General features: G+C 41.0%; 5 protein-coding genes across 20 annotated transcripts; 3 read left to right on the top strand and 2 right to left on the bottom strand.

Annotated features, from left to right (window-relative positions):
- The first annotated feature begins 24,846 nt into the window (after positions 1–24,846).
- Positions 24,847–52,208, top strand: tarbp2 (TAR (HIV) RNA binding protein 2). Of its 6 annotated transcripts, XM_010905841.4 has the most exons (8): positions 24,847–25,077; positions 30,920–30,993; positions 35,878–36,121; positions 47,485–47,560; positions 47,757–47,874; positions 48,143–48,270; positions 48,476–48,668; positions 50,291–52,208. In XM_010905841.4, exons 1-8 carry the CDS (start codon positions 25,025–25,027, stop codon positions 50,446–50,448), a joined length of 1,044 nt encoding a protein of 347 aa, XP_010904143.1. In that variant the 5' UTR covers positions 24,847–25,024; the 3' UTR covers positions 50,449–52,208. The 6 variants fall into 6 exon arrangements, with proteins under 6 accessions (XP_010904143.1, XP_019900684.1, XP_019900686.1 ...); XM_010905842.3 differs by lacking the exon at positions 24,847–25,077 and having other exon boundaries at positions 30,966–31,048; XM_020045126.2 differs by lacking the exons at positions 24,847–25,077; positions 30,920–30,993 and adding an exon at positions 39,494–39,554 and having other exon boundaries at positions 36,043–36,121.
- Positions 52,143–73,309, bottom strand: tespa1 (thymocyte expressed, positive selection associated 1). 7 transcript variants are annotated; one of them, XM_010905835.4, is made up of 12 exons: positions 73,137–73,309; positions 69,122–69,360; positions 68,796–68,838; positions 67,593–67,636; positions 67,409–67,462; positions 65,791–65,827; positions 65,585–65,635; positions 65,268–65,363; positions 63,822–64,030; positions 61,756–63,044; positions 55,540–55,627; positions 52,143–53,296 (listed from the first exon to the last, which is right to left on the bottom strand). In XM_010905835.4, exons 2-12 carry the CDS (start codon positions 69,342–69,344, stop codon positions 53,199–53,201), a joined length of 2,232 nt encoding a protein of 743 aa, XP_010904137.2. In that variant the 5' UTR covers positions 69,345–69,360; positions 73,137–73,309; the 3' UTR covers positions 52,143–53,198. The 7 variants fall into 7 exon arrangements, with proteins under 7 accessions (XP_010904137.2, XP_010904139.2, XP_019900680.2 ...); XM_010905837.3 differs by having other exon boundaries at positions 73,143–73,309; XM_020045121.2 differs by lacking the exon at positions 73,137–73,309 and adding an exon at positions 71,673–71,816.
- Positions 72,178–90,241, top strand: sp1 (sp1 transcription factor). Of its 3 annotated transcripts, none has more exons than XM_010905840.4 (7): positions 72,178–72,518; positions 72,982–73,064; positions 73,808–74,911; positions 75,144–75,348; positions 82,950–83,091; positions 86,451–86,641; positions 87,113–90,241. In XM_010905840.4, the coding sequence occupies exons 1-7, from the start codon at positions 72,512–72,514 to the stop codon at positions 87,415–87,417; spliced, it is 2,037 nt and encodes a 678-aa protein (XP_010904142.3). In that variant the 5' UTR covers positions 72,178–72,511; the 3' UTR covers positions 87,418–90,241. The 3 variants fall into 3 exon arrangements, with proteins under 3 accessions (XP_010904142.3, XP_010904141.3, XP_019900683.3); XM_010905839.4 differs by having other exon boundaries at positions 73,775–74,911; XM_020045124.3 differs by lacking the exon at positions 72,178–72,518 and adding an exon at positions 72,587–72,787 and having other exon boundaries at positions 73,775–74,911.
- Positions 90,242–90,438: 197 nt separating this feature from the next.
- Positions 90,439–93,995, bottom strand: LOC105031423 (cell division cycle-associated protein 7). 2 transcript variants are annotated; one of them, XM_010905832.4, is made up of 9 exons: positions 93,901–93,995; positions 93,675–93,800; positions 93,086–93,388; positions 92,906–92,998; positions 92,324–92,473; positions 92,004–92,147; positions 91,626–91,775; positions 90,777–90,913; positions 90,439–90,650 (listed from the first exon to the last, which is right to left on the bottom strand). In XM_010905832.4, exons 1-9 carry the CDS (start codon positions 93,907–93,909, stop codon positions 90,617–90,619), a joined length of 1,146 nt encoding a protein of 381 aa, XP_010904134.2. In that variant the 5' UTR covers positions 93,910–93,995; the 3' UTR covers positions 90,439–90,616. The 2 variants fall into 2 exon arrangements, with proteins under 2 accessions (XP_010904134.2, XP_019900668.2); XM_020045109.3 differs by having other exon boundaries at positions 90,781–90,913.
- A 92-nt stretch (positions 93,996–94,087) lies between these two features.
- LOC105031430 (anti-Muellerian hormone type-2 receptor) lies at positions 94,088–142,325 on the top strand. Of its 2 annotated transcripts, none has more exons than XM_020045106.3 (12): positions 94,088–94,163; positions 99,966–100,042; positions 103,167–103,349; positions 103,849–104,013; positions 106,195–106,296; positions 129,569–129,681; positions 133,434–133,655; positions 135,175–135,289; positions 135,387–135,544; positions 137,620–137,776; positions 139,521–139,648; positions 141,189–142,325. In XM_020045106.3, the coding sequence occupies exons 2-12, from the start codon at positions 100,018–100,020 to the stop codon at positions 141,303–141,305; spliced, it is 1,485 nt and encodes a 494-aa protein (XP_019900665.3). In that variant the 5' UTR covers positions 94,088–94,163; positions 99,966–100,017; the 3' UTR covers positions 141,306–142,325. The 2 variants fall into 2 exon arrangements, with proteins under 2 accessions (XP_019900665.3, XP_019900666.2); XM_020045107.3 differs by lacking the exon at positions 94,088–94,163 and adding an exon at positions 100,328–100,381 and having other exon boundaries at positions 100,014–100,042.
- The last annotated feature ends 555 nt before the right edge of the window (positions 142,326–142,880 follow it).

The raw sequence follows: 142,880 nt of genomic DNA, 5'->3' as shown, positions 1-142,880 counted from the left end.
AGAAGAAAACTGCTCAGGGAGGCTTCCAAGAGGAACTGCAACATTAAAGGAACTACAGTAATTTCTGTCAAGAACTGGCTTTGTGTTAAATGTGACAACAATCTCCCATATTATTCATATGAATGGACTATGGGGTAGGGTTACAAGACGGAAGCCTTTTCTTACAAAGAAAAACATCCAAACTCGGCAGAAGTTTGCAAAAACAAACATCAAGTCCCCCAAAAGCATGTGGGAAAATGTGTTATGGTCTGATGTAACCAAGTTTGAATGTTCCAAAAGGTATGTTTGGCACAAAAACAACACTGCACATCACCAAAAGAACACCATACCCACATTGAAGCATGGTGGTGGTAGCATCATGCATTGGGGCAGTTTTTTTCATCTGGAACCGGGGCCTTAGTCAGGGTTGAGGGAACAGTTCCAAATACCAGGCAATTTTGGCACAAAACCTTGAGGTGTCCGTTAAACAGCTGAAGATGAAGTTCACCTTTCAGACAACGACCTTTCAGACAACGACCCAAAGCACACATCCAAATCCACAAAAGCATGGCTTCACCAGAAGAAGATTAACGTTTTGGAATTGCCCAGCCAGAGACCAGACCTGAATCCAATTGAACATCTGTGGGTTGATCTGAAGAGGGCTGTGCACAGGAGATGTCTTCGCAATCTGACAGATTTGGAGCGCTTTTGCAAAGAAGAGTGGTCAAATATTGTCATGTCAAGATGTGCCATGCTAAAAGATTCCTAACCAAACCAAGACTGAGTGCTGTAATAAAATCAAAAAGTGCTTCAATAAAGTATTAGTTTAAGGGTGTTTACACGTATGCAACCAGGTTATTGTAAGGTTGTTATTTTTCATTTTCCCCCCTCGAAGATTTCAGATGGTTTTTCAATTGAATTGTTCACATTTTAGGTCACATTAAAAGTGGAAAAAGTTCTGACATGATTTATCTTTGTCTCATTCTTTTACATCACAAAAATCTGGCATTTTAACAGGGGTGTGTAGACTTTTTATATCCACTGTATATACTACTGTTCAAAAGTTTGGGACACTTCCTTGTTTTACATGACAACATCCATGAAATGAGTTTGAATAGGAAGTATAGCAAAATGAATAGGAAATATAGTCTCTGACAAGGTTAGAAATAATGATTTTTAATTCAAATAATATTTGCTTTCATCAAAGAATCGTCCATTTGCAGCAATTAGTTGTCGATTTGTTGAGGTAATCTGAAGAGATTTCACCCCATGCTTCCTGAAGCGCCTCCCACAAGTTGGATTGGCTTGATGGGCACTTCTTACATACCACAGAGTCAGGCTGCTCCCACAACATCTCAACAGGGTTGAGATCAATCAATCATATTTATTTATAAAGCCCTTTTTACATGAGCAGATGTCACATAGTGGTTTTAAAAAACACCTGGCCTTAAACCCCAAGGAGCAGACAACAGTAGTGTTGAGATCCGATGACTGTGCTGGCCACTCCATTATAGACATAATACCAGCTGACTGCTTCTTCCCTAATTAGTTATTGCGTAGTTTGGACCTATGCTTTGGGTCATTGTCCTGTTGTAGGAGGAAACTGGCGCTGTCCACAGGGTATGGCATGGCATTGTATAATGAAGTCATTGCTTTCCTTCTTCAAGATCCTTTTTACCCTGTACAAATCTTCTAGTTTACCACCACTAAAGTACTCCCAGACCATCACATTGCCTCCACCATGCTTGACAGATGGTGGCAAGTATTCCTCCAGAATCTTTTCATTTGGTCTGCATCTCATTAATGTTCTTCTTAGAACTGAACACCTCAAATTTAGATTTCTCTGTCCATAACACTTTTTACTAATCTTATTCTGTGGGTGTTCTTTTAACCAAATGTAAAATTTTCTTTGTATTGGCCCGTCTAAAGTTTGGCTTTTTCTTTGCAACTCTGCCTAGATGGAAGAGAAGAGTCGCCTCTTATGAAGTTTAGACTGATGTGGGTACTATTTAATGAAGTTGCCATTTGAGGACCTTTTGAAGCATCTGTTTCCCAAACTAGACAATCTAATATATTTGTTCTCTTGCTCAGTTGTGGACCAGAGCCTCCCACTCCTCTTTCTATTATGGTTAGAGCCAGTTTGTGTTGTTCTGTAAAGGGAGTAGTAGATATCATTGTACGAGATCTTCAGTTTCTTGGCAGTTCCTCACATGGAGTAGTCTTCATTTCTCAGAACAAGAATAGACTAATGAGTTTCGGAAGAAATGTCTATGTTTCTGGCCATTTTAAACCTGTAATTGAACCCACAACTGGTGATGCTCCAGATACTCAACTAGTCTTATGAAGGATTGTTTTCTTGCTTCTTTAATCAGCACCATAATTTTCTATTGCTGATCAATTTTATGTTTTTTAATGGACAAAAAACTTGATTTCTTTAGAGAACTGTGACATTTCTAAGTGACCCCAAACTTTTGAACTATAGTGTATATTTATAAAAAAAAATTAAGTGATCACGTTATCATCACAGTATTACACCAAGTCATTTAAACTTCAGGGATATCAATCTGTCCAGTTAGGAAGCATAAGTGATTGTGAATCAATGTCACCTGTTTTGAGTGCAAGTGGAAGTGACAACAGGTGCACTGGAGAGGCAACAACCAGACAACCCCGAAACCCAGCAGCTGGACCGGTATCTGCTCCTTTGTGTGAGGAGGAACAGGAGGAGCACTGCCAGAGCCCTACAAAATTACCTCCAGCGGGCTACTGTTGTGCTAGTTTATGACCAAATTGTCAGAAACAGACTCCATGAAGGTGGCATGAGGGCCCGACATCCTCTAGTGGGACCTATGCTCACAGCCCAGCACCGTGCAGCTCGATTGGCATTCGCCAGAGAACATCAGAATTGGCAGGTCCACCATTGGCGCTCCATTCTCTTCACAGATGAGAGCAGGTTCACACTGAGCATATGTGACAGATGTAAAAGAGTCTGGAGACGCCGTGGTGAACGTTATGCTGCCTGCAACATTTTCCAGCATGACTGGTTTGGAGGTAGGTCAGTGATGGTCTGGGGAGGCATATTCTTGGAGGGTCGCACAGACCTCCACGTGCTAGCCAACGGTACCCAGACTACTGTTAGGTACCAGGATGAAATCCTCAGACCCATTGTCAGACATTACACTGACGCAGTGGACCGTGGGTTCCTACTGGTGCAGGACAATGTCCAGCCTCATGTGGCCAGAGTGTGTAGACAGTTCCTGGATGATGAAGGAATTGATGCCATTGACTGGCCCTCACGTTCCCCAGACCTGAATCCAACTGAGAACCTCTGGGATGTTATGTATCAGTGCATCCGATGCCCCAAGTAGCGCCGAATTCTCTCCAGGAGCTTATTGATGCCCTGATCCAAGTCTGGGAGGAGATCCCCAAGGACACCCTCCGCTGTCTCATCAGGAGCATGCCCAGATGTTATCAGGAGTGCATACAGGCACATGGGGGGCATGCACACTACTGAGTCACATTATGAGTTGCTGTGAAGAGGTTCATGCATGTTGGAACAGCCTGTGATTTCAATTGTTAACTTAGATTTTTGGTGTGAGTTTGTATCCAACCATCAATCGGTTGATGATTTTGGTTTCCATTGACCGTTGTCACAGCATTTTGTTCTCAACGAATTATACTGTAAACAGTATACTGTAAAGATATAGATTTATTTTATATATTTCAAGATGTTTCATTTAAGCGTGCCCTTAATTTTTTTGGAGCAGTGTATATAAATGCATTATAGTTCTAGGAAAAATATTTGTGTGAATGGGAATGGCACAAATTTAATCTTGATTCACAAACAAACTTAAAATAATGTCTGTCTCTGTGTTCGTCAGTCTGTCCCGCCCGTCTGTCTATTTGTTCTCCTTACTGCACTAAATGCCTTTAACTGTGTTCTTGGTCGGTCAGATTGGCTCCCGAGTTCCATTATGGCTTTGGAAACAGCAGCCAGCTAGACTGGGGGAAATGGAATGGGAGTCCATGGAAGATCTCTCTCTTTCTCTCTCTGGGTAATGCATTTCCCTTAACACCCCCCCACCCCGCAATCTGAAACCCTCCGAAAATTAACAACGTTAATAATACTGCTATGGATGGGGGAAATTGAAATGATTAGATGTGTTTTACTTGCTTGGTGATGGAAATGTGGTGGTAGGGAATCAGGGTCAGGGACAGACTGAGATTTTGCCTCTAAGGCAGGCTGCATGACTGTGTTATATTTCCACTATGTGTGGTCAACTAATCAGGCATGTCAATGGAAAATGAGAGGGCAAGAGAGAAAAAGCAAGAAATGGGTGAGGAAGGGAGAGCGGTATACACAGAGAGCAAAAAACTTGAAGATAGCGGCAGGTATCACTAAAACATTAATTACTGTCTGATAAAAACCAGACAATTCTCAGGAAATGGAAAACAAATGACCATATTTTCCCATTAGCTAGCATAGGATGTAGAAACTTCAGAAGCTGCTTCATTTCAAAACGCATTCCCGTGGTCCAAGAGTCATGAATTGTTCTGAGTACAGCAGAGATTTTTTTTTCAAAGAGTTACATTGAGTTACATGACAATAGGCAACTTTTTTATATCATTTTTTTCCTTAAGCCACACTGACACCCTGATCAGAGTTGTAGCTATACAATTTCACTTATACCCTAAATTGATTAGGCTACTGCCTCCAATTAAATGCTGAGTGTATCTATTTAATCTACAGCAGGTTGACAGCAGTGTTTAGCTTTAATGTAATATATAGTATTTGAATTGCCACTTTGCTTGTTAGTTATTGGCAATACAATCCAGAAACTGCCATGCTGGTTATGACCAGTCAACACCATTAACAGAAATCCTGTGTGATCATTTCTTTCCAATTGAAAAGTGTGTGTTGAATGCTGGTTGTTTGCTCCGCCCAAGCTAAATTAGCATATTCTGCTTATAGTTTAAGAACTAACAATATGTTACTCTTCACACAAGCGTAGTTCATAAGCATGATGCAAGTGGACACCAATGTAGTGTAGTCTAGGCCTACAGCAGGCTATTATAACTATAACATGCAGACATACATTTTACAAACACTGAAATACTTCAATACATCAACTTTAAACAGAGCCCACTGCCTCCTTCGTTCTGTATACAAGTTAAAGGGTAGTCTGTAATCTGTCTGTCTGTGTCTGGGTTATGCGACATAGTCAGAAAGGCGGCAGCCCCAAGGTCCATACTCTGTAAAGCTGGAGGGCAACCAAAAGATCCCCAAATCCTGTTTCAGTCGTAACAACGATCTAACAACGTGTGCCTGTACTGTAATTACACTGTGACTGCCTATGTAACTGCCATGTCGAGTTTTAGGAACATTTTAATTTAACAGTGCAAATACATGTTTTACGTCTCTGCTGCGAGCATCGATTTGAGCTTTCGGCCATTGAGGAAGCACTTCCCTTGAAATCAACAAAAAGCACTTTTCTGTCCACCTTTTGTCTTGTTCATTGCTTGTGGATTAGCCTGGGGGTCCCACAGAGGGTATTGCAAATGGCCAGCACCATTTGGGTTTGGGGGGTTAGCTCTTGAAAATGGTTGCTTTGCTTCATCATGCTCTATCAACCCTCTGTGGCAGTTTAGGCGCCTGCAAGCTCAATTGAGGTAGAAGGCCAGAGAGTACCATCCTTCTGGCACATAAGGATTCTGGTCCCGACTTCCTAGTTGCTGGCGATGAAGCAGGACGTCAGTTGTCAACTCGATATCATGAAATTGGGGCACAAAAAGTGTAATAATTGCTGACATACACCTTGTTTTATATTTCAGTAATATAAATGGGGGCATTTCTTGCTTTATTGACAGACGGGAGAAAGTTTTGAATGATGGACCCTACAGTGGACCTTGAGAGCATGTTTAAACAAGTTAAAATAATGTGCTTTTGGTTGGTTTCTGGTGCAACATGTAGTAAATAATGTAGTAACATGTAATAAAGCTGTTGACAAAACACCAATCAGAATCAAACCTTGGCAATTCTTGAGTTTGGACAGCATCATCCGCAACATGGGCAGTGCAGCAGCACTACTTCATGTGAAAGGAAATGTTCCTGTGGTGACTAATGACTGATGGCAGTGCCTAACGGCTGTTGTGTAGTTTGCCATTTGTGTGCAAGCGCCTTTTAGTGAGACGTTATCAAACCCTGATGAAACACCTCATAGTAATCTCTAGAGACACCACCAACATGGAGAAAAAGGGGAAATATATGTGCAAAAAAGGGTACACCACAATTAAAAGAAACCCATGAGTCTGGGTGGTGGTGGTGTGTGTGTTTGTGTGCCATTGTGCTCAGTCTTTCATGTGATGTTTGTCATTATCACTTTAATCCTTTGGGACAATTAGCTACCACTTGATCTTTCATGTTGGCTTTTTTTATTGGAGTCTTCATAAGACTGTGAGGAGCCCTGGGGCTGGTGGGTCTGGGGGCAGCCCAGGCGACCCCCACCTTTCCCCTGCAGGATGGAAAGGGTTAGCGCCACGTGCTGGGTGCCCCCAGACCCACAGCTGCTGAGGTTTGGCTTTGGAGCTCATAACCCCCTAACTGGAGGGCTGCCAAACGGGAGGGAAGGTTTGAGACTAAATTGGGGTTTTCTTTTTTTGGTTATTTTATTTGGTATTGGTCAGAGATCTTACTTCATACAACCTGATCTGTTCCATGTGTGACATCAGGCAGCTTCTTTAAATGGTTAGTTCTTTTTATGGAAATAACTTTGCTGTACAGTGAGGCCCAAATATATTGACAATCTTGATACAGATGAACAACAAAATGACAGTAAATAAAATAAATACTGAGCGATACATTTCATGCTCTGATTAATGGGAAAATCACTATTTACATTAACAAGTAAAGAAATATGTCTCCCTCTAACCACCCACAACAAGGGTGGGTATGGTGTTGACAAAGGGATGCGTATACAGAAAATAACCTCATACCTACAGTACATTATTGTAGTGGATCTTTGAAGTTATAAGCCTCCTTTGTGTTGTTTACATCAATGGCATCAAGAACTTTATCAAGCTCCAGGACATTTCTGCCAAAAAACCTGGTTGCCTAGATAGATCTTCTAGTAAAACAATAACCACATTTAAACTTTAAATGAATGCCTGAACTTAATAAACAAAAATCAACTATCATCCAAAAACTTTGGATACTGATGGGAATTATTTTTTTGATAGGAAATACAAACCACTGTCTTTTATATACTGCTGTTGGTTGGGATTCCTTGTTTTCCAAAAGGGCAAGACACTTTTTATTGTTTGTTCATAAAGCTGTCCTACAGAAACTTCCAAATTATCTTACCTCCAAAATTGAATTAAAAACAGCACTTATCAAACACGATTGCAGGATTGGACACAATCATATCTAAGATAGGTACAATATCATTTACCTTCTGTGCCCCTCAAACTTGGAATAATCTTCAGGATGATCTTAGGTTGAAGAACACTGTGTCCATAGCACTTTTTAAAGTGTCTGACTGAACATTTTACAGTCAATTGTACTTATATCATTTTTAAATATTGTCTCATTCATGTTTTTATTGTTTCATGTTGTAATACAGGTCTGCAATGTAAATGAGACCTTGGTCTCAGCTAGTTTTCCTTATGTAAATAAAATAAATAAAAATAAATCCTTTTGCAACGGGTGTTTTTGTGTTTACATTTTACTCTGCTGATGAGGGTCTTAAATATCTACAAAGAGAGAAAGACAAGTAAAATCTAACATTTTGCAGGTCCCCAAAAGGAAAAATAAAATGTTTGGTTGAGGCATTTAGGGTAAAATGTAGAAACTGAGTAAGGGTTAGAATTTGGGGTAGTATTTATGTTTAGGGGCAATCAGAAATCTGATTTTATATTGGACTCAATGTTTGCGTTCCTAAGAGGAAAGCAATTCCTAAAATGTGTGTGTGATGCAAAACTCTTTCAATTCTGATTAACTGTCCTGTGTGAGATGGAAATCTATCACATTTTACTGTTGCTACAACCTATGAAAACTCCGGAGCATGAAATTGCCCTGAATGGGAGAGTTAGGGTTTTAAATGGTCCAATACAATATACGGATTCCTCTAATGTTGCTAAACTTCCAGTGCCAGACACATCTACCGTGACTTGAGTATTATTCAATTCAATACGTAACATGTTTTTTTTCTCGTCATGTCAAACGCTTGATAAATTATATAAGATCAGTGCCATTCTTCAATTGTCACGTGAGTCTGGCTGAACTAAAATGTTGATAAAAGACAACTCTCAAGCTCCAGTGTGATACATAACTCTCTTTTCATAACTAAAGTCATTTCTGCAAATCCTTTGGTCTCTGCCTCACAGGGTGAAGTATCCATGTTTGCAGATTTTCTCCTCTGAAACAGAGGATCCTTCAAAGCTTTTCTGATCTGATGTTGGGTCTATAACGATGTGGTTTGGGATGGGGACTGTATTGTGTATTTATAGGAGACATATTGCTTCAGCAAGAGGGATAATATCTTTAGGCATGTCAGGAGTATGATGTTAATCTCTAGTTTCTCGCAGAGTGAACAACAGTATCAGATGCATTTTATTGACCGAGAGGATCCATGACTCGTTTTTGGTCCATTGAGGTAGATTGATGTGTCCCCACTTCCTATAGATATTGATCAGAAGAGAGAAAAACACAGTCTTTACAGAGCTTTCAAAGATACAAAACTTAAAAGTGGTTAACTTATCAGGATTATAGAACAGTAAGAATCTATGAAACAAAGGAGAAAAGGAAAGGAGAGCATGGATGGAGGAGAAAAATTGAAACAAATCTAAGCAAATGTGCTAAATCATTGTACAAAATAGCTCCACTCTAAAACTGTATATTTTTTTAAGTCAAAATTCTATTAATCATTCAGTTGAAAACCCTAGTGAGACACAAAGTAAAGAAAAAGAGAGAAGGAACAGGACTCAAAAATAGAAAAACATTATACGTAGGTAAAATAAGCATGTCCTACCTAAAGAGAACTTTATTACTTAAACCCCTAAAACAAAACAAAAAGGCCAAGCCGCACCATATGTGTGGAAGCAAAGGAAGCTAAGGTTTTCTCTCCTTTAGACCACCCAGCGTCTTTCTATTCACCCACACCCTTCAACTGCCCTGCTGGAAAATAAAGTATGAGTTAGAGTAAAAAGTTAAACAAAAAATCTCTCACTCCCAAAATCATAAAAACATGAATGGAATAGTATCTTTTCTTTTTTTTGGTGGGGGGGGGGGTTACTAAAACTTATCAAACTCCACCTCTAAAGTAGACAAACTCCAATTACATGGATGTGTGGGGTCCTTATGAATGGCTTGTAAATAACACACAGGGAAATATAACAAAATAATATGGAGATGCTGAAACAATGAGGAAATATGTTTTCTTTCAACCTATAAAGGAACCCAAATAGAGAAATTCTCCCAAAGCAATGCTGTGCTAGGACTCTGCCTGCTACTCTTGTGAAAATAAAGAAGAAAAACCTTCCTTCCCCCATTTGCCCAAACCTAAAGCCACAGCATGTGGTCTCTCTAAAAATGGCCGTCGTCGGTTCTTCTCGGGAAGGAGAGCCCAGAACGGCCCTCCACCGTAATGAGTCTGTGGGTGTGGCCCCTTGTAGATGGCTTTTGAGGGGGCCCCTCCCGGCCGGCCGCACCCCTTGCCAGCGCCCAAGGGCTCCAGGCTGCCTGACCAAAGACACCACGAGACTAGGCGATGCGGCCCACGCTAGAGCAACCCTGTCCTGTCCTGTCCTGCCTTAGCTGGAGGAACTGGGGCTCCTGCCCTCTACTGAAACTATGAGGTATGACTCAGTCACTGGTGATAACAATACAAGTTGTAACTAGAAAATCTCTGATGAGACTTTGCAGATCATTTAATAACTAACGTCCTATCTTAGATCAAAGCAAAAGCATCTTAGTGCTTAAGACAAGGCAAGCAGTAACCATGTTGAATAACATGATAACGTTCTAATCAAAATTCTAAGCTAAAATTTGCCCCCTCAAGATGATTAGAACCTAAAATTGAACAATTTTGTAACATATATCATCTTTATGAAATTGACAACAGTGCATTATGGGTAAAGAATAATATATATATATATATATATATATATATATATATATATATATGAAAATCATAATGTACACTACCAGTCAAAAGTTTTAGAACACTTTAATCCACTAATTTTTTCTAATTTTTCTTTACATTTAAGCAGTTCTAGTACAGTGAATTAGCTGAAATGATACAAAGGTAAGCAGTAACTGCCAGAGGTTAAAATAATGTACATTTCAGAGTTCATTTTTCAAGGAAGTAATGGGTTAACATTACTTACAATGAAAGTAAATGAAATTACAATGAAAGTAAATTAAGAATAGAAAGTTGAATTCCTACAGGTGTCCCAAATTTAGTTGATGACAAAAAAAACTCTGTTCTTATGAAAGCAGTGTTGGAACACATTGTGTAACTATACACTCTTAAGCATTATTTGGACAGTATTCTACTTGCAGGGTGTAATATATTTAAATCATAATGGTTAGAAAAGGGCAATTAACAAAGAAACACAGACAGACCATTACAACTCTTAAAAGTGTAAGTCGTTCCTTTAGAAAAATTGCAAAGAAAGCCAATGTGTCACTGAGTACAGATTCCTACACCATCAAAAGGCAATTGGAACTGGAGGAAACTTTGACAGGAAGAGGTCTGGCAGACCCAAAGCCACAACAGAATCAAAAGACAAGTTTCTGAGAGTCAACAGCTTGCGTGATAGACAGCTCACAGGAAAACAGCTTCAAGCACATCTTAACACTAGTTGAAGTAAGCCAGTCTCAGTTTCAGATGTGAAGGGAAGACTGCAGGTTTGACAGGCCAAGTGGCAGTGAGAAAGCCATTACTTGAATGGCAAAATAAGAAAAAGAGTTTCACCTGGGCCATGAAGCACTACTGAAGACAGGAAGACGGTCTTATGTTAAATCTTCGGTTGATCATGCAGGGATTTTGTACACCGTAGAGTAGGCAGAAGGATGCTTCCTCATTGTAGGACACCAACTGTCAAACATGTCACAGGAAGCATGATGGTCAGGACAGAGTGTGTGGCACCCTGAACCAAAATGGCTACCACAGCATTTTGCAGCGCCATCCAATACGCTCTGCTCTGCGTGTATTTGGTCAGGGTTACATAATTTTATTAAAAACTGGAAAAATGGAGGCGCTCTAAAATTTTTGACCAGAAGTGTATGTTTTCAAAAACTTTAAAAAAGCTATTTATGGATTTGCAGGTAATCTTGGACTACAACTAGGTTTCTACGTTTGACCACACTGCGTTTTTCCCTTGATACCCAACCTTTAAAATCATGCCATCCCATTTCATTGGGAAAAGGGCTAATGTCCATTGATAAAGGCAAATACACCACCTTTTTATCTGCACCTTTGTCAGTTTGTCAACTTTTTTTCTTGTGGGTTTTTCATAGCTTTATTTTGTGTAAATTAAAATCGTTAAGCCAAAGCCACTTCTTTGACTGGACTGTGGTTTGGGAATGTTGTTCTTAGTACTGAGGAATTTCTTACTCAAATTGACCCATTCAACTTATTACGTTATTCTAGCTAACTGCTCTTTATCCAGTTTATAACTACTGCCTTACGAGGAGTGACTCTAATGCCTATCGAGTGTTTAGGCCAGGGGGAGTGATTGAGTGATGCAACCAGTGATGACCTGGTTTTAATTAATGGAGGGGCTCCTCTTTCTATCCTCTCATTTTCCACTCCTGTCTCTCCTCACCTCCTCCCCCTTGCTCTACTCTCGGTATAGGTTTTGTTCAATTGCTTCTCTCCTTTGCTTTTAAACAGATCTGCCTGTTTGTGGAAGTGTGGCTGGCGGTCGACTCCTCAGCTGGCAAGGCAGCGGCTTTTAATTGCACTTTGTTGTGGCGGGTTGGGGGGACAGAAGGGCCTGTGGTTGGGCTGCTGCACAATGACTCTCTGCACTGCCAGCACACGAACACACACACACACACACACACACACACGAAGCACGCATGTGCAAGGCACACTGACACACACATGCAGGCACACTAAAGTAGGCCTATATGCTATGACAGAAGTGCATTTATCAATATTCCGTATTGAATCTCCATCCAGAACAGCTGAATGGTGTTATCAAGGAGAATTAGAGGAGAACAACAAGTAGCTGGTGTTGTGTATCCCTACTGTTCTGCAACACTGGAAGCGTATAATTATCGCATTTACAAGGAAGAGCTGCTGAATGATAGGTTGGAAGCCTGAGAAAGCATGGGTCTCTGTTTTCCTGTCCGCCTTTCTGCTCCACCCAGCCAGTCCTCGTGTGTGTGTTTATGTTCTTTTCATTCAGTTATTGATAAGATAAACTGTGTGTGTTTTGTTCAGTTGCCTCTCTTTGACTCATGATCTTTTTTGATGGATGAAAGAGCCCAACAGTAGTTATCTAGATAATGCTGAATGGAAACTGGGATATGAAACAGATTATGCAATTTTGAGAGATTTCAATTTAGAAAATAAGCTTACGTTCATAAAGAGCAAGTTAATATTTCATTTATTTATTTACAATATATTTGCTTTGAATATAATTAGAAAATGCATGAATGAAAAACAAACTGTATTATAATCAATACATTTACGTTCTAAAACTCACCCCCTCGCCCCCTCTCACCTCTTGTGGCTCCGCCCCTAAAGGAGCCCTCTGCAGATCATTTCTTTGTTTTGTTTATTTTCTCGCCAGCATTGCACGTGTGTTTATCCAGAGTGATTCTTTTTCTACTCCTCCATCATAGTGGCATTTGTGCAGTCTGTGGTCAGTTTGTGTTTTTTGTGTGCAATTTACTCCTACATGCGGAGACTGATGTGCGGTTCTCTTCAGCCCCCTTCTCTCAAAAAAAAAAAAAAAAAAAAACGGATTCATTTTTCCATTGACTTGCAGTAAAGTGTTCTCTCTGGTTCTACCGCTCACCACAGCATCAGCAATGACGAGTGACTCATCACTACACACATATACAACAACGCACAAACAAACATATTCTTCAGAGAGATGCACATGGCAACACAGTGCACATCACTGTTGTATGTTACATATATCTACATAAGAAAACATAAATGCACTGTCATTATTTTGGGAAACTAAATGGAAACTGGCCCCAAATAAGGAAACCAATAAAGAAGCCTCAAAGCTTCTCTACGATGTCTGCCAAGATGCACAAGGGATTCAGTTGAGAGTGTAAGTAGGAATACATCCATTCATCGAGGCTTCAAGTTGCCATCCAGATTAAATCTCAAGTTTACAGATGCTGTATCTTTATTTGATCATCCTGTTGAATCTGGAATTGTTTTTACATAGCGGTAAAGGCAAACTTTAAGGCAAAGTTTTTAACTTGATTTGCCTTAAATAAATATGTATCAACTCCAACAAAAATTACAATCCACATCATAATTTACAATTTCTGTTGCTGTAGAATTTTTAATTGAAGTAAACTGGCTCAAACTGAGATAGAAAATCCCTATGCTGTATGGTCCTTTTTTATGAAAGCTTTCATGTTGTTTTTCCTCTTTAGGAAGAATTTGATTATTGATTTCCTTGGTATGAATATGTTATAATGTGAGTCAAGTTTAGATCATAAAGATGCAATAAAATATGTGACTGTCTTTTCACTCTTATGGCTGAAAATAACACATGGTTCAAAAATATTCTAGAGGAGATGAAATGCTGTCCTTACATTTGAGCGGGAGAACACGGAAATGTTGAGATTTTGTTTAATGTGTACTAATTATGCCCTTAACAAAAGAAGAAATCAATTACTTCCTGCAGAATGCTAACTTTAAATAAGGTGGGGGGTGGGGGGGTGGGGGGGTGGGGGGGGGCTCGTGACACCCCAGCCGCCCAATATTGTAATGGGGTAATGATATTGAGTTGCTGTCTTCTTGCCAAGGTGTGTGTGTGTGTGTGTGTGTGTGTGTTTGTGTGTTTGTGAGCTCTTCAGGAGAACCACTAATGGGTGCCACATTCACCCAGCACCGTGACGCCATGCCACACGCCTGTCAAACAATCACACACGCACACACTCAATTTTGTTACTATATGTACATTCTCACATGAAAACATATGCACATCACACACGCACACAACCTCACACACACACATGAAAACATATGCACATCACACACGCACACACCCTCACACACACACATGAAAACATATGCACAGTCACACATGCACACACCCTCACACATACATGAATACCCCTTCAGCCTTATTTGGACTCAAAATATCAGGTATTAATACCTCTGTTAACAGCTTTGAACAGTACTGTATTGACATCATACATTTAGTTTCATTGTGACTCTTCTGACTCTATGGCTGCCATTTATTTCCTATATATTGTCTGGCTTTCTCTCCACATGTCCCCCCTTTATCCATTCTTTCCCCCACCACTTCACTCCTCTCCCCCATTCCTACCCTCTGTGCTCGACTTCTCATCTATCTCCCTCCCTCTCTTTCTTTCTCTCTCTCTCTCTTTCTTTCTCTCTCTGTCTTTCCCTGTCTTTCTCTCAGTTAGCTTCATGTGGGACTGATTGAGGATTCAGCCCTCATCAAAGGCAGCGTGTGGTTGAATGTGAGCAAGCCACTGGGACTCCAATCTCGCCCTAGTTAATGAGCCCCCACCCCACTCCAACCCAATCCCCCTACCCCCTCCAAACTCCCCCTTAACAACCACTCCGGCATCACTCCAGCACGCTCGCACAATACGGCTAGCCCTGTTCTCCTCCGACATGTTCTCTCTCGCCTCCTCCTTCCCCCTCAGTCCCTCCACAGGATCTGTTCCAAACCCAGCCTGGCGTCTGTCTCTCTGTGTCGGACCCCCTCTTCCGACCACCGCCATCACCACACTGATCGTGCACTCCATCACTTTGCAACACACACAGTGTAACACACACACTCTTGCAAACATGCACACCCAAGTACAGTCAGAAAGTGGTGCACACACACACTAAATGCATGTATACTGTACCAATTATACATGGATTCATACACCAGTGAATGCAGCTACACACAGAAATATAGACAATGAAATGTCCCCTGTCTTTCATAGTAACTGTTTATATATGAAACTTTGACCAGGCATTATTGTCATTTTATGTTTTCTGCAATAGTGATGTGGTGAGTATTTGCTTGGAGTTATGCTTGGAGTAGTTTAGGGAGAGTGTTGGGTCATAAGAAAAGAAAAAATTAAATGACACAATGGCATAGAGCAAGCTCTTATTTAAAGGAGTTCCTTCTCTCGTTCCTGACTTTGTATTTACGCTCAGCACTGCTAGCTGAATCCGGAAGAATTCAGTGATCTTAACCTAACTCACCCTTGAAAACAGGATGTCCCTCACTGCAAAGATACTTTTGCCCAAAGTAACCAAAGTTTCAGCAGCAGACCTTCAGTCACTGTCTTGTCTGGATGTGTAGGAGTGGCCAGACAGAGGTGGAGGGGCCAGGGCAGAGCAGACAGCGCTCAGGCCCATCCATATGTTTCCAATTCCCCCCAGCCATCCCCTCCTCTCCGCTCGCCTCCACCAATCTGTCTGTGGTGTTCTCCGTCTAAGCTGTGCTTGGCTGTGGTGACCCCCCTCAACCCTCCATGCCTGGGGACCATTCTAGCTCAGACCTATTACTCCAACCGAGACCACTGCTGATGACATCCATTCATCCATTCATCCCCCACTGTAGGGAATGATACGCAGGGTCATGCCAGACACCATACCCCATCCTCTGAACATTTATAATGACACCAAACAATGCTACAACCCAATTCATAATACAACAACTGTGTAATGCAATACTTTAGGCCCATGCACGGTTTTCTAGCCGCACACAAAGAATTAGGTATTTGTGTTTTTTTTATATGAGAGGATTCACCATGTTTTGGATTGTGTCAAAATGTTATTTATAACAAGAAAGAGAGAACAGAAATAATTTATTTAATTACAGTCACCACCAAAATGATTGGCATGGAATTTGCCAAATGGCATTGGCTCTTGGATATGGTCAGATGCTTGCTCTCAGAGGCTTGCATCCAGTGGGTGTATGGGGCCTTAACTAAGCATCATGGTTTAGTTAGGATCTTTGTCTGAAAGGCATCCAGGGCTGAAACTTGGCAGTGACTGGATTTTCCGGCAGTCTTGTTCTCTGAGAAATTGTTTTATTTTTAAATAATATAATAATATTTTCATGTGGCATTGATGTATTTAATATATTATAGTTCAGAGTAAATGTATCCAGTTGTTCCGTTATCATTTTCTAAAACCACAAACATTTCAGTTACATACAAGTAAGTTAAAGATTCTGAAAGAATATAGATGACAAAACTGTGTCTTCAGTTTTCATTTATGACTTTCACAGGCTATGAAATAGGTAGTGGAGATGGTGGTTGACTTCAGACAAGCCCCCCCCACCTCACACTGACTGCTCAGCTATCAGCTCAACCAAATCATCTCCACACAATCTCTTGAGGGAGGAAAACATCAAAGTAATCACCAAGGATCCACACCAACAAATAAATAACCTATGAAAGGTTAAAAACATCTCCCAGTCTATCCTTACCCGGGTCTACACATCAATCATAGAGTCCATTCTCACCTCCCCCATTACCTGAACAGCTTATTTTCATGTGCCATGCCATTCAGTAACCATCTATCTGCCCCAAAACTATGTTAGCCACATCAAGACACTGCCTGTTAACTGTGATTTAAATAACTGCACTTTGCTACGAATCTCCCACTTCATCGAGAGAGAGAGTTATACAGTGGCTTTTAAAAGTATCCAGACCACTGACCAACTCTCTCATACTACTCCATTACAATTGCTACATTGACATTTTTTTATTTTTGAATTTATTTTATTTTCAAACACTGATATTCAAACTCAATTATATTACAGTGACATTGGATTTGTGTTTTGTGAAAATATTTTGTTGTGTAAGCAACCCCACATATTAATATTTGTTTATAGAAGTATTTTGCCGTAGGTATGTGTTTCAGCTATGCACACAGTACCACAGTGATTCCTCTTCACAGATTTGCTCCAGGTTGTTTTAGGTTGTTGTTGGACAACCCTTGTGGACGACACAAATAGTGTCACAGATTCTTAATGGATTGAGATCAGGACTTTGACTGGGCAGCTGTAGGACATTTACCCTTTTGTTCTTGAGCTTCGCCAATGTGTTTGGAATGATTTTGCTGCTGAAAGGTGTTTCCCACCAAGATTCAGTTTTCTTAAAAGACTAAAGTGGGATCTCTTGCAATGTTTACCTATGTCTTGCTCCATTCTTCCTTCAATTATACAACAATGCCCAGTCCCTGGTGATGAGAAGCATGCCCATAGCATGATGCTGGTACAACCATACTTCAATGTAACAATGGTGTGTCTTGGGGTATTGGCAGTGTTAGGTTTCCTTCATTTCATTTGACTACAAAACCTTCCTGCATCACAGCTGGGCCATTCTTATGCTTTCTGAAAATCTTCTGATGCACTTTTAAATAACCACTACTTTCTTGCCACCTGCCATACAGGCAAGATGGTAAAGCTCTTGATATGGTTGGCCGGTGCACTAAAACGCCACTCCCAGCTGCTGAACTCTTTAGCTTCTTTCAAAGTAAAGTAATCATTTTTGTGATCTCAGAGCGTCTACAGGACAGGGGTTTTAGCCACTGCCTCCAGTGCCCATATATTGCTGCTCCATGGGTTTTAATCCAGCCCACTGCTCTGTCAGGAAAAACCTTCTCCTCAGTCTATCCCTGCTGTGAATAAAGCAAATTATTCTGGAATAAAAATGTGTTTATTATTCATGGGTTGCACCTGCACATGTTTGGGTTATTTTTAACATTCTACAGTAAAAAAGTAAAAAAATATATACTATATTTTTAAATATGGTGCATATAATTGAGTTAAAAAAACTGCCCAAATGGCTCTGATCAAAAGTTTACATTTCCTGGAATGTTTGATCTTGTTACAGACACAGAAGGTGACACACACACAGGTGAAAAGGGCAATTAGGTTATTTTCCACACCTGTGGCTTTTTACATTGCAATTAGTGTCTGTATATAAATAGTAAATGGGTTTGTTAGCTCTCACATGGATGCACTGAGCAGGCTAGATACTGAGCCATGGGGAGCAGAAAAGAACTGTCAAAAGAGCTGCATAACAAGGTAATGGAAATTCATAAAGATGTAAGAGGATATAAAAAGCCTTGCAAATGCCAGTCAGTACTGTTCAATCACTTAGATTTTAGGTTTAGTGCAATTTATTCCCTTAAAAATACAGTTGTGCTCAACAGTTTGCATACCCTTGGAGAATTGGTAATATACACTCACCTAAAGGATTATTAGGAACACCATACTAATACTGTGTTTGACCCCCTTTCGCCTTCAGAACTGCCTTAATTCTACGTGGCATTGATTCAACAAGGTGCTGAAAGCATTCTTTAGAAATGTTGGCCCATATTGATAGGATAGCATCTTGCAGTTGATGGAGATTTGTGGGATGCACATCCCATTCCATTCCACCACATCCCAAAGATGCTCTATTGGGTTGAGATCTGGTGACTGTGGGGGCCATTTCAGTACAGTGAACTCATTGTCATGTTCAATAAACCAATTTGAAATGATTCAAGCTTTGTGACATGGTGCATTATCCTTCTGGAAGTAGCCATCAGAGGTTGGGTACATGGTGGTCATAAAGGGATGGACATGGTCAGAAACATTGCTCAGGTAGGCCGTGGCATTTAAACGATGCCCAATTGGCACTAAGGTGCCTAAAGTGTGCCAAGAAAACATCCCCCACACCATTACACCACCACCAGCAGCCTGCACAGTGGTAACAAGGCATGATGGATCCATGTTCTCATTCTGTTTACGCCAAATTCTGACTCTACCATCTGAATGTCTCAACAGAAATCGAGACTCATCAGACCAGGCAACATTCTTCCAGTCTTCAACTGTCCAATTTTGGTGAGCTCATGCAAACTTTTTCCTATTTGTAGTGGAGATGGGTGGGGTCTTCTGCTGTTGTAGCCCATCCGCCTCAAGGTTTGCGTGTTGTGGCTTCACAAATGCTTTGCTGCATACCTCGGTTGTAACAAGTGGTTATTTCAGTCAAAGTTGCTCTTCTATCAGCTTGAATCAGTCGGCCCATTCTCCTCTGACCTCTAGCATCAACAAGGCATTTTCGCCCACAGGACTGCCACACACTGGATGTTTTTCCCTTTTCACACCATTCTTTGTAAACCCAAGAAATGGTTGTGCGTGAAAATCCCAGTAACTGAGCAGATTGTGAAATACTCAGACCGGCCCGTCTGGCACCAACAACCATGCCACGCTCAAAATTGCTTAAATCACCTTTCCCATTCTGACATTCAGTTTGGAGTTCAGGAGATTGTCTTGACCAGGACCACACCCCTAAATGCATTGAAGCAACTGCCATGTGATTGGTTCATTAGATAATTGCATTAATGAGAAATTGAACAGGTGTTCCTAATAATCCTTTAGGTGAGTGTATGTACCTTTTGTAAAGAGAACATGAGTGAGCAGGCAAAACAAATTTTTCTTTTCACACATTCAACTGTAGGTTATTACAGAATTGCACAATCATAAAACAAAACCTGGCAGAAAACTGACCCCTGTTCAAAAGTCTGCATACCCTTAGTTCTTAATACTGTGTATTGACAACTTTAGCATCAATCACAGCATGCTTTTTGTAATAGTTGTCTATGAGGCTTTGAGTTCTTTCCCATTTGTCTTGGCAAAATGCCTTCAGGTCATGCAAAGTCTTTGGTCATCTTGCATGAACCACATGTTTGGGATCTCCCCAGTGTGGCTCGATGATGTTAAGGTCAGGAGACTTTGATGGCCACTCCAGAACCTTCACCTCTTTCTGCTGTAACATGCTGCATTCATCTTGCCATAAATTTTCACAAGATTCCCTGTGCCTTTAGAGCTCACACACTCCCAAAACATCAGTGAGCCACCACCATGTTTCACAGTGGGGATGGTATTCTTATCACTCTAGGCCTTGTTGACCCCTCTCCAAACATAGCACTTATAGTTGTGACCATAAAGCTCTATTTTGGTCTCATCACTCCAAATTACAGTATACCAGAAGCTGTGAGGCGTGTCAAGGTGTTGTCGGGCATATTGTAACCTGGCTTTTTTGTGGCATTGGCACAGTAAAGGCTTCTTTCTGGCAACCCTAACCATACCGCTCATTTCTGTTCAAGTATCATTGTATTGTGCTCCTTGAAACAACCACACAGTCTTTTTCCAGAGCAGCCTGTATTTCTCCTGAGGACATCTGTGGGTTTTGTTTTGTATCCCGAACAATTTTTCTGGCAGTTTTGGCTGAAATCTTTCTTGGTCTACCTGACATTGGCTTGGTATCAAGAGATCCTGAATTTTCCACTTCTTGATAAGTGATTGGACAGTACTGACTGGCATTTGCAAGGCTTTGGATATCTTTTATTTCCTTTTCCATCTTTATATAGTTCTTGTTATGCCGATCTTTTGACAGTTCTTTTCTGCTCCCCATGGGTCAGTATCTAGCCTGCTCAGTGCATCCACATGAGAGCTAACAAACTCACTGACTATTTATACACAGACATTAATTGCAATTTAAAAAGCCACAGGTGTGGGAAATTATCCTTTAAGTGGCATTTTATCCTGTGTGTGTCACCTTGTGTGTCTGTAACAAGGCCAAACATTCAAGGGAATGTAAACTTTTGATCAGGGCCATTTGGGTGATTTCTGTCATCATTATGATTTAAAAGGAGCCAAACAACTATGTGATAATAAATTGCTTCATATGATCACTATCCTTAAATAAAAAATGTTTTGCGTGATCAGTCATATTTCCAGAATAATCTGGATTTTATTAACAGTATAGAAAATAATCCATTTTCTTTTGTCAAGAACAGTATGTTAGAAAGACCTGCTGTGTTAGGTTAGGATTAATTAGAGCGTTACTGGTAAATAAACAAACCATTAGGCGAAAGCTGTCAATTAACTTCAATAGAGAGGCTAAAACAGGGAAGGAAACTGTAATTTGTAGCTCCACCCTCTGTCTTTACAACTCTAGGATTTTATAGGCCAAATATCCCTGGTAGCTAACACCTGCTGAATTGTGATTCTTCCAAATTATCATTCAAAAATGTTACCATATGTATAGCCCTATGGATATACTTCTAAAAAATGTTACATAGTTGCAGTGAACCAAGATCAATGTAATGGCCAAAAACTTTTCTTTCCTTTAGTTTTATGGGTACTTAAAAGCTGCAAAACTTCCAGTGCCATCAGTCTTTTGTCTAGATTTTGAACACTTTAGGCTGTCCACTCAGTTTCTGTTGTACAACCCCATTTCTAAAAAAGCTGGGGCGCTGTGAAAAAAGAAAACAATAACAGAATGCAAAGATGTGGAAATCACTTAAACCCTATATTCAATAGAAAATAGTACTAAGATAACATATCAAATGTTGAAACTGAAAAATTGTTTTGTTCCTTAAAAAATATATGCCCTCTTTGAATTTGATGCCAGCAGCACATTTCAAAAAAGCTGGGACAGGGGCACCAAAAGACTGGAAAGGTTGTGTAATACAAAAAAAAACATGGTAGAACATCTCACAAATAATTGGGTAAATTGGCAATTGGTCAGTAACATGATTGAGTATAAAATGAGCATCCTAGAGGGGATGAGTCTTTCAGAACTAAAGATGGGGAGGGGTTCACCACTCTGTGAAAGACTGCATAGGCAAATAGTGCAACAATTTAAGAATAATGTTTCTCAATGTAAAATTGCAGAGTTTGGGGATCTAATCATCTACAGTATATGGTATTATCAAAAGATTCAGAGAATCCAGAGGAATCTCTGTACACAAGGGACAAGGCTGATAACCAATATTGGATGGCCATGACCTTCGGGGTTCTCAGATGGCACTGCATCAAAAACAGACATGATTAGAAATACTGCTGCCTTCTCTGGGCCTGAGCTCATTTTAGACAGACTTAGGTGAAGTGGTAAATTGTCCTGTAGGCTGACAAATCAAAATGTGAAATACATTTTGGAAATCTTGGAACTACATCCTCTGGGCTAAAGAGGAAAGGGGCCACCTGACTTGTTATCAGCGCAAAAGCCAGCAACCGTGATGGTATGGGGGTGCATTATTGTAGATGGCATGGGTGACTTTCACATCTGTGAAAGCACAATAAATGCTGAACAATGTATATATGTTTTGGTGCAACATACAGTTGGATCTGGAAATTATTGGACACTGACAAATTTAGTTATTTTGTCTCTTTACCAAAATATATTCAAGTTACAGTTAAATAATGAATATGGGCACATTCTGAGAAAAAAAAAACACTAGTGAGCTATGCAACACAAAAAGGCCTGGATGTCCACGGAAGAAAACAGTGGTGGATGATCATAGAATCCTTTCCATGGTAAAGAAAAACCCCTTCACAACATTCAGCCAAGTGAAGAACACTCTCCACGAGGTAGGCATATCATTATCCAAGTCCACAATAAAGAGAAGACTTCACAAGAGCAAATACAGAGGGTTCACCACAAGGTGCAAACCATTCATAAGCCTCAAGAATAGAAAGGCCAGATGAAACTAAGATCAACCTGTACCAGAATGATGGGAAGAAAAAAGTATGGTGAAGGCTTGGAACGGCTCATGATCCGAAGCATACCACATCATCTGTAAAACACGGTAGAGGCAGAGTGATGGCATGGGCATGCATGGCTTCCAATGGTACTGGGTCACTAGTGTTTATTGATGATGTGACAGAAGACAGAAGCAGCCGGATGAATACTAAAGTGTATAGGGATATATTGTCTGCTCAGATTCAGCCAAATTCAGTGAAGTTGATTGGACGGTGCTTCACTTTACAGATGGAAAATGACCCAAAACATACTGTGAAAGCAACCCAGGAGTTTTTTAAGGCAAAGAAGTGGAATATTCTGCAATGACAGAGTCAATTAACTGATCTCAATCCGATCAAGCATGTATTTCACTTGCTGAAGACAACTTAAGGTAGAAAGACCCAGAAACAAACAACAACTGAAGACTGCTGCAATAAAGGCCTGGCAAAGCATCACAAAGGAGGAAACCCAGCGTGTGGTGATGTCCATGCATTCCAGACTTCAAGCAGTCATTGCCTGCAAAGGATTCTCGACAAAGTATTAAAAATGAACATTTTATTCATGATTATTTTACATTGTCCAATTATATTTGAGCACCTGAAATAACGGGGACTGTGTATAAAAATGGTTACAATTCCAAAATGTTTCATATGATATTTTTGTTCAACCCCTTGAATTAAAGCTGAAAGTCTGCACTTCAATTGCATCTCGGATGTTTCATTTAAAATCCATGGTGGTGGTCGAATAGAGCCAAAATTATGGAATTTGTGTTTGTTTCCAAATATACCCGGACCTAACTGTATGCTGCCATCCAGACAATGTATTTTCCAGGGAAGGCCTTGCATATTTGAGCAAGACCATGTCAAACTACATTCTGCATGTATTACAACAGCATGGCTCCGTAGTAAAAGAGTCTGGGTGCTAAACTGGCCTGCCTGCAGTCCAGACCTGTCACCCATTGAAAATATTTGATGCATTATGAAATGAAAAAAACGATAAAGGAGACCCTGAACAGTTGAGCAGCTGACATGATATACCGAACAAGAATAGGAAAACATTTCATTTTCAAAACTACAACAATTGGTCTCCTCAGTTCCCAAATGTTTATGGAGTGTTATTAAAACAAGAGGTGATGCAACACAGTGATAAACATGCCCCAGTCCCAACTTTTTTGAAATGTGTTTCTGGCATCAAATTCAAAATGGGCATATATTTTTCCAAAAATAACAACATGTCTCAGTTTCAACATTTGATATGTTTTCTTTGTACTATTTTCTATTCAATATAGGGATTAAATGATTTGCACATAATTGCATTTGGTTTTTATTTACATTTTATGCAGCGTCCCAACTTTTTGGGAAACAGGGTTGTATTTGAAAGGTAATACTCTTTTTGGATGTTGGGTGCAATATTGGATATTACAGAATATACTAAATATTGAAATTGAATATTTGGGTGCAATCAAAAAAAAATTATCTCAGAAATTGAAAATTGTATTTCAACAAAACAATGTTTCAGGAATGCTACTTTTATCTATTTCTGACAACAAAGACAATTTCATTACTCATGTGAGATGATTGGTGTTTAAATTCTTTCTTGTGATTTTCAGTTAGAACAACTCTATGTTGCTGGCAAGACTCTTGTGGTACACAACAAGGGTGAGCTGTGACACGCTCATCTGGAGTCAATGTAAAGGAAATATTTACAGTTTTCTAGACAGACATTGCTATGTGTGTATTGTGAAATGAAAAGCTGTGTCATATTCTATTCAATTCATATCTATCTGTGCTACATATACATTTTCTCACAGTTGACTCAGTCAGAGGATGTCTTTTAGTTTCAATAAGTATTACTAGCATTCATATAGTGAGATGGGGACTGGTGTAGCGAGTGACAGAGTTGAAAACCAGGAGCCCCTGAGGCCCAGAAGGACTGGGAACTCTGACCTAGTGTTTTTGTTTCTTTTTTTTTAAACAATCTGCTGCCGCCTTGAGGCGAATTCAATGCGAGTAAAATATCCCGCGAAATGGCACGTGTCGTCTTGTTAAACGAGCGAATCTACAGCCTCTAACGGGCCAATGAGAATTCGAGAAGGAAACAGTTCCGGGTGCCCAATGACGACGTCATAATTCACTGAACAAATGCATTTTTGGTGGGACTTGAAGGGTGCGACGTATCTCTTCACATGTCGCTACCACTATCGACTTGGAGAGTATCAGTTAGCTAATGAAATCAAGTGTTAGTAGGGGCGGGATTTGCAATCCGCAACCTTGGCTTTCTCTGGGTCGATAGGGAATGAACAACGAGACAACACCGGGCAGTTGCAAGAAAAACTCTGGGTGTTCCAGGTAAGCATGTTGCGATATGTGTAGCTAGGAAGTTAGCATCAGCACATACCTACCTTATTAGAAAACTAAATAAATAAAATGTCATGTAGTCTAACCAATAAGAGTTTGCTGTGTCATGTTAACTATATAACAATGAACACGCATAAACTACGTTATTATTCATGAAACTAGCCATAAAAAATTGCATTGTAGAATAGTTTGTAGTGTAGGCCAGGGCTGGCCAGACAAGCAAATAAAATCACCACCTATCCAGCAACATTTACAATACAAAATTAGTTACAAAGTAACTATACATAATACCCTAAAAACATTTATCAAAATAAAATTATACGATTATTTTGTATTGGATTTAATTTAATTACCAGCATTTTGTTTATTAAACATGCAACAAATGTTTTTTTTATTTGCTCTGAGTAAGACTTTGATGTTATCTCAGTTATTAACCGAAATCCGAACTTCACTGAGCCAGGTGATATAAACATTTCTGTCGCTCTGTGAGAAGGACAGTTAATCCTTTTTAGTCCCGTTACAGAAGTCGCTCTGGATACGTGTCTGCTAAATTACCAAACAACTCCTTAAGACTGTGTGGTTGTTACATTTTAACAGAAATTAAGTCAATCTCTGGTGGTAGTGTGTTAAAACAATGCTATTAAAAATCAAGTAACCAAGCAGCTTGCACTGATGGTCAATACTGAGCCAAATAATTCCAACTGAGTGTGGAATGTATTTATCATAATACACAAAACCTAATAGTCAAACACAGAAATGGTTACAATCGTTTCACATGCATATCTTTTTTCCTATAAGGTATTCTTGAACCACTTCAGATAATGTCTTTGTTTTCATATAACATTGTGAATCTCTTCTGATCAAGGTGAATTGTAAAAAACAATTGTTTCTGAATTAGAAATGCTATTTATTAAGAAAAGAGAAGATACAGTACCATGCAAATCCCACCAAGCTCCTGCAAGTTAACTCTAGCCAACACGACACTGTCAGCTAGCCATTAGCTATCTGCCCCAATATCAAAACATATAGGAGAGGATTTTGATGATGGCTTCTGCTCAGGATTCTCGGATGTAATCTATCATTAACCAACTCTGCAAAAGGTCTAATGACAAAATAGTCTATGCCATTACTACACAATGTTACATTCACAATATTGAAGCTCTAAAAGTCGCAGAACATTAATCTTTGGTTTAGAATGAATTCAAAGTAGAATGATGAACAAATGAACTAACCAACAGAGTGCAACAAACTGCTGCACACATGAAAGACAGCAGCTAACAATGCAATCTGCAAATATTGTAAGTGTATATACAGTACCAGTCAACTCTTTTATTTGAAAGGGTGTGTCCAAACCTTTGACTGGTCCTGAATATGTACCCCCAACAATATCACATTTATGTAAGTATTCAGACCCCTTTATTCAGTCCATTGTTGAGGCACATTTGGGGTGTTTCTCCCATTCTTCGGTGTAGATACTACCAACCTCTGTCAGGCTGGATGGGGAACATCACTGCTCAGCCCTTTTCAGGTGTGTCCATAGATGTTCTAACAGGTTCAAGTCCAGGCTCTGGCTCGGCCAATCAAGGACAATCCCAGAATCCTGAAGCCATTCCTGCATTGTCTTGGCTGTTTACTTAGGGTTGCTGTCCTGTTGAAGGTGAACCTTTGCCTTAGTCTGAGGTCCTGAGTTCCCTGGAGCAGGTTTTCATCGGTCTGTACTTTGCTCTGCTTCATTCCCACAGTCTTGACAAATCTTCCAGTACCTGCCACTGAAAAACGTCCCCCTGCATTATGCTGCCATTACCATGCTTTATTGAAGGGGTGGTATTGGGCTGGTGATGAGTGGTGCCTGGTTTCCTCCAGACTTGACGCTTTGCATTAGAGTTCAATCTTGGTTTTGTCCGACCAAAGTATCTTGTTTCTCATGGTCTGAGAGTCCTTTAGGTGCCCTTTGGCAAACTCCAATGTAGGGCAGCACGATTAATTGAAATCAAAATAAAATTGTGATTTGGACATGTGATTTCTCATCTGCAAAATGGTGCAATTTTGACTTATTTCCTTTTTACACACAATCAAAATTACACTTTACTGGTGTGCCATCCTTGCTAAACTCATATTTGTATTTGTTTACAATTCATTGGGACTTGATTTTAGAATCTGTATTATTACTTAAAAATATTTCTGATTATTTTTAAAAAGGTTGGTGCCTGCGAAGCAATCATGTCAGTCAAAACATACTTTTGGTCTGTATGTGGACATGCGACCTTCACTCCAGTATGAGCATCCCATTCCAAAACCATGGGCATTAATAAGGAGTTGGCCCCCCCTTTGCAGCTTTTACAACGGTCACTCTTCTGGGAAGGTTTTCCACAAGATTCTGGAGTGTCTCTGTGGGAATTTGTGCCCAATCAGCCAAAAGAGGATTTGTGAGGTCAGACACTGATGTTGGACGAGAAGGCCTGGCCTGCAATCGCTATTCCAATTCTTCCCAAAGGTGTTCAATGGGTTTGAGGTCAGGGTTCTGAAGCCCACTCAAGTCCCTTTACACCAACCTCATCAAACCTTGTCTTTATAGACCTCACAAAGGGCCTTTCCCCAACTGTCTAAACCTTCTTTGTATCCTGAAGCATCAAGATGACCCTTAACTGAAATGAAGGGGCCTAGCCTAAACCCTGAAACACAGCCCCAGACCATTATCCCTCCTCCATCAAACCTTTCAGTAGGCACTATCCATTCCAGTAGGTAGTTTTCTCCTGGCATCTGCCACACCCAGATTTGTCCATCAGACTGCCAGATAGTGAAGAGTGATTCATCACTCCAGATAATGTTTTCTCTGCTCTAGAGTCCCGTGGCGGCTTGCTTTACTCCGCTCCAGCTAATGCTTGTCATTGCACATTTTGATGTGAGGCTTACGTATCAATCAAATTTCAATCACATTTATTTATAAAGCCCTTTTTACAACAGCAGTTGTCACAAAGTGCTTTTACAGAAACACCCGGCCTTAAACCCCAAGGAGCAAACAACGTACAGCTGCTCGGCCATGAAACCCATTTTGTGAAGCTCCTGACACACAGTTCCTGTGTTGATGTTGCTTCCAGAGGCAGTTTGGAATTCTGTGAGTGATGCAACAGATGGTAAGCCATTTTTACACGCTTCAGCACTCTGCAGCCCTTCTCTGTGAGTTTGCTTGGTCTACCACTTCGTGGCTGGGCTATTGTTGCTCCTAGATGCTTCCAATTCACAATTATATCACTTACATTTTACTGTGGCAGATCTAACAGGGCAGAAATGTCACAACCTGACATTTGGCAAAGGTGGCATCCTATGACGGTGCCTTGTTTAAAGTCACTGAGCTCTTCAGTATGACTCATTGTACTGCCGATGTTTGTCTTTGACGTTTACCGTACATATGTCCTGTGGCTGTAAGTCTCGAATCGATCAATCAAAATATACAATACATTGTTATGACCACATGTCGCAATCGTCCAAATTTATTAACAATGAATTAAGCTGACAACTGAATTAAATACATTTTTGAGGAATTCTCTTCAATAAAGAAAAATGTATGAAAACATGCGAAGTTAGGCTTGGCAAAAAACCTGTAGAGTACACTATGTATTATGTATTGTATATTTTAACACTATGTTCTTATTGATTTTAATTTGTTAATAAGAAAAATCCTTGGATTCTTTTGTAATTTTATATTGTTAATTTATCCAGAAAGAGGACTATTTTTAGCTTTGAGTTGGTTGTTCACTAAGTCAAACTTGAATTGTAGAATTGTTTATCTTTGTTTAGCATATTGCAGTCAAATTGCGATGTCTAGAAACATTTTCAGCCCTAATCCAATGGGATTTTGTACTTTGAGTGGTTTCCGAATGGTCTACTCTTCCAAATAGGCCTGATTGGTCGAGTGCTGCAGAGAGAGTTTTTCTTCTGGAAGGTTCTCCCATCTCCACACAGGAACTCTAGAGCTCTGCAGGAGTGACTATCATGTCCTTGGTCACCTCCCTGACCAAAGCCCTTCTCTGCAATTGCTCAGTTTGGGCGAGCAATGAAGTGTGTTGGTGGTTCCAAACCTCTTCCATTTAAGAATGATGTAGGCCACTTTCTGCAGGAATGTTTTGGTACCCTTTGTCAGATTTGTGCAATCCTGTCTCAGAAGGCAATGGCAATACGTTCAACCTCATGGCTTGGTTTTTACAATGATATGCACTGTCAACTAGTGATGGGACGCGCTTAGTCATCGCTTTGCGGCTTGTTTTCGAGATTTCAATTCAGTCTGCAAAAAGCAAAAGGGCTGAGGCATGCATCCGAGCAGCCATACCACCTGATTGATGATGTTTGAAGCTTCATTTGATCACATGCTTTTTCCAAAGCCTTTTGTAAAATGCAGGCTTCTACAGTTGTTCAATGCCTGTGACTTTCAAACACTGACCTCTACTAGTCACCTTATTTAAGAATTTATATAAATTAAATGTCAGCATTTTCATTCCAGGGATGGCCTAGCCGGTAGCATTGCAGACTCATAATTAGTAACAGGTAGTAGTGTGAGATCAAATCCGGATGTAGTTTGGCCACCTTTTCAGGTCAAACAATGCTGTTTATTATTCAAATATTTTGTTTAATTTAGTGTCTTATGACTCTTGCATTTCTAATTAAAAACATTAGAACAGATGCACAGTTTAAAAGCTAGCTGGAAAGGCAAGAAGAATGTGTGTCTACCAACCTTGCATTCTAATTTTCCTTCGCAATGTGCATGCCTAACCATTGCGCCACACAGTTTTATCGGATTTTATGGAAAAAGGCATCTTATAGAAACATTAAACGTGAAATGTATTCCTGACCAGCAGGTGTCCCCACTGTGCAGTGAGTTCAAAAGCCTGGAGAGAATGAAATGCTTTTTATTTTCAAATGGAAACAGGATTCGCATGTGCCTGATTTCGAAAGTCATAGCAAATTATGTGAATACTTTTGTCAATGTGATATTTTTTTGAATACATATGCAAAAATGTCTAAACCTGTTTTTGCTTTGTCATTATATGGTATTGTGTGTAAACTGAAGAAAATTTGATTGAATCGATTTTAGAATACATTTGTAATGTAACAAAATGTGGAAATATGAAAGGTTCTGTTCTTTCTGAATGCACTGGACATAAAGTTGCCCTGCAACTATACTAATGATCTGCTTTCCAGAGGGCAACTGCAAACGGATCAGTCAATATCATTAACATTTTAGTCATTTAGGAGACGCTCTTATCCAGAGCAACTTACAATAAGTGTTTTTGTTAAGGTGTCTTGGAAAAACGTATTTTCGCATTTAACAGAAAGGATGCTGAAACCTCTTAGACATGCCTGTCCTAAATATTACCTACATTGTTGCATAAACTTGAGCAAGTCAAGTTTCCAATCATGTTTGTCAGAGATTATTGGTACGTTCACAGACAAATCATGTTAAAACAGCTGGGATACACTGAATTGCCTGTGTGCAAACCCGTTAACAGTCCTCTTTCCATCCAAAGTTATTTTGATGAAAATTGATATATTCCATTATGTGATCAATGTAATTTCCTAGTTTTAGCTGATGGGTGAGTTTCCCTGCTAGTCTTGACAATACGCTCTTGTCTCTGGTGAGGTGGGCAGTGGGGGAGCGGGTCATCTGGGCAGACAACTTACCTAGTTGCTCTGAAACTCCCCCTTTCTGTCCGTTGGTTGAGCATGCACTGCTGCCTGTCAATCATGTTGTAGTTCCTCAGAGAAACAAGATGTTGGCAATGTAAAAAGTGAAATGAGAAACATAATGTGTTCTCTCTCCCTCCAATGTCATCCTCAGTATTGAGCAAATGCTGGCTGTGAACCCCGGCAAGACGCCCATCAGTCTGCTGCAGGAGTATGGAACGCGGATAGGTAAGGCAGAGATGGTCTAGCCTAGGAATGCTTCCTCTACTGTCTCAGAGTCTGGGTAAGGTTTCATTCTGTTCTGGCTTCGCTAAATGTAACTATTCAGAATGGGCTGGTTTAAAACATTCAAACTGTTTATTAGAATGCAGGGGCTGTGATTTCTGATTTCTCTGGAACCGGAACAGGCCATGGCTAAATATACAGAGATTTCTGTGAATGTACGGACTTTTGTTTTTACCTACCTGTTTAGCTTGTTCACTCAGGTCACTGGTGAAGCCTACAATCGTTGCACACAATTGTTCAAACTTGCCATGATGTTGTAAGCTATTAAAATAAGCACAATTTCATGTGCTGTTTTCAGCTGTGGAGCAGTCTACAAATGCAGTATTGACATGATTGTGCAAACATTACGTTTTAGCAAAAAACAAGCGCACCAGACAGGCTGTTTTGTGATTTCCATGTTTTTCTAAGCTGCAGAGTTACATCATAGAACTACTCTAGCCTTGATTCATTTGTTTGTTGAATAATCTGGTCCAGATTCCCGGGCCGGTTGGTAGGCCTAGCTTGGCCAAAATCTCTATATGCATAGCCATGGCCTTATTGGAATTAAACATACTATACATGGAAGTTTTGCATTGCTATTTAAGAAAATGGACCTTTCTGATGTGCAGTAATAGTGGAATGAGCATGCTTCTTGTTACTTACAGGGATATTTTGTTTTTAGAATGTTTGGCAAACCAAATTTTCCACTTTCCAGTTTTGGTGAAACTTTCCTTTCTAGGAATTATTTGTCTGTCTTGTTGTGTTCACAAGACATTTACTGCAGTTTTCGGACACGTCCTAAAACATGTTCTAAATCGTTTCCAATTAAATTATAAAGATTAGAATATTTTTTTGTAGGGGGTTCTTTTTTCCCCCTGCATCAACATCACTAGTTGTGCATCTCTAGAGACAGACTGGCTACTCTACCCATAAGATGTTGCCAGAGCTCCGCTCCGTGATGAAACCTAGTAGGCATGTCATCTCATGCTTGTCTACATCGGCTGTGTCGCTACACCTGTCGTGTAGAGATGGAACGTGGCGACAGCACATTTAGCCTTGACGGCCATGATCTGTGGAATGCTGGATGTGTGCTGGCCATGATCTGTGGAATGCTGGATGTGTGCTGGCCATGATCTGTGGAATGCTGGATGTGTGCTGGCCATGATCTGTGGAATGCTGGATGTGTGCTGGCCATGATCTGTGGAATGCTGGATGTGTGCTGGCCATGATCTGTGGAATGCTGGATGTGTGCTGGCCATGATCTGTGGAATGCTGGATGTGTGCTGGCCATGATCTGTGGAATGCTGGATGTGTGCTGGCCATGATCTGTGGAATGCTGGATGTGTGCTGGCCATGATCTGTGGAATGCTGGATGTGTGCTGGGGCGAGACGTGCCGTACACAGGTGTAGAAACGCGTGCTGAGATGAGGGTACCGCAGGAACTGAACACCGTTTGAGTGATACACATTTATGACGGTAGTAGAGTTGTTGCATTGAAAGGCCTTCATAGACCTTGAAGACAGGAGATGGTTGGGTAGTTAATTGGGTCATTTTGATGCATTTTTTGAGTGGTTATTTAGGACTAAAAATTATCCTAAAATAAAATTAAAATGTGTCCAATATATAATTATTTTAAAAAGTACTTGAACATCTCCATTTAAATGTGAAATATGTATTTCATACTGCATTCAATATTTTTCCCATTGTGTCCAGTAGAGGGCAACATTATTTACAGCATTTATTAGACAAGTTATATTTAGGCCTTCATGCTTAAAATATAACTTATGCATACTGTGGTTCTATTGGCAATGGACTTTTTAAACACTGTATGTATTTGTATATTGAGTGCTGATGTAGTAACCGTACTAATGAGCAGTTGCAGCCGATCCCCTGTGTTTTTCAGTTACTTCTCTCTCTCAAAATCTCTGGGCTTCAGGCCTGGAACTGCATATCACAAGCTTGCCTATGGGGGCGGTGTGCGCACCAGTGATGTACTAGGGATTTTATTGTATGACTTTTACAGAACAATTTTAATGGTTTACCTTTGGGTTTTTAAATGAATGAGCTGGTCTCTGTATTCATGAAAGTAGCTCTAAGCTCTCCTATATCAGGTATAGTCTGGCTGCTGCAGTTAAGCAAGAAATATACTCACTGTGTAGAAAAAGGAAAAACTGGACAAGATAAACAGTACATATGCATGAAAAAAGCAGCAGCATCACATTACAGTGCAAAGCAATATTCTTATAACTTGGAAAAATATACTTGTTACAGGAATGGAAGAAAGCATGGCTGTGTGTCTACATGCTTTGGGAATACGTTTTTGCAATCTAAGCTGACTTAGCAAAATTGATAACCAGTTAACATGGCATACAGCTAAACAGGGAAGGAACATTGTTGAAAGAAATCAAGAGATCAAGTTCAGCTTTTGAGCTGGCAGTTACGGGACAAGAAACCAAAGAATTGGAGAACTAGGATTGTTTTGTGAAATTGGACTTTGGGTTTTGGACAGTAGAATGAACAAAAACCACAAAGTGCAAGCTGAACTGTTTTCTCTCCATAATGCTAGGTAATAGGTAATGCAATTGATAATTTTTCGGGTTTTGAGAAATTCTGATGTTGCCTCCCTTAGTTGTACTGCAGTTGTAATGCAAGAACTGTATCTCCCATGTTTCTCGTTTCACCACATTGGAAGTGGAAGTAGTTTATCTATGCCATGCCTGTTAACCATGTCTGGGGCATGCCATCCTTGTGCTGGTGGCGTGCTGTCTGGGGCATGCCATCCTTGTGCTGGTGGCGTGCTGTCTGGGGCATGCCATCACTGTGCTGGTGGCGTGCTGTCTGGGGCATGCCATCACTGTGCTGGTGGCGTGCTGTCTGGGGCATGCCATCACTGTGCTGGTGGCGTGCTGTCTGGGGCATGCCATCACTGTGCTGGTGGCGTGCTGTCTGGGGCATGCCATCACTGTGCTGGTGGCGTGCTGTCTGGGGCATGCCATCTCTGCACGCCAGACCATTTATGCATTCTGGGTGGTCAGATGTGTAATAATAGATAGCTAGACTAACCAGCTGGCTCATGTTTAGCGTTGGCCGTCGGCTGAAACTATAATTAGAAATAGATATCACTTTGTTGTCATTGCTAGCCAATGCTGAGATGACATTCTGGCGGTAGTCAACTAGCAGGGCAACCTTTGTCAACAGTGTTGCACAGTGGATTGTAGATTAGTCTTTTAATTACTTTTCAATGTTTATGGCTATTTCTGGTTTGGCAAAATACCTCTCTCCAAACAAGTATGTGAATCCGATTCCCTAGTTGGCAAGTTATTGCCATAGCGATGGATCGTGTTATGTTTTCTGTCAACCTGCCAAATCATTGTTTTTTTTTTTGTACAGTAAATCTAGTATTATGCAGCGTCAATTGCAATTAATATTCCATTGTTGGAATATTGAACTGGACTGATATTTGCCACTGTCAGTACTATTGAATTTTGTTGTCTGCATGTTAACAGAGCAAAATACAGCCCCGACTGCACAGCCACATTCAGGCACCACTGGTGTTGAATGGTCGCAGATTTCCACATACAGCTCCGGAAACAATTAAGAGACCACTGCGAGGAACAGAAGCGTTCAATTTGCAGTGGACTTTTAATTTCAACCCTATCCTCACTCAAAACCTTCTTTTTCGACTTAAAGTAAAAGGTGCAGTGGTCACTTAATTTTTTCCAGGGCTGTGGTTTCCAAACCGATGTGGCATTATTTTCTTTGACTCCATCCATTGCCCGGAAACCAAATAATTTCTATGTTCCATGTCATCTGAGTGTCGCATGTAGATGACGCTTCATAAGCGCAATAATCTAAAGCACCCGTCAGCTTTTGTTACATGCATTTCATGTCAACTCCCAAAACACTCTGGGCTGATCACAAAACAGGCTCCACGCTCAGCTGAGTTGATGCCAGCAGAAGTAGAATGAATGATGTGGTTCTGGTTGGCTATAAGCCCTACTGGGAATGAGCAGAATAACAAGGTGAGGGGATTTCAGAACCGGTGCACCTAATGTCACGTCACATGTAGGTCCTATGTAGAGCTACTGATATTGTGTTTGAATAGTCATTTTGATGATGTGAATATGTATTTCATAGCTCTAGTGTCCGGCCACTGCAGTGTATGGCAAGTGCACGTGACTGGACAGCCATTGAACCAGGGAACTGTCTGGATGATCAACTCTAACATGCTTAAAGCAAAACTTTCCCTTTAAACTCCAGTGCTGTGATTGGCTGTGATCTTGACCTATTTGTCATTATTATGACTTTGTTGCTTATGTAAAACACCATTGTAGTAATTGCCATTTCCTCAAGCAGTTCACTTAATTTATTAGAAACCATTTCTAAATAGGTTCTGTAATAATTTTACCCTCTAAAGCTTGTGTTAAATGTGCTTTCAGTATTTTTAAAAAGTAGTTGGCCGTGAGACTCCAAAATGTTATGTACCGGATGAGGAGGATTTGTTTTGAATGAGGAATAAAGTTATTATAACTCACCCATCATCCACATGGGAGGAAAATGCCCAGGTTTAGCTCCTTTAATGTGTTATTAAAGATGCATGCTGGTCGCTAATCAAATGTATGATTGTGAATACCTTAGTAGCATGTTAGGATCACACTGCAATACTACATAGGCCCCTTCTATTTGAGTTCAGTCACTTTTTAATCAAACTTTGAACATGCTGCCCATAGTAAAAGTAACTGAAAGTGAGGTGTTGGATCTGAATGACGAAACATTGTCTGATACATTTGCTGAAAGTGAACCCTTTAAAATGGAACACCTCCATACCAACCCTATTGTTCCGTTTAGGTAAGACCCCAGTGTACGACCTGCTCAAGGCTGAGGGCCAGGCGCACCAGCCCAACTTTACTTTCCGCGTGTCCGTGGGAGAGATTAGCTGCACCGGCCAAGGGCCCAGCAAGAAGGCGGCCAAGCACAAGGCAGCGGAGGCTGCCCTGAAGATGCTGAAAGGGGGAATAGGGGGACCAGTGGTGCTAGGTGGAGGTGTGGGAGAAGGGTTTATCGGAGTGGAAGTGCCTGTGGATGGGGAAAGGTGAGTGGTTTGAGAGATTGGTTTATGCAAAACTGAATTCAGTCAAGAGTAGTTGAATGGCTTCTTTAGCATTGAGGGTTATGTAGGGTCTTCTTTTTTGGAAGAAAATTCTGACTAGACAAGTATTCAAATCCCTGACCTATTTTCTCATATTACTAAAATTACTACTGAATTTCATTGAAATTTCTGTCTGTTTGATATTTTAAAATACTGAAAATCATAATCAATTATTGTATAGTGACATTGCTTTCATGTTTAGAAATATTAATAAGAAAAATTTATAAAAAACAAAACATTTTGCTTGTCTAAGTTTTCCACCACTGAGCTGTGGAAGGTCCAAGTTTGGAGTTCTCAGATTTAAGAAATTGCCTTATTGAGAACATCGTTACTTTACTATTGGTCTCCATCTGTGAACCATTAAAGTTGAGGTCACGTTTTCTGCAGGGTGGGAAGAAAGAAGCGGTTATCCAAAAAGTACCATCTGAAGGAATCTGAGTAAAAGGTTTTGTGCTCAGTTCATGATAGAGCATTTAAGCCATCTCTATAGTATGGTGGTGGCATCTTTTTAAAAGGAAAAATGGATGGAACAAAATATTAGTCCAAGAGAACCTGCTTGACAATGGGGTTCTCAATGCAACAGGTTAACTTGCATATGCAACTAAAGTATGTATTCTCTTAAAACTAACACTCTCTTGTAATGATTCTGCTATTTAGTTTCGTAGTTGGAAATCACACAAACTATTAATCCCAGAACACAACATGCATCTCAACGAGATGGTCATAGCCTTTCATAGACAGAGGCTGGGACAACCGTGGTGCCACGTTTTGCTACTGCATTTGATTATGACAGAACGAGTTTATAGTGATTGTTTAGAATGATGAAGAGCAAGACAAGACTTAGATCTAGTGTCAGTATATTGTTGTAGTTTCTCCACCAACAACACGACAAAGCTTCTTCTTGCACAAACATTAGCGTTAACACAAATTCTAATGCTAGCCATTGGCTGTGCAAGTGCCAATGCAGGATTACATACAATTAGAGTGCAGTGTGGGAAAAGCATTTTCATGGTTAGCGTTTCAGGTGAATCCCATCGTATGTTCTGTTAGTGTCTCCAATATAAAGAGCTTTGCCAGGGCCATCATTTAGCACAAGCGCATATGCACAAATTTGTGCATAAACCATGTGTGTGATCCTTTTTACAAGTTGGATTAATCAATATGAACATTTGCCATGAACATTTAGTAGAATTGCGCAAATCTATAAGCATGCATAAGCACAATGTCAGGTTGTGGAATAAGGGAACTGCTGGGACTTCTGAAACAGACTAGTTCATGTGTATTTTTTTTGCCCAGAAAGAAGGGACACATGCTGCTAATGATTTAACATTTTATGTTAATATACATGTTCTATAATCATTTATGTTAAAATATAATGCATAGGTTTGACTGTCAGTAGCTCCCTAATCACATGACCTAGATTCTTCAAATCAGTGGTTGTATTCTTCAGAGGGATGGGCCACACATTGCACAGCCCTTGGTGTTCCCATTTCAGCACCTACATGATTTTATGCAAATATTTGAAACTTTACATTTACAATAGCTTTTTCACCATGTGACCGAGAAACATAATTTCAATGCTAAATTATTTCCTACATAAGGTGGCAGGTTGCACAGTCTTTGGTTTACAATGACCCAGACTCTTCACATGGTAGAGCCACACATTACACCACCTCTGGGTAATTCATAAAGCACTGTCAAAAGGTTATATGAATATTAACACTAGATCTGCCAAATGCCTACTCCAATTGGCTTTTGGGTTTTTAATTCAAATAGAACTGCCATTTTGAAAGCTACATCCACCACCTTCCATGACTTTTCCTAAATAGGCTTCTATTACATTGTTCCATTGTCAGAATTCTAAACTGACAAACAGAAAACTATTAGGAAATATTAAAAAAGAATGTTTACCCTGTTTTCCAACTTAATCCGCCAACAGCCCTGTCACATAACGTTGCTACCCAAATGGTACACAGGTTCTAATCACCCCACACTGAATGCATGACATCAGTGGATGGATGTGCGGTACTCCCAGATCAATGATCAGACCTTGGTTGAATTTGAATGGACTTACAAATGACATGCAAGATTTCCATGATCATTCAACAACTTAATTAGGCTATTACTGAAACATAATACAGACAATATAGGCTACTTATCATGTGACTGTTTTTCAATAGGAGGTTCAGCTTATTGTGTAGGCTAATTCATCAAATGTAAATTGAAAATGTAAGTCTACAAATGTATTATACTAAATAATGATTCACAAAATGAAATACCAAGGATATTGTTTACTTGTCACCAATTACCAATTCGACAAAGGTATCACAAGTTACTGTTTTTATTATAGGATGGAATGAGAAACTAAATTGCACGCATCCTATCGTCTCTCTTTGAATTTTCGCAGCTTATTTTACTGAAGATTAAGATTCTAGAAATGTGTTAAGATACATAATTATTCACAAAACAAAATACCAAAGATGTAATTTTTTTGACAATTCTATATAGTTTGATAATGACCCAGTAGATGAACTGATGCTCTGGCTGGATGGTGATGCTGCAGGAGAATGTCCATGCTAATAGGGAGGATTAGTATGCTAATGACGCCAGACGGTGTTCACCTCTGGCAGATACTGGGGGTCTGAAAGGCCTGGCCGTTCTAGTTTTAAAGTCTTTAATATCGCTGGTCAAGAACATTACAGTCACTTTTTAGCTGTTCACTTCAGCCAAATATGGGGGAGTTACATTTAGGCCTATGAGTGCATAAACCTGACAACAAATACAATGACACCTTTTAAGGTTATGCAGGTGTAAAACCATCCAGGAACCTCGTTTCCCCAGACTGTGAACCCATAGATTCTCAAATCTCAGCCACCGGGGCTCTTGCCACTTACTGCGTTAGACCAAAGAGATACGTCATCAGTTTTAAAGGATGGTGGGGAAAAGGGTGCAATGGCACTTTGGAACTACTGCCTGCAAAGGAAGTGTAGGTGGGATGGACTGACGTGATGATCAGTGTGCTTAGGGACAGAAGCAAATATAAATTCCTATCATGCAACAAGTCCCAAGTTTTGAACGGATGCGTACAGAGCACGTCAAACACAAGGTTCAAGACCAGACGTTCCGCCCAAGCTGTAATGAGCCTGTTGAGAACCGACTAACCATAGGGTGTGAACCAGATGCCTTGTCAATTTCCACATGATACTTCATGACAGTGTAAATAGAAAGGTCAACCAGCAGGTTCAAATCTCTCGGGGTGCTAGACTTGGTGCCTTCTCAGTGCCACTGACCATTTCCCCCTGGTCTCCATTGCAGAGGGCCCAGCACTCTAACTGATGACAGTGGAAGCACCCGGGGGAAGACCCAGAGCAGCCAGGTAGTCCCTTGTTCCCATCTTATTCCTTCGCTTTTTACCGTTACCTTTCCCAATTCCTATGACGGTGACAGAGTCTTTGCCTCCCCAGGACACATGCACTGCTGTTGTTTCTGCGTTGAAGGTCCAGGTGCTCCTGTTGGAGCGGACATGTTTGCGCACCAGTCACTGCATACTTGCCTTTATGTATTTTCATCTGTAGCTCTTGTTCACTTGGAGAGTCTGTCCCTTCTTGTGGCTCCCCACTGGCTCAAGGAGATCCAGGGTTTCTGGAGTGTGTCAGTCTGCTCAATGGACGTCATTGGCATCTGCCTATCCGGCTGAACTGTCATTCCTGAGCCTAAGATCAAATTCTGCACCCAGTGCCCAGAGTGTTGGACTGGCAGCTATGTGGGGTTCCCTTGCTTAAGCAAGGCCCAGGTTCTGGTCCAACTCCCATTTATGGCATCTTCCATTGATGCCTGGCCCCAGTTTGAACTCCCGATGACCAAAATGCACATACTGGTCTCCAACCAGCAGTCATCTGTCTCAGTTGGGGAAGTGTCATTGAAGGGCCTCAGTCCTGCGTGGACGTGTCTCTTGGAAAGAGGCCTCTCCCTGAATGTTGTTGCATACATTTGGTTTGCAGGTGCTCCATCTAGGATGTAACTCTGTCCAGTTGAAATTACATTTTTAAGTCACAAGCTCAAAAAGCTAGTGATATTTTGAAGCATCAAATATTCATAAAAATTGTTAATGTGCTTAATGGGGAAAACCAAAGAGTGTGAAAAGTGTGAGCCTATCATGTCAATCATACTAAGTTAATTTCAGGGCTTTAAGTCATGTTACCAGAGAACTACTGCATATCGAAGTGGTTTTCACATAAGTACTTTTAGAAAAATTTAGAATGATTTCTTTGGGAAGTCAAAGGTTGTGCAACATGCTGGTTTATGTAGGGAATTATCTAGCATTAAAATGATATGTATCAGTCACATGTTGAGAAAGCTGTTGAAAACTTAGTTTTAAATATTTCTATAAAATTGTGTAGGTGCTTAACTTGGAAACCAAAGGGTGTACAGTATGTGTCTCTTCTCTCTGAAGAATACAACATTGATTTGAAGCATCTAGGTCATGTGATCTCGGAGCAATTGAATTTACAAGTGATTCTGTCCATATGTTTATTTTGTTACAATGTTGTTGTGTTTTTGAAAACCAAAGGCTGTGCAACATGCTGCTGTGTAGAGAATCATCTATCCTCAACGTTGTTTCCTGGTCATATGGTGAAAAGTGTATTGTTAATGTAAAGTTTATATAAAATCATGTAGGAGCTTAATGGCAAACCCAAGGGCTGTGCAATGTGTAGTCCTTCCTTCTGAAGAATACTGTTTTGATTTTGTTGGATTTTGGCAATTTTGTGTAGTGGAAAAATGATAGAGAACCCATTTGAGTCAAGGGGGAATTACATGCAGTTTTAATATGCAGCACAGTTGTTCCATTACATCGTCACATAATTTTAACGGTTGCTCCTCGATATGTATTAGATGTGTTTAGTTAGAGCAATGCATTCAATTCTGCCATAGGGACCACGATAATTCACGCCAACCCCCATTCGTGATGAACAGTCACACATTCCTGAGGTTGACAGTGTGTGACTTCCTGAGAATCTAAACACAGATGTACTGTTGTTCCTCAATATATAGACACTTCACTTGTAACAAAACATACATTCATACAGTCATAATACAATCAGACCACTACAATTTCAAGCATCTAGTTCATGAGATCAGACAGCTATTGAAAATCTAATATTTCATTAAAATATTTACAAATGTATAATAACAGAAATTTTAAGCAATCTATAAAGAGCAAATGATTTCCCTTTCTTTCTGAACAGTTAAACGTTGGTTTCAAGTTTGTTGGTGATGTATTCAAATGTTTTTCAGATTTAAAAATGTTGAAGATGCACTTGGCTGATGCTCTCTTGCAACTTGCATTGGATTTGCTTAGAATACCAACAATGTTGACCACAATGTCTCATGCTGTTTTAAAACTCTGTTTGGAATAGGAGAAATGAGACTTGTGCAGTGTTGTACACCTTTCCTCTTTGATAACTAAACTGAGGTCTGTCGTTTGAATCATTTGCAAGCTATTGATCTTTGTTTGTCAAATATCGAATGTCAGGCTAACTTTACCACGTTCTGTTATAATAAGTGGTTTTATATGATGCTAGTGTAATTCATCAAATGACTGCTTTATATGGACTGTCATTACAAATTATCTGCTGTGGTCAAATTACATGAAATATCATAGCCCTTTAAGAAACGCTGCATGAAAGGAGCAATGGAAAAACATTGAAATCTAAATGTATTTTTCACATGTGATTCACACATTCTTGAAAATGAACTTGAACAAAGTGAACTTGAACAAAATGAAGCAATTATTTGAGTGTTCTGCCACAATCCGCTTAACAAATGTGACATGTATCAGACACTGCAGACTACCAGCTACCATCTAATCAGTGCATAATTGAACTGATCAATTCCCTCTCAAAGACCAACACATTTGTATTTTGCTAGAAGTGCAATGAAAGGGCCAGGTTAGCTGTTAAAGAACAATTACACTGACCCAATTACCCTCTCTAGCAACTGGTAGGTCAGGCACATGAACTCAGTTGTGATTCTTGGCCTTACCAATGTTCGTGTATTGGTGAAACTTTTGGTTTAAGCAACATTATGATAAGATTTGGAGGGATTTAGCAACATTTGGAGAGTTATTTTTTTTTTAAGTAACTCATCAAAATATTTACAAACAATGAAAAGATGGATGGATATATGTAATGGATATACACTCACCTAAAGGATTATTAGGAACACCTGTTCAATTTCTCATTAATGCAATTATCTAATGAACCAATCACATGGCAGTTGCTTCAATGCATTTAGGGGTGTGGTCCTGGTCAAGACAATCTCCTGAACTCTAAACTGAATGTCAGAATGGGAAAGAAAGGTGATTTAAGCAATTTTGAGCGTGGCATGATTGTTGGTGCCAGACGGGCCAGTCTGAGTATTTCACAATCTGCTCAGTTACTGGGATTTTCACGCACAACCATTTCTAGGGTTTACAAAGAATGGTGTGAAAAGGGAAAAACATCCAGTATGCGGCAGTCCTGTGGGCGAAAATGCCTTGTTGATGCTAGAGGTCAGAGGAGAATGAGCCGACTGATTCAAGCTGATAGAAGAGCAACTTTGACTGAAATAACCAACCGACTGAAGTTACAACCGAGGTGTGCAGCAAAGCATTTGTGAAGCCGCAGCAAAGCATTTGTGAAGCCACAACACGCACAACCTTGAGGCGGATGGGCTACAACAGCAGAAGACCCCACCGGGTACCACTCATCTCCACTACAAATAGGAAAAAGAGGCTACAATTTGCACGAGCTCACAAAAATTGGACAGTTGAAGACTGGAAGAATGTTGCCTGGTCTGATAAGTCTCGATTTCTGTTGAGACATTCAGATGGTAGAGTCAGAATTTGGCATAAACAGAATGAGAACATGGATTCATCATGCCTTGTTACCACTGTGCAGGCTGGTGGTGGTGGTGTAATGGTGTGGGGGATGTTTTCTTGGCGCACTTTAGGCCCCTTAGAGCCAATTGGGCATCGTTTAAATGCCATGGCCTACCTGAGCATTGTTTCTGACCATGTCCATCCCTTTATGACCACCATGTACCCATCCTCTGATGGCTACTTCCAGCAGGATAATGCACCATGTCACAAAGCTTGAATCATTTCAAATTGGTTTCTTGAACATGACAATGAGTTCACTGTACTGAAATGGCCCCCACAGTCACCAGATCTCAAGCCAATAGAGCATCTTTGGGATGTGGTGGAACGGGAGCTTCGTGCCCTGGATGTGCATCCCACAAATCTCCATCAACTGCAAGATGCTATCCTATCAATATGGGCCAACATTTCTAAAGAATGCTTTCAGCACCTTGTTGAATCAATGCCATGTAGAATTAAGACAGTTCTGAAGGCGAAAGGGGGTCAAACACTATTAGTATGGTGTTCCTAATAATCCTTTAGGTGAGTGTAGATATCTTTATATTAGGAGGACTCTGTGTGTGGGCATTGGTCTTTGATCCTTATCTTCACAGAGGAAGGAGAACAATGGAGAAACATTTCGCCCCAGCTTGTTGCCTGCTGATAGCCAGTTGTTTATGTGTGGCTGTTTATCTTGCTATCGGAATTGGTTTGTCGCTGTGTTTTCTTCATCTCTTGGCTCTCTTAATGTAATCTCGTTCTTTCAAAAAGGTTAGCTGGTTAAGGGTAGCTTTCAGGCTACAATGTATCTGTAAGGCTTGTATCTCCAATGGGACTGCTTAATTATCTGGGTTCTTCATCCCAAATAATAAACAGGACAGTGAATTCAGAAAGTATCCAGACCTCTTCACTTATTCCACATTTTGTTACCTCAAAGCCTTTGATTACATTTTTATTCATGTTTTCTCATCAATTCACATGGAATACTTTTTTTTTAATGTTTACAAATTTATAAACAAATAAAAAAAACTAAAATATCACATTTACATGAGTATTCACATGTATTTTTAAATTCACATCCCTTTTCCATTGACTATTCTTTATATTTCAGGAATATCACACCTGTCTTTATAAGGTCCAACAGTTGACTGTGCATGTCAAAGCATAACCAAGCCATGAGGTTGAGGCACAGATCTGGGGAATGGTACCAAAATGTTTCTGCAGCATCAAAAAAGCCCCTGAAAACACAGTGGTCTCCATCATTCTTAAATGGAAAAAGTTTGGAACCACCAACATTTCTTAGAGCTGGCAGCCCGGCCCAACTAAGTAATCGGGGGAGAAGGACCTTTGTCAGGGAGATGACCCACTTAGAGTTCCTTTTGGCAATCTCCCTGCAGACTTTCATGTGCCTTTTATTAAGGAGTGGCTTCCAACAGGCCACTCTACCATAAAGGCCTGATTTGTGTAGTGTTGCAGAGATGGTTGTTGTCCTGAAAGGCTCTTCCATCTCTACACAATCCTCTTCTCCCCCAGTTGCTCAGTTTATCAACATGAAATGTCATGGATTTTGTGCATTATTCTGAGTTTTAATAGATCTGAATATACAAAGGCACTGACATTGCCATGGTTCTATTATTGTATAGAATCAGCTGATGGTGTTGCCGGCACAACCTGGTTCTATTGGAGGAGCTCGACAAGCTGCCAATCCCACTCTTATTGGTTGACACTAACATTTTACCCCACGTTGGACACTGAATGATGAATGTAGAGGGATTTTTTAATGTCAATGACTGAATGTTTCAGCAATGTTTCATAATCAACAACATGGAAGTAAGATTACAGACTGTTAATTGTGTGTCAGAACGCAGAAAATAACTCTGAAGCGAAATTGCAGCTGATATCTTAATTAGATTATTTTATCTAATCAGAACCTTTAAAAACGGTTGTACATCTACGTGCCAAACTGCAGCCCTGATAACAAGTTGTATTGGTGATGCATTGCAACTCCTGCACGACCAGTGGCTGCGTTACCATTCTATAAACAGCATTAGCCCCGAAATGTAAGTGAATCAAAAATTACTAGATGTAAGTTATTTAGGATAAAGATTTTTATCTACACTATTCAAAAGTATTGCTAGTCTTGTGTTCACATTAGAGGCCCGCATTTTTGCAGATATGACAATTATATTATGACACATTTCTATTGGAGTAGATTCTGAACATTTTAGTCATGACAGTGGGGACTTGGGGTCTAGGATTTATTGTTAGTTAGGTGAACAGAAAAAGAGTAGGAAGCAAAAAGCCATGCACTGCAGGACCAATCAGAAGTTTTTGTGGACTATAGTGGGGAAGTTAATTTGCCAATAAGCAAACGACATAGTTTTATAAAGCAGTGAGTCCATGCTTGTTACCATTCCTTGTTTTTGGGCTCATCTACTGTTGAAAATAGCCGACTACAGACTTGTAGTTTGAATGGGCAGGGATCTGGAAATGCTAAAATATAGAGTATGGTCCCCAGGCTTTTTCACACAGTGCTTACCCACTCAAAGCTGGCCTTAATGGGAGTGACTATATTATTTGTTTCCTTTTGATAACAGCTAATCAAAATACTGATGAACTTGACTTCCAGTGGAGCAGTATTTCTAGTGTTTGATGATGTACTGGACAACAAACACTTGTCCAGTACATCCAGTCTAGCCTAGCCAGCCACTTCATATCACAAAAAGTATGGCAACTAGTAGCACCTGCAATTTCCTAGCTCAATGCTTTAGTAAAATTACAACTGTAACTGCCTTGTTCTGCCAGAGTTGCACTATGGAGACAGTTCAGTTGTTTTGGTACCACAACAACATTAAAATGTAGCAATTTGTGCTTGGGTGTACCAGAGACATTAGTGAAGGTGTTCTGAGAGATGATTGGTTGGTAGACTAGGCAAGGAATAAGGTTAAGAAAATGTCTGGCCAATACTATATTTCCAGTATTATTTCTGGATCGATTAAGCGGAGCCAGCCAAGAAGAGCAACTGTCTCTTACTGAGTGACTGACTGACCCACAACCTTTTATTAAATAGCGTAGTGGTTAGAGACACGAACTGCCTTGCAGCGGACCGGTGTTCGAGCCTTGCCATAATCAAAACAAGTTATGCATCAGGATTTGTTCAGGATAGACAAAAACTTTGCTGGCTACAACCTTCAGTAGTTATGTTATAGTAAGCCTAAAATAATGTTTATATTGCGACTATTTCTGGTGGACTTTCGAAGTATGCATCTGTGCATGATTCTTGGGGTAATATACAGTAGATCACAACCCCTTGCGCAGTAAAAGAGGAGTTTCCACGATTCACTTGATTTTTCACTTGACGAAATTGTCAATTATCACCTATATTTAAAGTTATTGTATCAATGTCATTCATGAATTAAAGAAATTAACATTGTGCCATGAAATTAAATAGCTTTGGCAGTGTAAAGTTTATCTTCAGTCTCGCTAGCAAATTACTATTCTGAGTAGTAAATTAGTAGATACTAGTAAGCCTATTGCTGGTAATAAGCTGTTAAAACGGCCAGTGGCAAAAGCCATCAAGTTCATAGATGCTATTTGTGGTGGAAGTAAACGTAATAAGAAACATTAGTCAATTTAACACAGTGCTAAATGGTGTCTAGCGAAATACTCAAACTTGGCATGATGTGTGACAAAATGATCTAATGTTGAGATGCTATACCGACACTCAGCACACACACAGCTTAGTGGTGTAGTGGTTAAAGACAGCTTGTCACATGGGAGTCCCAGGTTTAAATCCACATTCATCCCTTCTAATTGCGGGCCGGCCAAAATAGGCTTGCCTGGTTCCTTGTTTTAGGACAATCAGCAGATGTCAATACCGATGTTTTGTTATTTTTGTACCTGTGAAGTAAATATGTAGGTTCTGATGATGTTTCTAATTTCAGCAAATAGAATACCTGGAAATACATTTAGTAAATAAAGTAGTAAACTTTATTAAAAAAAAGCTAATTTCAGATAATAAATAATAACAGTAAAACAGAAATAACTCGAGCAAAAAAAAAGTATTCTATTTCAAAGCAATCTGCCAATACCAGATAATACAGTATATATTTTTTGCCTATAATCGACCAATTAGGATTGCTGTCCAATATATCGGTGCATCCCTAGAGGTTATGGAATAAGGAAAGGAGAACTTGGATAAATCCAGTAGTTCATAACAGTGCATTGTCATTGACTGACATTAGAACCAATATTGACCCAGTTCTTTGTAGTTTTCTATTGTCAATGTGTCTATAAGGCAACAGGGCTATCAACGGTTCTGATTCAGGAGCTTTATGTACAGCCATATAGTTTTAATAGCTGTAGTGTCAGTCTTTGGTTTAAATAAGGTATTTGCTGTTTTCATGCTTAGCTCTACGTCAGAGATGAAGACTTCTGGAAGCAGCACGTCTCAACAGTCTGAATGCAACCCTGTGGGAGCTCTGCAGGTAAGATGCATCTTGGGACTTTGTGGCAATAATCATTAGTTGATATGCTGCTCTGTTTACATCTAAATGTACTGCATACGCTGTCAGTCTCTCAACTGTTTCTACCATACTCGCCTGTTTTGATGAGAAGTTAAGGATTCCCTCCACTTTAGTTGAGTAAAGTCAATATTACTTGATTTTTTTCCTCTCCTGAAAGGAGCTGGTGGTTCAGAAAGGCTGGCGTCTCCCGGAGTACACAGTCACCCAGGAGTCAGGCCCCGCACACCGCAAGGAGTTCACCATGACCTGCCGGGTTGAGAGATTTGTCGAAATTGGTAAATTTGACATTGGTTCCCCCCTTTCATTGATTGGTTTTTCCTATTTCAGGATGACTGGTAGACGAGAGAATGTTTAGTGCCTACAGCGAGTTCCAATTATGTGTAGCAACCTGATTAATCCAGTTAACTAATTACTCACCCTTCATTTGCCAGTTTGGACATGCTGCTCCTGGACACCATTTATGGAACAGCTAGGGCTACTTATTTGTCTGATTAAACGGTTTGATGGAATGATTCTCTGTGCATTACGCTCACGTTTCCACAGGCAGCGGAACGTCCAAGAAGCTAGCCAAGCGCAACGCAGCAGCCAAGATGCTGTCCAGGATCCATGACGTTCCCGTGGACCTGAGGAGCAGCCATGAGACAGAAGCAGAGGATGACACCTTCAACATGGTGAGATGTTCATTAGAGTATGAAGTCTATACATACTTTGACCTGTTATGCAGCAAGGTGTTATCGAGATCCTTTTGAATCAAATGGTACTCATTAAAGAATATTGCGGCTGTGCTTGTTTTGTCATACAATAGGTTCTGAATGAGTCTATGTAGGTACTTGTAGAAATCAAGGGAATTGTACCGTTGTGTCCTTTGTCTGGTAGCACATGGGCAGCAGGGCGGAGGCAGGGAAGTGCAAAGGTCTGGGCTGCACTTGGGATTCTCTAAGGAACTCAGCCGGGGAGAAGATTGTGCAGCTGAGGAGCCACCCGTTGGGCATGCCCAGCTCCAACTTCTGCTCACTGCTCCATGACCTCTCAGAAGAGCAGCGTTTTGACGTCAGCTACCTCGACATAGGTAGGTACTGTACCTCTGCTTTACCAAAAATGTTTTTATTCACTGTGAACTGATTAGGAGGGACCAGGCAATGGAGTTATTGATCGTTTTTATTCACTGTGAACTGATTAGGGGGAACCAGGCAATGGAGTTATTGATTGACCACCACTCATTACATCTGCATAATTGGAACAATTAAATTTAGTGTTGCTCCTACATGTCTGACGCACAAACAAGAAGTGCTTGAAGTGCTTAAAGTACTTGAGTTTGGGTCAGTAAGAAATGTCAGTCCTGGGATACATGGAAAATCACCCATTTCTGGACAAAGTCCTTGAAAAGCATTGAAATGAACACATTGCTTACATCAGAGTACAGTTTCGCCCCCTTGTTCTAAATTATTCAATCGCTGGAGATTTTTCAGAGCTGAGTCTGATTATCACATGCAATCTGCTATTCCTCTGAAAGCCGTCACAGATTATAGTGCTGTCCCTCTCTCATTGCTGCAATTTTTCTGTCAAAAAGGAGGGGTAAAGTTAAATGGATCCAGCAAGTTTGAAAATGAATCTTTACAGGTAGTTGCTTTTGATAGATGTGAGTAATATTAATCTTGAGCGAGTTGTGTTTAAGATTTAAATAAGAACATTTGTTTGTTGTGACTGTTCCTTGTTTAGACTGAAGCTAAAGTATCTGATGGCTCGCATTAACTGTGCCTTTATTGATGTGCTTACTGTAAGCCAGTGTCTCCCAACCTTTTTCAGTTACTGTACCCCCAAAATGTTTTTGCACTGCTTTCAATACCCCTGAAATACCCCCTCATGTTAATTTCACTAGTAAGTCTATGGTGTCATGAGTGTTTTCAAGTAACCCCTGTGGAGAGGCCAAGTACACCCAGGGGTCCTAGTACCCCTGGTTGGGAACCACTGCTGTAAGCAATGCACTGTATTGAACTTTTGCGTACTTATTATTGACACTTTTTTTGCCATACTACTCTTTGTACACCATTGAACCTATCAACACGTTTCAGCTTTTTCAACTATTCTGAACTTACAGTTATTGCTATGGCGACCAAAATTACAAAGTCAATGGGGCCACAAGTGTCATCACATGGCTGTGATGACACTTCACACTGCAAAATGATCAATAATTTAAATACATGAGTGAATACATAGGCTGGTTTACTTTCTAGATTCTTAAGTACAAAGATAATAGTTGATAAGTAGTATGGTGTTAATATGCTTTTTAAAGCTAATAAACAATATAGGGTGATATTACTTGGTTTAGGTGAAGTCCTGGAAAAAAGAAAATGGTGCTTAAAAAGTACTTGGAAGTCCTTGGGTTTGATTTTGTCAGGTCCCTTTGAACCAAGGGTTGGGAATTTGTACAGATTTGAACATGATAATACAGTAGAATAACTGATATAGCCGTCTAACTTGCCAAAAAATAGAAAATAACATATCTTGTAGAAATAGGATTTACTAAACGAATAAGCAAGAGACCAATTAAAGAAATGGCCTAAGATCAAAAGTGGTTCCAGGTTCCTTATCAAAGTTAACCGCCTGTTTCCCAGATCCTGCTTTGCAGTACAGCCCTGTTTTTTTTACTGTATTCAACCTAACTTTGGCCTGTGTAACTTTGTGTTCCAGAGGAGCGAAGCCTGAGTGGCCTCTGCCAGTGTCTGGTGGAGTTATCCACTCAACCGGTCACAGTCTGTCACGGCTTCGCCCCAAACCATGATGCCGCTCGTGCCAGTGCAGCCCACAATGCCCTGCAATACCTCAAAATCATGGCCGGGGGGAAGTGACTTTGCCTCCCTGGACCAACACAGGTGTCCATGGCCAACCTCAACTCTGGTCACTGGATGCCTACATTTGAGGGTCCTCTCACTAATGGTGGTCAAGGGGATGTAACTGTTGATTTACCCATGCGACAAGTTTATACAGAATTTTTATGTCGTGAGGGAGTTTAAATGTCTTTGCCAACTTGGCCCCTCACACAACCCCCGGAGCCTTCCTTTGTGTAAGTTACTTTTAATTCCTTAATGCCTCAAAGACATGGAATACCCCTTGTTGAAGCTTGATGAGGGGCTAGAACTCAAAGTTCTTCCGTGCCCCTGAAGATTCCCCATTGATGGTCACGCACTGTTTCGGCAGTTACATGCGTAGAGACAAAGACTGCATGGAAAAAGGCAGAAGATATTTTAAAAGAAAAAACATTTCACCTTTTAGTTATCACACCTAAAACGGTTTTCGTTGATTGATGAAAAGGCATTGTCTGCCTTTTCGTTACTGAAGACTTTGTGTATGACCAAGAACATTTGTCCCTCATTGTCACTTCACTTGGGTCACTGTTCAAGATGATGGTTTTGCCCCAAGTGAAATGTAATTTTGGAAATGTATATTTACTTCTCAGATTCTGAAATTGGAGCCCTATGTCCTTTTAATCAACTGTTTAACAATACTTTTTATTAGGCCTTTAGAAAATGTATCTGTGTAATATAATATTACAATGTTAGAGTAATGTTAAGGTACATGTTTTAAATTGAGTTTACATCTGCAGTACATTAGAGTACTGCAGATGTAAGTACTGATGTAAGTACTCTTTGAGTTTTAGTTATATTTTAATACTTTAGGTACTATACTAATAAATTTGTTAATTTTCAGACCCCACAAAAGTACATTTTATATTGTGTGAATAAATTGCTACTGTATATACAATTAGTAATTTTAGACATCAAATGTTTGAAGGCAACTTTGAGGCAATGTTATCTCATGGTGGCTTTCATTAAACCATATTCAGGGCCTTTCATTTTAGGAATAGAACTATTGTCTTAAATGTATAGTATTCTGTGGTCTTGTTGATTTTATCATGTCTAAAATAGAGCATCTAAATTAAATAAGACTATACTGATACATTTGATTGAATCATCAAGGCTTTTGAAATTTCAAAGGATGCTAGCGTTGGATTCGATAGAACATTTTAATTTGGTATTCTAATTGACTGGAATTAATACCAACCATATTTTATTTTTCTTCCACACCTGTTGACAAACTCTTTCTTCATCTACCTCTGCTGCATGCTAATTGTGTAACTTGAGCTCAGTATTCTCCAATGTTTTTTTCCAAGAGTTCAGATACATCGTTAACCCATCGTGTTTAATGTAGGTAAATGTCAAGTAAAGGATGGTTTTGATAAGCGATTGTATACTAAGCATGCTGGCCATAGAAGGGTACGTTCCTTTCTGGAATAGCTGTTGCATATTACTGCAGGATGTATAGCAATGGAATGAATAGAATAGACAGTCTTTACTTGAATAGAAACTTGTTTTAATCTCTTTCTGTGAATCTTTTCCTATCTTATAGGCTTAATATAGTTGGATAAAACAGGCCCCTGATGATTATATGGTTAACAGAGTGAGAAGTTTTGCTGAAATTCACAGCTGAATGTTTGGGATGTTCAGGAAAGTATTGCAGAAATACAAAGTAGAATTCAAACACAAATGTCCTATCACTGTTATAAATTGATTGATATGTTACTTTCTAAATAAAAATGTTTTTAAAAGTTGGTGCACATAAGTTGTAATTTAAGTCAGTTAACATTAATATACCCCATTTTAGCTTTGCATTACCTTTTATTAATATCTTAAATATTGAATTTTACAAAGACACAGCAATATTGATTGATTGTCATTAATAGTGTCTCTACATGTTCACAGAGGACAATCACAATTATAAACAGTGGGTTGAACCCTATATCAGATCACATATTAAGGGTATGACAAAACAAAATTGCTCTAATTGTTCATTTTTAATAGCGAAAAGGCACTTCCCAGGTTTGTGGTATATTGCTTACATACGGAGTACAGCTGAGAGAGGGTTTGAGCGCAGCCTAAAATTTTTAAAAAATCCAAGGAAGCTGAGATATAACTAATTATAATTTAAACAATGCTGAAAACTAAACAAAGGTCCAAAAATGGAAAATGATAAAACAAAAGTTTTGACTTTATGCCTCAGAGTACTTTTATATAATTTTTATTCCTGAGCACTTTGCACCTTTATGTTTAGTTTATTACTATTATACGCCAGCTGAGCGCTGTATCGAAGCACTCCAGGTTGGGTTGTGCGTAAGAACAGCTTTTAGCTGTAGGATATTGGCCATTACACCACACCTACTCATGCCTTATTTCTTTAATTAAACTGTGTGTTGATTATCTCCAGTGTAACATCTTTCGGGTAACAACTTGTTATACAATGAGTTGTTATATACAATTCATAATTTAATCAGTAACACTAACATGAAGGGAAGAAATACCTTTTAATATTCGACATGCCGAATATACCTCCAGTGGCTGAACTTGTTTTCAGTGTTTCTTGTGTTAACAATTCTCTGTTCAGTTCTCTAAAAGTTGTGGTGAGTTCCTGCCTGACCACAACGCAAAGATACTGCAAGTAATAGGTCACGTATCAGCCACATATATAGCAGTCTGTTGTGGCTCGCATCCATCAGCTGATTCAGTTGGTTGCTTGCACATTCATTTGGGCTGGAACTCCTCTCTCAGCTCTTGTCTCTTCCAGGTGAGTGGACTGAAGAGATGTCTTCATCAGCATAGCCACTACTGTCTGACTGCATGCTGTCACCTCGAACCACCAGACCTGTAGGAAAACAGACGGCCTGTTGTAAAAATGCATCTTTTGTCCTGATCTTGTGTAGATTCAGATTTTTTTGGTGTCCACAGGTGCAGACACATTCTACTATGGGCTGAGTGAGGGTTTTTCCCTCGTACCTTGTACTTATTCATTTTATTAATTAGGACATCCCCTCACCTGGTTGACTAGGTCTTAATTGGATACCAATTGAAAATGAAAAAAAAACAAGAACCAACCCTCCGTGGAATGGGTTTAACACCCTAATGTAGACCATTAAAATATGCATTGTGATCAAGTGTTAACAAAAGATCTGGATGAAAGAGGAAGATATAATCGGGGTTAATTCAGGTCTCAGTGAGAAACAGACTGATTCTCAATCAAACCTCTTCCCTACTGACTTGAATGGAGTGCTCTTTGTAGTCACATGTTGATGATGAAACTCAGAGTGGGATTTCTACAGAGAGGCTAGGGGTTTAATTTGTTTTAGAAGACATACATGTTAACAACTGAGCAGTTAAGCTGTATTGTATGTGTCAAGCCTTGACATCACACAAACATGTCATATTTGAACCTATCCCTCCACTAGTACTGTGCATTATGGGAATCCACTTCTGCTGATAGTCTTTATTGCACACCAGCTGGAAGAGGCCACTGGATGGTCTATTCACACCATACACCAGTGTTTCCTGGTCCTCTGGACCCCAAGGGTTGCACTTTTCTGTTTTTGCCCAAGCACTCACACCTGATTCAAAATAAAGACTTTGTAATGGGTTCATTACATCAAAGAAGTGTGTAAGTGGTAGGGCATCATTTGAATCAGGTGTGTGAGTACTAGGACAAGAAGAAAAAAAATGCCAGGATTGGGAAACAATGCTCTACACCCTGATCATTTTAATTCATTTAGCTTTGGGACACTTGCAAATAGATTGTGTGAATGGAGGTTTGAGTGAGTAGGGGTCCAGTTGGGATTTAGCAAGACACTTGCTGGGATTGACACAATTTATGTTACATAATTTAGTTTGAACATATAGTGAGACATTTTTATAGTGAGTAGTTAATATTTCACTCAACTGAACTACAGTCCAATATATTTTGTAACAACATTCTTTAAAGAGCTCTATATTAGAAAAAATGAACTGTCCTCCTAGAAAATTGTTTTGGGTAGTACAAACATAATATGTAGTAGTTTCTCTTTTGATCTACACTATTCACATGGATGGCCTATTTTATAATCAAAATGGAAAATATAGTCAAAGAAGTTTGCATTTCTAAAAGGAGAAACAACCACCTTGTATTTTATTTTACATTGTATTTGGACATTTGGCATTCCAACTCAGGCCCACATACAGAAATGACCTCAACTCATGTGAACTCCTTAAATACCTTTGGAAGTCAGTTGCTACTGATTTGAAAAAAATATAGTTACAAAGCCACGCTGTAAGGTCAATCAAACCCTTGAACAAGCACAAAGCCTACATCAAAGTATTACTGCCTGCAGTGTAGTACTTCCTAGAATTAAAAATGCATTTGTTCAGAGATCAGCCTACACTTTGCTCAACATTTCCTGTTAGGTGGCATTTTCAAAGAATGAGAATGGAAAAACCACCTTTTCCACCTCATTCACCCAAGTTTACTTAGCTATCTAAATGAGGACAAAGAAGTTGATATCCCTGAATAAAAAAATCCTGATCTTGCACAAAAGCTTAACCTAACATTCATTTTAGTAACCTAACATGTATGCCTAAACTGAAATGTCCTTAATTTCTAACCCCTAAACAACCCATAACGCCTAACTGGAACGTTCATTATTTAAAACCTTTTTCTGACTTGACCAGTTTGAAGATGTTATTTTCCAGTTCATTTTGTAAAAAAAACGTTCCTGTAAAATGAAAGTAAAAGTCATAATCTTTCTCTAAACAACTCCTTTGGTAGTGAGCTTATGTACAAAAAATAAATTAGCATCAGCAGAATATGACAATCATGAATCTAGGGTTGAAAAATTCAGCTAACTTTCATCAATTGTCAGTCCCTAGGGACATGTCTGGTCAACAAATGAAAAGCACTTATTGGGCTGAAAAAATATTATGACACATTGTATCAAAGTTTGTTCATTCAGTCCCTCTAGCAAAAACTACTTCACATGATGGCTAGTTGGCAATAGCAACCATCTGGATGAAATTGAGTTTTTGCTACACGCTGGCAACATAATCAGATTTTTGCAACACTCAATGTAACAATCATGAACTTACCTTTGTTTTGACTGACAGAAGACATTAGCAAAGAGGTTGACATAACTGTTTCTTGCTGTCCAAACTCTTCCTCCCCTGCACTATGCAACTGTTGTAATAAAAAATAAAAAAAATGGTCAGGGGAACATGCAATACATGTCAGGTAGCTCAGGGTGGACAAGTTGTCGACTACATCAGCCTTTCTTAAACAGATTTTTGCCAGGGACCTACAAATTATGGGCTTCTTCCCCTGAGGAGAGGAACAAAGTCAAAATATGGTCCATCAAGTAACTCCATTCTTTATTTTAGGACACATTGGGGCTATTGGAAACCATTATGTTCCCATATATATATATATATACATATACACATATACAGGTGCTGGTCATAAAATTAGAATATCATCAAAAAGCTGATTTATTTCAGTAATTCCATTCAAAAAGTAAAACTTGTATATTATATTCATTCATTACACACAGACTGATATATTTCAAATGTTTATTTCTTTTAATTGTGATGATTATAACTGACAACTAATGAAAATCCCAAATTCAGTATCTCAGAAAATTAGAATATTACTTAAAACCAATACAAATTTTTTTTTTTTTAGAAATGTTGGCCAACTGAAAAGTATGAACATGAAAAGGATGAGCATGTACAGCACTCAATACTTAGTTGGGGCTCCTTTTGCCTGAATTACTGCAGCAATGCAGAGTGGCATGGAGTCGATCAGTCTGTGGCACTGCTCAGGTGTTATGAGAGCCCAGGTTGCTCTGATAGTGGCCTTCAGCTCTTCTGCATTGTTGGGTCTGGCGTATCGCATCTTCCTTTTCACAATACCCCATAGATTTTCTATAGGGTTAGGGTCAGGCGAGTTTGCTGCCCAAGTGGCACCAGGTGCCTTCAATATTGAACCTTTTCACAATATTCTAATTTTCTGAGGTACTGAATTTGGGGTTTTCATCAAAATCATCAAAATTAAAAGAAATAAACACTTGAAATATATCAGTCTGTGTGGAATGAATGTATACATTATTCAAGTTTCACTTTTTGAATGGAATTACTGAAATAAATCAACTTTTTGATGATATTCTAATTTTATGACCAGCACCTGTATATTAGCGGTGTAACGGTACACATATCCGTACCGTTATGTACAGGGTGTTGGGTTCGGTACGCGCTGTGTTCCGAATCAATAGACTTGTTTTAACTATGCAGATCACTTTAAACTCAGTGTCCCCCCATAGACATATTTTGGAGCCGTATCTCAGCAATTGAAGTAGCCTAGCACAAGCTGCCTCGTAAATAAATATGGCGAACACTAACCACAAGCCAGATCTTGAGGACGCTCGTGTATCCTTGCACTTTGGGAAAACCTCATAATTAATACAATTAAAATATATGCTAGAATTGCTTCTAGTTTACATTGTCATGTATATTTTTTCTTTTTGTATTTAATGCTTTATATTTTTCTTGAAGCTTACTACATAGATGTTGAGTGCCATGGTCATACTGTTTTGCCTCATTAAAAAATTAAGAGACCACTGCACCTTTTTCTTTCCAAAAACGTCAAAAGGGAGGTTTTTGAGTGAGGAACAGAAGGGTTAGAATTAAGAGACTACTGCAAATTGAACGCTTCTGTTCCTCACTCAAAACTTTCCTTTTCAACTTTTTTGGTGCAGTGATCTCTTAATTTTTCTGGAGCTGTGTATATATATATACACACCGATCAGCCATAACACAATGACCACCTGCCTAATATTTTGTAGGTCCACAATTTGCCGCTAAAACAGCCCTGACCCGTTGGGGCATGGACTCCACTAGACCTCTGAAGGTGTGCTGTGGTATCTTGCACCAAGACGTTAACAGCTGATCCTTTAGGTCCTGTAGGTTGTGAGGTGAGGCCTCCATGGATCGAACTTGTTTGTCCAGCACATCCCAAAGATGCTCGATTGGATTGAGATCTGGGGAATTTTTGTAAAACAATATTTTTTGGTATATTTTGTCCAGTTGTTTTGTACAAATAAATACTCTAAATGACAATATTTGTGTTTGGAATTTGGGATTAATTCTGTCAGTAGTTAACAGAATAAAACAAATGTTCATTTTACTCAAACACATATCTATGAATAATAAAACCAGAGAAACTGATAATTTTGCAGTGGTCTCTTAATTTTTTTCCAGAGCTGTACATACTGTGGGGAGAACAAATATTTGATACACTGCCGATTTTGCAGGTTTTCCTATTTACAAAACATTTAGAGGTCTGTAATTTTTATCATAGGTACACTTCAACTGTGAGAGACAGAATCAAAAACAAAAATTTACAGAAAATCACATTGTATGATTTTAAAATAATACATTTTCATTTTATTGCATGACATAAGTATTTGATCGCCTACCAACCAGTAAGAATTCCGGCTCACACAGACCTGTTAGTTTTTCAAAAATATAGCTTTCTGGTCTAAACTCCACTTGCCGTGTTTGGAGGAAGAAGGAGGATGAGTACAACCCCAAGAACACCATCCCAACCGTGAAGCATGGAGGTGGAAACATCATTCTTTGGGGATGCTTTTCTGCAAAGGGTACAGGACAACTGCACCGTATTGAGGGGAGGATGGATGGGGCCATGTATCGCAAAACCTGAAGGATCTGTAGAATGTCTGTATGGAGGAGTCAAAATCCCTGCTGCAGTGTGTGCAAACCTACGGATATGTGTACCGTTACACCTCTAATATACAGGTGCTGGTCATAAAATTAGAATATCATCAAAAAGCTGATTTATTTCAGTAATTCCATTCAAAAAGTGAAACTTGAATAATGTATACATTCATTCCATTGATATATTTCAAGTGTTTATTTCTTTTAATTTTGATGATTTTGATGAAAACCCCAAATTCAGTACCTCAGAAAATTAGAATATTGTGAAAAGGTTCAATATTGAAGACACCTGGTGCCACTTGGCCAGCAAACTCGCCTGACTATAACCCCATAGAAAATCTATGGGGTATTGTGAAAAGGAAGATGCGATACGCCAGACCCAACAATGCAGAAGAGCTGAAGGCCACTATCAGAGCAACCTGGGCTCTCATAACACCTGAGCAGTGCCACAGACTGATCGACTCTATGCCACGCTGCATTGCTGACAACTAATGAAAACCCCAAGAACTACAGGAAACGTATGATCTCTGTAATTGCAAACAAAGGTTCCTGTACCAAATATGAAGTTCTGCTTTTCTGATGTGTCATGCAATAAAATGCTAATTAATTATTTAAAAATCATACAATGTGATTTTCTGGATTTTTGTTTTAGATTCCGTCACTCAAAGTTAAAGAGTACCTATGATATAAATCAGACTTCTACATGATTTGTAAGTGGGCAACACTGCCGATTTTGCAGGTTATCAAATACTTGTTCTCTCCACTGTGTGTATATATATATTTATATACACACACAGTTAGGTCTGGAAATATTTGGACACTGACACAATTTTCATAATTTTGTCTCTGTATGCCACCACACTGGATTTGACATAAAACAACCAAGATGTAATTGTAGTGCAGACTTTCAGCTTTAATTCAAGGGGTGAACAAAAATATCTTATGAAACGTTTAGGAATTGCAACCATTTTCATACACAGCCCCCTTATTTCCGGGTCTCAAATGTAATTGGGCATATTAACACAATCATAAATAAAATTTAGATTTTTTAATACTCTGTCGATAATCCTTTGCAGGCAATGACTGCTTGAAGTCTGGAATGCTTGGACATCACCAAACGCTAGGTTTCTCTGAATATGGCTGAATCTGAGCAGACAGTATATCCCTTTACACTTCAGAATTCATCCGGCTGCTTCTTTTCTGTCACATCATCATTAAACACTAATGACCCAGTGCCATTGGAAGCCATGCATGCCCATGCCATCAACACTGCCTCTGACGTATTTTACTGATGTGGTATGCTTCGGCTCATGAGCCGTTCCAATCCTTCTCCATTTTTTTTGTACCCATCATTCTTTGTTTCATCTGTCCAAGAAAGGCTTTTTTAGATGCTTTTTGGCAAAGTATAATCTGGCCTTTCTATTCTTGAGGTTCATGAATGGTTTGCACCTTGTGGTGAACCCTCTGTATTTGCTCTTGTGAAGTCGTCTCTATATGGTAGACCTGGATAATGATATGCCTACCTCCTGGAGAGTGTTCTTCACTTGGCTGCATCTTGTGAAGGGTTTTCTCTTTACCATTGGAAAGGATCCTATGATCGTCCACCACTATCGTCTTCTGTGGACGTCCAGGCCTTTTTGTGTTGCAGAGCTCAACAGTGTGTTCTTTTTTTCTCAGAATGTACCAAACTGTTGACTTGGCCACTCCTAATGTTTTTTTTGGAGCCTAAGGATGACTTGTTTCACTAACATTGAGAGCTCCACAGACCATGTTGTGGGTTCACAGCAACAGCTTCCAAATGCGAATGCAAAACCTGGAATCAACTCCAGACATTTTACCTGCTTAATTGATGAAGAAATAACAAAGGAACGGCCCACACCTGTCCATGAAACCAATTTTGATGTCCCTTGAAAAAGAGGGGGCCAATATTAAAGAGTTGTAATTCCTAAACCCTTCCTCCAATGGATATGAATACCCTCAAAATAAAGCTGAGAGACTGCACTTAAAGCCCATATTCATTATACAACTGTAACTTGAATATATTTTGGTAAACAGCCAAAATAACAAAACTTGTGTCAGTGTCCAATTATTTCCGAACCTAACTGTATGTATACACTGGTCAACAGTCTGCGGTCACTTAGAAACATCTTGTTTTTGAAAATAAATTATGTTTTGTCCATTAAAATAACATCAAATTCATCAGAAATACAGTGTAGACATTGTTAATGTTGTAAATTACTACTGTTGCTGGAAATGTCAGATTTTCAATGGAATTTCTACATTGGTGTACAGAGGCCCATTATCAGCAACCATCAGTCCTGTGTTCCAATGGCATGTTTGTTAAACCATGTTTATAATTTTAAAAGGCACATTGATCATTAGAAAACTATTTTGCAAGTATGTTTGTACAGCTGAAATATGTTATGCTGACTAAAGAAGCAATAAAACTGGCCTTCTTTAGACTACTTGAGTATCTTGAGCATTAGCGATAGTGGGTTTGATTACAGGATCAAAATGGCCAGAAACAAAGTTTCTTCTGAAACCCTATTTTCAATCTATTTTTGTTCTGAGAAATTAAGGTTATTCCATGCGAGAAATTCACAAGAAACTGAAGATCTCGTACCACCCTGTGTACTACTCCCTTCACAGAATAGTGCAAACTGGCTCTAACCAGAATAGAAAGAGGAGTGGGGGGTCCCGATGCAAATACATTAGAAGAGCAGGAGGACAAGTACATTAGAGTGTCTAGTTTGAGAAAGCAATGTGGTGGTCTGAGGATGTGTTGGTGGTGGTTAAGAGTGGGATTTGTACAGGGTAAAAGGGATCTTGAAGAAGGAAGACTATCACTCCATTCTGAAACACCATGTCATACCCTGTGGATGGCACTTGATTGGAGCCAATTTCCTTCTACATCAGGACAATGACCCAAAGCACAGCTGCAAACTATGCAAGAACTATTTAAGGAAGAAGAAGTCAGCTGGTATTCTGTATTCTATGTGTTCAGAAGACCAGTGTGTCAATACCAGTGGGCTGTGTATTCTTTACACAGAATCCAGATCAGATGGACAAGGATTTTGCTACAGTCCTTTTTAACGTGTCCTACAGATATTGTTTCTGATCCTGAGAACCATAACCTTAATTCAAAGGGTCATAAATGCTAATAACTGCAAATGTTTAAAAGCTATATTTACATTTACTAGGACTAAAATTGAAAGTACTCTGTATGTGCCCACTGTTAAATAGCACACTTTAGTAGATATTTGCATAGCTTTCATTCTATGGAGGAAGTGTTAATGCAATCGTTGGGACTTAAAGTGTATGCCACGGACAAGCCGTTTTGATCAACATGACTACATTACCCAGATTTGTGGACAACCCTTAGGAATTCAGAGACTGGAGTAGTGTGCACAATTTGCATTTATCAACAATGCTATACTCTAAAATAACCTGACGCTTGTTTCTCCACCCTAACAACTTTCTAAATAGTCACCATAAAGGCAGAAAAATACAGATTTCCAAGTAAACCCTCTCTTCGCCTCTTCTTTTCTGGTACAATCCTAAACAATTGTCACTTACCTCTTCCAGCTCAAAGGAGTTGGCCTGTTGAAGACTGTCCGATGCCTTCGCTTGGACCCGCAGACTCAGGTAGCTCTTGTTCCTGCATCCTTCTGGACTGTACCGGGACCCTGTCGGGTTTGCTGTAGTATCACCACTGGAAGTGAGAACTGCCTCGTGTGTGTCAGAACCAAAACTACAAGTCACATCCGTTACAGTAATAAGACAAGGAGACATCCGGCCACTAGGGAGGTCTACCAGCATGGAAGTCGACTCCACCAGTTTCCCAGTTCCTCCCAAACTTAAGTCTCCCTCTGACTCAGCCTTTGGAGTTACAGCCATTTCTATATGCATGGCAGACTTACTGGCGGCTAAGCGTTCCTCCTCACTTGGTCCGTGTGGTCCATCCAATTGATTTGATTGTCTGACATTCTCAGAGGATGGTCCAGGCAGCTGAATGGCCACATTTGTATTCCGCTGTTGCTGCTGACTTCTGTAGAGTATCTGGTGCACACTCTCGACAATCTGTGGACATATTATGTCATGTGTAACCTTGGCAACTGGTGGCATCGCAGCCACCCAACCTGTGGGACGAATCGTGCTTTTACCTCCTTTGACCTCACTAGCAGGCCTTGGAGAAGTAAGGCAAAAGTCCAGCTTCTTTCGACTAGCGGGCTCACTCTGACCTGACTGGGATGATAGTCTGGGGCTGGGAGTTCTGTAAGTGTCCATAGCCCTATTTGCAGTACCTTTCCCCGTGTCTGTATCCTGTCTTTCAGACAGCGAGCAATTCTGCTTCCTGTCCTTGTCAACAGCTGTATCTAGATGTCCTTGTATCTCCTTGTCTCTATCCTTGGCCATCGTGCTCCTGTCCATAGTGGCACTGGTCCCATTATTGACTCCTATATCTGGACATTCCACATCTCTTGAGACAGCATCGATCTTGGTTTTCTCCAGCACCAGGCCCACCAAGTCAGGCAGACTGCTTCGCTTCTTGGAGTGTGACCCATACTTAGGGCCAGGGTAGACTCCTGATCCGGGGAAAGCAGAGTCTGAACCAACCCGGGTGGAACCTCCAGAGCCAGTATAGAGGCACATCTTAGAAACTGTGTCTTTGAGTCGCTCCACTGGAGACTTGGGTTCGCTGCGGACGCTTCCCATGAAGCGCCATCCAGTTTGCCTGTCACCAGTTGGGGAGTAGCTGAACTCGGGTGGGGCGAGCTTCTGAAGGGGCGTCCGGGACACGTGGGAGTAGAGAGAGTAGAAGGCATTGGCCATGGCTGTTAGCACCTCTACCTGCCTGAAACGACCTACAGGGGGGAGAAACCTTGGTCAGCACAACTGAAAGAGGAAATAACCATTTATTTTGCATGGCTGCACGCCCACCCAAAGAACAAGAAAATTAGAGGTGCATTAAAATCTATTTTTGATAGCAAATATGTATATGTATTGGTGATAAGATTGAGCCTTCTATAAAAAAATGTGATCTGGCTTGAGTCAAGGATCAATAATTTGATAGGTTTATAATCTTAGGTACATCTGTCTGTGGATGTAAGTGTACACTAAATGTAAATATGAAGATCTTCAAACTGTTTGAACTGCATGAAAAGTGCTACATAGAAAAATATATTTAAATGAGTCTAGTACATAAGACTTTGTATTTGGCTGTGGGGTTGTATGGTAGTGATTAAACCAGCTATCGCATTCTCCTTTCAATATCCAGTGTCTATGCTGAGTTTTCCGATGTTAAGTTTAGGCATTAATTCTGATTGGATAAGGTTAGGTCCACGGTTTCTGAAAGCGTTAAAGACCCCATTTGTTTACCTACTGCCAAGCAAAAGGAAATAACACTTGAACCGGCAATGCTCAGAACTTCCAGAATGTTCTAGCAAATCCTAAGCCTTTTTGATAGTCAATTTTGCCCTAGTGGCAGGTTTGAAAGACATATTCTGGTGTCCTGAGAACCTGGCATTTGTGGATTATTGTCTTGAATTTGCTGTTAAAGCCTTTAAAATAATCCAGAAATAATGGTTAGAAGGAGAGTGTGAATGAGTGTTTGCGTGTGTGCGTGTGGGTGGGTGTCTTACTGGCCAGAGAGAGTCCTGGGTCCTCCTGTCGAAGGCGGTTCAGTTGAGACTGGAGGAAGAGGCGGAAGTTGATTCCATTCAGCTGAGAGGGGAAGTTGAGGAAGCGGGTGGGGATGCGGGCAGTGACCGCAGGCTCGTCTAAGCCGAAGCCCAACTGGCACAGCGTCTCCTCTGCATCCTCAGCACACAGCTGCAGTACCTCAGACACACTGTCAAGAGGAGAGATGGGATACACTGTCAGGAGGAGAGATGGGATACACTGTCAGGAGGAGAGATGGAACACAATGTCAGGAGGAGAGATGGGATACACTGTCAGGAGGAGAGATGAGACACACTGTCAAGAGGAGAGATGGGATACACTGTCAGTGGGAGAGATGGAACACTGTCAGGAGGAGAGATGGGACACACTGTCAGTGGGAGAGATGGAACACACTGTCAGGAGGAGAGATGGGATACACTGTCAGGAGAAGAGATGGGATACACTGTCAGTGGGAGAGATGGAACACACTGTCAGTGGGAGAGATGGAACACTGTCAGGAGGAGAGATGGGATACACTGTCAGGAGAAGAGATGGGATACACTGTCAGGAGGAGAGATGGGATACACTGTCAGGAGGAGAGATGGGATACACTGTCAGGAGGAGAGATGGGACCCACTGTCAGGAGGAGAGATGGAACACACTGTCAGGAGGAAAGATGGGATACACTGTCAGGAGGAGAGATGGGACCCACTGTCAGGAGGAGAGATGGAAAACACTGTCAGGAGGAGAGATGGAACACACTGTCAGGAGGGGAGATGGGATACACTGTCAGGAGAAGAGATGGAACACACTGTCAGGAGGAGAGAGGGGACACACTGTCAGGAGGAGAGATGAGACACACTGTCAAGAGGAGAGATGGGATACACTGTCAGTGGGAGAGATGGAACACTGTCAGGAGGAGAGATGGGACACACTGTCAGTGGGAGAGATGGAACACACTGTCAGGAGGAGAGATGGGATACACTGTCAGGAGAAGAGATGGGATACACTGTCAGTGGGAGAGATGGAACACACTGTCAGTGGGAGAGATGGGATACCCTGTCAGGAGAAGAGATGGGATACACTGTCAGGAGGAGAGATGGGACACACTGTCAGGAGGAGAGATGGGACACACTGTCAGGAGGAGAGATGGAACACACTGTCAGGAGGAGAGATGGAACACACTGTCAGGAGGAGAGATGGAACACACTGTCAGGAGGAGAGATGGAACACACTGTCAGGGGGAAAGATGGAACACACTGTCAGGAGGAGAGATGGAATACACTGTCAGGGGGAGAGATGGGACACACTGTCAGGGGGAGAGATGGGATACAATAATATTAATTTTAACCCTAACTGCCCTGGATATGAATGCCTGATAAATGACTAAAACGTCATTTAGAATGTGATGGCTGGTTCCCACTCACCTTGATGCCTTACTGGTGCTGTAGGAGAGTGCACTAGAGGTCATGCTGTGACCCAGGTCAAGTAGGGGAGGAGTCCGCCTTTGACGGGGTGTGCTGCTAAAACAAAGACATGAGACCAACAACAAAAGGACAGAAATGAAAGCCAATTGCCTTTGGCAAAAGAAGAATGAACAATGAACAAATAAACAAAACCAGAGTACAACCCTATAGCCCTCCTAGGACAAGATTACCTACTCCTGCTCTAGAACACAAGTACAGCTTGCCTTATGTCAAATTTTTACAGATCTATTTAGGGTAGCCAGTGGGTTCCAACTGACCTGGTGGTGACCCCAGTGTGTTTGGGTGGTGGTAGAAGCGGTTCGCTGCTTCTACAACAGTCAGTAAACACAGCCGTGGGAGAAGGGAGGAAAAGGTCAACTTGTCACTTCAAACATGACTAATCTAAATCTTCCTCTGGAAAGGAAGTTTCAACTGCATTTATCCAATGAATCTACACATTCTTCATTGATATTCTGTGTCTTACCCCAGCTCTGAGATTCCTTCGATATTTAATGCTGTAGCTGTAAAATATAAAAGTTGTGTTTTAGTTCACATAAGAACAGTGTGTGTTTTGCTATACTTGTGGGGACCGCCAGGATAAAAGGATAGTAAAACAAGGGAAAGCTGGCCTTCTGGGGTTAACTTTAGGTTTGGTTTTGGTTTAGGATTCTGAATAGGATGGTAAAATAAAATATGTTTGAGGGTGTGTGTTTTTGCATTCATGCTTATGTGTGTTTATTCTCCAACAAGACCGTTTGGCTATAATTATTCTGTGGCATTTGTCCTTTTATGTTGTGAGTGACAGCTCTGCAGACACGCTCCCATATTTGTTTTGTATATCAGGCTAATCTTAGGGAGCATGTCAGTCTGTCAGCAGCTAAATCACATGCACCAGGATGTCAGTCGCTCAAGGAAGAAGGGATAGCTTAAGGTTTGATACTACAATGAACCTATTGTTTTAATGCAGTGTAACTAATTACTGTAGGCTGTCACCAACATGAACAGGCTTGCCCTCTCAATTCCAGTGGAAAATTGAGAAAGAAATGTAAGTATTCACTGGTCAAACACGTAATGGACTACATTATTAGAGAAGGCCTATGTCCTTTAAACATATCTGATCACAGAGAATTAGTTGAAATGGAAATAAATAAAACTAAGAGGGAGTCTTTAATGTACAAAGGCAGGAGCACAAACAAAGATGGAAAAAAACCTTCCCAAATCCTGATTGATGATGCATTCCTAATTTCCCTAAAAAGATATGTCCTGCTTTGATTATGGGAAATTACACACAAAGGTCAACAAAAGCATCCAAAAATAACCATTTCTAAATGAAACCATGGTCCTTGTTTTCCTTCAGGTATATATTTCTGAGTGCTGACTTTACTTATGCAGTGTATCCTCAAAATGTAATAAATACATTAATTCAAGCCATTACAGCGTAGTACACATTTTCCACAATCATATTTCATGTCGTTTTCCCATGCTGTCCCAAGTGTGAGTTTTACATATTACATTTCCAGATTCAGTGTATACCAAATTGAAGTGTTTTGAGGTATTATCGCATTCTCTTGTCTACAGTGTGAAAAATATAACTGGGACAGGCAATATAACATCCAAAAAGAGTTTGTAATAAATGTAGCTTACATTGGATGAGCTTAAAATTTCAACTGCAATTTGAACTTTCATTACAGTTTTGCAGGATCTTGTAGCTGAGGGTAGTCCAGTGATAAGCTGTAGGTGCACATATAGCAGTCCATATGTAATGGCTATATTACTCTGAGGAAGACCCCAGCTGGGCATCGAACCGTCAGTCACTTTTGTTTATACATACACTATTATGGATTAAAAGATCATCACAGAGATTGATTCCTGACATTTTTGTTGAGTGCTACAACTCCTTCTTGCCTCATACTAGGCCTTTTTGGTAGTTTTCCATGGCAAGTACTTGCCACCCACTCCTACATTTTGCTTGCTGAGGAGTGAAGCCCACCTGAACTCTGTGTTATGAAATATTTTGTGTATGCTGCATGTGTTCTATGCACATGTGTGTGTGTGTGTGTTTGCATGCCAATGTGTTTCTGTTCCATTTATTTCATGCTTACCTTCGGCACCCAGACTCAGGTCATCTTCATAACTACTGGCTTTCAGCAGAGACTCTGAGAGAAGAGGACAGGAGAGGCAAAACACATCTATAATCAGCATTCTGTTCTGACTAGCATGACATTAAACCCTTTCTCAATGCTGATAGTACATTTCAGTGACCATGGATTTATTAGTCAGACTTACCAAAGGTCAGACTATGACTAGAGTTCTCTGAGCCCCTCTCCAGCCTAGTAAACAAATAAATACACATTCTCAAACACAGTCAAGCAACAACTTATAAATGAAGACATTACCCGGAAAAAAAAAAAGTCGAAAAGGAAGGTTTTGAGTGAGGAACAGAAGGGTTGAAATTGAACACTTCTGTTTCTCCCTTAAAACGTTCCTTTTCAACTTTTTTGGAAAGGAAAGAAAAAGGTGCAGTGGTCTCTTCATTGTTTCCAGAGCTGTATGTCTAATATTATCATATAAGATCATGTTGATGCTTTGTAAAGTGGAGCTGCAGCATTTCAAAGTCTGGCCACTTCCTACAGAAGACGTGCTCCCGCGTTAACAAGTGATTTACCGTCAGATTATCAAGTCACTTCAACCACAGACGTTTTAAGAATGCACCAGCATATGTTTTATCTTGACATTAGCTTCTTCAGAATCTATGCCCTGGAACAAGTCTAACAATATTTAGCTTATTAAGTCACAGTTCCAATACAGTGAAAGCCAAGTTAGTCGTGATATATATGTAAACAATAAGACATGATGGGGTGTGGTATAATGCCAATATACCAAGAGCTGTTCTTAGGCCCAACACATCAAGGTGCGCCTGGACACAGCGCTTAGCCGTGGTATATCCGCAATATATCACAAACCCAGGAGATACCTTATAATACCATGGCTAATCAGCATTCAGGATTCAAACCACAGTTTATTAATTTGTATATATTCAGCCATTGACCGGTATCAAGAAGATCCTTGTCCTTGACACACAGTCAAAAACTCTGATCTAACAAATAGGGTATTCATCAAATCTGTCATGCTTTATTTATGAGCATGTAGCATGGATAGCATATAAAAATCAAAGTGGTAATGAAAGTAATTTTGGGCTGTAATGTAGCTGAAAAGTGAAAATATATTGAGGTACAAGCATCACAATCAAAATCATGTTGAATAAACATCCAAACAATGGCCTGAAAGTTGACAATAGCTGAAAGACATTGAATATGCAAAACAAAAAACATGCCCGTTCACGCTTATAACATTTAACCAAACCACTGACGGTTTCCCTTGACCTCTTTTGTGTTGTATTTTAGTATGTGCCAGTTGACTGCTACGTCATCCTGCTTCCTTGTGAATCTTTCATTTTAAATTCAAACCATGCACAACATGCTCACTCACCCGCAGCCCAGCAGCCAGCTCTTAATCTTTCCTGCAGAGCATCCTGTGGAAACAGCAGACAGAGCACAGCCTGGTTGAGTGTTCAGCACACAGACAATATTTACACTTGTTGCACTCCTTTTTTTCTGTGTTTGGTCCCCAGGCTGCGTGATGCATGATGCACTGGCCCACCACTCACATATTAGGAGTTATAAATACATCATACCAGGCAGTCTTGTTGTTGTAAGGGGGATTTAACCACTCCCGTCCGTTGTAGTTTTTTTATGTTCTGTGTCGATGACACTCAAATGGAAAAGATTTCTCAAGTTACTAAAATAGGAAATTACCTTCTGAGAAGACATCATCCTCTGATACAGACTGCTGTGGGCCAGACAGATGGGTTCCTGTGGGTCCCTGTGGGGCAGAAGGATGGGTATGTTCTGGATGTTGCAGGGTAGAGGGTTGGATATATTTCACTGGTTCCTGTAGCTCTTGCTCTTCAAGGGTAAGCCACTGTCGTCTGTTCTGGACCCAGGCCTGACGCCTGGTTGTTGAAGAGGGGCTGTCCATCAAACCAGGGTGATGCCTTGGGACAATGTTTTTCACGTTTAATTGCTTACTCAGCAGCTTAACAACCCAAATCATGGCATAACTATCATATAATCAGTAGTGGAGTATACTGTATACACATGTTATACTTGATGTTTTCAAGCCAGGACCATCTAAATCAGGGGAGGGCAAAAATGTTGGCTTGGGGGCCACATCAAGATGATGAAATGGTCATTTGTTAATCATAAACAATTTGTGAGCCAGAAAAGGGCAGTAATGAAAGATGTATATAGTAGGTCCATTATAATGTCTAAATAACTTCAATCCTTATTGAGATGTATAAGAGTGGGCTGGTGAGTTATTTTTTTACCCCCATTTTATTAGGCTACCTACCGCGGGCCGGATGGAATTCCCACCCCTGCTGATAGTTTCAGTAGGCTACAGCTACGGGAGCCAAATGGGCATTCCAAGCATTACCAAATTCTCAAATGTCTAATCTTATAGGCAGAGTGATTAGAATAGTTCATAATTACATAATTGGAACGAACAGCCCATGTTTCAAAAATAAGTGACAGAAAACCTTTAGAATAATTGACGGAACACATTCAATCCACAAGTAGATATTATAATCATGAAACAGTTAACAATTCTCAAACAAAACACAAAAGCGTGTTAACGTTGACCATGCGCTTAAAATCTTAACCTACATAATAGTTAAATTATAAGTTCCATCGAGGGAAAATATAGTTTTTAGATAATTGTCTATACTATTGTATAACAGGTGTCCATATAGAAACATTTGAATGAAAATTCGTCATGTAATTTTTGATCTAATTTATTGAACTACTTCCTCAAGCAAAACAATGGATTTTTGAAAATAAAATATTGTTATAAAAGCAAAAGCATGCCGATTCGGGTGCCAAAAAGGTTTAGTCGGCTATTCCAATTCAGGGACTATAAGAGACAAGCAAATCTTCATTCCTACCTTAGCCAACGGACCACAAATTCCACTTTTGGTTGACAGTACCTTTTTCAGAATAGTTGTGAATACTTCGTCCATGCCATCTTTTGTTTTAAATATGTCGATTTACCAAAAATACTGAGACCTTTATCAACGCAACGCATCTCTCTTCACTGTCTCTTTTACGCGCAAATACAAGGAAGGTAGAAAGGGAAGTGGCTTAAACTGAAATGCACGAGCGTGGGAAACATTGCGACACATCCTCCGAGTCCCTACATTTGCCTAATTAATAGCGGACATTATGATACATGTAGGTCTAAATGAAGAGCTCAGTAGATCTTGTACACATTCGGAATACGCTTGATCTGGGTATTCATTATGTGATTAACAATGATAGAAAGATTAATTTGAATCAGATCACAAAACGCCCCTGCATATGCGTCTTTTGTCCTGATGTTGGGTCCATCTTTAGACGTGTGTAAGTTAAAAGACGCATTGTGATTTGATTTATATCCGACCTCAGAAATGTTAACATAAAAGGTCAGGAAAAGAGGATAAAGGAGGCATGTTCAAGGCTGGTGGAAACGAGGCTATAGGGACAGACGGCCCAACTCTGTTATTGGCAGAGCATTCAATGCAGACCAGTTTTGGCTACATAATAGTTAACCTATTCATACCATCAATTATTTGAACTTAACTGGTCAGTGGTAGTGTTATGCAAAACTTGGAGGTTGGTGGTGGCACAATCATTGTTATTATAAAGAATACGTTCTTTATAAACAATTAACCTAATTATTCATTCCGTATCCTATGCAAGCACATAAAAGGGCATATTCAAACCGCGGCTATCTGCTTGGATAGCAATACTCTAAGAGAATTTCGGGAAGGCCCGGGAAGAAATGGACTGGAGGGAGGAGCATTTTCCACTTCCCCTGGGAGGGCCAAGAGTGTGTGGCTGCCCAGACAACTCCACCCTTAAGGGGACTGCACTGTTTACCCCGGCCACATGTGCTCTTGACACCCCTGACGCAATAAAACCCTCCTACCCACGAAAATTCTCCTCCCAAAGCCACCAAACCCGATCCCTCCGTGCGTTATAGGGGATTCGATTATTTGGCCAAGGTTGGTAAGAGGAAGTTGCACCGAGTAAAAAGTGATGGCATTTATTTTGGAGCCCGCTTGTCTCCCAGGCATGAGACAGTTCCTCGTTCTGGCCTGGGTGGAAGCAAAGTCGGCTAAAAACAGAAAAAGGGTACACACGTGTAATGACTAGGATTCCGTTTTTTACATGCAAAATTATTTAAATAAAAAAGAATTCAAGCATGTTTTAGGAGAAAGACAACATGACCGAGTGGAGCAGATTACTGTTTAATTTGAGAATGGCACACCTCTTTTGACCGTTCACGTCCAGTCATCGTCCGATGTACCACGACTCGGCGTAATCGAACTCCCTATATTCGGTTTCTCCACCCAGCCTACACTTTGCGTTTTCCCCAGCTCACATTACTTTATTACCAGGGAGTGGCCAGCGGAAAAGTTCAGCCCCATCTGTTGCTGAATGTATTTCTAATTCGCCTTCCACTGGATTAGGTTGTAAAATGATTCATTTTTGTTTTATTTAGGTAGGGCCAAATAAGAACATTATTATGTTTCGTTGTTAGTATTAGCCATTTATGTTCTGGGTTTCGTCAGAAAAAAATTTAGGCCATGTTTTTCAATGGCGCCTTTTCCGCCAAAAACACTTTTGTCAACGTAACATCAATCAGACTAAAAGGTACAACCTACCATCAGTTTACCCCACCCAAATAACTGCCCATGGCCAAGTCCCCATTGGTTAGCACATCCATTTTACAACCGCTAGCATTCTTATTGGACTGCAGTCAGTGTCACTCATATATGGATTGCGCTTGATTCAAGTTGCACGGCGAGCTTGTTGGGGGACTGTGGGAGAAAGATAATTCGTTTTTTAAGTGTAAATGTTCAGTCCGTTGTGGCTCAATTACTATATCAAGCTCACACTCCTCAGACGTAGACGAGACCTGCGATGCAGTCAACTTATAAAACAAATCTGCATTTCTATTGGTCCCAAACAACACAATTCGACATCTGATTGGATCATATTTTTTCCTTCTGACTCCTTCGCAGAAGAGCCATCAAGTTCGGTTAATGAGCAAAAAGTTGATGTCAACCCAAAAGAAGCCCGAGTAACTCCTCCCGTCTCGAAATTATGAGTGGTAGGTTAACTTTTTTCTTCAAAAGTAGAGTAGTTTCTAAAAGTCTACGAAGGTAACTAATAGTAGCCAATGGTTATGGTACAGATGTAGGAACGTAAGAAGTTAGCAGGTCACAAACTGCCCAGCTATTTAGCATTTGATCCCCATTTAACGTGATCCAATCTTGGCCAAACTAACGTAGCTAGCTATCTAGCTTACTTAGCTCTAGCTAACTGGTCTTGCTAACATTAGCTAGCTGACGTTACTTTTTGTTAACCAACTACTATAAGGTTTGTGACCGTTCATGTACTATTTATATAACTGGCATAGCTAGATAGACCGTCCGTGATATTGTCAGTGTTTCTGTATAATTTAATTGTAACGTTATTATTGCCATGTCAGTGGTAATGTGTTAGCTAACAAGTTTCTTTGACAGCCATTAGCTAGTTAGCAGCTAATCCAGTTGTAACGTTACATTTTACAGACCAACAGCAAGATGAAATGGCCGCGATGGTGGAGAGTGGCGGAGGCTTCCTTCAAAAGCGGAATACAAATTCCGGACACCAAGTACGTTAACTAGATATGTTTGCCAGTAAAGGACACTTTTCCAGATGACGTGTATTAAATGTATCAAGCTACCTGTACCACTGATGTTATGTTGGGTATCGAAATGACTCCTTCCTCCAGGCATGTATGTTTAGGAAATGATCACGCATGATGAGACATTCTTTGCTAGCTATGGATCTAATGCTTAACTAAACTGTGGGAACGTCAGAGGGAATGGATTTTGATCAGTGTTGTTGGTTTCTGCCGAGCACATGTCACCGGGGTGGGGATATAGGCAGTCGTAGAGGTGGATTAGCCCACACGGGGAGTTCCCGTCAGCCCCCTACTTTAACAGCGGCTCGCACAGCCCATTTTGGCTGGCCTCTGAGGGGGTGGCTTCGGCAGAGTGAGCTAGTTTATAGGGCAAGATAAAAGTGTGGGAGGGAGGTGGGTGGGTTGGGGGAGGGGAAGAATAGCCCGCCGTTGCTCTTAAAAAAAATGTGATCCCACCCATTTGCCACTGGCGTTCCCCAATTCTTTATCGCTCTGCTCACTCTGCCTGCTGCAGCACAGATGCTGGAATGCTGTGTAGTGTTTCCCCAATCATTGTACCGCATTGCTGTTAAAAGCACCGCAAATGTGAAAACAATGTTGTTGTTAATGAGTCACTGACTTGTCATTTTATGCTTTCATTGAACCTTTACTGGTGGATTTACATTTTTAGCTCACAGGGTCAGCACTCAGCAGACCAATTTTTCTTGCAGGACTCTCAGCAGCCATCTCCACTGGCATTGTTGGCAGCGACCTGTAGTAGAATCGACACTCCTGGTGATAGCGACTCCGGCTCTGAACAACAACACCAGCAGCTAGACCTAACTCAAGCCCAGCTGACCCAGGCAGCGAATGGGAGCTGGCAGATCATCCCGGTCAGTTTGGGGAGTTCCTCCGGTTCCAACACCATCACCACTGACTCCACCGGGATGGTCATGACCACTGGGGACTTGGGGAAGAACAGAGGGCAACAGCAGGTTTTGACCACGGTCTCCAGCGGGCACCAGGGACAGCAGCAGTACGTGCTGTCTTCAGCTCCTTCCCTCCAAGGCCAGCAGGTCCTCACTATGTCCGGGGGCCAGGTTGTGTCCATGCCTAACATCCAGTACCAGGTCATCCCTCAGTTCCAGACAGTGGACGGACAGCAGCTACAATTCACCCAGGCAGGGGTGCAGCAGGACCCCAACAGCGCTGGACAGTTCCAGCTGGTGTCTTCACCGAACGGTGGGCAGCAGCTGGTCAGAACCACAGGCGGGGGGAACATTTTAACCATGCCCGCCGGGCTGTTGCAGCAAGCCATCCCACTACAGAATCTGGGCCTGGGAAACAGTGTCCTGCAGAACAGCCAGGGCCAGTTCCAGTTGGCCAGCGTGCCGGGGCTGCTGAACGGCAATATCACCCTGCTCCCAGTGAGCGCAGCCAGCGGTGATGGGAGCGGGGGGGACAACAGCACCAACCAGCAACTTCAACAGATCGTGTCGACCTCCGGAGGATACTACACCAACTCCACCACCACCACCACTCAGACAGCCACTTCCTATGGCAGTATGGCACAGCAGACCCAGAGTACCAATGGCTTCCAGAACTCAGTCGGCGGAGTCCCCATCCAACCGGACAATCGTGACCAGCAGCCGCAGCAGATCCTCATTCAGCCCCAGCAGTTGATCCAAGGCGGCACCTCCCTGCAGACCATATCAGCGGGAGGGCAGGTGTTCGCAGCCCCAACGCTCACTCAGGACGCCCTGCAGAACCTGCAAATTCAGACCATCCCCAACACCTCACCCATCCTTCTGAGGACCGTAGGGCCTAACGGACAGGTGAGTCGGGAGTACCGATCCAGGCCAGAGTTCCAAGCACTGACTAGGTTTATTGTAAGGTCATAACGGGGAAGCCTGGAAAAAGTAGGCCGGCATCTGTTTATTGGTACTAGTACTGGTGGGCGTAGTGCGCTAAATCCCAGAAGTCTGTTTTGGATAGCATTGACTTTGTTGATGAACTGACCTAATTGTCTGACCTTATGAGCCGACCACTCACTTCCCTCCCATCCAGGTGAGCTGGCAGACCCTTCAGTTGCAGAGCCCGGCAGGGACCCAGATCACCCTGGCCCCCATGCAGGGACTCTCTCAGCTGGGCCAGGCACAGGCAGGTGTCCAGCTCCCAGGTCTGCAAACCATCAACCTCAACACGCTGCAAAACTCAGGCATCCAAATGCACCAGCTACAAGGCGTCCCCATCACCATAGCCAATGCAGCAGGTACACAGAGATTCAGTCTCCAGACTCTGGTTGGTTCTTGTTCAGCACTGGGGCGCAGCTCAAATAGTGCACTGTGAAGGAAATGTGTGTGCAGGATGTCTTAAGAAACTGAAAGATGCCTTATATTTTTGTATTTCATTTTCAAGCAATTTTGGATGGGCTTTGTTTTGAAAGCAGTCACTACCCATGCGTTCTAGTTTGAAAAACAACAGATGTGTCTGTACATGGAAAAATACAACACATTTTAGCAATTTATTCAGGAAATATTCTTGGTTTTGTTAGGAAAGTCCTTATGTGGGTAATCCAGTGCCATTTTGGGGATTTGCAACACTCAGCCAATCTGCCACAGCTTCAAGTCAGTTGACACCTTGTGTTGTTGGGAACTATGAATACTATACTGGTTTGTCTAGTTTTTATTTACGTGGCAGTGACTGAATAGGGTGAGTGCACGTGCAAATATCTCAGGAGTAGACTGTTAGGGTGAGTTGACTTAGCACTCTCTGTTGTGGTCAGTGATAGTTGGCTCCACCCACCTACTCCTTCAAAAAACACACATTCATATGAATAGGGAAGGTACTATTTTACAATTACCTTTAAACCGATATTGTTATTAAAATAAATGGACAGATTACTTTTGTATGATTCATTTAGCTTTTGTTGAAATTACAAGCATTATCAGAAGCAACATTTTTATTTAATTCATGCAAGGGTAAACAGGTATGGAAATGACAAAATATCAGTATTGGTTGGTTGGTTGGTTGGTTGTTGGTCCATCCGTAGCTATAATTACACTTAGAAATGTAAACTAACAAACATCAGTTCTAGAAGTAGGTTGTAAAAAATGACCAGAAACTGCAGTCATTTGTGATTTTCTGACCAAGGATATATTAATACATGTTTTTTACTTTTTTTTTTTATCCAACTACAGTTCAGGAAAATATCTTGATAGATACCAAACTAAACAAGCTAAATTACTCTATCCAGCTGTCTACTTCTAAGTTATTGTTGCACTGTCTCTTTACGCAGCTCTAACTCATGTGTCCAAGTAAAGCAAGTGCATGGTCAGATGGTTACATTGCTCTCCCCCCACAAAAAATGTCAGAACTTTGCCAAGTAATTATCTATGTGCAAAACAAATGTTCTGTCAACAGCAAAAACACAAAATTACTGAATCAGCACAAGCCATTTTGGAGATGTTTGAATAGTTAAATTTTAAAACTCAAGTTTTATCTCATTAGTATGTTATGTGCCACAATCAATTGAATTTTCTTCCCAATTTTGTGTAACAGAGTAGACAACAATTACTCGAAGCAATATATGAACGCTTAGATATGTCGCTACATCGCTACTCCCCTTTAAATGATGTGACATGCAGTGATATTGAATTCCTGACCCAAATGATATTGCCTGACCACTTTTTCTCTGCCTCAAAAAACTTTGAAGTGGGAATGTATCAGAACAAATTGAGCTTGAGCTATTATCGCAATATGTCTTAATCATAGATTTTTTGTTGTTGCAAGAATTAGGTCATTATCTTGCCTTACCGCCCTATTATGTGTTTCTACTTTAAATAATTGTTAGGTGTTGATTTTACTTGCAGGGGTTGATTGATAAATCTGTTCAATGAATAGTAGGATATGTTTATAATCATTAAAGTTCTGTAGATAAGAATGGAAAACCAAAACTTTGACTACTTTTTGGTTAACCAGCCTTTTTGGGAGGTAAATCAACAGCCACACAAAAAATGTACCAGGGAATTACACCCTTAAATACAAATGTAAGCAGAGCCGGCTAAGAAGAGCGAATGTCTGTGACTGACTGACTACCCCTTGTTAAATAACGTAGTTGTGAGGGAAGCAGACTTTTGAACTATATGTCCCGAGTTCGTATCTCCTCGCAGGCGATGTGTAGTACACATTATAATTTATTCTGTATAGATGAGAACTTTTCTGGCTAAAACCATTTGTATCTACATTATGGTTAGCCTGAAATAAAACAGTTTACGGTTATATTGCCACTGTTTCTGGTGGATTTTCGAAGTACGCATCCGTGCATGTGTTTTGGGGCAGGATAGACAAACACATTTTCAGGCTAACATAGAGTAGTTATGTTATAGTAATCCTCAACTGAAACTGGTTATATTGCGACTGTTTCTGGCATAGAATAATTCATGTTCAGTCTTGCTAGCAATTGCTCGATTCTTATGATTAATCCTAGGTAGTTAGTAGATACTAGTAAGCCTATTTAACACAATCCTCAATGGAGTCTAGCGACTGCTGAAACTTGTAATGCCGTGGCGTAGTGGTTAATGACAGTGTCTCTCATATGAAAGATCTAAGTTCAAATCTATTGAGAGCAACAACATTTATTATTTCTGGTAGATTCCACGATTCTCATCTTTTCACTTGATGAAAAAGTTAGTTATTGTCGCCTTTATTGATAGTTATTGTATAAATGTCAAAGTATGTTGTTTTGCAATGAAATTTTTTTTTGTGGTGGAGGTAAACTTTGTAAGAGAAGTTAGTCAGTTTAACTATCAATTTCATTTCATGAATGGCCAATTAACTATTAAAATGGCCAATGGCAAAGGAGGATTGTATAGAGACAAGAGGCTAGACTGACATCTGGCAAAAGTGCAGCTCCGTGGTGTAGTGGTTAACGACACAGCCTTTAACGTGGGCCTGGTTTTGAATCTCGAGATGGCAACACTTTCTGTTGCGGGCCGGCTGAACTAGGCTTGCCTGGTTTCTTGATCTTAAAGAACAATAGTATTCCTAGTAAAAAAAAAAAAAAAAAATACAAAGTGGTATATTGCAACATTTTTGACCAGAGTCTAAGCCCCTATAACACTAGGACTATATAAAAAGCTGTAATGTGACCACCTGAGCTACTTTTGCTTGAACTCCTCATTCGTTGTTAGGCCTAGCCACCTTCTAACTTTATCTTTTGTTGTAGCTAAATGGATCTGCTCTTGCACCTCAGACACAGTATGCATTAGCTTTAACGTGGTGGTGTAGATACAGCGGCCTATCGCCGCTACGGAAAAGTATTCCAACCCCTTTACTTCATGTTTTGTTGTGTTATTGACTGAATTTATGATGGATTACATTGGTGTTTGACAAACGCACAACACCGACAAAGCAAAAACATTTATTTTGACATATGTGCCAATTTATTGAAGAATGGAAACATCTTAGTATTCTGACATTTTAGTCATTACTTTGTACAAGCAATCACTGCTTCAAGTCTCGTGTATTCATCTACCATCTATTTTTGGGTTTTATTAAATATTTATTTAAACTGGGAAATCAAACTGAGACCTTTTACTGTTTGACTGGACACAGTCAAAGGTCCTTCTCTCTGGATTAGGTTTTCTTCAAGGACCTCTGCATTTTCCTCTGTTGATCCTTTCTTCAGATTTCTGTCTTACCACACTGTAATGAAGGCCTGATTGATGGAGTACTGCAGAAATGCTTTGAGCCCACAATGATTGAGCCCACTTTGTTCCTGAGAACTTTCATTGCTTGAACAATTTCTTTATAACCTTCCCCAGATCTATGCCATGACACAATTCTTGGATGTCTACGGAGAGTTTGTTTGACTTCATATTCTGGTTCTTGCTCTGACATGCCCTGTAAAGCACCACAACAAAATGTGGAAAATGCAAAAGGTTGTGAATATTTTCAGAAACTACTATATCTTTAAATTTGGTGGTTGAGGGTGGCTATAAACCACTATTTCAGAATATTTAAATATATATAGATGGAAATGTAATGTTTAGTCATCTCCAAATCAAAATTGTGAAGTTAAAACATTTGCTTAGCTTCCAAATATAGCCATAAGGTTCAGTAGGTTAAGGGGTTGATTCAGGGTGTCAGTAGGGGAAAAGGAGACCAGCGGTGGGGTGTAACTTGACCTCACCCACCATTCATAGGTCTTATCAAGTCACAAAGCATTCTCCCAGGATCAATTTATTTTTTTATTTTTTTAAATGGGTGTGTCTTAACTTTGCCTCTGCCAACCAGTATTTATCTGCCTGTAGTGTTCTGAATTCTGGTACATTCTCAGAAAAATCTAGCTGTTTACCCCCACCTTAATTCAGGTTTCTAACTAATGATTCTTTGTTGGTTACTGCATCCTGCTTATCTATTTTAATCCACCATACTGACAAACTAGTACAGGAATATGTTGCTAGTCTTCCTCGGCTCTGACACAGAGAAGTTTAACATACAATTTAATGTTCAACAAACTTTTTGGCAATTCTATATATAAACCCGATTCCAAAAAAGTTGGGACACTGTACAACTGTAAATAAAAACAGAATGCAATGATGTGGAAGTTTCAAATTTCAATATTTTATTCAGAATACAACATAGATGACATATCAAATGTTTAAACTGAGAAAATGTATCACTTCAAGGGAAACATAAGTTGATTTTAAATTTCATGGCATCACATCTCAAAAAAGTTGGGACAAGGCCATGTTTACCACTGTGTGGCATCCCCTCTTCTTTTTAAAACAGACTGCAAACGTCTGGGGACTGAGGAGACAAGTTGCTCAAGTTTATGAATAGGAATGTTGTCCCATTCTTGTCTAATACAGGCTTCTAGTTGCTCAACTGTCTTAGGTCTTCTTTGTCGCACCTTCCTCTTTATGATGCACCAAATGTTTTCTATGGGTGAAAGATCTGGACGGCTGGCCATTTCAGTACCCGGATCCTTCTTCTATGCAGCCACGACATTGTAAATGATGCCTTATGTGGTCTGGCATTGTCATTTTGGAACATGCAAGGTCTTCCCTGAAAGAGACGACGTCTGGATGGGAGCATATGTTGTATTAGAACTTGGATATAACTGTCAGCATTGATGGTGCCTTTCCAGATGTGTACGCTGCCCATACCACACGCACTCATGCAACCCCATACCATCAGAGATGCAGGCTTCTGAACTGAGCGCTGATAACAACTTGGGTTGTCCTTGTCCTCTTTAGTCCGGATGACATGGCGTCCCAGTTTTCCAAAATGAACTTCAAATTTTGATTAATCTGACCACAGAACACTTTGGCACAGTCCATTTTAAATGATCCTTGGCCCAGAGAAAACGCCTGCACTTCTGGATCCTGTTTAGATACGGCTTCTTTTTTGACCTATAGAGTTTTAGCCGGCAACGGCAAATGGCACGGTGGATTGTGTTCACCGACAATGTTTTCTGGAAGTATTCCTGAGCCCATGCTGCGATTTCCATTATAGTATCATTCCTGTATGTGATGCAGTGCCGCCTGAGGGCCCGAAGATCACGGGCATCCAGTATGGTTTTCTGGCCTTGACCCTTACGCACAGAGATTGTTCCAGATTCTCTGAATCTTTGGATGATATTATGCACTGTAGATGATGATGATAACTTCAAACTCTTTGCAATTTTCCTTTCTGATATTGTTCCACTATTTTTCGCCGCAGCATTGGGGGAATTGGTGATCCTCTGCCAATCTTGACTTCTGAGAGACACTGCCACTCTGAGAGGCTCTTTTTATACCCAATCATGTTGCCAATTGACATAATAAGTTGAAAATTGGTCCTCCAGCTGTTCCTTATCTGTACATCTAACTTTTCCGGCCTCTTATTGCTACCTGTCCCAACTTTTTTGGAATGTGTAGCTCTCATGAAATCCAAAATGAGCCAATATTTGGCATGACATTACAAAATGTCTCACTTTCAACATTCAATATGTTATCTATATTCTATTGTGAATTAAATATAATTGTATGAGATTTGTAAATTATTCCATTCCTTTTTTACTCACAATTTGTAGTGTCCCTACTTTTTTGGAATCGGGTTTGTATTCGTGCAACACATTACTTAGAAATGAAAGAGAAAGAGAGAGAGAGAACTCAAAGATAAAAACAAGATCAACAAGAAAGATGAGTCATTCACTTTGTTCAGTCATTTAATTGCAGTAAATCATTTATTATTTTCTTGAAATAATGAAGATATAGACATAGAGTGCCATCGAGAATTGGATTCTGTAAATTACATTTGATTTGAGATTTGTCCTAGGTGTAGGTAGTAAGAGAGATCCTAGACTAGCCTGTCTGGTTAGATGGTTATGTTTGCTTCTGATGTACATGACTTGGTCTAAAACATTTCTGCGCATTGAACAATGGAGAGCCAACCTAGCTGCTTTGTCTTGAGCGAGTTTTTTCAGATCTTTCTTACCTGCGGATGACCAAATGACTGGACAGTACTCAAGGTGTGACAGAACTAATGCCTGGATTACTTGGTTCAGTGTGTTAGATGTTACATACCTAAAACATTTCATGGTAAAGGCAATGCTATTGTAAAAACCATAGTTCTTTGAAACTAGCTTTCTCTGTATAAAGTGACAGTGTTTGGACACTAAGTTGAATATTGTAACAAAAACACCTAGACATTGTTTTTTAAAATTATTTTATGTCTAGCATGCATTCAAGTTCAGGGTATTTTCTGGATCACAAAAGGGCTTAATGCTGGGTGTCGCCAGGAGAGTGGTGATTAATGTCAGCCCATCACCTGAAATAATTTACAAATGTCAAAATATCCCTCTATCTTAATGTTCTTCAAGGAGCTAATAAAATGTTTGTAATGTTAAAGCAGGTTTCCTACAATTTCCAATGGAGTTGACAATAATGGCACTGCAAACATTGGCCACGTGTTCAGCATTTTAGAAGTTGTTTTTCTATGTTGTTATTGTTGCAACAAAGTGTTCTGACTGTAGCCCATCAGCAAAATGTACGTGTCACATTGTTTTGGATATTCGATATGAATGGCCTATGATATCATTTTATTGAAGTAATTTAGGAGATGCTCTTATTCAGAAACACTTGTTGACAAATAGGTGGATGAGGAATAGACCGGTTGATCTTTGAAATATGCTGATCAAAACAGCTGTAATGTGATAAGTGTTTCATGTCTAAAATATAGACTGGCCAGGTGAAAGTCATTACAAAACAACCTGATTAGCTGTCAATGCCCATTCAGAGTAGGCTACCCATACAGTCATTCCAAATGGCTACTCATGAGAGAAAATACCCAGGTTTGAATGCTAGCTGCCACGTCTTAACCAGACATGTTCTCTGTCTAGAAAACTTCTCAGACAATTATTCAAGCAATTATAACTGTTGAGAATGAAACCATCATGCACGTTCCAGCCACCACTTCATGCTGGGGCAATTACTGTACTCTTTGTGGCCTAAGAGTTTCTGTGGGGTACATATCACTGAAGGTCCCCAACACCAGAGGCAGCAAAGCACCCCCACAGTATTATTGTACCGCCACAATAAATACTTTTTGCAACAGTATTCTTGCTCTTTAATTTTTGGGGAGGTCAGTAGTGAACACTTTAGTAAACGTTTACTGTCGACCCAATGTAATATCCAATGAAAAGTTATTTTCTAAATATGCTTACATTTTACTTACAAATACAGACTTGTCTACAGATTCTGAAAGTTCAATAACATAATTGAGACCATTTATTTTGTCTGTTTCAATACTTAAGTATGAACTGGTGACATTTGCAATGTCTACAAATCACTTGCTTAATGTGATCTCCTCCAACATGCTTCCCAGGAGACCAGAGTATGCAGACCGGCGGGGACAGTCTAGATGACAGCACCGCCATGGACGAGGGCGACACCTCCCCTCAGCCCCAGAACCGAAGGACACGCAGGGAAGCCTGCACCTGTCCCTTCTGCAAGGATGGCGAGGCTCGGTATGTCTGGTCCACCGCATGAGATGCATCTCTAACTAGGACCAGGGGGGAGACACTATACAGGTGCATCTCTAACTAGGACCAGGGGGGAGACACTATACAGGTGCATCTCTAACTAGGACCAGGGGGGAGACACTATACAGGTGCATCTCTAACTAGGACCAGGGGGGAGACACTATACAGGTGCATCTCTAACTAGGACCAGGGGGGAGACACTATACAGGTGCACCTCTAACTAGGACCAGGGGGGAGACACTATACAGGTGCATCTCTAACTAGGACCAGGGGGGAGACACTATACAGGTGCACCTCTAACTAGGACCAGGGGGGAGACACTATACAGGTGCATCTCTAACTAGGACCAGGGGGGAGACACTATACAGGTGCATCTCTAACTAGGACCAGGGGAGACACATTATATAGGTGCATCTCTGAAAATTTGTATTTTATTTTCACATAATTCAAATCAAAAAGTGGTCGGGCTCCTTTTGCACAAATTACTGCATCAAAGTGGCGTGGCATAGAGGCAATCAGCCTGTGGCACTGCTAAAGTGTCATGGAATTCCTGGTCTGTGTTGTTGGGTCTGCTGTGTCTCATTTTCCTCTTTCCAATACCCCATACATTCTCTATGGGGTTCAGGTCAGGCGAGTTGGTTGGCCAATCAAGCACAGTGATACCATTTGTTTTGGCAAGGTGGGCAGGTGGCAAGTCCTGCTGGAAAAGGAAATCACCATGTCCATAAAGCTTGTCTGTAGATGGAAGCATGAATTGCTCTAAAATGTCCTGGTAGATGTCTACATTGACTCTGGACATGGCATACCAAATCATCACTAACTCTGGAAACTTCACACGGGACATCAAGCAACTTGGATTCTGTGTCCTTCCAACTTCTGATTTCCAAATGAAATGCAAAATGTACTTTCATCTGAAGAGAGGACTTTGGACCACTGAGCAACTGTTCAGTTGTTTTTCTGCCTCGCCCAGGTAAGACTCTTCTGACGTTGTCTCTGGTTCAGGAGTGGCTTTAACAATAGGGACACTTGTGTGCGTGGTGGTTCTTGATGCACTGACTCCAGCCTCAGTCCACTCCTTGTGAAGCTCCCCCAAGTTCTTGAATCGGCTTTGCTTGACAGTCCTCTCAAGGCTGCAGTCATCCCTGTTGCTTGTGCGTCTTTTCCTTTCCAGTCAACTTTTCGTGAATAATCTTTGATACAGCACTCTGTGAACAGCCAGTCCTTTCAGCAATGACGTTCTGTGGCTTCCCCTCCTTGTGGAGGGAGTCAATGAGTGTCTTCTGGTCATCTGTCAGGTCTGCAGTCTTCCCCATGATTGTGCTTGTGTGTACTGAACCAGACAGAGATTGAAGGCTCCGTGTTAATTTGCTGATCAGAGCTCATCTTAGGTCGACATAGCAACATTATTATTCAAATATTTTGAGATAATGGATTTTTGATTTCCATGAACTGTAAACTGTAATCAATTACAGGAAAAAAATCACTTTTCCACAGTATTCACATTTTTTGATGCACCTGTAGATGGCATAACAAGACAATGCAGAGATGGGTGCTCCATCAGTCAATGGTTCGGTTTTTGCTCTGCCTAGATAATTATAAGGTTACTATAAGGTTACTAGGTTTGGAATAACCCCAGGCCCAGTTATTGACCATTGACATTTCAGTCTTTTATAGCAGACATTCATTTTTCATCCATTGTCCCGTGTGACATAAATGCTGGGCAAATCATGTATGATGTTTAAATTCTGATTAATTAAACCGCTGATGCCTGAGAAAGAACACATTCTAGATTGATTACTATCAAGATAACTAGGTCCGTTGAATGAAATGCAACATGCTATTGTAAAGCATCTCTGCGGTCTGGTCTGTTAATACTGTGTCTTGAGTAAACCTCTGGAGATGGACATACTGTTGTCTTTATTCAAAGATTAATTCAGTCATTTCATTAAATTGGGTATTCAACTCTGGACCTCGAAGCCAATTCCACTCAAATGCAACCCTCTAATCTGGGATTTATATAGATCTGAGACACCAGGTGGGTAAAAGAAGGGATGAAGGGAAAACCAGCAGGCTCTGGACCTTGTAGGGGTAAAAGTTAAACACCCCTGCCTTAGATGTTATGTTTAGGCTGCTATCCTTCACAGCTGTGATTAAGCTGTTTACATTAGGATGCGTGTCTGTGTTTTTTGTTAAGAATGAAAGTCATGGCTAGACTTAATTGAGCAAGCTTGGATTTACCTATTATAGCCTTACATTTTTGTAAATGCCTTGTGTATATTTCAACGTGGCCAATAAGGACTGGTGGTAAGTTAAAAAAAATTTTTTTACTGACAGATCTTTGAGTTTCAGTGAACATATTTAATTCATATGAACCAGTAAAGGCCAGAGCATGCAGAACCCACTAACTGCAAATTATTAACTGAAAGTATGATTTATGACTACACTAAAGCATCATATTTAGAATAGGAAGTTTGGTATTTAGACTCATAAACATTCTTTAAAATGTGCAGTAGATTTGTAAAGGCTAGGCATACAGAGTATTTGTTAATGTTTAAAACAATTTTTAGTTGCAGCTTCATCCCGATTTATATAATGAAGTATGTTGCCACAGCTTTGAAAGTGATAAGCACATTTCGCAAATAGAGCATTTCTGAAAACCAGTTGTTCACAAACTACACATCACTAAAATAGGTTTCTCCTACTTTATAATCTGTCTTTATACTCTAACATTACTTCAGGGTGAGATCTGAGTCACTTTGTGATGGGACGAGGCAACTATAACATGATTTTATAACACTGTAATGCCAGTAGACTTGGCGCACGCTGGGTATAGAATGTTGGATCAAGAGGGATTTTTTTTTGTATAACTGATTTGAATATGGCATATCTTTATTGGTGATATTATGTGGAATTTCATTACGAGCTCTGCTTCCTCATTTAGAAATTTTGAATTCTACTGGAAACAACTAACTACCTCAGCCTGTTTCACACGCCATCAGAATGCACTTGCTGTAGTTACTGCTTCATTAGGAGAAGGGGAGAGTAAGTCTACCAATAAGAAATGTAAGTCAAAAAGCCAAGGAAAAAGGTCACACTATACAACCATTTGGTGGGCGCCTGGAGCCCAGGAGGGGCGATGCTATGATGTATTTAGGAATGACTGTTATTCTCCTGGGTCTTTGGAAACCTATCCCTTTTGTTGTTGCTAAATGTGGAACGTTTTATAATCAAGTGATTTTATTTTTTTGTAAGTTAAGCATTGTTTTCTAAAATGGCACAAGTGGTGTGGGACTCAATCGGCCAACAGCAAATTACTCTGGATCTGTCTTTTCCTTCCCCCTCAGAGATCCCAATAAGAAAAAGCAGCACATCTGCCACATCGCAGGTTGTGGGAAGGTGTACGGTAAGACGTCTCACCTGCGAGCGCACCTCCGTTGGCACACCGGAGAACGACCCTTTGTCTGCAGCTGGTCCTTCTGCGGCAAGAGGTTCACGCGTTCAGACGAACTGCAGCGCCACAAGAGGACACACACTGGTAAGACGGGCTCATACGATACATTAACAATCAATTTCCAGTGTTCAGCTTGTAGATATGGTCGTCTCTGTCACCCCTGGCTAGAGTCAAGAGATTTCCTTTGCTAATTTACTGACCAAACAGGTCTAGGTCCAAGATGCATGATGTATACGTTAGAGTTAGGTTTTAAGAAATACTCCCAAGGCCCTGTTTTTGACTATTGACATTAGTCATTTATCAGACAGTGTGACTAAAACCTCTGTGCAAATGATGTATGATGTTTTAATTTCTGATTAATAACCAGAAAATTATTAAAGGATGGTCTGTGACTTGGCTGTCAGCGACCATGTCTTTAATGAAATGGCATATTTATATGTATCTGCCATCATGCTGAAGGGTAGACTCAAACCTGGTCGTTGATCAAAGTGTGAGCAGAGGTGATTACAGTCACAGAAGCGTGTAGTGTCTAACCTGTTTCCTCATTACTTGCAGGGGAAAAGAAGTTCTCGTGTACAGAGTGCCCTAAACGCTTCATGCGCAGCGACCACCTGTCAAAACACATCAAGACCCACCTCAACAAGAAAGCCACTGGTGGCTCTGCCCCTGCCTCTGACAACTCCACCCCTCAGACAGGAGATGGGGCCACCGAGGGCGGGGCGGGGGTCAACGAACCACACGCCCTCATCACCATGGAGACGCTGTCAGCTGAGGGCATTGCCAGATTAGCTAGCAGCGGGATCAATGTGATGCAAGTGGCCGACCTGCACTCCATCAACCTCAACAGTAACGGATATTAAGTACTGGGTGGCTGATTGAATGTCAGGGTTCAGAACAGCAGACAGTGGACACTGACTCAGATCTTTTCTAAGGGCTAAGAAGGGCTATGTCTGGATTATACTCAGAAAGTCCATGCAAACAGGGGCCACCGAGCTCAGTAAGATACTATTTTTGAGAGGCAGCAGCAAGGAGACCCCGTCCCTTTTATTTAGATACTAAAACTCTGGTGTTTTCCCAGGGACTTGGAGCCAAGGCAGTAGGGGGTGGAGTGTGTGGAGCGGTGAACGTTCTAGAATGTCTACGCGTCAGTGGGCTTTCATGGTCCCGCTATCATAAATTGTCCTAACTCGGAATGACGAAGGCCCTGCTCTGTAGCTGGTTTAGGTCTGAGGGTAAAAGGGGCCTTCTGATGCAATACAAATCCGTCTCTTCTAGTCTGTTTGGATGTGTTTATTGGGTAGCCCGATTTATATTTTCCCCCCTTGGACCAGTTGGTTGTTTGACCAACACTTCAGTGCAAATCTAATTTGTCCAAAAGAAATTGGGCTGCCTTGTCTAAACGCTGCCTCTTTGTACAGGAGGTAGATATCACACTACTACTATTACTACTCACAGTCCAGAGACCTGCCTCCCCTGTTTTCTATTTCCATACATCTCTATCACTCTCTCTTTCAACCCTGTCTCTCAACTCAGTCTGGATGTAGTATGCTATAGTAACAGTATTCACCAGGTGTACCAGGGCTTCCTTCTTTGGTCTACTGCACCAGCCGGGTAACTGTGGGTCAGGCCACCTTTGATCTGATCCTACCCTGTCTGACATCTGTTTATTCTCATCGGCTGCAGGAAGGGTCTCCGTTTCAGGTCCCTAATGATCTCTAAGGTCTGTTCCAAAGGACGTAATGTTCCAGAATGCTCCGCTAGGAATGTACAGTTTAGAACAGATATGATCTTCTGTTGAAAATCATGTCAGCTCTTCTTTCTGTCTTTGGAGTGGTGCGACTTGTGGAATACAACCCATACCCAGGAGCACTAATTATCAGGGGGGAGGACACTGGCAGCCTGTTCCCTAAAGTAGTGGACTACATTGATTTTAGGGTGCCATTTTGAATATAGTTCTGAAATCCTCATGAGATATTTTTGGTTTTTTTGCCTTTTATATGATTAATTATATAGGTACACATTCAAGCCATCATGCTTTGATACATTTATCATAGCAAAAAATATTTTTTTGATAATGTTTTTGTATGTATATATTTTTTTCAAAAAATGTGTAAAGCTACGTAAATTCATACCATAGGAAGGATCAACTGAACTTTATGGTCACAAGAGATTGCCTTTTGTGTGGATGACTTTCTCATACACAATCAATCTTAAACTTCTATTGTTATCAACTTTTATATAAATGTAGATTTTGTTTGTCAACTCAATGTCAAAAGTATTCTGTCTATAGAACGGCCTATGTATGTAATATAGTCCAGTTCTTACCAGTACATATGAACCTTTTTTCTGTGGTATTTTGTCAACTTGCTTCATATTCTAGCTCTTTTTCAGATGTATTTGGAAATCAAATTCCTCCTGGCTACTTTAACAACTTACATATATTTTTTTTAAGTCTTAATTTCCAAATACTGCAAAAAATAAATGTAAGCTCAAACCAAAGTCCATTATATGTTTGTAAAAGAACTCTGGGATTTTGGAATGGAACTATACATCACTGAGTTCTAAAACAGTTGCAGACAGTCAGCAAGTAACAAGCATGGCTTGGGTGGACATGTTATAACATGGGTTTTTGCATAAGGCTTCATAAGTTCAGTAACTTAAAATCTCCAGGTTTGCCTGAAATCTGGTTTGGGGGATTTCTGGATTTCCTGTTTATTTCATTGTTTCTGATTTTGTAAAACTTATTGAAATCCTTTTCCTTCCGGAAACTGATAAGGGATTGATTGGTCAAGATGTCAATTTGTTTTGTAGGCTACTTGCAGAAAGGTTTCCCCTATCCTATAGCATGGATACATTTGGAAGTCTGTCACCCCGTTTTGAGTTTATTTTGGTGGGAAGTATCTTTTTATTCAAAATGGTAGTTTATTTGGCAACTTATCATGTTTTCAGATCCATTTATGGGGAGTGAAGGTGGAAAATTTCATACAAGCACATTTTTGTTAATTTCTTCTAGCCACCTTGGATTTACCTTTTTGAATGTTTTAAAAGGTAGCCAGAGAGAAAGCTGGATTTAACTTCATAAGGCTTCGGAACCATCGAGCTGGTGTTTCTGAAAAACCAGGGCATTTTCGGTAAAGCCCATATAGCTGGAGTTTTACAAGGCTGCATGTTGTGGAAGATGTGTGTTCTTGAATAACCAGAAAGGTATCAGTTTCATGTGTTGTACCTCAGAATATTAAAGACAATGTGTAACACGTGTCTTGATAGTCCAAATACTTGTATCAATTGATAGATTCAGTACTTGGATGGGTTGTCAGTCCCTGTGGAGGATTACAGGGGAGGGAGTTAATTGGTTCATAGATTGCATTCCACGCAATAGACTGCAGTGCTATTGGCCCTGTTCAAATGGAGTACACTATATAGGTGCCAGTCCCCAGGGCTCCAACATGTTGAAAGGGGTACCTAACTATCAGTGACTAAAATGTCAACTTGGCGCTTGAGATTTTGATGTGTTTTCTACTATTTGGTTGTCAACTCCTGTCCTTGCTATGAATTATTGGTTTTCACCAGACCACAAAAAGTGCCCTTAATAAACCTTTTTGTTCTTTATCTATGGGAGTTGGTTTTTGTAATTGTGAATATTACTACAGATGCCAACAAATGGATTAAAATTGAATAAAGAAATGTGTATGACCTATTATTTGGAATGTAGGTTCTTAAGATTATCATTTCAGCTTTCAGGTCACTGGTGTTCAGCTAGGATATTGGTGAAGTTAATGAAAAGATGACTTCCATAAAAGTATTTACTCAATGTGACCTTAGGGAATTAAGTTCTTTGATATTCAGCAGACTGATCTGGAGTGATTGAGCTTACAGAACATTTTGATTTGAGAGAGACTGCTTCGTAAAAGGTTTTTATTTCATATATAAAAAGCAATTAAGGAGAACATATAACTGAGCAAGAACTTCATCCTCTGGATAAGAGCACCGTCACCGTTCTGATCATTAAGATCACATGTGCTGCTGTTCAGACCAAGATACTGGAGAAACTACAGATCTTCAGTCCTCTCCAGACTTGAGTTTACTGCGAAGACTGGGGGGGGGGGGGTTGCAATAAAGAACATGCATATCAATTGCAACATTTACCCCAACTCTTCACAATAAAAAGGCTTCTTCGCTTGTTATTAGTTGGTTTGATTTGGTGCATTTCAAGACTTACCTACTCAGGTATGAGTGGACATCAGAGAAGCCATGATACTGGGCCAGAGGTAACAGGATTCCTGTGGGGCAGCGTCCATCTCTCGCACGGCAGAAACTGCAGTTACAGATGCCTCGGCATGGGGGACACCGCCAGTCCTGCATAGGACAAGACCAGGAATATAAAAAATGTATCCCCCCAAAATTGATCCAAATATATTTCTCATGTCTGAAGTCTTAAATTGCCATTCTGAACAACCTTGGTATTAAAACATTTTTGTATTCCAGAACCATTTTGACAAAAGGCAGAGAGGCATTTCAAGGCAATGTTAATTGACAATTCTCTGTACCCAGTACATTGTAGGTGTTACTGTACAACAAGCTGCTGATAAGAACGCTGCGTTCAAGGAGCCGGCAGAGACTAACCAGTCAAAATCTTTGGCTTTGGGTCTTCTGCAAAGTGATAGTCTGAATTGAAATGATCTGGTGTGTTAGTTTTTTATATTTTGCTTTAATAAACCCAGATGCTCTAAACAGCAGTATTTACCTCTCACCCCACAAGCTCCAGAGCCTGCTGTTTGGGTTATACCTCATTAATTGCACCAACCTGGTGTCCCAGGCAGGGCCACTTCTAGACATAAGCATGTCTAGATAAGCAACAAAATTAGTCGCTTAGGGCCACCCACCACTAGAGGATAGGGGTCCCCAAATGAACTTTTGTTTAGGGACTCCAAAAGGCTAGAGCCGGCACTGGTCCCAGGTCTAAAATCAGTTTCTGATTAGAGGGATGTAATCATAGGAACTTAGTGGAACTGGGTTCAAGGTCCTGAGTTGGGGTTTAGGGCTTGAAGATGTGCGCTGTTAGACAGACCGGGTCAAGCAGTGCCTTTCTGACATCTTCTCCATATCGGTTCCTCAGACACGGACCACAGAATTGTCCCACAATACCATGACAATCCTCGTTACGGCAACATGTCTTGGTGTCTATGGTCTTTTGGCGACACTGGTGACAGGTGGAGCCCTAAGAAATCACAAAAAGTGATTAGAATCGCTCAAGCAAGCCTGGGTTTAAACAGACCACCTTACATCAGATCATTCAGAAGATAAGACTGGTCCATAGTTAGCATAATTTGTGCCTATGACCTGCGCTGCTCGAATTCCATATTATTCCCATTAAACTTGTGAGCAAACTTACTGTGACAAAGAACATTCTAATGTAGTGTAGACATATTCCAAGTAACGCACTTACTGTAGCACTGCTGTAAACCTTCTCGGTTGTGTTGTCTGCCACAAGCTGTAGATCATCAGCTGTGATCTCATCCACCGGTCGTATGACGTGTGGTTTGGTCTGCAGGGGACGGGGAGCACCCCTCCGCTTTGGCTGACCACGTACCTGGAACAAAACAAGAAGAAAAAAAAACATCCTCCAGAGTCTCTAGAAACCACCTAGATATTTGTTATTTGTTCAGAACAGTGAAACGTTTCAGAACATGCAGAATCATAGAAATTCACACATTTTTTAACAATTGATTTAACAATTGAAAAATGTCTGAAAGTTAATCGAATTACTTCCAGAAGTTCCTCCTCAAGACTAAGTTGCAGCTCCCTCATTGCGGGGGCCCCAGCTCCCTCCTGAACTCCTCCCATTGATCGGGTCTGAACGCGGGATGACCTATCCGGATTCCCCCTGGACATTCTGTCCTTGGATCGGGGCGCTCTCTGCACATTAAGAGGTTAAGCAGACAATGAAGCTGAACTGGCCAAGAACAATCAGAAAGTTTTGGCAGTACAGATCATACATCAGTTTACTTCTGCCCAATGGGGGCCACTGATTACGGGACAGATCGGGAAGATGCAGCATGGATGATAAGAAATCTTGCTAATGTATGTACAGTGCCCACATTCTTTCTTGCTAATGTATGTACAGTGCCTATATTCTTTCTTGCTAATGTATGTACAGTGCCTAGATTATTTCTAATATACATTTTACCTCTGCTTTTTAAATAGTTCAGTCACAGATGCAAAGTGCACTATTGGAGGTCAATAGGAGGTCAGTCAAACAACAACAGAAATCTGTGTTTAAAACCAGCCCAGGGACATTTTGAGGGGCCCTTCTTTGATAACCCAGTCAGAAGAATGCCATCTACTCACATTACTTTTCTCCTTTTTAAGATTGCTTCCTCCGTGACCCTTCAGCAGTGCTCCCCCTGGCATTTTATCTAGGTCTGCCATCAACTGTGCCAACTGCAGGAAACATTACAAAACAACAAATGTTAATTTACCTCTCATTGTCACATGGTGTGTGTAAGGTAAGAACAACTGTAGGTTTACCATAGCTTTATTAGCCTTGATGTTCTGATCCCTCTTGGACAGAAAGGACTGAGGTGGATAATCAGCCTCCAAATCAGAGTCTGGTTTGGTCACAGGCTTATCTTCATCCTCAGCTTTGACATGTTCAACTTTCATGTTTGGCTTCTTCTCCACTGTTTTCTGAGCCTCCTCTTCTTCACTGGTATCAGGGGTAGGGGGGGCTAGCTTACGGGGGCGCAGCGCCACCCGAAAAGTGAAGCAACAGGGAGCATGCTGTTTTGGGGAGCTGCCTGTAGTTTCCTTTGGACTGTCACTGTCTGATCTCTGTAAAGGTGTGAAACAAAATGTGTATAGTTGTTAACCAGACCTTAAAGTTATCAGTATATTTTATCCCCAAAAACCAGAACTAGGCCTGAATAACAATGTGTTCTACACATCTGACTTCAGATTTATCAGTAGACTGCATTTTAAAACAGCTTAACTAACAAGTAGCTTAACTAGTATTGTGTAAATCAGTAATTTACAAGAACCAATTGGAGTGGCCTAGCCTAAACACTTGGACTTCCTTATTTGTTAACAGGCGTAATTAATAAATAAACTGATATCAAACCTTGTTGTCACATAAATCAGTTTCAGTGTCGGAAAACCCATAGAACGTTTTTTCATCGCCTGACTCCTCTGCGAATATGTCAGCGAGTTTACTGGCAAACGAAGACATTCCCAAAACACTAGAACTCTAGAAGAACAGAAAAACAAAACAATTGAAAAGAACAACCCGTTCAGTTAAACATTTAAACACTATAACACATTTTAAATGCCAGTAGAAACAAAGTTACGTCGTCCATGGTATCGATTGTTTTTCGGGCAAGCACAAGGTACTGGAATTGTAATTGTGTCTGTATCCGGGCCAAATGATCCGCGTATCCATGTAGCCTATCCAATCATTCCAAATAAAGATAATCAGGGTGCCGTTAATTAGGCAATAAACAAACATACTTAAACAGGGAAGAAGCACCTGCCTGAGGGCTGTACTACGAAGGGAGTTATCAAGGACAGTCAGGGGTTGACAAAGTCTGATAGACTAAATTGGTGTTAAACGGTAGGTTACAACGACGGTGATTTTAATGTGCGTAAGTGATGGGCATTTCGGCTCTTTTCAGTGAACCGGCCCATTCAGCTCAGCTCACCAAAAAGAGCCGTATCTTTGGCTCCGAAATGGCTCTTTAAATATGTTTTGTATTTTTTCAAGTCAAACAGTTTGCGATAGTTTGAGTATGATTGGTGTTAAAACAATTCTAATTACATTATTAAATGAAATCATGCACTACCTTACCTTACCACAATCTATTTAAAATGCATTGGTTTGTTATGAAAAATAATGCTGTTAAACATTTGTGTAGTATAAGTATAACTTTTTAATGTGTATATACAAAGTGCATATAAACTTAACCATTCAAAATACAATCTGAAAAGCATAATTCGAATGCTTTTGGATCTGTGAACTGTGTGACCAGGTGTCCCATAGAAAGGATTTTTGAGAGGCAACTTAACATTAAGGAGCACTTATTGAAATTGAATGTTTTGCACTGTATGGTCATTTTATGCATATTTTATTACATTCTACTGTATGCACAACATGTACTCCTTAATTCCTCAATGAGTTTCAACGGTGTGTAATTGGTTATGGAAGCATTTTGCCCAGCTGCTTTAGATAAGTGTCCAACCGCCTGTACAAACGATGTCCGAGATTGTAGGTGTTATTTACGGTAACGAATGAATTCAAACGTGTTAATGAAGACTAACATCAGCCTGCGTGGTCGCGCCTTAGTACTTTTAAACTCCTACAACTTGTTTTATGCCAAATGTCATTTTTGTTTTGCTGTTTTGAACACCCCTTTATTACCTACTACAAATGTGCATCTAATTCAATGCATTTCTATATTTTCTGTGAAGTTTAAACAAATGACTAATGATTATTAGACCTCGGATCTCTTTCCGTGATTATGAAATGTGTCAAAATAGATACGATGAAAGGTATTTTCACGGCTCTCTCTAAGTTGTGCATTGCTGCGGTTTATACATGGTGCGGCTATAAACTGGTAATTACGGTAGTCTTAGCAGACAGTCAGAACGAATGTGTGCTTGAGCATTTAGGTCTATTATTTTATTTATTTTTTCCTTCTTTGAATTAGTTAACTCTATTCATTTAAATCCTTTGAATATTCGTATCTTAATATGCGAGCCGGCTCCCAACGTTCACCTACAAGAGCCAGCTCTTCGAGCCGACTCGTTCGCGAACGATCCATCACTGAAGTGCGTTAGTTGGTTCAGTGTTCACTTATTTGGAGTTTGTGCGCGTTAGCTTTAAAGGGGCGCGTTCGAGAGTTTTTGCATAATGGCTTGTGCTCCGTATTTTCCCTGGAAGAATATAGGATCTACGTTTGTAATGCCTGGATGTGAGGACCCAAACCCCATGTCCCCCCTAAACCCTTAGCCCTGAACCCTCACAGACTTAATTGACGTCACCTGGTGACGTGATTAAGTGCAAAAGGCTGCGACGGCTCAAAATGCTATGAATAGTAATGGGACAGCACTTTTACTTTATCGTGTTCCCTTGACTGAAACATGTTGCTGTAAGGATATCTTGCACCCCGGCCTGGCATCACCACTCTACGCCTACTACCATGCCTGGATAAAACTGTCTTTGGTCTACCGATGGCCGAGTAGCCTACAGAGACATGGACAAAGTTATGTCTACATCCCAGTGAATGGAGTAGGGGACACTGGGGGCAATTATAACAGGGGGCAGTTGTAACACACTCAATTTCTCCAATCTGAAACAAGCTAGAGCACTAACGTGTCTAGCTTGTATGGCTCCCTGGGCAAACCCAGAGTTTGGCGCCCCCCCATGTAAGTACAAAATATACAAAAATAAATATCAAATATCAAAAAGTAACAAAGACGCAGAAACAATGTGTAGTATATAAATACAAATAAGAGAATATAATTTGTACCCTCTTGCTAACAAAAAAATACACAAATAAAACTAAATTGCACAAAGCCTAGGGTGCTCCAAAATCTTTCAGAAGCGCCCCTGAATTCACATTGGAATACAGTATACAAGTCTGACACTCTAAACACATTTGTTGTGCAATTAAATATACATGTCATTATGCACAATTTATGAAACTTTCAGAATAGGAACCAAACGAATCATACAACATCCTTTGCTAATTCTAGGCATAAGACGCCCCAAAAGAGTCAATATATCACACAAAATAAAAAATATCAGCATAATATAGACTTCTTCAAAGTTACCCTACAGCATTGGAAATTCCCCTTACTGATCTCAGGACCTAGTAAATACAATCAGAGAAAACCTTTATGATGTCACCACAATAAATGTTAGCCAAGTCAATAGTGTGCTAGTTAGTTTGTAATCGTTTTGCTGCATGCTACACACATTATGATAAAACTGTGACATTATGTCCAATGTTATGTAAGCTAGTTGGACATAAAACTGAATATTGTCGCCCTATGTGTAATAGCGTAGCAAGCAACATAGGCTGACAAACATTAATGTTATACTCAGTGGTTGACAGCGTTCCAGTATTTCTAATTTTAGGCAGAGTTCCGGTTCCTTCTTTAGGGCATGCCTTATTGGCACATACATTTTCATGAACATAGTCCAGTGTGTGATTTGTCAGTTCTTGCACTTATTTTATCCAAAGTCAAGCCCTGCTTATACTAGCCCTTTTCATGACATGCATAATATTATACTCATAAAGAGATGACATAGTTACATACCTTTATCTTCTTTCTGCTTTTTCCTAAACTGGGCTCCTAAAGGCTTAAACCTTCACTTTATTTTAATTTGGCACACAAGCATCAACACATTACTCAAACCCCACCACTATCAACCAAGAGTCAAGACTAAACCAATCACCTTGGTGGTGTGTAGACAGTGTGACTGATTTTACTAATTGCATTAGTACTGTACAAAGTTAGAGGTGCATGGTTTGATTTCCCCACTCCCCCTACCTCAGGCTTCCAGTGGGGAGACCCTCCCATCTGGTACTTCTGAGTGGGAGACCTTTGCAGACTGTAATCTGCCTAGCACACAAATTAGAATCAGGGCGCCTACTCGGACAAGGTTAATTGACCCACAATCCAACACGGTGACATTATATCATTTACGTGATGTGCAAACGAGTGATAGAAAACCGATCATGCAAATGTCACCATTACTACTTTTTTGTGTGGGTCCCTCGTGCCGCCCCTGGAGGCTGCCGATGTTGCCTATAGCTAAAACGACTGCTAAGCTAGTGGGATGACATTTACTGTGGTCAAGGAGCCAGATCATTTCAACAACAAGAAACCAGGCAAGCCTAGTTCAGCCGGCCCGCAATAGAAAGTGTTGATCATGGCTGCCCTCTCTAGGTCACCCACGTGAAAGGCTGTGTCTTTAACCACAGCACCACAGAGCTGACCATTTGCCGGGTGTCCGTATAGCATATTAACATTATATAATGTTGTCATGCATTAACATCACATCAAGTTTGAATATTTCGTTAGACACCATTAACCATCGTGTTAAACTGAGTAACGTTTCTTATGAAGTTTACCTCAACCACAAATAGTATCTATGAACTGTATGACTTTTGCCACTGGCTGTTTTAACTACTTATTAGCCAGTAATAGACTAGTATCTACTTACTACTTGGAATAGTCATAAGAATTGAGCTATTGCTAGTGAGACTAAAGATTAACGTTACACTGCCTAAGCAATTTCATGGCACAAAACGTTCGTTTTTCTTTCGTTCGTGAATGACATTGATACAATAACTATTAATATAGGTAACGATAACTGACTTTTCTGTCAAGTGAAAAGATGATAGAATTATGGAAACCCCTACTCTTTTACTGCCCAAGGTTTTTTTTTTAATCTAGCCTATATTACCCCAAAAATCATGCATGGATACATGCTTTGAAAATCCACTAGAAATAGTCACAATATAACCATGAACAGTTTTATTCTAGGCTTACTATAACGTAGCTATTGAAGGTTGTAGCCAGTTAAGTTTTTCTTTCTCCATCCAGAGCAAATTCTAATGCATAATTTGCTTTGACTGTAATGAGATTTGAACGTGGGACCTATTGGATGCAGGTCCCCGTCTCCAACCACTATGCTATTTAACATGGGGCAGTTAGTCAGTCGCTCACTCGCTCACCCACTCACTCACTGGAGACATTCGCTCTTCCTGGCCAGCTCCGCTTACACGGTCCGGCAAAAAGTTAATGTGAATTCGGTAATACAGTTGTAATAATTATGTAATTTTTTTTATAAAACACAACAAATTGAAACCAGAAAAGCCTAGTTCAGCCAGGTCGCAAATACATTTGATAAACATGGTAACCTCTCTCACTGGATTCAAACCCAGGTCTGCTGTGTCTTAAACCACTACGCCACTGTGCTATACATTTGTACAGTGTCAGTATAGCATGTTGACATTAAATCAAGATTGAATATTTAATGTGTCTTACGTTTACCTCCACCACAAATAGCACCTATGAACTGTATGGCTTTTGCCACTGGCTGTTTTAACAGCTTATTAGCCAGTAATTGGCTTACTAGTATCTACCTTACTACTTGAACTTAACACAGCCAAAGCTATTTAATGGCGCATTTAATGTTTTTCTTTTATTAGTGAATGACATTGATACAAGAACTATTAATATAGATGATGATAACTGACTTTTTTGTCATGTGAAACCCCTACTATTTTACCCAAGGGGTTTTGATCTAGCCTATATTACCACAAAAATCATGCCCAGATACGTACTTTGAAAATCCACCAGAAATAGTTGCAATACAACTGTGAACAGTTATTTTAGGCTTACTATAACATAGCTACTAAAGGTTGTAGGCAGCAAGAATAAATCCTAATGCATAATTTGCTTTGACTGTGATGAGATTCGAACACGGGACCTATTAGTTGCAGGTCTGTATCTCTAACCACAATGCTATTTAACAAAGGGCACTCAATTAGTCAGTCGCTCAGTCAGTTACAGACATTCACTCTTCTTGGCCGGCTTCGCTTACATGGTCCGGCAAACGTAAGAGTTGGACCTTTCAGAAGAGAGGTAATGAAACACACCACACTAGTTTGGAGATCTCTAGCTCATATGGACAGTGAGCTATTAAAAAATAGTTGTATAGAACGATAGATTCTTGTAAATTCACAAACATTTTAAATGGCAGGGAACACAACAAATGCAGCCAGCAGTTTAGTGAGAGCAAGTACCACCTTGCGAACTGCACGGCATACAATATTCAGATGTTCAGCATCACAGACGGAATACATGAAATGTCCACTGACAAAATATCCCAAAACAAGGCAGACTTGTCTGTTCAGCGGTGAGAGCATTACTCCAGCAAGTTGCATTGGAGATGTGATCATTATTGAAAAAGATATTGAAGATATTGATTTTATAAATCAATAAAAAAAATCAAACAAAATAAAATCTACCATAACAAAGGTTGAAGAAGTAGGCCAGCAATTTGTAGAATAATATGTATCCGGTTTGAAGTTTCTATGACCATTGTTTAAAAAAAAATATTGAAGATATACAGAATTACATTTTTCCATTGATTTATTGACTTTTAATAAATCAACAATAGTTTTTTTTTGCCATATGAAATGTTGTATAGTATTAAGCATGTGGATTGATGTTGATGAGAGTCATTAATAATACTATACTCATCTGCTGACATTTTGGCAAGTACCTGGTTTACTATTTTACCACTGTCCCTAAATCTGGAAGGAGCCTGAAAGGAGGAACAAATGTGAATGACTGTTGAATCTCGAATATAAAGCTGGTTTCTCCTTGGTCATTTCAGCTCACACAGATTTGGTCCCCACCGTCCAGACAGCTCAGTTTCTTATGCAAATATGTGGCTGAATTTAATCATCTTTGGTAAGTTTTTAACCTTTCAGAGTAAACAGTAACTAATGTTATAATCATATAATAAGGATATCAATGGTTATCAATAATTTTCATTGTGTAATAGATTTGATGTTTTAGAATCCCAGCCTAGTATGATTAACCTATCTCAGTTTTTTTTAAACTGCAATTGAAACTAAGGCACACCATTGCGTATACTTACCTACCTAATGCCCATTGATATGTATGAAAGTAGTTTAAAATGAATGAGATATGCTGTACAATTTGTTTCGATATTCTGAATTTGCTCATCAACAGCTCCTGCGAAAGAGATACTACAAAGAGGAGAGTGATATATTAAATCAGAATAAGGTAGTTAACACCATTCAGTGAGATATTAAATCTCCCCTATTTTCTTAATATAGAAAGAAAAAGGTTTTTTTCATTGTGCTAATTACAATGTAATTGCTTGTTGCTAGCCTACATTACTTGATTCTATATTTGTTCACCCAAAAATATTTTCGGACTCTAATAGCAAAAGCTACTCACTCAGTGTCAGGACTCTGGTGACTTCTGTCAATTTCTGAATAGCTCTTTGACAAGGCAACACACGTCATCCTCATTTAGTTTTCTGGGGTGTCTATTCATTCAGCTGATGTATTCTTTTTTTCAATGTTGTAAAAATGTCACCAAATTGTGAGGCAATAGCAAATGTTCTTCGATGCAGACATTCCTAGTTTGTGCATTTCAGACCAAGATATTTTTAAATGAATTATCTTGATAATTACCTAGACAGTATTTTTCTATACAGTGCCTTCTAAAGTATTCAACCCCGTAACCAGCTCTCTCATATTACTGAATTACAAATGCTACATTTGAAATTTCCTCCTGTCTAATATTTCACCCTACAAAACATAAACTCAAAATTAATTATTGTACAATAAAATTGTTTTTATATTAGGAAATACAGTATTTGTGAGATTAAGACAAAAGAGCTTTCAAAGATGTTTGAGAGTGTAATACAAATGTATGTGTTAGGGAAAGTAAAAAGGTCCATGGACAGTTGAGCACAGTGGATACTGCATCACTACACAGGTTATCCCTCAAAACCCAATGCTTAAACAAGAAGGACATATGTGAAGGAAGGTACAAAGAGGCCAATAATCAATTTGCAGGAGCTACATAGTTCAGTAGCTGGTTGTTGAATAATGGTGCACAATTTAACCACTGACCTGAATGGGAAGGTTTCACAAAGATGTTACTCAAAAAGTACCATCTGTAAGCAAGTCTGGAGTTTGCCAGAAAGCATGAGAAAGGATGGAGGTCAGATGAGACCAAAACAGAGCTTTTGGGACAAAACTCAAAGCTATGTGTGGCAAAAACCTCACACTTGTGTTTGAATACATTTTCAAGGTATTGTATTTTAATTGTTATGTGGACTATGTATTAGTAACATTTCTGTGAAATACTTATCATAATTTGACATTTTCATATCAAGGCCACCATGGCAGCTTTCTGAGTTCCCCTTCGGGGCTTATAGCCCCCGTTGAGAACCACTGCCCAACATAACAGACATGTTTTTTGTAGTTACATTTTGAAACAGACCACTCATTTTCTACATATACAGTTAATTTGGAAAGTATTCAGACCCATTTACCTTTGACCCATTTTCTTATTATTCTAAAATGGATTTCATTATTTTTTCCCCATCCATTTTCACATGAAAAAACTAAAATATCACATTTGTTTAAGTATTTAGACCCCTTCATTCAGAACTTTGTTGAAGCCATCACAGCCTTGAATCTTCTTGGGTATGACACTATAAGATTGGCACACCTGTGTTTGAGTTTCTCCCATTCTTCTCAGCAGATCCTCTCAAGCTCTGTCATGTTGGATGGGGAATGTCGCCGCACAGCAATAATTCAACTCTCTCCAGACATGTTTGATCGGGTTTAAGTCCTGGCTCTGGGTGGACCACTCAAGGACATTCACAAACTTTTCCCAAAACCACTCCTGCATTTTCTTGGCTGTGTGCCTACTGTCATTGTTCTGTCAGAAGATTAACCTTTGCCACAGTCTTATGTCTTGAATGCTCTGGGGCAGGTTTTGCTCCGTTCATCTTTTCCGTGATCCTGACTTGTCTCTGAGCCTTTGCAACTGAAAATGATCCCCATAGCATTATGCTACCTGCACCTGTAGGGATGCTTCCCATAGGGATGGTATTGGCTGGGTGATGAGTAGTGCCTGGTTTCCTCAAGACGTTTTCTTTTGTCCATCTTAATGGTTCCTTTTTATTAGTCAGTCTGAAATATGTTTTTTTCTTTGCAACTCAAAAAGACACATCTCAGACTGGCTAATAAATGGAACAATTAAGATGGGCAAAATAAAAAAGACACTGGACAGAGCAAGAATTCTGCCTAGATGCCCAGCATCCCAGAGTCCCCTCCTCACTGTTGACGTTGACACTGGTGGGTCACTGACGCTATTGAACTTTCCAGCACGACAATGATCCTAAGCACAGGACCAAGTTGACCTGACCCTCCAGTGGTTACTGCAGAAAAAGGTGAAGGTTCTGTAGTGGCCATCAGTCTCCTGACCTTAATATCATCAAGCCACTCTGGGGAAATCACAAACGTGTGGTTCATGCAAGACGAGCAAAGACTTTGCATGACCTGGAGGTATTTTCCCAAAATGAATGGGCAGCAATACCACCTGCAAGAATTTGGGGCCTCATAGACAACTATTACAAAAGACTGCACGTTTTCATTGATTCTAAAGGGGGCAATACACAGTATTAAGAACTAAGGGTATGCAGACTTTGGAACAGTGGTGATTTCATTTTTTTCTTTGTAGCCATGTTTTGTTTTATGATTGTGCCATTCTGTTATGACCTGCAGTTGAATGTGAATCCCATAAGAAATAAGATGTGTTTTGCCTGCTCACTTATGTTTTCTTTACAAATGGTATTTTCACGCTCCACCTCAGTGACTGGTCATTTTGATGTTATTTTAATAGACAAAAAAAATGAGATTTTCTTTCAAAAACATTGACATTTTTAAGTGACCTAAAACTTTTGAATGGTAGTGTGTCGTTACCAGAACAACCTATTTTCCTAATCAAGTTGAAATATTTATCTGTATCCTTTCCTTTGTCATAGGATGTATTTTATCTCAGGTCTCAGCTCCAGCACTGACGAATGGAAGGAGATGTGTGTATCTACGTAACTCCAAACATATGAACAAAGGCCAGATCAATGGGACAGTCGAGTACTGTGCCAGAACTCAATGTTGTGCTGGTTTCTATCGTCTTATTGACAATCAGCCAGTGGCAGAAATACTAGGTAATTTTGACCCTGACAAATGAATACGCACACATTTGACAACCTTGTAGGCACTTGATTCCTATTCACTTGAAACCGTAACCCTTAATCTACACCCCCCCCCCAAAATAAATGTCCCCACAAGGTCAAACTATGCTTTTGTTCCTATATTTCATGTAAATGTCTCCATAAGTACAGAAAATCCTACACACAGACAAGCCTATATATATGTGTATATGTATATATGTATATGTGTGTGTGTGTGTGTATGTATGTGTATATATATGTGTGTATATACACACACAAACACAATAAAAAGTCATTAGCTCAGGTACATTAGAACATTTAAAGAATGGGAAATGCATTTCAACAGCTGCTTTGCTTGAAAATGGAACTACTTTTCAAACAAATTACAGTTACACGTTAGGTTAGCCAGTAAATGTAATAATGGACACTAAAAAGCTACTGAGCATAAATAATGCATTTGTGACCAACTGTGTTCATATGGCTTTCTTTATAGGTTGTGACGTGGTTGAACGTGACTGTCCAAATTCTACTTGCTCTGCATCCAGAAACTTCCACAACTACACTACATGTGCATGCAGTTCTGACTTCTGTAATGGCAACGTGACCTGGAACCCAGAAAGGGAGAACTCTAAACCCCAACGCCCCTCCTCTTCTCTGGGTATGGATCATTCTTTTTGCCTTGTTAAGTACAGTAATACGAAAGAGTCTTCAACCATCATTTATTTTTTGAGAGATTTGATTGTGAACACTGAGCTGCAATGACTGAATTAACAATTAAACAGAAAGGATTCTCAGTGTTTTGTTATTCATTTCCCATTCATTCGCCCACGCATCTAGTGAAATTCCTTACCATTTCTCCCTCAACTTGGGCTACTCTCTGTTTTGTTGTTTAACCTTGGACACAAGTGTGATGTCCCCGTCCTCCCACTTTGGTTTTATCAAACCAAATAGTATTTTTCCTAGTTCTCTCATGATCTTCTATGTGCCAATTCACAAAACGCAGACATGTTATATGTCATAACCTCAAAGGCCTGAATGATGGAGTGCTGCAGAGATGGTTGTCCTTCTGACAGGTTTTCATATCTGCAAAGAAACTCTGAAGCTCTGTAGAGTGACACTTGTGTTCGTGGTCAAGGCCCTTCTTGCCTGATTACTTTGTTTTGCCGGACATAGGCTCCATCATCTACTTGATAATTTTGAAGCCTACGATGCACCTGGGAACAATGAATTTTTTAACGTTTTGTTTTTACAGTCTTCCATGACTGAGCTGGGAGACACTGAACATGTTTCATGAACATCCCTGGGGCATCAAAAAAGCATCCGTTACTGGAGAGTGGGAAAAAAATTAAGATTTATTTTTAAAAACTCACATCAAATCTTGACTAGAGTTTGGCAAAAGGTATGTATGCAGGTGGGATATTCTCAGATGTGGGAAAATATTTTATGGTCTGATGGCTGAGCATTATGTTTGGTGCAAGCCTAACACCACCCAGCAGACCTTTTTCTAGTTGTCAGTTTGTTTAGGTAATCTGAAGAGACTTCACCCCATGCTTCCTGAAGAACCACCCACATGGCATGGCATTGCAAAATGGAGTGAAAGCCTTCCTCAAGATGCCTTTTACCCTGTAGAAAACTCCCACTTTACCACCACCAAAGCACACCCACACCATCACATTGCCTCCACCATGCTTGACAGATGGCATCAAGAACTCATCCAGTGTCTTTTCATTTGGTCTGCATCTCATGAATGTTCTTCTTTGTGATCTGAACACCTCAAACATAGAGGTGTTCATGACACTTTCTTCCAAACTTCCTCTGTCCAGTGTCTGTGTTCTTTTTCCCATCTTAATACTTTTTTTATTGACCAGTCTGAGCTGTCTTTTTTTTCCAATTCTACCTACAAAACCAGCACCCTGGAGTCACCTCTTCACTGTTGAAATTGAGACTGGTGTTTTGCGGGTACTATTTAACAAAGCTGTCAGTTGAAGACCTCTGAGGCGTCTGTGTCTTCAAACTAAACACTCTAATGTATTTGTCCTTAGTTGTACACTCCATCAGTTGTACACTCCCACAGTTGGGCATTGGGGCCTCCCACTCCTCTTTCTTTTCTGGTTCGAGTCAGATTGCGCTATTCTGTGAAAGGAATACCCACAATTGCTGAAGATATTCAACTAGTTTTACTGCATCTTTAATCAGTAGAACAGTTTACAGCTATGCTATTATAATTGCAAAAGGGGTTTCTAATGATCACATAACCTTTTATAACTATAAACATGGATTAGCAAACACAATGTGCCATTGGAACACAGGACTAATGGTTGCTGATAATGGATCTCTGTTCGCCTATGTAGATATTCCATAAAAAATCTGCTGTTTCCAGCTACAATAGTCATTTACAACATTAACAATTTCTATACTGCATTTCTGATCAATCTGACATTATTTTAATGGACAAAAATATACTTTTCATTCAAGAACAAGGACATTTCTGAGTGATCCCAAAATGTTGAATCGTAGACCAATAAAATGTTTTTTGAATAATCCTACATTTACATATATTTTACAAAAAGCATGGTCTATCATACACAGTAAGTCAATTTACAGAAAGACACAAAACTGTATTCAAACATTAGAAGGCAACAAGCATATATTTTGGGTTTTGTTTAGCTACTTCATTTGATAAGCTCATGAAGCTTTTTTTTAAGGTATATCTTTCATGAATCAATGGATACATTAAATTCATTCAGAATTCCAAAGCAGATTGCTTCTTTACTCTTAACTAGTTTACTTCAACAACATGTGAAGTACTTTATTTGGTGACTCCATTGTGTCTCTACAGACATGGTGAAAGCCGATGTAGTCACCATTGCTATCGGCGCCATACTGGTCCTGTGCAGCCTAGTTGTGGTGATCATTTGCAGGCATCTCTTCAGAGTTAACGGTAGGTGCATGTTTACACAAATGCTATAGTCATTACCTTCTAAATCACCTTCATTCCCTTCAATTTCAACTTTTACTTTAATTATTTAATTCTATGATTTAATTATATTTTGTTCACAATTGTTTGAATACATTTTCAACTGAAGTATTGACACCATGCCTTCCACAATTATTTAACCATTTTATTCAATAGAAATTACATATCCACAATTATTTATACCCTTCTAAATAATGAATTAGTAAAGGTGAGCATAAGCATGAGAAATAGTCCTCTGAAGACATTCTGCATGGATGAATGACATCAGATCCTTTCTAATTGTTCTCACACCCCATTAAACATTGTAAAAGACTCTGCTGTTATCTTTGCAAGATAAGGGTGCACAAAGAACTAAATGCAAGTTTGCCAATAATTTTGACACATGTTTTGGGAAATTCTTGAATTATTTTACTTTGAACAATTGTAGCTCGTTTAAAGGTAGAAGTTGCATAGACTTTCATATTTTGAGTGTTAGATCAAGTCAATGAACATCAATTACATTGTTCTCATCTTTACTAAGAGTGCCGATAATTCTGGATATGTAATTGTAGACATTGGGGATATTTCAGAAAGCAGGTTTAATGAACACCTACAGTTAGTTGACTCACCGTTGATGCAAACTCATGGTTTATGTGTTCAAAGAGCCAGTTCAGCGTTTGTCTGTGTCAGTTACTATGGCAACATACTCAGTTAAGCTAACCTGCTCGCTAGCAGGTTTTATTCAACTAACCCTGAGTTTGTCCTACGTTTTAACTGAAATCTGCCATCTGAATGTGTCAGACATGGCATGTCCTTTTCTCGAAAAGCCAGTTGATATTCAAGCACAAATACTCTGCAGGAAACTCAGTCGGGGGAAGGGAAACAGAGATTTTGGGAGCAGGAATTCTTTCCACAACATTAATGTGCAAGTAGGCCAACAAAATATTTTATTGCTACAAGAAAATCAGTGTGTCAATTGGTGTCTAAGACATGGGTGGGCATCACTGAGCAAAAACTGGCAAAAGGACAAATGTACAGACACTGCTCAATCTATCAATCTGTCGAGTTAGGAAGCATAAGTGATTATTAATCAGTGTCACCTGTTTTGGTGCAAATGAAAGTGACAACAGGTGCACTGGAGAGGCAATGTCACGGCTTCGGGGTTTGGGAACAAGGAGGAGCAGGAGAAGGCGTGGTAGAAGGATATGTAATGGTATCCAGGAGAAATATACAATATATATAGTACGAAGCGTCGCACAGCTCTTTGTCACAGTCGGAGACAATCACACACAAAGACAGGGGGAGCAGAGGGAACATATATACCGGGGGGAAACAGCGATGATGAGGAACAGGTGCACTAAACGGGACACAGGTGGAATGAATGATGAGACGGTGGTGTCAGAAGGCCGGTGACGTCGACCGCTGGGGCCCGCCCTCTGCAGGGGGAGGTGAACCAGCAGAGGTCGCAGTTGTCACAGTACCCCCCCCCCCCCCCCCCCCCCCCCCCCCCCCCCGACGCGCGGCCCAGCCGCGCGACGACGCCGGCCTCGGGGCCGACCCGGGGGGGCGCGGAGCAGGGCGGTCCGGCCGACGCCGATGGAAGTCGCGGACAAGGACGGGAGCCAGGACGTCCTTCACCGGAACCCAGCTCCGCTCCTCCGGGCCGTACCCCTCCCACTCCACGAGGTACTGGAGGCCCCCCGCCCGGCGCCTCGAGTCAATGATGGAGCGGACAGAGTACGCCGGGGCCCCCTCGATGTCCAGAGGGGGAGGGGGCACCTCCCGCACCTCACACCCCTGGAGGGGACCATCCACCACCGGCCTGAGGAGAGACACATGAAACGAGGGGTTAATACGGTAGTCGGGGGGAAGGCGTAACCGATATGTTACCTCGTTGACTCTCCTCAGGACTTTAAAAGGCCCCACAAACCGCGGGGCCAGCTTCCGGCAGGGCAGGCGGAGGGGCAGGTCCCTGGACGAGAGCCAGACCCGGTCGCCCGGCCGATACACCGGGGCCTCCCCGCGGTGGCGGTCTGCATTGGTCTTTTGACGGCGGACAGCGAGCCGGAGGCAGGATTGTACTGCCTCCCATGTGCCCGCTGCCCGCCGGAACCAGTCGTCCACCGCAGGGGTACCGGTCTGGCTCGGCGTCCACGGCGCCAGGACCGGCTGGTAGCCCAGGACGCACTGGAAAGGCGTCACGCCCGTGGAGGAGTGGTGCAGAGAATTCAGTGCGTATTCTGCCCACGGCAGAAACTCTGCCCACTCCCCCGGCCGGTCCTGGCAGTAGGACCGGAGGAACCTACCCACTTCTTGATTGACCCGTTCCACCTGCCCGTTGGACTGGGGATGGTAGCCCGAGGTCAGGCTGACCGAGATCCCCAGGTGCTGCATAAATGCCTTCCACACCCTAGACGTGAATTGGGGACCCCGGTCAGACACAATGTCCTCGGGCACCCCATAGTGCCGGAAGACGTGTGTGAACAGGGCCTCCGCGGTCTGCAGGGCAGTAGGAAGGCCGGGCAGAGGCAAGAGGCGGCAGGACTTCGAGAACCGATCCACAACGACCAGGATGGTGGTATGGCCCTGGGAAGGGGGGAGATCTGTCAAGAAATCAACAGAAATGTGGGACCATGGTCGTTGTGGAATGGGCAAGGGGTGCAACTTGCCCACAGGTAGGTGCCGGGGTGCCTTACTCTGGGCACACACCGAGCAGGAAGAGACGTATACCCTCACGTCCTTGGCTAAAGTGGGCCACCAGTACTTACCGGCCAGGGCACGCACTGTTGGCCCGATGCCAGGATGACCGGAGGAGGGAGATGTATGCGCCCAGTAGATGAGGCGGTCGCGGACAGACGCCGGCACATACGTACGGCCCTCAGGGCATGTGGGCGGAGAGGGCTCGTCGCGCTGCGCTCCGGCGATGTCCGCGTCCAGTTCCCATACCACCGGTGCCACGATGCATGACTCCGGGAGCACGGGAGCATCATCCACTGGCCTCTCCTCCGTGTCATGCTGGCGGGACAGCGCGTCAGCCCCGACGTTCTTACTCCCCGGCCTGTAGGTGAGAGTAAACACAAACCGGGTGAAGAACATAGCCCACCTTGCCTGGCGAGGGGTCAGCCTCCTCGCTGCCCGCATGTACTCCAGGTTCCGGTGGTCAGTCCAGACGAGGAAAGGGTGTTTAGCCCCCTCTAACCAGTGCCTCCACGCCGACAGAGCTCGAACCACGGCCAGCAGCTCACGATCACCAACGTCGTAGTTCCGCTCCGCCGCACTGAGCTTCTGGGAGAAGAAGGCACAGGGACGGAGCGTGTTACGACACCCCGTCCGTTGGGAGAGGATGGCACCGAGCCCACAATCGGACGCGTCCACCTCCACGATGAACTGGAGCGACGGGTCGGGATGGGCCAGGACCGGAGCGGTGGTGAAACGGTGTTTCAGTTCCACAAACGCCCGCTCCGCGTCCACGGTCCACCGCAACTGGGTCGCCCCCCCCTTCAGAAGGGAGGTGATCGGAGCCGCTACCTGGCTAAAACCCCGGATAAACCTCCTATAGTAATTAGAGAAGCCTAAGAAACGTTGCACGTCCTTAACCGTGGTTGGGGTCGGCCAATTACGCACGGCGTCAATGTGAGGCTCCTCCATAGCCACACCTGTGCTGGAAAAGCGATAACCCAGGAAGGACACAGACGACTGGAAAAACAGACACTTCTCGGCTTTCACGTACAGGTCATGCTCCAGCAGTCGAGCCAGCACTCTGCGCACTAACGAGACATGTTTGGCGCGGGTGGCTGTGAATATCAAGATGTCATCAATATACACTACCACTCCTTCGCACAACAAGTCCCGGAATACGTCGTTGACGAAGGACTGGAAGACTGAAGGAGCATTCATCAACCCGTACGGCATCACTAAATACTCGTAATGGCCAGACGTGGTACTAAAAGCGGTTTTCCACTCGTCTCCTTCCCGGATACGCACCAGGTTATAGGCACTCCTGAGGTCTAATTTAGTGAAAAAGCGGGCCCCGTGCATCCTCTCCACCTCCGCAGAGATCAAAGGGAGAGGGTAGCGGAACGGAATGGTGATCTTGTTCAGCGCCCGGTAATCGATGCACGGGCGCAAACCACCGTCCTTCTTTTTCACAAAAAAGAAACTCGAGGAGACCTGTGACTTGGAGGGCCTGATGTAGCCCTGTTCCAACGCTTCCGTAACGTAGGCGTTCATAGTCTCCGTTTCGGTGCGGGACAGTGGATACACGTGACCCTTCGGGAGTGCGGCTCCGTCAACGAGGTCTATCGCACAATCCCCCAGCCGGTGTGGTGGCAACACAGCAGCCTTGGCTTTGGAGAAAACCGTAGCCAAGTCCCTGTATTCGGGGGGAATGGGCACGGCGGGCGCACTGTCTGGACTTTCCACCGAGGTCGAGCCAACGGAAACACCCAAACACCTACCCTGGCACTTCCGCGACCACCCCGACAGACGTCGACTAGACCAGGAGATGAAGGGGTCGTGTAGGGACAACCAGGGGAAACCTAAAACGACCGGGAACGTGGGAGAGTCGATGATGTGGAATGTAATGGTTTCGCTGTGTCGGCTGTCGGTAATCAGGAGGAGGGGAACAGTGCAACTCGTGACCAGACCTGACCCTAGTGGCCGGCTGTCTAAAGCTCTCACGGGCAGGGGGGTGTCGAGGTCCTGGAGGGGTATGTGCGACCGTAGGGCAAAAGACCTATCCATGAAATTCCCGGCTGCGCCTGAGTCTACCAGCGCCTTACACCGGGCAAGCAGCGGAAATCCGGGGAACCTAACAGGGACAGTGCACATAGAGAGGGAAGAGGTTAGTGGCGAATGTGCATGTGCTACCTGGGGTGATGCGGAAGTGCCCTGCCTGTCGCCTCTTGACTCAGGGAGGGAGGTGCGGTGTGGTGCAGTATTACGGCCTCGTTGCCCCCTGGAGGCACTCCGCACCTGCCCTCCCCGACGTCTGCCCGGCAGTGCAGCCGCCCCCAATTCCACGGGGACGGCGGTGACGGGTTGGCAGGGTGGAACGGGCGGGCCTCTACCGGGACGTCCTCGGGCAGCTAGCAGGTTGTCGAGACGGATGGAGATGTCCGCCAGTTGGTCAAAGGAGAGGGACACGTCTCGACAAGCCAGCTCCCTCCGGACGTCCTCGCGTAGGCTACACCGGTAGTGGTCGATCAGAGCCCGCTCGTTCCACCCCGATCCCGCTGCCAGGGTCCGGAACTCCAGAGCGAACTCCTGCGCCGATCTCGTCTCCTGCCGTAGGTGGAACAGTCGTTCACCCGCCTCTCTCCCTTCGTGCGGATGGTCAAACACGACTCGGAAGCGGCGGGTGAACTCAGCGTAGCTGCCCTGGGTGGGCTGCTCGAAGTTCCAAACGGCGGTGGCCCACTCCAGGGCTTTCCCGGACAGGCAGGAGACGAGTGAAGAGATCTTCTGGGCTTCGGTCGGCGCAGGATACATTGCCTGGAGCGCGATGTCCAGTTGCAGCAGGAAACCCTGGCAGCGGTCCGCCGCCCCGTCGTAGGCCCTGGGTAGCGGAATGGCCATCGCTCCCGTGCTGGGCGGCGTGGCTTGGGAAGGCGTAGAGACGGCCGGTGCTGCGGGGTTCCGCTGGCTCAGCTCTAGGCGCTGCACCGCTTTCAGTACGCTGTCCATTGCAGCGCCTAGGCTGGCCAGCATTGTTGAGTGTACTTGGACTGCCTCCGCAACACCGACCTCGCCTGTGGCTCCTTCAGGCTCCATATCCTTGTTGTAGTATAGGTGTGTGATTCTGTCACGGCTTCGGGGTTTGGGAACAAGGAGGAGCAGGAGAAGGCGTGGTAGAAGGATATTTAATGGTATCCAGGAGAAATATACAATATATATAGTACGAAGCGTCGCACAGCTCTTTGTCACAGTCGGAGACAATCACACACAAAGACAGGGGGAGCAGAGGGAACATATATACCGGGGGGAAACAGCGATGATGAGGAACAGGTGCACTAAACGGGACACAGGTGGAATGAATGATGAGACGGTGGTGTCAGAAGGCCGGTGACGTCGACCGCTGGGGCCCGCCCACTGCAGGGGGAGGTGAACCAGCAGAGGTCGCAGTTGTCACAGGCAACAGCAAAACAACCCCTAAAAAGGAAATGGTTTTACAGGTGGTGGCCACAGACAATTGCTCTCCTTATCCTTTCTGACTGATTCACAAATGCGTTTTGTGTTTTGCTAGTGTTCTTGTCACTACTAGTGGCATGAGGAGGTACCTGCAACTCATTCAGGTTGCACAGGAAGTCTTGCTCCTCCAGGATGGCACATCCATATGTGCCCAGATCATCACCAATCCAAATTTCATAGTGGGTGCAAGCCTCTCCAGGTCTCCGTCTAACCATTAGACAACCAGGTGTTGTCAGAGAAGATGACCTTATTCCATTCCTTGACGGTCCAATCCTTATGGTCTTTTGCAAACTTCAGCCTGGCTCTTCTTTGCTTCTCATTGATGAAGGGCTTTTTTTCGAGCTTTGCACGACTTCAGCCCTGCCCCTAGGAGCCTGTTTGGAACCGTCCTTGCCGTGCACTTCACCCCAGCTGCTGTTTGCCATTCTTCTTGATGTCATCCTACAGTTGTTGAGTGACATTCTAATGAGTTGACAGTCTTCTCGGTCAGTGGACAGTCGTTTTCGCCCTCTGCCAGTCTGTAGCTTTGTTCTTATGAACCCCTTTTTTTGAGATTTTGAAGATGGAAGCATTCTGCATATGCATTCATTAATTTTTCGAACTCCACTCAGGAGAAGTAGGGCGCTCAAGCCCTTTTTCTCCTGCTGCCATGGTGAATCATGTTATCTGCGTTCCATTGATGAGGGCTTTTTATTTCCTTATGCACGTGCTTTACTCAGGGTTACCTTAACTCAGAGTTGACTGAACTAATTGTTACCACCTGTTCTGAAACCGTCAACTCTGAGTTTGACAGCTCAGTCAGTCAACCCAGAGATGTGGTTCAAACTCAGGGTATGTTAACCCTGCTTTCTGAAATATCCCCTTTTATCATGCTATGAAACTGCTTCTCTTCAGTGGAGTCAAGGGCTCTTGTCAGGATATTTGGGACTATGACTAGCTCAAGATATCAACATATTGTGCCAATCCTTTGTAAACCCTGGTGCTGCCCTTTGCCAGAAAACCAAAGTTATAGAATTTCACTGTTCATTACAACCACGACCCAAAGCAAACAGGCAAATCAGCCAAGGAATGATTTACCAAATAAAAGAATATTCAGAAAATGCATGTGTGCTAAGTGGATAAAGACCTATCCAGACTCACTGCTGTAATCCAAGCAAAAGATGATTCTACAAAGTATTGTTTGTTCACACTTGTGCAACCAAGGAATTTACATAGTTTTTGGTTTAGATTATTTTTCATAGAAACAATCCATACATACAAAGGTGAAAAAGGTCAGACATATGTCTTGATTTAACCATTAACATAAACAAAAGCTGTATTTTTAATAATGGTGTGTAGACTTTTGATATCCACTTTAACAAGCTGGAATATTTTTATATTTCATATAATGTGAGCCCCCGTCCTAAATTCTTACACACTTAAATCTTTGATTCTCTTCCCAACAACCTTCAAGGACATCTGTAGGAGTTGCAGTCTTATCAAACTTTAAAGGTTGCTAAAGATAACATTTTCTTTTTATGTCTTGCATCTGTTAGTAGCAAGCTGTGATTCTTACAGAAAATAAAATATTAGATTTTTTTTCAGTTGCCAGGCAGGTATTTACCTTGCCGCTAGATAGAGTAAAAAGAAGGACTTCCAGACCGACACACATCAGCAGAAGAGACTGGAGTGCAGTCTGTTCCCGAAATATTGAGCAAAGAGAAGAGCTAATACTCTGCACCACTCTCCACTAAAGCAAAAACAATCAGGTTCGATGGTAACACTTCCACAACAGACATCAAATAACCCGTTCATAAACATCAAAAACTTAGCAAAATGTTTTATTAGGTATAAGACACAAACAAGGCACAGTAATGGTCTTGAGGTATGAGGCCTGCAATGTGATCAGAATTAACCCTGAATGCATTCACTACATTCAAAGTTATTACCCAAAATGATTCACAACCAACAAATTCCATCATTGTGGATACACATTATTTCCCATCATGAATCAATCAAATCCTAAACCTGCTACATCATAATAAATCAGAGTCACAGAGCTTCCAATCAAAATTGCTGAACAAGTCAACGCATGAGTATTCATTGAAAAATAATCTTGAGGGTTCCACTCATTAAACATTCATATACTGTATGTGTGGGGTTGTAATATTTATGCAGCTGGAACCCAACATCCCCAAAATGCAATTGAAAATGAAATATAAAAATATACTTCAAACAGGAAAGTATAATCCAAATGTGTGCTTACTGGACATGCTGAAATTGGACCTCCATTATAGCCAATAGAAAAAAGGCAGAGGGCTGAAAAACAGGTGGGGGTCCAACAGAGTTAGTAAAGATGTCCTCCGTCAAACAGGTGTGGGTCCATCACCCGCACTCACAGAGGCTGTAAAGATGCCCTCAGTCATAACAGGTGTGGGTCCACCACCCCCACCAACAGAGTTAGTAAAGATGCCCTCAGTCATAACAGGTGTGGGTCCACCACCCCCACCAACAGAGTTAGTAAAGATGCCCTCAGTCATAACAGGTGTGGGTCCACCACCCCCACCAACAGAGTTAGTAAAGTTGCCCTCAGTCAAAACAGGTGTGGGTCCACCATCCCCACTCACATAGGCTGTAAAGATGCCCTCAGTCAAAACAGTGGGCAAACTATTGCTGAAAGCATCTTTGAAGGAACCTATTCAGACCCAACCACACCCCAGGATACAAGGGCAAGAGGTTAGTCATTCAAATGAATTATATATGTACATTCATCCTTTTGCCAGTGTTACAGAAGCTTAATGATGCCCATCCCTTCGTCTTAGACACAAATTGGCACACTGATTTTCTTGAAGCAGTGCAATTCTATGTTGGCCTACCTGCACATTAATGCTGTGGAAACTTCCTGTTCACATAATCTCACATAATGTACTGAAGCAGCTGTGATAGAATATGAGTGCCATCTATGCAGCCAATCACACCTGGAAACTCTAAAATATGAACTGATTAGTGTTTCAAGTCTCAAAGCTTCATACTAAATAAACTGATTACTGCTTAGACTGATACCTGCAATTCTGTGGAATTCATCTTTGATGAGTCTTGTGGGTCTGTGTCTTAGGGACACCACTAAAGTGTACAGTAAATGTTTCAGTGCAAGAGTCACATCTCTGACAGCCCGACCAATGGTTGCCTTCGAAATATATTCAGTGTCACCGTTGTAATACAGAAAACTGCAACATAAAGAATTTGTTCCAAACTTAGAGTATGTCCACAATGTGTCATAGGGCTGAGAATGTTGTTCAGATAAATCTGGCCCAGATCCGTGGGGGTGGGGGGCAAAGCCAGACATTGCACCCCCAGATAGAATATGTGCTGCCTATCATTGATAAAAAAAAATGCCCCCGAGTCATTTCACCCTGAGATACATGATTGATTGTGCAGAAAAATGGTAACGCTGAAAATAGAAAATCATCAGGGAATGAAACAACATCCAAGCGGGATCACCCTTCCCCGACGGATTTCTCAGTATTTGTGCTTCACTATCAACTGGTTTTTCAAGAAAAGGACACGCCCTGTCTGACACGTTCAGATGGCAGGTTTTAGTTAAAGAGTAGGAAAAACTTGGGGTTAGTCGGATAAAACCTGCAAGCAAGCAGGTTAGCTTCACAGAGTATGTTTCCGTAGTAACTGATTTAGGGAAACTCTGAACTGGCTCTTTGAACCCATAAACCCAGAGTTTCCATCAACTGTGAGTCTACTATAACTCTACATTTTCACTAAACCCACTTTCTGAAATACCCCCAATGTCGCCACCATGTTTTTTAACAACATGCTTAACTGTATATTTTGAGTAATGCCCTGTTGAAATGAAAGGGATAGATTTCTTTCTACTTAATATGCCAGCTGGATTGTGCCTCCTACACTTCCCTCATACACCCCGTTCTGTACTCTCGTTAACTGACCTTGATTTTCCTCTGACCACTTTCCCTCCCTTTACGCTTTCATTTCTTTGTTTCCCTGCTGACAATTCCCACTGACTGACCCATCTGCCTGCCTTAATAATAATGCAACACACTATCAGTGTCACATTGTCTGCAGGGCCGGATCATGGATAGGGCAAATGGGGCCTGTGCCCAGGGGCCTCTGACTGCTAGGGGCCTCGGCTTAAAAGGCACCCTGACGGCCAGTATTGGTTAGAGACTACTGGAACAATCTACTCTGAATGCAAAATGTAGATAGACCAATAGCTCCACCTCAACCCATACCTGGGCCCTTCCACAACACATACCAGAGCCCCTTGGCTCCACTTCAACCCATACCTGGGCCCTTCCACAACACATACCAGAGCCCCTCGGCTCCACTACAACCCATACCTGGGCCCTTCCACAACACATACCAGGGCCCCTCTGCTCCACCTGAACTCTTAGCGGGGCCTCTAACTACCAGATATATATGTTCAATATGTGATCTATTTACTATTATGTATTTAATATTATATACCGTTCAAAAGTTAGGGGTCACATTAACATATTCTTGTTTTTGAAAGAAAAGCATTTTTTTCCATTAAAATAATATCAAATTGATCAGAAATGCAGTGTAGACATTGCTAATGTTGTAAATGGTTATTGTAGCTGGAAACTGTTGATTTTTAATGGAATATCTACACATGCGTACAGAAGCCCACTACCAGCAGCCATCACTTCTGTGTTCCAATGGCATGCTGGCTAATCCAAGTTTATCATTTTAAAAGGCTAATTCATCTTTAGAAAACCCTTTTGCGATCATGTCAGTACAGCTGAAAACTGTTGTGCTGATTAAAGAAACAATATAACTGCTTTAGACTAGCTGAGTATCTTTAGCATCAGCATTTGTGGGTTCAATTACAGATTTAAAATGTCCAGAAACAAAGAAGTTTCTTCTGAAACTCGTCAGTCTATTCTTGTTCTGAGAAATGAAGGCTATTCCATGCGGGAGCAGTACACAACTCGTACAACGATTTGTACTACTCTCTTCACAGAACAAAAGAAAAATTATAATCTTATGATCAATTAGCCCTTTTACCCTTATGAGTCTTAATCTGCTGATAAAGCACATAGTGTATATTTCTATTAAAATGATAAACTTGGATTAGCAAACACATTACAAGGCCCCCCCGATCAGGGGTGATGGATGCTGATAAAATGCCTTTATATGCCTATGTAGATACTCCATTAAAAATATGTTTCTAGCTAGAAGGGTCGTTTACAACATTAACTTTGTCGACAATGTATTTCTGATCAATTTGATGTTATTGTAATTTTAAAAAAAAAAATCAAAAACAAGGTGACCCCAAACTTTTGAACAGTAGTGTGTTGTATATTTATATTAGGTACTTTATTTACATCAATGTGAGACAATAATAATAACTATATATTGATTATTATTATTGGTGTTTAGAGCTATGTTGTAAGTGTACGATGTAGTTGTATGCTATGATTGTTCTCATCCTCAGTTGTACAGTGGATATAAAAAGTCTACACACCCCTAAAATGCCAGGTTCTTGTGATGTATAAGAATGAGACAAAGATAAATCATGTCAGAACTCTTTCCACCTTTAATGTGACATATAATGTGAACAATTCAAATCTGTGAGGGGGGGAAATAAAAGATTTGCTGACCTGGTTGCATACGTGTGCACACCCTTAAACTAATACTTTGTTGAAGCACCTTTTGATTTTATTACAACACTCAGTCTTTTTGGGTAGGAGTCTATTAGCCATTCCAAAATTATATCTTCTTCTGGTGAAGCCATACTTTTGTGGATTTGGATGTGTGCTTTGGGTCATTGTCATGCTGAAAGGTGAACTTCCTCTTCATCTTTCTAATGGATGCCTGAAGGTTTTGTGCCAAAATTGCCTGGTATCTGGAACTGTTCATAATTCCCTCCACCCTGACTAAGGCCCCAGTTCCAGCTGAAGAAAAACAGCCCCAAAGCATGATGCTGCCACCACCATGCTTCACTGTGGGTATGGTGTTCTTTGGGTGATGAGCAGTGTTGTTTGTGCGCCAAACATACTTTTTGGAATTATGGCCAAAAGTTCTACCTTGGTTTCATCAGACCCTAACACATTTTCCCACATGCTTTTGGGGGAGTTGATGTTTGTTTTTGTAAACTTCAGCTAGGCTTGGATGTTTTTCTTTGTAAGAAAAGGCTTCAGTCTTGCCACCCTACCCCATAGCCCATTCATATGAAGAATACAGGAGATTGATGTAGCACATAACCAGTACTTGCCAGAAATTCCTGCAGTTCCTTTAATGTTGCTGTTGGCCTCTTGGAAGCCTCCCTGACCAGTTTTCTTCTCGTCTTTTCATCAATTTTGGAGGGACGTCCAGTTTTTGGTAATGTCTCTGTTGTGCCATATATTCTCCACTGTCTTCACTGTGTTCCATGGTGTATCTAATGCTTTGGAAATTATTTTGTACCCTTCTCTTGACTGATATGTTTCAACAATGAGATCCCTCTGATGCTTTGGAAGCTCTCTGTGGACCATGGCTTTTGCTCTGAGATGCAACAAAGAAAATGAACAGCTGAACTTTATTTTTGAGTCACTTTAAATGATGGCAGATGTGTAATGACTTCTATTTAACATGAGTTTGAATGTGATTGGTTAATTCTGAACACATCCCCAGTTAAATTTCAAAATTTTCCCCCTCGAAGATTTGTTTTTCAATTGAATTGTTCACATTATAGGTCACATTAAGTGAAAAAAATTCTGACATGATTTATCTGTCTCATTCTTTTACATCACAAAAACCTGGCATTTTAACAGGGGTGTGTAGACTTTTTATATCCACTGTATGTCACTTTGGATAAAACAAAGCCTTTGCTAAATGACTGAATGTAATTTACTTGATATAAAAGCACATATCATTTTTATGTTATTCCACTGCTTCAGATTAGTATGATTTAAAATAATTAGTAAATTTCAGGAAAAATGTGCAGAAATTATGCAGGAGGAAAATTGTAGGCCACTGTTATATATATATATATATAAAAAAAATATTTCTGTTAAACCAATGAAAGCCATCTATTATGTGATTTGGGTTTTTCTTTTGTTGATTATATATTAAAAACGCTGTAACAAAAAAAGCAAGAGAGGTGATATTATGGAAAAAAGTTCCTGTAATAAAAGATAATGTCCCCATGTTCAACGTGAGAATGTAATGTCATCGTTGTAATTATTTTAGACAGCCGTATATCTTCAAGTGTATTTATTCCATACTTTGAACGTAACACTGAAACAGGACCACAAGATGTACTGTATCCCTTTCTAAAGCCCTTCTGCTCCAACTGATTTACTTCCATCACGTAGACAATGTGAAGGTGCTATAGTATCCATATCAATGTGCTATAAATGAAATAGTGCTATTACATGACATCACCCTTTCCTTGATCATAAAATATAAACATGGAAACACTAGTATTCCTAAATAGTTAATCACCTAAATTACATCACCATAAATCTTTCAATTCCATTTAACTATAATTTCTGTAAACATTAAACAATACTGTATATGCATATTTCTTATCAAAAGTATTACTTTTTCCCATTTCAATGAACAGTCCCTGGGTAGACACCCTGGGTAGACTACCATTCACCTTCACTGACACAGTGGATTGTTCTGCCAAATGGAGCGATCTACCTGCTGCTCTACATATTCTCTGTATCTGTCTGGTGGTTTGACAGTGCTTTCCACGAGAAGTCATGCGCACTGGAATGTTGGGCACGGTGGTGGGAAGAAGGTCAGGAACGGGTACGGGCAATGTTATGTTGCACTCTGGTTGTTCCTCGTCCTTCTCCGGAGAAGTCTCTGGGGCACTATGGACGGGACTCAGATGTTGCCGATTCCTGCGTAGTACGCCATTGTCTGTCTGGACCAGGTATGACCTTGGCGTGTCACACTGATATAGAACGGAGGGCTGTTTGGTCCAGCCACTTTGATTGTCCAACTTTACAGCTACATCGGTGCCTGGCTGGAGTTCTGGGAGGATTCTGACTCTGTGTTTTTTGTTATATGTGTGCCTGTAGCACTGCTTTGCTCTGTCGTCAGCTTGTCTCACCTGTTGGAGATCTGGCCATGCCGGCTACAGGTTAGCCTCCAGTGTGGGGATTGTTATGCAGATCTGTCGGCCTAACATCAGTCGTGCTCGGCTCATGCCTGTGGCTTGCAGTGGTGTTGCTCTGTATGTCATAAGGCCTAGGAATGGGTCGGCCTGCTAGAGAATCCTCTTAGCTGTTTGAATGGCTTGTTCTGCCTTGCTGTTTGCCTGGGCATAGTGAGGGCTAGTGGTGATATGTTTGAAGTCGTACTCTGTAGCAAACTTTGTAAATGCTCTGCCTATAAATTGTGGGCCGTTGTCTGTAACAAGAAAATTTGGGCACCCCCATCTAGCAAAGGTGTTTTTAAGTTTTGCTCTGACTGTTTCTCCTGACATGTCTGTGAGGTAGGCTATTTCTATGTACCTGGAAAAATAGTCTACAACTACTAGATACGTTTTCTTGTTCACTTCACAGATGTCGGCTGCAACCCTTTCCCATGGATGACCAAGTAGCAGAGTGGTAGTGAGGGGTCCCTTCATTTGCGTTGGTTTGGTTTCCTGGCATTCCTTGCATGTACTGACACCTACCTGGATCTGTTTACTATCCCAGGCCACCACACGCTTCCTCGGGCACGCTCTCTACACTTTACAATGCCCTGGTGGCCATCATGAATGTGTTCTAGTATGTCAGGTCTCATGTTTCGTGGCACTACTGGTCTATTTCCATACACTGGTAGTCCCTGTGAAGTTGAAAGCCGCTGGCATTAGACATGTATACTCCGGCCATCCTTTCATCACGTATTGCATCACCATTTGCAGCTCGACGTCCTTCTGTGTCTGTTGCTTGACTGTCGAGTTTGGTGGGTGAGATGGGCCATGCTTCCCGTGCTGCATCCTCATAGGCCTCTTTGTTGAGCTCTGCGATCTAGTGGGTGACTGCCGCTTGGGGATGTCTGGAGAGTGTATCAGCTATAACAAGCATTTTCCCCGGCACATACTATGCTGTAGGGTTATACCGCATCATCCTCATTAAAAGCCTTTGACACCATAGTGGGACTGTGTCTTTACAGTTAATTAGGGGAACGAGTGGTTTCCCTAATGTAGGGTGAATGAGTCTAGGCCATATAAATATCTTGAACTTTTCACATGCCCAAACTGCTGCAAGACATAGTGCTTTTCTGCATCTGAGAGCGTTCTAGAACAATAAGCCACTGGTTTTAACTGTCCATCATGATCCTGTAGTAAGACACCACCTAAGCCATAGCTACTGGCATCTGCACTGACTATGGTTGGCATCTTAATATGCCAGCACAGGGGATTCTGTAATAAGCTGACCAAGCTCCAAGACCATGTAGTATTACTCTTAATCAGGTTGTTGAGTGGTTTTGTTGTCTCTGCTAGGCCTGGTAGGTATCTGCCTAGGTAATGGATAATCCCAAGGACTCTCTTGAGGTCTGACGCTGCTTGGCGACTCCATCTGGGTTATGGCCTGTAACTTGGCCTCATCTGGGCGAATGCCAGTCTCATCAATGTCCCTGATAGTGAAGTTTGCTCCTTTTCAAGATACACTTATCTCTGTTGAGTGTCCACCCTGCTTTCTCCTATATTTTCAGTGTGTTTTGGAGTCTCACCTTGTTTTCCTCTAGCATATTGGCATGAACTAGGATATCATCCATGTAGACTGCTACACCTTCCTGGTCCTTCAGGAGCTCTGTCATTTCTCGTTGAAGGATTTCTGGAGCACTTGTAAAGGGCAGTCTATGGAGAAGTATCTCCAAAACGGTGTAATGAACATAGTAAGTTTTGCGCAGTGTCTATGGAGAGGAACTTGCCAGAGGCCGCTTGCCGCATTCAGTAGGGAAAACACCTGAGCTCCAGCTAGTTTTGGTTGGATGTCGTCTATTGCACGGAGAACAAATTTCTCTCTTTTTACTAATTTGTTTAACTGTTTTAAGTCAACACATATCCTCACCTTGCCATTCTTTTCAAGTACAGCCACCAACGGTGCGCACCATTCTGTAGGCTCCTTGATCTCCTCAATCACATCGCTCTCTACCATGCACTGAAGTTCCCTTTTCACCTTGGCAAGCATATGCACTGACACGCATCTTGCTGTGTGGACACTGTATTGGATGGCACTGTCTTAAAGGCATATTTTTATGGGCTTTATTTTTATCATGCCAAGTCCTGTTTGAAACATACTATTGAGATCTTCAAGCCTTTTCACTAAGCCCATAGCCACAGCTACAAGACAAGAGTATTAACAAAAGTTTGGTTTGACATGGGTGGTGGGGGGGGGGGCCTCTAAAGACATTCGCGCCTCTGGGTCTCATTGAATGCAGATCAGTCCTTGGTTGTCTGAAATTAAACGCTGTGATTTTGCTTACACTGTACTTCAGTTCTGGAGAAATAAGAAAAGTTCCCACATTCTTCCAGTCAGGTGCACATTTAATTGTTGCTGAGCTTTTGGTCAACTGACCTTCAGCAGGGCATGTACTCAGAATTGTTTTATTTCTTCCCTATTTGGGAGGACTTTTTAGAAGCAGTCATTTGTGCTAGATCCAACAATAATGCGGTAGTACTCCAGGTTATGGCTGACATGTAAAATGCCCAAAGCTTCTTTTCTGGGACCTTTTATCCTCCCCCTTACAAGGCATTATTTGGGTGGGTGTGCCTGGTAAGGTGTGGAAGCTGAGCTGCATCTGAGAAAGAATATTGTATGCCGTGCAGTTCGCAAGGTGGTACTTTCTCTCACTAAACTGCTGGCTGCATTTGTTGTGTTCCCTGGTCATTTAAGCCATTTAATTTTTATGCGATTGCAAGTAACTCTTAAAATAAAAGTACTTGGTCTATTTTTAATATGCATGGGCCGGGCTTACATACAGAACGCTTTTTTTCTATAGGAATCTATAAGAAGGGTGATTGGTGGGACTGATTGTATGCATATCCCCATTAGAATGCCCCTGGGAGAAGGGGATTACAGGAAGTCATTTCACAGCATCAGTGTTATATTCAAGGTTATTAAAGACATATGAAGTGATGATTTTCTTACAATGGTATTATGTTAAAATTGCCTGAAATGTTGACATGGTCACCATTTAATTGTGACCAGTCTGGGGGTTAGGTGCCCTGGGTCGATGATTCACAAATGTTTTAATAGTATCCCTGTCAACTGTAGGTAAGACAGGCATGTGAATTACATACAAATATTTTAAACTGGGTAATCAAAACAATTAGGTTAGGAAATAATTGGACACTGACACAGGTTTGGTTATTTTGGCTGTTTACCAAAATATATGAACCCTATAAACACTTCATAATTCATCCGGCTGCTTCTGTCTTCTGTCACATCATTAAACACTAGTGACCCAGTGCCATTGGAAGCCATGCATGCCCATGCCATCACACTGCAAACACAGTGTTTTACAGATTATGTGGTATGCTTCAGATTATGAGCCGTTCCAAGCCTTCTCCATACTTTTTTCTTCCCATCATTCTGGGACAGGTTGATCTTTGTTTTATCTGTCCAAAGAATGCTGTTCTAGAACTGGGCTGGCTTTTTTAGAAGTTTTTTTGGCAAAGTCTAATCTGGCCTTTCTGTTCTTGAGGCTTATGAATGGTTTGCACCTTGTGGTGAACCCTCTGTATTTGCCCTCATGAAGTCTTCTCTTTATGGTAGACTTGGATAATGATATGCCTAACTCCTGGAGAGTATTCTTCACTTGGCTGAATGTTATGAAAGGGTTTTTCTTTACCATGGAATGGATCCTACGATCATCGACTACTGTTATCTTCCGTGGAAGTCCAGGCCTTTTTGTGCTGCAGAGCTCACAAAAAGCGCTACAACAAAAAGTGCGTTGTTTTTTTCTCAAAATGTACCAAACTGCTGATTTGGCCTCTTCTAATGTTCCTGCTATCTCTCTGATAGATTTTTTTTGCAGCCTAAGGATGGCCTGTTTCACTTACATTGAGAGTTCCTTTGACCGCATGTTTTGGGTTCACAGCAACAGCTTCCAAATGTGAATGCCACACCTGGAATCAACTCCCGACCTTTTATCTGATCAAATAGTGAAGAAATAACGAAGGAATAGCCCCACCTGTCCATGTAACAGCTTTTGAGTCAATTGTTCAATTACTTTTGGTGCTTTGAAAAAGAGGGTGCTACATATTAAAGAACTGTAATTCCTAAACCCTTCCTCCAATTTGGATGTGAATACCCTCGAATTAAAGCTGAGAGACTGCACCTTGAGCCCATATTAAATATTTAACTCTAACTTTAAGGGAGAAAAACCCACGAACCAACAACAACAGAAGACAGCTGCAGTAAAGGCCAGGCAAAGTATCACAAAGGAGGAAAATCTGTGTTTGGTGATGTCCATGCAAGCAGTCAAAAATGAACATTGTTAATTTGTCCAATTAATTTGTCCAATTGCATTTGAGCCCCTGAAATAAGGGGGCTGTGTATGAAAATGGCTGCAATTCCTAAACGTTTCATACAATATTTTTGTTCAACCCCTTGAATTAAAGCTGAAAGTCTGCACTTCAACTGCATCTTGGATGTTTCATTTCAAATCTATTGTGGTGGCGTACAGAGCCAAAATTATGAAAATTGTGTCAGTATCCAAATATTTCTGGACCTAACTGTATATTACCCTGTACATAAATGCTGTGAACATGTGGTAGACTATTATAGGTGTAGGCTACACACCATATCTGTATTGTGTATTAATCATGATATTGTCTATTAATACACACCACTTGAATATTTGTATTTCATCCTGACTTGCTGCCAGGTGTGCTTTCCACTGGGGTTGCAGGTAAAATGATTGTTAGATTTAAGTTATTCTTAAAACAATAGCATTCAATTCCTACAGGTATCCCTATAGCCCATGGAATAGATCTAAATTAATTAAAGACGAGTAATGGGTCTATTTCAGATTTGTATGGAGGTATTTATTTATTTAATTAATAGATTTATAAATTCCTTGATCATTCATTTCTGTGTTTATTTATTTTTATATGCATTTCCATTACCTTATATTTCTAAATTTATGTATGCCTTTATTTCTCTATTTACTTCAGAATAGTTATTTCTGTTTATTTCTGTATTTCCTTGTCTTTAAGCTAATGAGGGGGTGGGATTTAACAGTCTAACATAGCAATCAAGCCCAGAGCTGCAGATCGAACCTGACTGTTAAGACATTGAGTGCTGGGCCCCAATCAATATTCCTAATTTAAGCACATGCATCGTTTGTGTATAGGTGACATGAATGAGGTATTGAAAAACAAAGAGGACAGTGCAGGAGTGCATACAGGCATGTGGGGGCAGTACACACTACTGAGTCACATTATGAGTTGCCATAATGAAATTCAAAGTTGGAACAGCCAGTGATTTCAATTGATTACTTTGTTTTTCGGTGTGAGTTTGAACCCAGCCCTCAATTGGTTGGTGATTTTGGTTTCCATTGACCATGGTTACGTAATTTTGTTCTCAATGTATCATAAAAATGTTGGTCTTTAATGTATTTCATTCATCAAGACCCAGTGTGTGATTTAAGTGTTCCCTTAATTTTTTTGAGCAGTGTAGTTGCTTTTGGCATACTTATAAGTACTATACGAGATCAAGTGCAAAAATCCAGTGAAAGTTGAGGGTATTAATCCATTCAAATCAGAACATTTACAGAAATGGCATTGACACCCTAGACTCCCTAGATTTTGTAGCATAGCCTTTGGCTAATGTAAATGCAATCAAGCACTTCCTATAATCGTAGATGAGCTTCCTGCAACCCCAAACTAGCAATTCGGGCCACTCATATTGTGCAAACTCCTCCCAGATTTCAAGGATGCCTCTCAAATGTCGTTTTCAGGTCTCTATACAGGTTTTCAATGTGATTTAGATCAGGACTCATTGCTGGCCACTTCAGAACATTCCAGCCTTTTGCTTTCCAACCATTCCTGGGTGCTTTTTGAAGTATGTTTATGGTCAGAGATCCTATGACAGAGACCCAGCTTTCTGACAGTGGCTTCATGAAATGCCTCCTGATTTTATGAAGCCATGCACGTGTACCAATTGCCAGAGTCAGCCAATCAAATCCAAACCATTACTGAACCCTCTTTGTGTTTGGCTGTGGGGAAGGTTTATAAAAATTTGGGCTCATCTTTCCACATTAGAATTAGAAAGATTGTGACATGCTCAGGTGTGTTTTGGAAAATTGCAGTATTGCTTTCTTACATTCTACTCAGCAGGTGTCTTACCATTCAACCCCCTTTCACTGAGTTGGTGTCTGAAGGTCAGCTTGAATCTGTGAGGTAGATGGTTGAGGTGCTTTCGCCTTCATTCCAAAAATCCTTCTCCACAATCACATTTTCTTTTGAGACCACGGCCAGGGAGAGTGGCTGCAGTGGCATAGGCCTTAAACGTTTTGATAACATTATATTACGTACAGCAGAATTAAGAACTGTATCTGGAACTCTTGTAGCATTGAAATTGCCCATGGTTGACTACAATATTGTGCCTGACCTCCTCAGACAATTCTCTAGTTTTCATTATTCCTTAATTGAAGTACCCTCAGCAACACAAAAAAGGAAAATAAAGTTTTCTATTCAAACTGGTTGAATAAGTGATGGTCATATTGCAGGCAACTCAAACCTTACCACAAGAGATTTCATTTACAAAGGAGAATCAGCTGTTTCAAATTGAAATTATTTCTGACTTTTTCTAGAATGTGCTAAAAATATAGTCCAGGACATTTTAGGATTTCTTTGAGGAATAAGATACGATTTAGTAAATCATTCAAATATTTTGGTTTGGTTCAACTACAAACCAAATATGTGGATACCATAAGAATTTCAACAATTTCCTAAAAGTGGTGCATTATCTCAAATGCAAGCATGATGACAGTTTTACATTTTTGTTTTAGAGCAAAGGCTTTCTCCTTCCTGACCTCCCATGTAAGCCACATTTATGAAGTCTCTTCCTGACAGTTGACTTCGACATTGACTGTGGCAAGACTCGAAGGCCTGTAGATCCTTTGATGTTACCCTTGGGTTCTTACAGACTTCTGGTCATCACTTGACCTGAATATGCTGGGATGACTGGTCCTATGTACATTGCCAGTGGCCTGGAATTTTCTCCATTTGTGGACATTTTATCAGACTCAGAATGATGAACTTTGTATTGCATGGAAATGGCTATGTAACCCCTGAATAATGGGCATCAATCATTTTACTTATTAGGGCCTTGGATAGGTCTTTTAATCTTTTTTGTTTATCTTTCCCTGAATCCTGACCAGTCTCACTGTCCTTGCTGATGAGAGCCATCCCCCAGAGCATGATGCTCCCACCACTGTGCCTCAGCATAGTGAACGTATTAGCTAGGTGATGAGTGGTACAATGTTTTCGCCAGATGTAGCGCTTGGCATTCAGGCCTAGTAGTTTGACTTAGGTCTCATCAGACCAGAGAATATCTTTCCTCATAGACCCAGATTGCCTTTTACTCAGTGTCTTCCATCTAGGGGGGTGCTGTGGAGGATGCTTCTCATCGGCAGGGACATTGAGACTGCTCATGATTCAGGGAATGATGAACAAAACAATTTCTAGAGATTATCTCAAGGATGAATAATGGCGACAGGATCTGAACTCCAATGAAAATGAAATGCAAGTGACAAATCTGTAATATAAAGGTGACAAATAAAATGCTGTAAGTTTATTTGTTTATCAAAACGTTTTTTTCTCAACAATTATTGTTGTTATTATTGTTTTTTCGATCTTGTCATATGTTTGTGAAATTGTGAAATTTGTTGACTGTGGTTTATTTACTGGTTCCATTATATATATATTTGCTCATCTCCTTCAGTTTGTGACTTGCTCGGCTAACATAATTGTTCTGGAGCAATGTTCTATAGACATGGCCCCGTGCATGTCTGTGAAAAACCAAACACTATATTCCACAGTAAAAAACCCATACCAATGTTCAAGCATGGTGGTAGGGTTATGGTTTGTGGATGTTTCGCTTTTGCATCAGGACCTTGATGCCATGCATCACTGTATGAACAGATAATTTTGCTCTGTATCTGAATATTCTACAGGGGAAGTGTTATGTCATCCATCCATAAGCTAAACCATGCAGCAAGGCAGTGATCTAAAACACCCAAGCAAGGGTAGACACAAGACATTTTGTGTTTGAATGTCCTAGTCAGCCGTACAGCAGTATAAATGTACTTGCAGTAAAGACGTTAACAGAACCCAGACCAGGAAGATGTCATGCAAATGTGTGGGGCTCAGACGCAAGTGACTGTTCTTTTCATTGACTTCCCAGGAAAACGTGCCTATGTTTATCGTTTTTTAATGTTCAGGTAAACAATGTATGATGTTGGTGTGGATGTTAACTGCAATTTTGTCACAACTAATGAATTGCATTACATCTAGAAAGGAATGTGACTATTACCCCCAAATATCTGTTACATTCACTTCTACTAAAAGGGGCCATATGTAAGATTTTGACTGTACTACTAGCAGAAATACAAGCAGAAATGACAAGTAGACACATGTAGTTAACAATTTTCCTAATATTACTTTTCGTCAAAATAGTTCAGTGTGCCAGAGAGAGAACCTCACAGTATTATCCTTCACAACCTAAACCACCCCGGACCTGCTAATAATATTATGGATTTGCTCAGAAAGGGAAGATGAGGAGGAGACAAGTGTTGCTAGGAGGGCAATTTAAACTTTATTGAACAAATACTTATGGAGGGCACTGTATTTGCGATTTCACATGAGATTGTCCCAAGTTCATGCATTGGTCATGCATCTATGGGAGGCGATGTGGAAATGCAGGTGTGTACATGAGTAACAGCTTTGCTTCCTCCTCCATCCAGCCAAAGATAAACAACTACTTCAAGGTCTCATAGCTGTTGAACCAGGTCACACTACTCAAAGGCCATTTCACACCAGTTAACAGAAGCATTAACAGAAATTGGCTTAACCTAACCTTTATCTCCACTCATCTCTTAGAATTTAAACGGTGTCCAGAAGAATCTTTGCCAGAAGAATGTCAGACTTCACTGTGCTCATGCAACCAATCATATTGCTCTGAAATTGACTTCAACAACATTGAGCTACAGCAAGTAAGTTTTGACTCTTACATAACATCCTTCAACCCATTCGAGTCTATCACCATGCAGGCGTGATTGGTCATGACATTACAGTTGTGCTCATAAGTTTGCATACCCTGCAGAAATAGTGAAATTTTTACATTGATTTTCTTTAAGGATAGTGATCTTATGAAGCCACTTATTATCACATAGTTTTTTGGCTCCTTCTTAAATCATAATGATAACAGAAATCACCCAAATGGCTCTGATCAAAAGTTTACATACCCTTAAATGTTTGGCCTTGTTACAGACACACAAGGTGACACAAACATGTGAAAATGTCAATTAAAGGTGAATTTCCCACACCTGTGGCTTTTTAAATTGCAATTAGTATCTGTGTGTAAATAGTCAATGAGTTTGTTCGGGGATCTCTTGATACCAAGCCAAGGTCAGGTAGACCAAGAAAGATTTCAGCCAAAACTGCCAGAAGAATTGTTCGGGATACAAAGAAAAACCCACAGGTAACCTCAGGAGAAATACAGGCTGCTCTGGAAAAAGACGGTGTGGTTGTTTCAAGGAGCACAGTACAACGATACTTAAACAAAAATTAGTTGCAAGGTCGAGTTTCCAGAAAGAAGCCTTTACTGCGCCAATGACACAAAAAAGCTTGGTTACAATATGTCCGACAATACCTTGACACGCCTTACAGCTTCTGGCAACCTAGACCAAAATAGAGCTTTATGGTCACAACCATAAGCACTATGTTTGGAGAGGGGTCAATAAGGCCTATAGTGAACAGAATACCATCCCCACTGTGAAGCGTGGTGGTGGCTCACTGATGTTTTAGGGGTGAGTGAGGTCTAAAGGCACAGGGAATCTTGTGAAAATTTATGGCAAGATGAATGCAGCATGTTATCAGAAAATACTGGCAGACAATTTGCATTCTTCTGCACGAAAGGATGAGGCCAAGTTGACCCTCCAATGGTTACAGCAGAAAAAGGTGAAGGTTCTGGAATGGCCATCACAGTCTCCTGACATTAATATCATCAAGCCACTCTGGGGAGATCTCAAATGTGCGGTTCATGCAAGACGACTTTGCATGATCTGGAGGCATTTTCCCAAGACGAATAGGCTGCTATACCACCTGCAAGAATTTGAGGCCTCATAGACAACTATTACAAAAGACTGCATGCTGTCATTGATGCTGAAGGGGGCAATACACATTATTAAGAACTAAGGGTATGTAGACTTTTGAACAGGGGTCTGTTAATTTTTTTCTTTGTTGCCATGTTTTGTTTTATGATAATACTATTCTGTTATGACCTACAGTTGAATGTGAATCCCATAAGAAATAAAAGACGTGTTTTGCCTGCTCACGCGTGTTTTATTTTTTTTACAAATGGTACATATATTTCCAATTCTCCAAGGGTATTCAAACCTTTTAGCTCTCAGGAATTGCGTTCATCTGGAACTATGTTGTAAATCGCGATTATGTTCAGTATGAACATTAATCAGTATAATTACTTTTGCTTTTGGATTAGGAATACAGTTAGGGTTAGGTAATGACAACACCATAGGAAATAGCCACTATAATTAACTTTTTTTACATTTATAATTCCCCCAGTGGCCTGTTTCCAGTCATTAATGAACAATAGCAATTGGATATGTTGATATTGAACATAATAGCACTACTGATATATTCGTACTGAACATAATCGTGTTTTTCAAAATAGTTACATACAGTGGGGAGAACAAGTATTTGATACACTGTCGATTTTGCAGGTTTACCCACTTACAAAGCATGTAGAAGTCTGTAATTTTTATCATAGGTACTCTTCAACTGTGAGTGATGGAATCACATTATATGATTTTTAAGTAATTAATTTGCATTTCATTGCATGACATAAGTATTTGATACATCAGAAAAGCAGAACTTAATATTTGGTACAGAAACCTTTGTTTGCAATTACAGAGATCAAACGTTTCCTGTAGTTCTTGACCAGGTTTGCATACACTGCAGCAGGGATTTTGACCCACTCCTCCATACAGACCTTCTCTAGATCCTTCAGGTTTCGGGGCTGTTGCTGGGCAATACAGACTTTCAGCTCCCTCTAAAGATTTTCTATTGGGTTCAGGTCGGGAAGACTGGCTAGGCCACGCCAGGACCTTGAGATGCTTCTTACGGAGTCACTCCTTAGTTGCCCTAGTGTTTCGGGTCGTTGTCATGCTGGAAGACCCAGTCACGACCCATCTTCAATGCTCTATTTTGTCTCATCAGACCACATGACCTTCTCCCATTCCTCCTCTGGATCACCCAGATGGTCATTGGCAAACTTCAGACGGGCCTGGACATGCGCTGGCTTGAGCAGGGGGACTTACTTGCTGTAATGGTTTTCTTTGAGACTGTGGTCCCAGCTCTCTTCAGGTCATTGACCAGGTCCTGCCGTGTAGTTCTGGGCTGATCCCTCACCTTCCTTATGATCATTGATGTCCCACGAGGTGAGATCTTGCATGGAGCCCCAGACCGAGGGAGATTGACCGTCATCTTGAACTTCTTCCATTTCCTAATAATTGCGCCAACAGTTGTTGCCTTCTCACCAAGCTGCTTGCCTATTGTCCTGTAGCCCATCCCAGCCTTGTGCAGGTCTAAAATGTTATTCCAGATGTCCTTACACAGCTCTCTGGTCTTGGCCATTGTGGAGAGGTTGGAGTCTGTTTGATTGAATGTGTGGACAGGTGTCTTTTATACAGGTAATGAGTTCAAACAGGTGCAGTTAATACAGGTAATGAGTGGAGAACAGGAGGGCTTCTTAAAGAAAAACTAACATGTCTGTGAGAGCTGGAATTCTTACTGGTTGGTAGGTGATCAAATACCTTTGTCATGCAATAAAATGATAATTAATTTTAAAAAAAATCATACAATGTGATTTAAAAAAATAATAATTTAGATCCCGTCTCTCACAGTTGAATTGTACCCATGATAAAAATTACAGACCTCTACATGCTTTGTAAGTAGGAAAACCTGCAAAATCAGCAGTGTATCAAATACTTGTTCTCCGCACTGTATTTATGTAATTCCTGCAATGCATTATGTCGCACAATTTTTCTTTTATGGTGTTCAACAAAATCTTGTGAACCAGGCAATATAAGCCAATACGGTAAAGAGGAGAGTTGCCCTTAAGATGCAGACATCACTGAGACATCTGTACATATCGAACCACTATAGAAATGGTCTTTAGTTTTACTGTAAGATACCCACAAGCCATGTTATCAACCAAAAGCTAAACTGCACTTATAAATAAGTACCTTATAAAAAATATGTTGTATTCAGTAGAGGCTTTGGACAAAGGAGATATGGTTTTGGTTTTTCTCCTGGACACCCACAGGCTAATCTCTCAATGCTATAGGTAGCACAGTACACTGTGGGAAAATGGACAATAAGGGAATGTAAAAATATTTGATCTGACAATGAGGGATTTTTCTCCCAAACAATAAAATAAAAATGAATACCCCACCCCCCACCCCCATCTGGATAAATAGGAAAAGCAGTAAATAATAGTGGTACATTTTGTAGAATCAGATTTTAAGTACAGTAACAACAAACACACATTGTCAGACCAAATATTCTTCCATTCCTTTTTCAGGAATGCTATGTCTCTGCATAATTAATCTTAAAACAACTGCATATGTTAACTTTGCACAGAATTTAGTGTCTTGGACCTGTAGTATTTGATGGGTAACACTTATTAAATTATTCACATTTGACCTATTGGTTGACATTTCAGATTGTGGGTCAGGGTCACTATTCTTTGGTGTGGCATGGCAAGTACAGGGAGACAGTGGTGGCTGTGAAGGTATTTCCTGAAGGGAGCATAAGGGAGTTCACATCAGAAAGGGAAGTGTATGGGCTCCCACATCTTGCACACTCTGGGATCACTCATTTCCTTGGAGCAGGCAGGAAGTTGGACAGCAGAGAATGGGTAATTATCCTGGAGCTTGCACCATGGGTGAGTAACACATTATACTATTGAGATTTATAGATGCATATTTAACACTTCATCTAGCTTTATAAGCCGGTTGGTTTAAATCCTGAATGCTGAATGGCTGAAAGCTGTTCTACACTCACCTAAAGGATTATTAGGAACACCTGTTCAATTTCTCATTAATGCAATTATCTAATCAACCAATCACATGGCAGTTGCTTCAATGCATTTAGGGGTGTGGTCCTGGTCAAGACAATCTCCTGAACTCCAAACTGAATGTTTGAATGGGAAAGAAAGGTGATTTGAGCAATTTTGAGCATGGCATGGTTGTTGGTGCCAGATGGGCCGGTCTGAGTATTTCACAATCTGCTCAGTTACTGGGATTTTCACGCACAACCATTTCTAGGGTTTACAAAGAATGGTGTGAAAAGGGAAAAACATCCAGTTTGCGGCAGTCCTGTGGGCGAAAATGCCTTGTTGATGCTAGAGGTCAGAGGAGAATGGGCCGACTGATTCAAGCTGATAGAAGAGCAACTTTGACTGAAATAACCACTTGTTACAACCGAGGTATGCAGCAAAGCATTTGTGAAGCCACAACACGCACAACCTTGAGGCGGATGGGCTACAACAGCAGAAGACCCCACCGGGTACCACTCATCTCCACTACAAATAGGAAAAGAGGCTACAATTTGCACAAGCTCACCAAAATTGGACAGTTGAAGACTGGAAGAATGTTGCCTAGTCTGATGAGTCTCGATTTCTGTTGAGACATTCAGATGGTAGAGTCAGAATTGGGCGTAAACAGAATGAGAACATGGATCCATCATGCCTTGTTACCACTGTGCAGGCTGGTGGTGGTGGTGTAATGGTGTGGGGGATGTTTTCTTGGCACACTTTAGGCCCCTTAGTGCCAATTGTGCATTGTTTAAATGCCACGGCCTACCTGAGCATTGTTTCTGACCATGTCCATCCCTTTATGACCACCATGTACCCATCCTCTGATGGCTACTTCCAGCAGGATAATGCACCATGTCACAAAGCTCGAATCATTTCAAATTGGTTTCTTGAACATGACAATGAGTTCACTGTACTGAAATGGACCCCACAGTCACCAGATCTCAAGCCAATAGAGCATCTTTGGGATGTGGTGGAACGGGAGCTTCGTGCCCTGGATGTGCATCCCACAAATCTCCATCAACTGCAAGATGCTACCCTATCAATATGGGCCAACATTTCTAAAGAATGCTTTCAGCACCTTGTTGAATCAATGCCACGTAGAATTAAGGCAGTTCTGAAGGCGAAAGGGGATCAAACACAGTATTAGTATGGTGTTCCTAATAATCCTTTAGGTGAGTGTATATGAGACTGTATACCACTGGTCCAACAAAATATTTGGATTTACTTCTAAATCATCAGTTTTGCAGTAATTTTTTTGAAGTAATAAGGAACCTGGAAGATTTGTTGTATATGGCTGGTACTGTTTACAACAAATTATGTCTCATTGTGTTTAGGAGTAAAAACATTGAAATGTGCTTATATGTAGGGGTCTCTCAGCTCCTTTCTAACCAAGAACACCAGCGACTGGACTTCAACACTGAAGCTGGCCGAGTCTCTGTCTGGGGCACTGGCCTTCCTCCACTCTGACTTCATTAGGCACGGTATGTACTCATCATTGTTCTCATCATTACACATGTTTATCTTCCAGTGCCACTTCTGTGATATTGGCATGTATGTGAATGCATATTTTCACATTAGGGTTGCACAAGCCCGCGGTGGCCCACAGAGACCTGAGCAGCAGTAATGTGTTGATGAAGGTAGACGGCACTTGTGCCTTGTGTGATTTTGGCTGCTCCACCATCCTGCGCTCATGCTCCAGTCCTCAGAGCTGGCAGCGCCACGCAGACAACCTGAAGGTGAGCGTCTTGTCCCCCACCCCAAGCACCCTTACACTTTAGTGCTTCACAAAATGTGTTTCCATGTTTTCCGCTGCACTCTGGAACAATGGAAACGTGTTCTCTGGAGTAATGAATCACGCTTCACTATCTGGCAGTCTGATGGATGAATCTGGGTGTGGCAGATGCCAGGAGAAAGCCACCTACCGGAATGCATAGTGCCTGTTGTAAAGTTTGGTGGAGGAGGGATAATGGTCTGGGGCTGTGTTTTATGGGGTGTGGGCTAGACCCATTATTTGTAGTAAAGGGTTATCTTAATGCTACAGAATACAAAGACATTTTAGACCGTTGGATGCTTCCAACCTTGTGGCAACAGTTTGGAGAAGGCCCTTTCCTGTTCCAGCATGAGTGTGCCTTTGTACACAAAGCGGGTCCATAAAGACATGGTTCGATGAGGTTGGTGTGGAGGAACTGCACAGAGACTTGACCTCATCCCCACTGAACTGGGATGAGTGGCGATTGCAAGCCAGGCCTTCTTGTCCAACGTCAGTGCCTGGCCTCACAAATGCTCTTTTGGCCAAATTGGAACAAGTTCCCACAGAGACACTCAAATCTTTTGGAAAGAAGAGCAGAGGATGTTACAGCTGCACGAGGGGGCTAACTTCATATATTGCCCATTGTTTTGGAACGGGATGTCCAACAAGCTTATATAGGGTGTCCACATACTTTTGGCCATATTGTGAATAAATTGCTTTTCTTACTACCTACTGGACTTCAACACTGAAGCTGGCCGAGTCTCTGTCTGGGGCACTGGCCTTCCTCCACTCTGACTTCATTAGGCACGGTATGTACTCATCATTGTTCTCATCATTACATTCGTCTATCTTCCAGTGCCACTTCGGTGATATCGGCATGTGTGTGAATGCATCTATTCACATTAGGGTTGCACTAAAAGGTACTAGATAAAAAAAATATATGAACATATATAAAAACTACAATATATACAATCAAAAACTGTTAGCGAACAATGATTGAACCTATACACAACTGCCAGATGCAGTGGAAAGAAGAACTTCCTTAATACAGGTTCTTAAAAGTAATATGATCCATTTGGATCATTTTATGTCTTACATGTTCTTGTTAAGGATATAAAGTGAATTGTTGAAAAAACATATGACTCAAACTCAGGTTCTTAAATCGTAATACGTTTAGGCAGATTGTTCACACAAGGCCATGAGATATTTCAACACATTCAGGGAAATACATTGTTAAAGCTTTTAGATATTATGTGTATTATGTGACATTAGTTGGCCTTAATTATATGTATATTTTGTGTTAACTTAATAGAATATATTCTTCATTATTTACATGATCAGACATCAAATGTCCCTTATTCTATTAAGTAATTACGAAAAAGGCAGCATTTTGCAAACATTTCAATGAAGGAATTTATCTCAATAAGTTAACACAAAATATACATATCATTTGAAGGTGTTGTTAAATAATGATGGGAAAACACCTAATTGGATGGAAAGTAAAATCAACAGGGGGCAACAACACTTGGCAAGTGAACTATCAGTAAGGCCTTAAAATAGTCCAGCCTGGAAGAAATTAGAATGGAGTTGCCCAGATCCAGGGTGTGTCATTACTTTGCAATGTTTCATTTTGGTTACACTTTTAACTAGGAGTGTAGGGGTATCTGTGGAGGCATACAAAGTTACTAAGTTACTGTTTCATCAGCCTAGCTGATGTTTACTCAGTGATGTTTCCCGGTGGCAGCATGTAGATAAAAAACAGTAACTGCAGCAAAATGACGCCTTGTGTGACCTCTAGCGGACCATCACTGTTTCTGACGTACTGCTGATGGCTACAGACTGTGATCAAATGAGTGAGATAGGACCTGAACCAGTCTGTCTGACAAGACCCAGAGCTTCTACATGTGGTCCAGTAGGATGACATGGGTGACCTGACCACTTTCCCACCTCACTATAACAATGGCAACATGTTTTTAATAGGCAGGTAGTGTCCAGGTAGACAGATGACCTTGTTTTTGGATGTCTGCTGCTGTTCAGTTCCTTTCTCCTCTCCATGAACAGGGCAACATCCAGAGGGGCACTTTGTGCTACATGGCCCCTGAGTTTCTGGATGGCTGCGTGAACCTAAGCAGTGGTGGGTGTCTCATTCAGGGGGATGTCTATGCACTAGGACTGCTGCTCTGGGAGCTTTGTATGCGCTGCTCAGACCTCTTTAAAGGTAGGCTACATAACGAAAACCAAAGGTTACAGAGATGCATTGATTTCAAAATGGGTTTTTGGGTTTACAATTCTGAACTGTGAATCGATTGCCCGTTGGAGCGGATTCTGGATTTTCTCTGGTCTTTTACACCAAAGTATCTCTGATACTAAAACCCTGATGCTTGTGCTCATTATTTGCACACTATTTACTATTTAGTGTTGCTCACCCGACACCTTTTTATTTGTTTGACTTTTTGCGGAATGTCCCCCTCCTTCCCATATGTTTTGATAGATGTGAAGTAGTCTGCATTTCTTCAGGAAATTGTCCAAGAACATCAATCAAATGCTTACCACTGTCTTAGCCAATAACAATTGGTTACCAATCCTAAACAACATACTCTGTCTCCCTCTGCAGGTTTCCCAGTGCCAGAACACAGAATGGCTTATAGAATAGTTACTAGGATCTGGGGGCTTAACTAATGCTGCCTTTATGTCTTAGTAGCATGGAGTTAGACCAAGGGCTTTATGCTAGGTAGATAAACAGATTTTTAAGTGATAAATTCTTAACTCCCCCTTGGTTACAAATGCAGCAATAGAATGAAGACAGTTGACTGGGGATTCTAATGCTGCATTTATAGCCAAGTAAAATGTGGGAATTTACCAGTTATCAATAACCAGTTGGATGCATTTAATTGCTTTGAACTGAATTTTTTTTTTTTATTAATGGCCAACTAGCTGTACCAATCAAAATAAACTTGAAGTACAACTATTATTTGATTATTTTATAAATGTGTTTTGAAGTCATTGAAGTAATATATTTAGGGAAAAGCCAGGGCTCAAGGAAGATGTTCCCATTTGTAGTTATTAGTTGGATGGTCATCCAATTTATTTTGACATTATAGTTACTGTGAGTGAATGGGCAGTTTCCAGTTTGAAGTAATACCTTTTCTTCTACAATTTGGCAAACTGACAGAATGACAGAGTATAAAACACCCAATTGAAACACTACAGCCAGAATTGGGTAAAAACACACAACGCAAAACTCCAAACAATGCCGGCAGAGCAGAATTGGGACTATATTATCAAAACACATAAAAGAGACATTCAATTCCACCACCACCTTAGCCAAAGTGACATTCACATCCTCCACTATAAAGCACCTGCTTGCCAAGAAATGTTTTAGCCAGCTAGTCTGGGGGCTGCATTAGCAAACACAAACAAAGTCACAACACAACAGAAACCCAACTAGACAAAATCTAATTATAAAGAAACAAAGAGACATGCATAACAATTTATAAAGAGACCACTTAAAAACTACTGAATTAGAATGCTACCTATCACTAAGTAACTACACAGTGGCAGAATATCTGTAATTGTGTCCAACACAATTACAGCCTTAACATTTACAGCCTTAACTATGTACAGACTAAGTGAACACACTATTGTTATAGAGACAGGTTGCCACAGAATAACCCAGCTCCCAAAGGAAGACAGGCTATGGACCCACTGCATGCAACACAAATTTGAGACAGAACTACACTTCCTAAAGTCATGCGATAATTAAAGCGACATGGGAGACTCATACTTCCCACAAATTGACCACCACTACCTCTTCAAAATACTGGAGGCCCTCAGTGACAATGTCCATGCCAAAACTCACTCATCCAGCTCTTCTATCTAACTCTATGTTAACAAAATCCAAATTTCCACTTGATTAAGAACACACAATCACCATAACCCTAATTTTCTGTTTCCCTCTTTAGGCTGCCCAGTGCCAGAACACAAATTGCCTTATGAAGAGGAGCTGGGAACCAATCCTTGTCTACAGCAACTCATCAGCCATGTATTTGAAAAAAGAGAACGTCCTTCCATACCCAAACACTTGCAACAGGTAGGCAAACTATTCTGTTTCAAGTGTTAGAGTAAACTAATAATCTTGTCTAGCAAACAGATATCTCTACTTGGAGAGATACCTGGAGACTGAGTTTTGTCTGAACTCACTAACCAACTAGACGAAAATAAACAAACAAACAAACAGTGTATAGGTTATTACTGTGTGTAACCTGACTGACTAAATTGGGTTGAGCATCCCCAAAACATAAATATTGTATTTACCATATACACTCACCTAAAGGATTATTAGGAACACCATATTAATACTGTGTTTGACCCCCTTTCGCCTTCAGAACTGCCTTCATTCTACATGGCATTGATTCAACAAGGTGCTGAAAGCATTCTTTAGAAATGTTGGCCCATATTGATAGGATAGCATCTTGCAGTTAATGGAGATTTGTGGGATGCACATCCAGGGCACGAAGCTCCCGTTCCACAACATCCCAAAGATGCTCTATTGGGTTGAGATCTGGTGACTGTGGGGGCCATTTCAGTACAGTGAACTCATTGTCATGTTCAAGAAACCAATTTGAAATGATTCGAGCTTTGTGACATGGTGCATTATCCTGCTGGAAGTAGCCATCAGAGGATGGGTACATGGTGGTCATAAAGGGATGGACATTGTCAGAAACAATGCTCAGGTAGGCCGTGGCATTTAAACAATGCACAATTGGCACTAAGGGGCCTAAAGTGTGCCAAGAAAACATCCCCCACACCATTACACCACCACCAGCAGCCTGCACAGTGGTAACAAGGCATGATGGATCCATGTTTTCTCATTCTGTTTACGCCCAATTCTGACTCTACCATCTGAATGTCTCAATAGAAATCGAGACTCATCAGACCAGGCAACATTCTTCCAGGCTTCAACTGTCCAATTTTGGTGAGCTCGTGCAAATTGTAGCCTCTTATTCCTATTTGTAATGGAGATGAGTGGTACCCGGTGGGGTATTCTGCTGTTGTAGCCCACCCGCCTCAAGGTTGTGCGTGTTGTGGCTTCACAAATGCTTTGCTGCATACCTCGGTTGTAACAAGTGGTTATTTCAGTCAAAGTTGCTCTTCTATCAGCTTGAATCAGTCGGCCCATTCTCCTCTGACCTCTAGCATCAACAAGGCATTTTCGCCCACAGGACTGCCGCAAACTGGATGTTTTTCCCTTTTCACACCATTCTTTGTAAACCCTAGAAATGGTTGTGCGTGAAAATCCCAGTAACTGAGCAGATTGTGAAATACTCAGACCGGCCCGTCTGGCACCAACAACCATGCCATGCTCAAAATTGCTCAAATCACCTTTCTTTCCCATTCTGACATTCAGTTTGGAGTTCAGGAGATTGTCTTGACCAGGACCACACCCCTAAATGCATTGAAGCAACTGCCATGTGATTGGTTGATTAGATAATTGCATTAATGAGAAATTGAACAGGTGTTCCTAATAATCCTTTAGGTGAGTGTATAATGAGTCAATGGACAATCATTATATTGAGGATGACCAATATGTTTTCAGGAAACTCTTTGCTTGGTTGGTGTTGTGTTTTCAGGGCTCTGTGCTGCATGATATTCTGTTGGACTGCTGGGACCACGACTCAGAAGCCAGACTGACTGCCCAGTGTGCCAAGGACCGACTTGCCACTCTACGACTGTGTCACTCCGTATGACCTAGCTCAATTAAGATCCATTTTGGTTTAGAGAGTTGAAATTCACTCCCTTTTTGTTCATGCTTAAATAACAAACAGACTAGAAACAGTAGAACAGTTACGGAAGTAATACTTCCAGAAAGGAAATATCCTGGGAATTAAACCCTGGTCTCAGGGAGCTACAAATGTTCATGGAGCTGTGTGTGTTACTGCTCCACATTCTAAATGCATGTACTTGCTTACTCATTTTCATCATTGTCATTGTAGGAATACTTAGGTTGTCATTGAGGTGCATGTAAGGCTCATCAATCAAATGTTCTAAGATACTTTTTCTTTTTTTTTTCTTTTTTTGTAGCCTGATCTGCTACAATAATTTATAATCCATCCTGCTAGCTAAAAACAGTATGAAAACGTAATGACTGTTGTTCAATGTACTAATGCCTGTTTAGTGTATAGACATTTAGTGTATAGAACCTTGGCTGATTTGAAATGGGTTTGTATTTCAACAGTTGTTAGAATTAACCTTATCCCAGCCTCTGTACCTGTAATTTTCCCAAATAATGCTGCTGAGCGTTTAACCACCTATGGAAATTAAGCCACACACTGGTCCTTTACCTGTTTTTAGCAGCGTGTTTGCCACTGTAAACAATGTCTTAATTTGGTTAACGATTCTGGTGACATAATTTCCATTTGACCAGCTGTGCCAAAGAAAGTATTAACTCCCAGTTTTACATTACTTCTCATGTGTATTAACTCCCAGTTTCACATAACTTCTAATGTGTATTAACTCCCAGTTTCACATAACTTCTAATGTGTATTAACTCCCAGTTTCACATGACTTCTAATGTGTATTAACTCCCAGTTTCACATGACTTCTAATGTGTATTTTGGTCCCTCTGTGCTGACGATGGAGATAATTTGGTGTTTTTTACTCAGTGTTTTATCATAGAATGAAACTAAATTGTTTGTAAAACCCCAATCTTCTGAGTTAGAAACAAGTGTGACAGCATGTGATTTATAATAAAGGGTTCAGTTACTAAAGGGGTTCAATTACTGATATAAGCATGGAAAATGGAAAACAATCAGATATGGGTCTAGAATTCATGCAATATCCAACTAAGAACAGATAAAGGAATGTTGCGTGGCCTGGTTAAATGCTATACAGTTGCAAATACTGGACCCTTCTGGATCTAGACGTTGGGATAAAGTTAACCTGTGAATAATATTTTTCTCCCCCTGAGGGGAGCGGTTAAAAGTAGTTTTAAAGGGGCAATATGTAGAATTTCTCTATTGTAATATCATAAAATGTCCATAATACAGTGAGGGGGAAAAAGTATTTGATCTCCTGCTGATTTTGTACGTTTGCCCACTGACAAAGAAATGATCAGTCTACAATTTTACTGGAAGGTTTATTTGAACAGTGAGAGACAGAATAACAACAACAAAATCCAGAAAAACACATGTCAAAAATGTTATAAATTGATTTGCATTTTAATGAGTGAAATATGTATTCGACCCCTCTGCAAGGGGTCAGACGTTTCTTGTAGTTCTTGACCAGGTTTGTACACATCTCAGGAGGGATTTTGTCCCATTCCC

This window comes from Esox lucius, chromosome 17 (genome assembly GCF_011004845.1).
Source record: "Esox lucius isolate fEsoLuc1 chromosome 17, fEsoLuc1.pri, whole genome shotgun sequence".
Taxonomy (NCBI): domain Eukaryota; kingdom Metazoa; phylum Chordata; class Actinopteri; order Esociformes; family Esocidae; genus Esox; species Esox lucius.
This window is presented reverse-complemented; position numbering and strand designations above follow the sequence as displayed.

What these genes read in the sequence shown, in the direction of transcription:
- tarbp2 (XM_010905841.4), top strand. Translation starts at nt 25,025, where the DNA reads ATGAACAACGAGACAACACCGGGCAGTTGCAAGAAAAACTCTGGGTGT. An exon ending in GGAGTATGGAACGCGGATAG is followed by an intron (nt 30,994 to 35,877) that starts GTAAGGCAGAGA and finishes TGTTCCGTTTAG; the next exon opens with GTAAGACCCCAGTGTACGAC. An exon ending in AGGATGACACCTTCAACATG is followed by an intron (nt 48,271 to 48,475) that starts GTGAGATGTTCA and finishes TTTGTCTGGTAG; the next exon opens with CACATGGGCAGCAGGGCGGA.
- tespa1 (XM_010905835.4), bottom strand. Translation starts at nt 69,344, where the DNA reads ATGGACAGCCCCTCTTCAACAACCAGGCGTCAGGCCTGGGTCCAGAAC. An exon ending in TAGTCATAGTCTGACCTTTG is followed by an intron (nt 67,463 to 67,592) that starts GTAAGTCTGACT and finishes CTCTTCTCTCAG; the next exon opens with AGTCTCTGCTGAAAGCCAGT. An exon ending in AGCACCAGTAAGGCATCAAG is followed by an intron (nt 64,031 to 65,267) that starts GTGAGTGGGAAC and finishes TCCTCTTGACAG; the next exon opens with TGTGTCTGAGGTACTGCAGC.
- LOC105031423 (XM_020045109.3), bottom strand. An exon ending in CTGATTTATGTGACAACAAG is followed by an intron (nt 93,389 to 93,674) that starts GTTTGATATCAG and finishes ACACCTTTACAG; the next exon opens with AGATCAGACAGTGACAGTCC. An exon ending in AGGTTTACAGCAGTGCTACA is followed by an intron (nt 91,776 to 92,003) that starts GTAAGTGCGTTA and finishes GTGATTTCTTAG; the next exon opens with GGCTCCACCTGTCACCAGTG.
- LOC105031430 (XM_020045106.3), top strand. Translation starts at nt 100,018, where the DNA reads ATGTGGCTGAATTTAATCATCTTTG. An exon ending in GCCACGCAGACAACCTGAAG is followed by an intron (nt 135,545 to 137,619) that starts GTGAGCGTCTTG and finishes CTCCATGAACAG; the next exon opens with GGCAACATCCAGAGGGGCAC. An exon ending in CTGCTCAGACCTCTTTAAAG is followed by an intron (nt 137,777 to 139,520) that starts GTAGGCTACATA and finishes TTCCCTCTTTAG; the next exon opens with GCTGCCCAGTGCCAGAACAC.
- sp1 (XM_010905839.4), top strand. An exon ending in CCGTAGGGCCTAACGGACAG is followed by an intron (nt 74,912 to 75,143) that starts GTGAGTCGGGAG and finishes CCTCCCATCCAG; the next exon opens with GTGAGCTGGCAGACCCTTCA. An exon ending in CACCATAGCCAATGCAGCAG is followed by an intron (nt 75,349 to 82,949) that starts GTACACAGAGAT and finishes CATGCTTCCCAG; the next exon opens with GAGACCAGAGTATGCAGACC.